Source organism: Semicossyphus pulcher, unplaced genomic scaffold, assembly GCF_022749685.1.
Source record: "Semicossyphus pulcher isolate SPU_LCO1_2020_fin unplaced genomic scaffold, fSemPul1.0.p SCAF_11, whole genome shotgun sequence".
NCBI lineage: Eukaryota > Metazoa > Chordata > Actinopteri > Labriformes > Labridae > Semicossyphus > Semicossyphus pulcher.
Window position 1 is genome coordinate 24892025 of NW_027211615.1, and position 144179 is coordinate 25036203.

The 144179-nt window shown below is 40.0% G+C and overlaps 5 protein-coding genes and 6 non-coding genes across 18 annotated transcripts in view; 10 read left to right on the top strand and 1 right to left on the bottom strand.

Annotated features, from left to right (window-relative positions):
- Nucleotides 1-7174: 7174 nt before the first annotated feature.
- Nucleotides 7175-74048, top strand: LOC138585339 (DNA (cytosine-5)-methyltransferase 3A-like). 6 transcript variants are annotated; one of them, XM_069657634.1, is made up of 23 exons: nucleotides 7175-7293; nucleotides 14385-14624; nucleotides 23346-23453; nucleotides 32335-32458; nucleotides 32832-32881; nucleotides 32993-33109; nucleotides 53599-53802; nucleotides 54125-54283; nucleotides 54816-54923; nucleotides 55527-55674; nucleotides 57672-57815; nucleotides 58316-58360; nucleotides 60143-60222; nucleotides 61666-61778; nucleotides 63393-63576; nucleotides 63987-64071; nucleotides 64952-65097; nucleotides 65208-65298; nucleotides 65484-65632; nucleotides 65929-66014; nucleotides 66145-66229; nucleotides 66836-66954; nucleotides 68567-74048. In XM_069657634.1, the coding sequence occupies exons 2-23, from the start codon at nucleotides 14556-14558 to the stop codon at nucleotides 68706-68708; spliced, it is 2556 nt and encodes an 851-aa protein (XP_069513735.1). In that variant the 5' UTR covers nucleotides 7175-7293; nucleotides 14385-14555; the 3' UTR covers nucleotides 68709-74048. The 6 variants fall into 6 exon arrangements, with proteins under 6 accessions (XP_069513735.1, XP_069513741.1, XP_069513737.1 ...); XM_069657640.1 differs by having other exon boundaries at nucleotides 66160-66229; XM_069657635.1 differs by lacking the exons at nucleotides 7175-7293; nucleotides 14385-14624; nucleotides 23346-23453 and adding an exon at nucleotides 30205-30453.
- Nucleotides 74049-76299: 2251 nt separating this feature from the next.
- LOC138612474 (dihydropyrimidinase-related protein 5-like) lies at nucleotides 76300-102298 on the top strand. 2 transcript variants are annotated; one of them, XM_069685751.1, is made up of 14 exons: nucleotides 76300-76392; nucleotides 86733-86847; nucleotides 88525-88674; nucleotides 94967-95125; nucleotides 97126-97305; nucleotides 97425-97493; nucleotides 97779-97823; nucleotides 97910-97985; nucleotides 98071-98227; nucleotides 98316-98457; nucleotides 98566-98708; nucleotides 98817-99024; nucleotides 100312-100495; nucleotides 100605-102298. In XM_069685751.1, exons 2-14 carry the CDS (start codon nucleotides 86737-86739, stop codon nucleotides 100688-100690), a joined length of 1710 nt encoding a protein of 569 aa, XP_069541852.1. In that variant the 5' UTR covers nucleotides 76300-76392; nucleotides 86733-86736; the 3' UTR covers nucleotides 100691-102298. The 2 variants fall into 2 exon arrangements, with proteins under 2 accessions (XP_069541852.1, XP_069541842.1); XM_069685741.1 differs by lacking the exon at nucleotides 76300-76392 and having other exon boundaries at nucleotides 86710-86847.
- Nucleotides 102299-103226: 928 nt separating this feature from the next.
- LOC138585192 (microtubule-associated protein RP/EB family member 3-like) lies at nucleotides 103227-114148 on the top strand. 2 transcript variants are annotated; one of them, XM_069657474.1, is made up of 9 exons: nucleotides 103227-103296; nucleotides 106536-106602; nucleotides 107688-107812; nucleotides 107905-108050; nucleotides 108981-109140; nucleotides 109259-109300; nucleotides 110288-110424; nucleotides 111719-111871; nucleotides 112633-114148. In XM_069657474.1, exons 3-9 carry the CDS (start codon nucleotides 107692-107694, stop codon nucleotides 112699-112701), a joined length of 828 nt encoding a protein of 275 aa, XP_069513575.1. In that variant the 5' UTR covers nucleotides 103227-103296; nucleotides 106536-106602; nucleotides 107688-107691; the 3' UTR covers nucleotides 112702-114148. The 2 variants fall into 2 exon arrangements, with proteins under 2 accessions (XP_069513575.1, XP_069513576.1); XM_069657475.1 differs by lacking the exon at nucleotides 109259-109300.
- Nucleotides 114149-115666: 1518 nt separating this feature from the next.
- tmem214 (transmembrane protein 214) lies at nucleotides 115667-134314 on the top strand. Its single transcript, XM_069657790.1, has 17 exons — nucleotides 115667-115911; nucleotides 123712-123905; nucleotides 124344-124494; nucleotides 125033-125167; nucleotides 125961-126043; nucleotides 126234-126339; nucleotides 127329-127410; nucleotides 127871-127972; nucleotides 128590-128731; nucleotides 129729-129820; nucleotides 129959-130007; nucleotides 130217-130324; nucleotides 131402-131519; nucleotides 131626-131722; nucleotides 132143-132311; nucleotides 132440-132591; nucleotides 132994-134314. Exons 1-17 carry the CDS (start codon nucleotides 115761-115763, stop codon nucleotides 133118-133120), a joined length of 2058 nt encoding a protein of 685 aa, XP_069513891.1. The 5' UTR covers nucleotides 115667-115760; the 3' UTR covers nucleotides 133121-134314.
- A 3037-nt stretch (nucleotides 134315-137351) lies between these two features.
- Nucleotides 137352-137439, top strand: trnay-gua (transfer RNA tyrosine (anticodon GUA)). Its single transcript is given in 2 exon segments — nucleotides 137352-137388; nucleotides 137404-137439. It is a non-coding gene; the product is annotated as a tRNA-Tyr (tRNA).
- A 359-nt stretch (nucleotides 137440-137798) lies between these two features.
- trnaa-agc (transfer RNA alanine (anticodon AGC)) lies at nucleotides 137799-137871 on the top strand. The gene has a single exon. It is a non-coding gene; the product is annotated as a tRNA-Ala (tRNA).
- Nucleotides 137872-139667: 1796 nt separating this feature from the next.
- On the top strand, nucleotides 139668-139755 carry trnay-gua (transfer RNA tyrosine (anticodon GUA)). The gene is given in 2 exon segments: nucleotides 139668-139704; nucleotides 139720-139755. It is a non-coding gene; the product is annotated as a tRNA-Tyr (tRNA).
- A 554-nt stretch (nucleotides 139756-140309) lies between these two features.
- Nucleotides 140310-140382, top strand: trnaa-agc (transfer RNA alanine (anticodon AGC)). The gene has a single exon. It is a non-coding gene; the product is annotated as a tRNA-Ala (tRNA).
- Nucleotides 140383-140831: 449 nt separating this feature from the next.
- Nucleotides 140832-140904, top strand: trnaa-agc (transfer RNA alanine (anticodon AGC)). The gene has a single exon. It is a non-coding gene; the product is annotated as a tRNA-Ala (tRNA).
- A 295-nt stretch (nucleotides 140905-141199) lies between these two features.
- Nucleotides 141200-141272, top strand: trnaa-agc (transfer RNA alanine (anticodon AGC)). Its single transcript has one exon. It is a non-coding gene; the product is annotated as a tRNA-Ala (tRNA).
- Nucleotides 141273-143018: 1746 nt separating this feature from the next.
- ccdc25 (coiled-coil domain containing 25) overlaps nucleotides 143019-144179 on the bottom strand; it is a 4107-nt gene continuing 2946 nt past the window's right edge. Inside the window, exon 9 of the mRNA XM_069657220.1 lies at nucleotides 143019-144102. Coding sequence (XP_069513321.1) covers nucleotides 144073-144102 — 30 coding nt within the window. The 3' untranslated portion in view covers nucleotides 143019-144072. The remainder of the gene's footprint in view (nucleotides 144103-144179) is intronic.

Consider the following 144179-nt stretch of genomic DNA (forward strand, 5'->3'; position numbering starts at 1 on the left):
ACATTTAAAGTCTTTGGATGATTGACAGACTGTATGAGTGATTTAATGAATGACTGAGCTCGTGTTTCAGTGTGTGCGCGTGAAAGAGAGAGTGAGAAAAATCAAGACTGACAGGACAGACACGTCCTAACATGAAAACTGTTGATAACTTCAGCTCCGCACTTGTTGGAGCTGATGAAAAGTGTGAAAAGTGTTGATATTTCTGTGTTTCATCTGCAATAAATCATATTTAACATCAAACTCTTGAGTTCTGTCCGTCTGTGTGACTCTCCAGGAAACAACCGACCGGGGCAGCAACATAAAAAACAAGGGTATGTGAGGTATAATTCAATCGCTTTTCCATGACTCAACACAACTATATCATAGCCATGACCTCAGCTTTTTATTCCCTCCTGGTTTGTTCATGTTTCTTAAAGTTCCTTTCCCACGTTTCCCTCTACAGTTTGGCAAGACAGACATCTTATGTAATAAATCTGTGAAACAAGCTGGAAACTACACTCTGCTATAATCCCAGAAAATGACCCTTTTGTAGAAATTACTTGACTTCTCTCATCAGAAAGACGAACTAAATCCCATGATATTGCAACGACCAAAAAAGCCGCTGTGTAGGAAAATACACCAGAGGCAAGATGAATCTGCAAAATTAAGAGTGAGTATCACTTAAAAGAGAGAGTTTGATTTCATTAATTCACATCGTTTTTTGGGCAAGTCGTGAAAACGAAGCCTCAGCAAAATACACAATGTCACTTATTTTTAGTCTAATGGTAAAAGTATTCAGATGTTTTACCTTGTAAAAGTAACAACAGTACAATGAAACTACTACTACTACTATGTTAATTCCTCCCTGAAAATGGCACGTAACTAAAAGTGTTATTAGAATTGTGTTTAAAGAATTAAAAGCAATGAAATAAATCTACAGTTTGTGTCTGGATTAAAGGGAAAAAAGACTCACTGTCACTCATGAGAGACAATTCAAACAACTTCACCTTAATTTTGCATCTTTTTAGTGAGTCTTGTCCTTTCTTGACTTCTTTAGCTCAGCGGTTAAATCACGTAACCCACATATTCAGGGCTCACTCCTCGATGCGGCTGCCCTGGGTTCAACTCCGACCCTCGGCCCCTCACCGCGTACCAGCCTCGATCTCTCCTCCCCTGTATCCGACACCATCCACTGTCCTCTAATTAAAGGCAAAAACATGCATTTCTCTGTATCAGGACATTATTGCAAATCTGGGAAACCTCATTTTCATACCACTGATTTCTTAAAAGAAATGTTTTATGGCTTATATCTTCCACTTGTAAAGAATTCAGTTTAAAAAGCACAGCTGGTGTGCAGTATATCAATGTCAAAGAATTCCTACATACTAAAAGTAGCTAGTTTGTAGCAGCAAAATATACTTAAAATCAAGAGTGAAGTATTCATGCAAAATGGCCCCATTCAGAGTGTTGCATAATATATACTTGTGAAGTGTTGGAATATTAAGGAAGCATTAGTGTGCTTGTGTCTGCTGTCACACTTTTATTGTTTTCAAGTTAGAGCTAGTTTAAACAACTTCATGTAGTCTTAAGGTACTCTAACGTTGTTGCATGACATTTTAATAACCAGTTATGTGTTTCACTTGTGAAATCATGTTCTGAGATGTAGGCAAACATTGTCACTAGCTTTAAAATGAATGTAGTGGTGTAAAAAGGACAGGATTTCCCTCTGATAAGAAGTATTCTAGAAAGCAGAACATGGAAAGTCTTGAGTTAGACTTTTAAACAGCATTCCCCTGAAGTTACCCACAAAACTCTACAGTTTTAGGCATAATAGAAATGTTAGGTAAGTATTCTGACACAAAAATCCAATTTTTATACCAATCTGATCACAATGATCTGGGGAGAGACACTTTTATTTTCACATCTTCCTGTAGGCCAGTGTTTTAGTCATAACCCAGTTTCTATTAATAAACACACCAGCCTGGACTCCAAAAATACACCTATTAGCTCTCTTCCATGTTAGACTTTTTAACTTCCTCCCTGATTTAGTGTCCTCATTAGTATGGATGAGCGGGTTTCACTTTTCCCATGAGCTCCTCTCACAGGTCACGACTCTGTGTGTGTCGTATATGAGCGGTTTGTGAGAGTGTGTATAAGAGAGGTGGGGGTGAAACCTATACACTGAATGAAGCTCATTGAGGGTGTCTGTTGTTGGTGACCTCACTGACTGCTATAAATAACCCCCCACCCAACACCTCCTATACTTACTCACACAAACAGTTATGACCCTGTTTAGACGGATCTTTACACTTTCTTCTTCTCCTAAGAGGTCAGTCTAAGTTTAACCTTCTCTTCTGGAGCAACAGCGAGTCATAACGCAGTAAAAGTCTGTTACCTGACTGAACGTTAAAGGATCAGTCAGGATTTCAATAATCAACTTAAGTAATTTTTAAAGGAAAATGTCGTATAGTTGTTGGTTTAAGCTAATTTGATGTGCATGTTGTAGTTTCTCTTACTTAGGAGTGTCTTAAACAAACCAATAATGAAAGATTGTTTGATAACATTGTTTAGCCACCACCGTTCACTATATTCACACAGCAGCCATTTTCCTCTGGTGTCATGCTCGAGATGGAAGAAGAGACGTTGAGAATCTTACAAATTGTTTAATGCATTGCTTCGTGATTGATGAAAATCTGAAAAGACAATGGACGGTGAAAATAAAATCAGGCAATATTTCAAGGAAACAACATATTTGATAACCAATTAGGTACCAACAGCTAAGCCACAACAGCTAACAACAGCTAACAATAGCATACAACCGATACCTAGCTAAAATTACTGTTTGTTAACCTTGCATTACCGTGAGCTAGAAGCATGCCTTTCCCATCATATCCTCTTACATGGTATTATAAGCATGGAAGTGGTTGAATGCTAACTTTGGCTGTCGTCATAGGAGCTAATACGTTAACAAATATGTATGTTTTTATTTATTTATTTTAATTTGGCCTTTTATGCCTTTTTTGAGAGTGAGAGGACAGTGGGTAGTGTTGGAAACAGGGGAACAGAGAGTGGGGATAGCACGCTGCAAGGGGCCGAGGGGGACGGTTGAGCCGTGGGCTGCCACATTGATGACTGTAGCCTCTGCACTTAGGATGCGCCATTTAACTGCTGAGCTAAACCGCACCCCCAAATATGTTGTTTTAACTTAAAATAAGGCCTAATCTTTTCTACCAAAGAGCTGCAATGCTAACCATTTGCTAGATTTCCTTTGTTTTTAATATATATATATATATATGTATATTGTTCGATGAAATGAACTATGCTTATCCGAACTCACTGGACCATAAGATATATGTATTCATGTTTTTCACTTCAATAATTTAATTTTAAAGAAATAGCCCCAAGTAACGTTAGGTCACTCTGTGACGTATCATCTGGTGTTTCCCACATTTCCCCTTGAACACAGGCAACCAAATGAAACGCATCATAACCTTGAATAAAGTTACGTATTTCTTTGGGTTAAAGCATTGCTGGAAACATTTGGGATGATGTAAGTAGTGAACTCAACAAGATATATATCCCTTAGTCCTGTTGTTTTTCGTCATTTTTTGCTGAGAAGGTTGCATAGTATACCGTTAACTGTTGAGCAGACAAAACAAGGAATTTAAAGATATCACATTGGGTGTGTTTCACTATTTTTGGACATTTTAATAATAAATTACAAAAGCAAATATCTATTGTTTTTTTTGTCTTTTTGCAGCCTTGTAAGAATGACATTAAAGAACTACTCTCATCTACTCCTATCTCTAGAGGAAATGAGTAAAGCATTTGTCATGTTTTACACTAAATCCTCACTTCACTTTGAGTTAAAGGAAAATTGATCACTTGGTTAATAGGTTCTGTGCAAATGAGGTAATACTTTGCACATTACTCCCTCACATTTCTGTTTTTGAGCCTTGTCCGCTCACCCTTCTTTCACTCATTATCCTATCTTTCCTAGAATACCGTGTCCACAGCAGTTGGAGAGCGAGTTTCAACATGTTGCAGCATGCATCAGCTCCACCTGCAGAACCTCAGAAAAAAGATAGATCTGAAGAAACAAACCTGCCAAACAAGACAACAGGTAGATTTGCTGCTTTTACTTGGATGTAGTTGTAGACAGGTAACTGACAAGGAACATGACAAAAAAAAAATACAACCTTGTGCAACTAAAATAGCTGTTTGTGAAAGTATCTCTTACTGAAGCAAAGTACATTTTCTAAACTGGTTCCCTACCAGGACTGTCCAAGATAAATCTGAAAGGTCTTGATATGATAAAAGATATTGGAAATTAACGTGCTTTTGAGGCATAGATTGTTACTTTTGTAACTTATCTTAAATCAGCTCTCCCTTTATTGCAAAAATTGGAAAGTTATACATTTTCAAGCCTCTAAAAACTACTCTAACAAGAGAAATCTAAGACAGGAACTTCAGTAAACGTGAAACCCAGACAAGAGAAGTAGATATTGGTTCGATTTAACCCCGTGCTCTGAGGTGATGCCACCACACAAAGCTAAATAAAGCTGTGTGTTCAACGAAAACTGAACTCTTGTCCTAAAGTACCTTTCTTCTTTAGTTTAGTTTTTAATACCCAGAAACAATCTTACAAAACATATGTTCTATAACCCAGACTACTTGTACATATTACATGACTGATGCAAGAAGAAGAAATACACCCATTAAAAGTTTTACCTGACCCTCTCTGAATTATAACATAAGAAAGGGGCAGGTAAAACCATATAAAATAGTTTTCTTAATAACTGTTACTGAAGCATGAATAGTGGACAGACAGTATTTAAGTGGTATTTGATTTCTTGGCATTAAATCTAAAGCTTAGACTCTACCCTGACCTGTAAAACCAAAGCAGACAGTTATAACTGTTAGCCTTCAGGCTGCGACACATTGACATCAATCATTTAGTATTATTACAAGAAGCTCCTGTTTCAAATGACCAAGACCAGATATTAACCCGGGTACAAAAAGGGGCAGCTGGGCCTCCACTAAGCTCCCGTTCCTCCCAGTCTGTCTGCAGTGTGAACAGTACACATATACTCTAATACTAAAAGGCACTGTAGCATCTTATTAAGAGTGATAGCAGTCTTCTCCTTACCTCAACCAAACTGCAGCTGTCTTGCAGATGTGTTGAAGAAAGCATTTTTTTCTTCTACTTTTTGTCACATTTTATTGTTCTTGTCTTGGTATACAGTTTCATTTATTTAAGACAAAATATTTAAATAACCATCTAATGTTATTTTAACAACAACATAAAACTTTTTGGTTTGCAACAACCTCTTAAAACAACGTACATTTAACAATGAGTTAATTGATTAAACACACGACAGGTCAGGAATATATGCCATTAAAGCCAAATATCAGCTCAAATAATGCCAATTTCTGGATTTTATTTTGATACAAGAGCCTTCTGCTTGTGTTCTGCACATGTATGAATAACACACACCGTAAAATGTTAATTCCTTGACAGCATCTTTGTTAGGGCAGGGTTAAATCTCTATTTTCGCTTGCATAATTGAGCACAAACTGTTCCTCTGAATGAGTGTCATGTGAGTACAACAAAGATAAAAAAAAAGGTTCCTTGGCCTTGAGATGAATAATGATGTAATTTCAGTAAATATGTGTGCTTTTATTTGGTACATACTGTTTTAAAAAACCTAGTTTAAATAATTAAGTAACCTGGAGGCTTCAGCCCCCCTTGAGGGTCTGTGGCCCTCGTGGGAAAATTTCTGCTTTGTCATTTTGGTAATTCGGGAGGTTGATTCTTACATTTTTCTCACATCCAGTAGTCATGTAAAATACTCAGATGGAGTAATTGCAAAAAGAAGAAATCTACCACACTGGCCTGAATGTTTGTAAAAGTTAAACAAGTATCGTTCCCATTAGTAAAGCATTAAAGCTCACATTTTGTTAGCTTGTCTATTAGTCAAATTCTCACCCACTGTCCTGTCAGCCTCTTGCAGTTGACATGATTTCCTCCGGCAGTTTTCTAGTCTGCCTTTTTGAGCTCCTCATCATCTGCGTCACCAGCCGTTCATGGCTGCTTGACAGATCGTCGGGAGACTTTGACTTGTTGAATTTATTTACTCTGTGGCACTAAAATACTTTATACACTAAATACTAAATACACCTCGTACGTGTAATCAGAAAACTCCCCCGTAAGCTGAAGTTATCATGAACACTTTTAGGGCTGGTTTACCCTTAGAGACACACTTTGTGCATGTGTTAGCAACAACAAAAGATGTAGTTTTAGGGCACTGTGAAGTACTGTAGGATCATGGGAGATGTTAACATAGTAAACCCATTATTATCAATTAAATCTATCTAATGTGATTCAGGCAGAAATCATGTTCAGGATTAGGTAATGGATCACATTATGTGGATTCATGTTGTGTCAATACATTCTTAAGAAATAGCTGCAAGTATGGTTAGTATAATGTGTTTCCCTGAGAAGACAGGGGAGTAAATGTAACATAGCTCTAGTTGGTTTAAGAAAAAAATAAATGTAGTTAAATGTAGTAAATGTAATGATACTTTTAACTACTTTACCTTTGAGAGACAATTTTCTACCATGTAGAGCAGCTTAAATGGCAATCATCACAATTGTCATGATAAAGAGTGCACTTTATCATGTTTTCATGTACCATCAAAAATAGCTTTTCATATAAATATTTGTGTTAATAGAATTTTTCCCAAATCTCCTTGTATGTAGAATAGTTTTGTTTAATGTTACCTATCTTTGTTCAACATGGTTGTCAGTGTGTTCTTCCTGTAAAGTGTGTAAGGACATTGATCAGCATCTTAAATACAGAGTCACATCTCGTATGCATACACATACTTTTAAAGCTGATTTGAATGATCTTTTAGTTAATGTACAGAAATGTGTGTTTCTTTTGACGACAGTTATCTTTACGTGCTATTGTGTGCGCGCGCATGCATGTACGCGCGCGTCTGTGAGTGTGTGTGTGTGTGTATGTTTATGTCCTGAGTTATAGTTGTAGACTTTAGGACCTCGCGGAAACTTTCTCTCCGGTGCAGCAGCCTCTGCAGCGCGTGAGAGAGCGAGCAGGCCGGTGGTGAGAGAGAGAGAGAGAGTGAGAGAGAAGCAGGCGGGGGAGCGCGAGCCAGCAGCGGAGAGAGAAGACCCGGTAGAGCGCGAGGAGGGAGAGAGAGAGTGAGTGAGAGAGAGAGAGATCAAGAGTGAACGAGAGGAGAGAGAGCGACGACCATCAGGGTCCGTGTGCCTGAGGGACGGACGACACGGTAAATATAAACATTACATTATGGCTCGTGAACGCACACCGGCACTCGTTACAACCGTTAAGTAAGCTACAGTCATCTCCTAAAGTCATCGCTCGCGCGCTCCAGAGCCAAACCGTTGGTTCCGTTTTAGCAGATGATGTGCGCGTGAAGACCGAGCGGTTCGTACACGGGGCGAGTGAACTTGGTGAGTTCTTTTGTACGGTGGAAGGAAAATCACGGCAACCGGACACCGTTTTATACCGAATGTGTGTTAAACATTGTCCGGTGAAGCGTACAGCCCACCTACCACCTTCACCGCCTCCCGACACCAGCAGGTAATGTTAAACCGGAGCGCACCGTCCTCTTCACCCACCAGATGCAGACAGACACATCAGCGCGCGGAACCGTCGCCTCAGCGGAGCGCGAGCAGGCGGGCGGGCGCGCGCCTGCCGGGGTTACTGAGTGCATTCGGTCTGAAACGCGCCCCCGTGTGTGTTTTTTACCTGACCCAGTAAAGCTCATCGTTGCTACACACTCAGACACGTGCCTCTCACCGGCAGCCCGCCCCGCACACACCCCCGCCGGGATTATACGCCGTTTAAAGAGAGGCCGTCCGGTAAAGGCCGCGTGAGGTCGCTCCCAATATTAATTGCCATAAAGCTGTGCTTTGCCAAGCTAGCAGGAATGACTACGACATATCCGTCGTAGATTTTAAAAATAAAAGTCTGTTTGACGAACGTTATGATACCTTAAAAACTAAACTTGTAGCCTGATACTGCTCCATTATCAAACCATTTCAAGCAGTTTCATTACATAAAAATTGTAGAAGACATTGATGAATATTTCACACTCTTCAAGTCCTTATTTTTTATCAATGTTCTTTAGTGTAAAAGATAACTGTAATTCATGTAATATGTTGCAATTATATAGCACTTAATTATATTATTGTTTATTATCTTGATTAATCAAATTATGTTTTGGACTATAAAGTGTCAAAAAAATGCTATATTTAAAGAAGTCACCATTTCCCAGAGTTCAAGGTGACTTCTTTAAATATCTTGTTTTATCTGACCACTAGTTTTAAATCTCAACCCTTCAATAAACTGGCACATCATGCTGTATCAACAGACAAGTTTACACTGGAAAAGCCAGAAACACTGAATTTGAGGTAGATCTCCCAAAATATGGTTTAAACAATTCATGAAAATACCCCAAATTGCCTTTTCCTATTATGTTAACGTAAGTATGCACTCATATCAGAAGCTCAAGTACTTGGAAAGGCCTGTAGTTAACATTAAGGACACTGAGGTTGTGTCCTCTGTGTTTTGTAACCTGAGTGGAGTTTACATCACACAATCAACAAAAACGAAACGCATGATGGACATATGTTTGCTTATTCCAGTATTACAATCATATTAAGCCTCTCATAGGCCAACAATAAAATAATAAATTATGTTTTTATTTCCCTGTGGGTTTAGTTGTGGCTGTGTGGAGAAGGTTTTGCAACAGGCGGGGGACATCATGATGATAAAAACATTTCAGTTGTTGCTTGATGAAGATTTTCTGAGGGTGAGGGTACTTTGTGTAGGGGGAATTTGATTCATGACCTTAGATGACCTTAATATTTCTATCATTTTAAAGCTGCTCCCAATTTTGACATCAATGAAAATTGACAGCTTAAACAAGTGTGATGCATTTCAGTTGAAAAATAAAAGTTACCTTCCTTTAGGAAGGGGTTTGTTTTTACTCAAGTACATTTGTATATCTTCCATGCTGTCATAGTTAGAATTTGTATGTCTTTGTGTTTGGATATCTCTCAAGTAGAAATACTCAGCCCTACCAATCAAAAAAGACTAAATCAATCAGGAGATGACCTAGATAAAGAACTATTACAATTGAAAATTATGTATTTTATGCTTTTATTGTGAAGACAAGTCACCCAGTTTCCTGTCTTATCTCTGCCTAACTCTCACTACCTTGACATGTCTCTGAAGCTTTTTCTCTGCGCAACCATTTCTCCTCCCCTTAGTACAGGCTTCTGCTTGGGCCTTTTGGCTCTGGTCTAATTTAAACAACTGCTGCATTAAGTCTGAAACAATTTAAATCAGTTCATATAGACGTGCTATAGGGGTGTGAGGTGAGTGGGTGACCTAAATACTAAGAACTTGGAGGAGTTGGTTGGCCTGGAGCCTGGAGCTTGTGCAGGGAGCCCCCGGGGGTGTGGGGTGGATACTGTACACCCATTTCTGTAAAGTTTCCACCCCTGTCTTTCCGCTGGTAACCCTGGCCGGCTGCCTGTTGTCTTCCCAGTAGACGTTGTAAGGCCACAGCGTGAGGAGTGACATACTGTACAATGCATTTTGAGGAAAGCCAGACATATTGGCTGCACTCTCACGCTGTGCTCGAATCCAAATCACTGCTGGGAGCCAATTTTCTTTTAGGCACATGCAAACGTTGTATTTAAGGCTCCTTTTGTGTTCAGATTGGGATCAGTATCTGACACCAGTCCAAACTAATCAGACCCCTGAACTCACTCACGTAACATTCAGTAGCAAAAACTTCACACCTGACATGCTCGAGCAGAAGTTATTAAGTAATTTGGACTCTGCTTTTACTAATGAAGTCATGTATGGTGTAATTTGTTACAATAATGTGCTGCTGAGTAAGGGCCCTGGAAAATACATCAATTTTCTTGAGGCCAAAATCACTTCAGACAAAGATCTGATCAACAGTTCAATCACAGATCCAAAGCAGTGCATGAGGCATATTAAAGTAAAAATCACTGTGTTCCACTTAGTTTGTGGTCATCTAATTAGTTGTCCACGGTTGGCTCCGGTTGTAACTCTTGATTTTCCTCACTGACGGTCGCTTTCCTTTTCAGACTGTTTGCTTCATCTGAGCGTCGAGTTTGTTTCTTTTTCTTTGGATTTTCACTTATTGTTGAAGTTGTATCTGTAGTCATCCATCTTTTCTTTGTTTGTTCAGCCATAGTAGATTACTGTTTACTCGCAACACTTGCAGAGAGCGGAAAAGCAGCCGCTTAGCTCCGCCTACCCTCTCTGGCAGACCAACCACTGCTGGGTGATCGAAAACGTGTCACTAACTGGGCGCCGCTTGTGATTTTTCCCGCGAAAGTTGCACCAGACATCCAGTCCATAATACTGCAAATGCAAAGGCTTTCATCAGTGGGCCATCGGCTCAATCACCATTGTGTTACCTCATTCGTGCAAGAGATAGCAATGTAACAGACATTTATTTAAATGAAAATCTTCAAGATTATCACTTTAAAGTGGTAATTTTGAAGTCTTAATTGCAGAAAATGTGCCGAAAAGCTGCCAACATACTTGCATCATGATGCAGAATTGTACAGTTAAAAAAATCATTTTTCACTTTGTCAGGTCATTCTGCAAAACGACAAGCAATTAACTCCCAAAATGCTAATACACATTTGTGACACAGCGTCACGCAAATTTCTCCCTTGAGTTGGATTTTTGCCAATTTGCAAATGTATGTCATTAGTGTCGCCCTGCAGGAATTTGCGTCCATTCGTGTCTTTGCAATGACTTTGTATGTAAACATAGTGCATGAAAAATGTGTTTTGCTTCTGGACTTAACTCTCCTCTAGAGTGAGGTTAGAAAACTGAGACTGCTACTTTTAACCTTTTTTAGTGTATTGCCATGTGTCAAATTCAACTTTCAGTTATTGTTTCAGCTGATCTTATTGGTACTTGGTGCACCTTTCTAACAGCTGTCATGTGCAGTTTGTTCTCTATCTGTACATAATTAGGACTTACAGGTAACATGATACCTACCATACAAAGAGAAGGGAGGAACTGGTGTCAATAGTGCCCCAATGCTAAATGTTGCCCCAGGGCCTCTGAATGGCTTAATCTGGCCCTGAAAAGCTGGAGTGCTTCTGCTTGATGCTGCATGACCAGATTGTAACACACTTGTTTGCGTTAATGGCCTTAGCATAAGTGGGATTGTAGCATTAGTCTTGTTATTTTGATATTTCCTTTGGTGTATTTGTGCTTGTTTGTCACACTGTCTAAATGTCCGTGAGTTGTTCAAATGTCAGATCTGTCCAGTGGGCACAAAACTGATTTAAGTGGTAATCAATAAGCAAGACAAAACCTGAAAGTGCACAGGAGCAGATACAGAGCGAACGTGCTTTAAGAGCAAGCAGGTGTTATTTTCTGTTCTGTCAGATTGTGTCTGTCTGGGTCTTGTTTGAGTTTGGTTGTGGTTAGAGTCATTGGCTTTGTTCAGACTGCAAGCTTATCAGATTTGTTTCTCAAATCAAATCTTTAAGACTGACTGTTTGCACTGTTATTTCCAAGTGATTAGATCAGATTTGTGTGTACATCACTAACCTATCAGCGTGGGTCGGATCTAATTTAATCGAATCTTGTGTTTTCTAAGACTTTTTAAAATCAATGTGGATACAATCTGGATGTGCAAAAAGCACAGATTTGGGCACAGTCTCGACAATCTGAAGTCACAGTATATGGTGTAACAAGACTGAAAAATGATAAGGATCAATGTTGTAAGAGTTGCGTCTCCAGATTTGAGTGGGCAAGAGTCTCTTCTTTACTGGATATATAAAAATCTGCTTCACTTTTTGGCAGCATACATGTAATCAGACTCAGAGCAGAGCTAGCTGACTTGAATTGGACTAAGAAGTGAAGAATCACCGCCTTCTATGTAACGTCTGGCTTCCCTGTGTGCTCCTCAGCTTCTTCATATGCCTGACAGACTTGAACAGATATGAGCCCAACTGCCAGATATGAGCATGTTTATTTTAAGTCTGTTTGCCAATAACCAGTACACGCCCTTTTAACAGTCTCGAGAGGTTACGATCTGCCAAAACAGCTGAAAAAGAAATTGGCAAAGCAAATCTCAAAGTGAACGTTCACCAAATCAGGGTCAGAAATCAGTCACTACTAACAGATCTGTCCCTGTGCCCCTTTGATGATTAAATCCAGCTTCAATTTCTTTTGTGCTCGTTGAAAGGGTTTGTCATCTATTAGCTTCCATATGACAAATAATTGGTAATGAGACAAAGGAGAGCAAAGATGAGTCCAAGTACTTACAAGGTCACACAAGGCTCCCTCTCCACTTGAACACCTCCTTCCGCACAGCTCCATCAGACAGGTTTCCTGCCTGGTCACTTCCACTTTTATGTCCAATATGATTGACTATATTTTACTTTATTGTTCTAATCTGTCTCAGTGTGCCAGGTGGGTTTTTATTGCAACTATGTTATGATCTTGTGTAGTGTAGATTGTATGTCTAAGCACTGGACGATTCATATGATATGATGATTCATAAGAAGCTGAATCTGATGTATGCATTGCTTGCCAGGAATCATAACAAATGTCAAATTAGCATAATTTATTAAGTATTATTTGCTCGTTGCACGTTCTCAGAAGATTCTTATTGAACATTGACTCTGCTTTAAATCATCTTAGCTTTAATCTCAGAGTTTTTGACTGCAAAGCCTTGTTTGCACAGGACTAGTGTTACATGGGGACCTGATTGGATCCTCATGTCTGTGTTTAATGCGGTGCATTTGCATGTTATAAACAAGGTGTGCCTTTTGCTTAAATGTATCCCCTGGACATTTATCCGCTTCCTAACATTAATATTGCAGGCTACCACATAATAACTGTTCAACCTGCTGAAAGAATGAAAAATGTTCCTACTGCATGCTGTCATGCATGTCATCCATCTGAACATTTTGTTGTTGTACTGATGGAGTTGAGGTTGCTCTTTATGCAAATCCATCTCAATGCGGTTTAGAGACGAGCCTCCTGAAGTTGCACCCAAAACGCTGTTAAAACCTTCATTTGTATTGCCATCGAGCCCTCGTAGTTCTTGACCGGAAAAGAGGCAGAAAACAAGGAACAGAGATAATAAACAAAACAAATCACCACAAAGCTGATTTGCATTGGGACTTACATTGTCTTATGACCTCTGTGTTTAGCAAAATATGTTTTAAATGTTAAACTTACAACATTTTATTGTTAACTTATTGTTAACTTTACAAACTACAGACAAGCCAGACAGGTCAATTGATTCAGATTAGAACCAACATGCAAATTATTAGGTCAAACAAATCGAGCAACTTAAACACGTCACCTTAAATTCTCAGCACTTGTGGTGGAGATTTTTTTCTTATTATATTTTCAGGATTAAACAATTAATAAGTTTAAAAAACATTAATAAAAGTGGACTCCGCTAGCCTTAAAACACACCCAGGGACCTTAGTTGCATGTCGCTCCCTATTCTTTATCTAAATGTACTTTATCATCTTCCTGAATTTCCCCAATATCAATAAAGGATTATCTTATCTCTAGATTCTATTTATTGATTTTTATTTAACCTTTATTTAACCAGGCAAGTCATTAAGAACAAATTGTTAGTTACACTGGCAGCCTGGCAAAAGGCAAAGCCTCTTGAGGGAATGGGGAGTAGGGGCTAAAAAGGAAAGTTAAAAAGGCAGCAGCACACATCAAAACATTGACACCGTGCAGTACATACATACCCTAGAGGAGAATAAGGGCTTTGATTTGCCCCAAAATCATCAGATACAAAAAAAGATCAGCAGATAAAGGACCACAAATTGAAAAAAAAAATTCAGCTTCAATGGGATTCTTTTCCCCTGTTTATACCATCATTAAAAATAATACATTATAGCCATGTTTACCTGCAGTGTGAAGGCAGCCTTTTTCTCTAATGAAGTGGGACAGTTTTATCCGACCACATCAATCACACAATGACAGCCATGATGAAAGCTGCCCTGATTCCAGCAGATTCCTTTGAGGACACCTGCACACGTGTGTCTGTATATGTGTGTTTACCTGCTCTGAAATTGAATATTTCCTGGGGTCCCATCCATCACGTACAGTTAGTGACACGCACACACCTGTTGTACAGCCTCAAGCTCAGGGCTGTGTGTGTGTAAAAGAAGGAGCGAGAGGTTGATAGACTTAGGAAGAGAGAAAAACAAGATGTCAGCAACAAACTGGGAAAGATGTCTTGACAAACTTGACAATGATCCCTGTACTTTACGTCCACTCATGTCATGTTCTGTGTTTTGTCTTTCTCAGGAGAGGGGGACGAGTGAGCGAACGAGCGATTGTCCAACCAACCGGCCGACCGACTGACAGTCAGACAGAGTGAATGAAGCTGCACCTGGTGCTTCTGAGGGCCTTTCCCATGTTTTGATTTGCTCCCATTTTTTACCTTCCAAACGTGGGTTCACCGAGCCGTTTCCTGCCATGCCGTCCAACAGTCCTGCCGCCGCGGAGCCGCCCCAGACGCCAGAGAATGACGCCGTCAACGATGTGGTGAGAAAGACAGATTATGGTTTATATACAGTAATTTATCACTACTGCTGCTAACGATACGCACTTAAACACTTAAACTGCTATCACCACAGTAATAGCCTGTATACTGCGCTGGACATATACTGTATATATACAGTATATATATGTATATATGGAGTATATTTGCACATCAAGACATTAAAATATAAGATAAGATAAAATAAGATAATCCTTTATTGATCCCAGGGGGAAAATTTGAGTGTTGCAGCAGTACAAAGACAAAATAGCAAGTCAATTACATGCGGACATTACAATTTTTTATGACTAAATGCTTCCAGTGTAATAATTAATATTTTAAATTTTAAACACAAGTAAAATAGAAAACCTAATTGGCAGTTATCTTAAAGACCCCCTCAAGTGAAAATCAAGTGTTTAACCTTGTAAACATCTCCATGTGGTGTTTCTCATGTGCTACAAGACACATCAGGGACAACATGAGCAGTCATCTCCATGGCTGGGCCTGTCTGCTTTTAAACTGCAGTGTACCAAGGACAGGCTGAACAACACGTTTTCAGATTGGCAGGTTTGAGATGTCACAAACGTAAGGAGCCAATCCCGTTAATGGGCGGGGTGATGCTATGCATATCGTCATGTGTAACCTATGGCAACCACTTCGGCGATTCGCGAGCCAGCTGTAACCGTCATCGCAATTACTACTACGGACCACTAACGTTAACATTACTACTACTAATCACTACATTTCAAGCTAGCTAAGTTTCAACAAGTTGCCTCTAAACTTGTTGTCGGCTGTAATTTTACGAAAGGAGAAACGTAGTACACAGTGGGCGGGGCCTATGCAGATTAGGGAATTTTTAATGAGGGAGAAGGAGGAGATGCCTTGGGAGGATTTTTACAAGGTAATTAAACGTATTCTGCAGAAAAAACATTTCAGACACAATTTATTATTTCAAGCAGAACACATGTCTGAAAACATGGCTGGAGCTGAGCTTTAAAATGATTAAAGCTATTCCTTTTAAATGCTTATTTAATGTTAAACTTTTTATTGATTCATCATAATTAGACACTGAAACGAACGAATGAAAATGAATGATTATTGTAAAGGAGCATTTTCCAAATTATGAAAAATTTGTACTTTTTTTTTGTTGCCTTTATTAATGGAGAAGACAGTAGATAGTGTTGGAAGCTGGGGAAGAGAGAGTGGGTGATGATACACAGCAGAGTACCGAGGGTGGGAGTCCAACCTGGGGCTGCTGCATCGAGGACGCCGATTTAACCACTGAGCTAAACCGACACCTTGTAGGAAGACTTTTTGATGATTGGTTCCCTTTATAGTTTTGTGTCATTAACGCATTAACATACATGCAGTGTTTCAGTGTTGTAAAGTAAGTGCAGGTGGCGCAAAATGATTGATTTCCTGTTGAGTAAATTCAATTATGACCCTAGATTAGTTGTCTTGCATGCAGTAACTACCGCCATAAAAAACATAAAACATTTCCCTCTTTAACTAGGGTTGTAAATGTAAATGTATACACTCATAAAGATAAGATAAGATAAGCCTTTAATGATCCCAGGGCGGAAATTCAGGTGTTGCAGCAGCAGCCTGAGGAAAGATAAACAGAGAACAAGAAAGAAAACAGATAATAAGAGGTATGTTAATTCAAAATAAGTGAAGAAATAGAAGTAGACACTATCTAAGAGCAGTTTAACTTAAGATTACAAGGTGTGAGCGACATAGTGGTGTGAGTAGTGACACTGCACACAAGGTTAATATAAAGTAAAATGGAAACATATCTGTAGGTCGTACAGAAACATTTTATTTGAAGTCAAACACTTAAATACTTGTGCACTCTTTTACCACCGCTTCCGCTACTACCTCAGCTACTTTTTCTGTCACAACTGTTGCTTGTATTGCTGTTATTATTGCACCTTCTATAATTATAAATATTAAATTACTACTACTGTTATTCTTGCAGCCAAATATATTATAACAACCATCATCACTTCTACTACAGCTGTCATTACCTCCACTGCTTTGGCCTCTGAGCTCGCAGTTGAGAGCTTTTTTTAGCCAACACACACAGAAAATCTGGCAAGTAGGACTGCGTGTGTGTGAGTGTGTTCGTGTGCGTGTGTCTGTAATAATTAAACTTACGGTTATTTATTTACATTCACTTCAGGCCTTTCTGCATTCCACACATTCACCCGACCACATGCAGGTGAGACAAACACAGGGTTTCGAGTCCTTAACTTTTTTTCCCCCCACAAACGTGCACGAAAAACACACTCACACACACACATTTCCACACTGTCAGACATACATGAGGTGAAAAATGGCTCCTTTCATTTGCTCCCCCAGAGCCCAGGGCAGCCCTCGTAAATCTGTGAGAAGTTTGAAGTTCATTCTATAGTGCTGCTATATAAAGAGCCGTCTCACTCACCCACTTCCACATTCACACACTGGCACGGAGCCAACAAGTACAGAGCTTCTCTTGCTGTGTTTTTCTCCCCCCTTTACTCTAGAGTCTGTTGTGCTTTTTAACTGCCTGAGACTTAACTCTCTCGCTGAAAGAGACCAAAAAAAAAACCTGGAGAGAAATCAGAGTGAGTCACAGTTTTAGGATGGAAAGGAAGACAAGGCAAAGTACAGATTTTAAGCTACAGATCAACTGCTGCAGATAAAAAGGACATTTCTGTGCGCCTCAAAAAAGACGAAATATGTTTTTGAGCTTGTAAAATGATCTAATTGTACTTTGCAAACCTTGTTTTCAAAGAACTAAAATGTAAGTTTTTGAATGAATGTGAAGAATAGATTTAAAGATTTGAAAGAAATTGACGATGTTGAAATTAAATGCACGCATGAAATCAGCAGTCAGGTTCCAAACGGAATTACTTTTTGCTGTAAAGGCAGGTACGAAATTTATACTTTAACCTTAAAGATATAATCTCTAAGATCTGAGTGTCGTTCTCTTTGGCGGGACCTGTGGTCATAAATGGTAATTGTTGGAGGTCACTTCCCAGATATCCAGACAGTGTTGCATGTGTGACGTCCACGGTTGGCTCTGGTTGTAACTCTTGATTTTACTGGCTGACGGTCACTTTCCTTTTTAGTTTGCCTTCATCTGAGCGTCGAGTTTGTTTCTTTTTCTTTGGATTTTCAATTATTTTTGAAGTTGTATCTGTAGTCATCGATCTTTTCTTTGTTTGTTCAGCCATAGTAGATTACTGTTTACTCGCAACACTTGCAGAGAGCAGAAAAGCAGCCGCTTAGCTCCGCCTACCCTCTCTGGCAGACCAATGTCGCCTCAGACACCCAGTCCATAATACTGCAAATGCAGAGGCTTTCATCAGTGGGCCATAGGCTCAATCACCATTGTGTTACCTCATTCTGCGATAGATAGTGAATTAACAGACACTTATTTAAATGAAAATCTTTGAGATTATTACTTTAACATGTGTACACCCTTCATCAAAAGCTCTTAACTGCACTGACCTTTATTTGGCCCAAACATTTCAATCTATTTTTAATTTTGAAAAGGGATTTCAGCACTTCCTCTTTTCCTAAATGCACCCATCGCAGCAAAGCAAGACAGCTTAAGTCACATTTCTTCTCAGGGCTTCGGCTGCCCAATGTCCAAATGCGTGCCATGTTTGTGTTGCAGCTACAAAGACCGTTTGGAGATTGCATGTGCCTTTGGGATATTTAACAACTTCATCATGTGTACAATTATGTTATGTCTCATCTCTGAAGCCTTAAGGCTACAGTAACACAAACTAGCTCTTATGACCAAAGTAATAATAGCTGTTCTGAATGGCAAACATGCAAGAAGGACCAGAAAAGCTGACATCAAAGCCTCCTCTTGGCTGCATCAAACGTCCTTTTTGATTCCTCCCAGACAAAAGAGACAGAGAGCAATTAAGTCCCACCCACACCGGAGGGGAAAACAATTTATCACTCTACTTTGTATTTCGTGAAGGTGCCTCCTTGTCACTTTTGTCTGCAAGCGAACGTCAAAAACAGGCCCCAAGACTTCAGTGCAGAATGCACTACAAGAAGAGTGAAGAGCCCTGAAGTACCTCTTTATAAGCATCTGAACAGAGAGCTTTGAAAGTCACGAGTTACAAAGTCAAAATATGTGATTTAAAAGTCGTTATTATGAAATAAAAAAATTCAAATTATGAGACAAAAAGTCGTAACTGTGATGAAATAAAAAAAGATCGATAATTGTGAGTTACAAGGTCAAAATTGTTAGAAAAAGCCAAAATTTATATAAAAAGTTCAAGTTACGAGATTGAAAGTCTTGACTTTTTTATTACATAATTTCAGTTTGAATCTTGTATCTTTTCCTGTCTGGTTCACATACAGAGCTGAAATAGTCTGGTGGACAGTCGTAGGACACTTTGTTAGCAATTTAGCCATTATTTACACACATGGCAGCAATCATTTCCCCTTCATTGGGCGTGGCTTGGAAAGTATGCAAGACATGTTGTGATCTGTCTATATAGTCTGACCCAATGGAGCGGAAAGGTAGTGATAATGGCACGAGATGTTAGACAACCCCTTCTACCTGTTGCGTATTGATGCCTAAAAATGGACAGTGGATGCCCCTGGTTCTGACATTGGACGGGGGCCGTCAGGCATTATTAAACCATACGACAAGCACTTTGTTTTAGGCCTTGATGCCTTGGCTGCCAAGTTTCTATGTATGTAGCATATACTTCATTTACACTTTGGAGGTTATAAAATGATGCTGCTGGGGGATCTCTAAAAGGAACACTCTGTACCTGTGTGGACCTTTTGTTTATTCCATGTCTCTAGCCCTTTTCACACATGCACCCCTGACAATTTCCAGAGTTCCACTTTCACACAAGTTCCCCTACAGTGGGAGATTTCTCGTGAGGGGAGGACATGATGATCATCTCTCACATTTGCAGACATCTTTGCTGTTGTCGTCTTGTAAATGATCCTTCTTCTTCAACCTTGGATGTTTGTAATCATACTGTTGTGTGCCACTCTTCTGGTGTCATGGTTGGTGGTTGCATGATATAAACGTGATCACCCCGCCCACTCGCTTGCGGTGGTATTACCTGATGTGTTCACACATTGAATCACCCCGACTTCTTGCAGACATTTAACCAGGAGGCTGGCAGGAAAACGTCAGGTTGAAAAATGGCCGTTTGCGTTCACACGTGCAGCCCACCTGGACAGTGTCGGGACATTTTCAGGAGTGCAGAGCGTGTGTGAAAGGGGCTTTTGTTAATTCCATGTAGTGTTGATTTGTAAATATTAATGTGGTAATGACTATAAACGTGAAGATGTTGGCTACTTTAAAGAAAGGATTGCATCAAAGGGACATATGCTGCACTACTGATGCTGAATGTAAAAAAATCTAAGCCTAGTATTTGTCCTTTTGACGGCTTCATCAGCTGATTATTCTGCTCGTAGTAGATTCAACGTAAAACTCAGACAGCAGAGGAGGAGGGAGGTACCGGAAAACGAGCCCAATAAAGAGAGAGACGGAGAGGAAAACGTGGTGATGGGGTGGAAAGAAAGAGGACAAGCTGTCTGCTGCTGATGGATCCTCTTCTGCCCGCCACCCTGGTTTGCAGTCTGGTTGCTTAGAAACTGCAATGGCCTAAAATAACCTGCCGGTAGACAGAAATAGACCACAGATATATGGACAGGGTTTGTTGAGTGGATTTCCTGATGTATCTGACTTACTGTTAATTTTTTTCACTTGTAGTACAGTCAGTAGATGATTGTGCACACTTTAAGCGTTAACGATGTCTAAGTGTGCGTCGTGTCACAAACATATGGACAGCACACCAGGCAGACAGGCGCGGGGCCATTACCCTTTCTCGCTGGTTGCTATGCTGATTGCCAGGGAAGTGACATCACAATGTTTAGTCAGCATGATGGGCCCCGTCAGACAGTTGCTAAGCAGAGGAGAGAGGGAGGAAGACAATAATGGGAACACAAGGCTGACAGCAGGCAGCGGACACAGTCACAGTCACAGACAAGTAAACAAACAAACATATTATTAAAGCTTTGAATTTGATTTACACATATGATTGTATTTGTCATATCATTGTACAGTGTAATGTATATCAACATTGAATCAAATCTTTAATTACATTGTGATAATTCTCTCACCCAGCTGCAGTCTGAGGTCTGTTCAGTCTCCAGTGAATGTTAGAGGTACAAAATGTGTACCTGACCCAAAAAGGAGCTTTAACAATCTTACTAGAACTTAAAAAAACAAAACCGCAACTGCAACCAAGTCTTAAGTAGCCCCAAAGGAAATGGGAAATACCTAGAAAGCAGTTAACTCTGACAATGATCTAACTTTCTGCCTCCCATTCGTTTTAATCCTGCAGGGATCACTGGCCATCCAAGCTTACAACAAGTTGGGTGAAACCTCTGATTAAAAACAATAATCCTCCTAATTGGCGCATTAAATCTGCCTTTTTCGCTCTGGCAACACAAGGGTCTAATGGTTCTATCTTGTTACGGTTCCATGTATTTAATTTCAGCCTGAGGCAGCGATGCACATTGAGAATGTAAACAAAAAGGTCTTTAATGAAAATCACTGCAGCTGGTAAAATCCTGCCTCCTTGCTCAAACAAAATACTCTTAAAGAAACAGGTACCTCGCGTTATAAAGAGAAATACAAGTGTTGTGTACCTAACAGAACATGCAGCAGGTGTTGCTTGTTTAAATGGTTCTTGAAGGTGTCCCCTTGGGTCCAATAAAAATGTTGCACAGACCTGAGACTCGCAGCAGCTCAAATATAGCCCAGAGCAGGTGTTAAAATAGGAATGGAAGACCTGACTTGGGTTTGGTCGGTCCCTCAAATTATTGTGGAGGGGGTTGTGTTACTACTTTGAGGGGGAACACTTAAAGCTAAGGGAGGGAAAACAGTGCTCTAGCTAATCTAATTGTTAAGGAGTGGGTTTTTTTCCCGAGTAAATGAAAAGTGTTAAGTGGATTTAGGGGTTCTTTCAGCTCAAACCACTACCTCTAATGCCCCTCAGGGTGCATAAATGACTTATTATTATGTCAATAAAACAAGAGCATCAAGATCTACTCTTGTTTTACCAAATTTGAGGCCATTTTTGTGGTTAATCTGAGTAACCCTGTTCTAGTACATTTACAAAAAGTAAGTAAGACCTTTTAAAACTAGTATTTATTCTTTTCCTTATTTGACTTAACTGGTTAAGGAATCAGCCAGGTGTGACTGTCCCACATATAATACAGTTTCTTCTCCGTCTGTGCAACTAGTTCCTGATATATCCTTATTCATCTCTCTGTGCCAGACATTGAATTGGTATTTGGAGAGGGAAAAGTCCAATACTTTCAATTCCTCACATTCAAATAAACTTCAGTATCATGTCAAAGCTAAATCATCAGATATGCTTCTTTGTTTCTGCTACACAATTACAACAGTTTTAAATTTCTGAGCCAAATATTTCCTTTGTTGTTGTTGGACTCCAAGTCTGAATATCATATCTCTTTGTTTCATTTTTGTCTGGCAGTCGCAGTGTGAAACTTTCCCTGATTGGCTGTCGTCAGATAAAAGTTAAGGCTCAATGCGTTCCATGCTTCTCATGTCATTTTTAATCTAAGGGCGCACGAGGATATCGAGTCACTCTGCAGTCATGAGCTGTTTTAAAGTCAAATTTGAGCTTCAAGTCAGGCCATCAGATTCATGATTCGACTGTATAATAAATACCAACATTTACACAAGTACTGTACTTAATTGTATTATACTGTATGTGAGTATTAACATGATAAGCTAACATGTCGTAAGGATTAAAGCAGTGTTTCTTAACCTTTTTGACTTGTGACTCTTACGAAGAAGCAGTGTCCTGTTGGAGCCGTTTATCATGTTTCAGATGTGTATCAGATGTGTCTCTCCTCTCCCATTAATCAACCGTCTAATCATGTCTTGTGTTATTATGATATAAGAGGTTATTAGATTGTTATCTCGTCGGGGATCCTAGTGGTTAGAGACTCTTTCAAAGCAGCTTTTTCACTGTGCGTTGACCCGATGAACTCACTTATCTAGTCGACACACAGATGCGGCATACTATTATATTTTATTTATCAGTGTAAAATAATACCAGGGCTGTTCTACAACTTTGCAGCGGCATCATACTGCTTCGTCTCTGCTGTTTGCCGTCAATATAAGGCGCTGAAAGAAGCTATTATGTTATTAGGCTTTCCACAGGTTTCTAAAAGACAGGAAATGATGATTTAAAATGACATCTTTTTTTGTATTTTGTGCTGCGTATTCATGCGTATAAAGACAAGTCTAAGAGTGGCAAAACAAGCTTTACTAAACGGCTTGACTTCATGTCTGTAAACATATAATTTACCGGTTTTGTCTTTCATATTTTGCCCATTTATAGTTGTAGAGCTGCCTTGTTCAATCAGGACTTGGCTTTGTTTTGAGATCTTTGTTTTTAAAGCAGTTTGTTTTTAAATTCATCCTGAGTTTAGTTCATAAAAGGTCATAAAAGTGTGAAAGTTAAGATAGCTCTCGGTTGTCTTTTTCCCATGTTCCCATGTCCTGCTTTCCAGCCTCTGCGCCGGATCAGTTCCTTACCACATCTCCTTGAATTATTGTGTCTCTAATGCCGCCTCACTGCTGTCTTCAATTATAACTTCATACAGTTGTGGATGGGCTTAGTGTTTGATGTGGTCTCTCTGTTATTCCCCAGAGTGAAGATGGAGCAGACCAGGACAGTCCAGAGGAGGGGACGCCAGCGAGCCCCCGCAACAAGCGCAGAGTTGGGCGTCCTGGCAGGAAACGCAAACAGCTGCTTCCTGTGAGTACTGTAATTACAGGCTCTTGTTGGCTTTTTATACTCCACCATGCGGCACATGAGTGAGTGCGCATTATTCACCTATACAAATTCCACCGTCCAGCCTGGAAAGATGTTTTACAACACGCATGCACTGTTTCACCAGGAACACTTTGCTTCACATTTAAGCACTCAGACCTGCTCGCTGCTCAGAAGCACTCGCAGGAAACCAAAGAGACACTTACTGCATTAATCAAGTGTCACATTTGAGTGTGTGTGACAGCTAGTGTGTCAGAGCACTTGCCTTCTCACAGCAGCCTCCATCGTTGGCTTTTCTTCTGCTTTTATGCATCACTTGAGACATTTTTTTTTTAACAGTGTGTCTAAGAACAGGGAATCCCCGACACACTGACTGGTTGCAGGGCTGAACAGTCATTGCACACAATCTCCCCCAACATCTAACGCTGGCTTCATTTCTTCATAGTCTTGTCTTCATTTTCATCTGTGAGTTTGACTTCATCCCACACATTTTCCACATATTTGCTGTGACCACTTTCAGATTTGAAGTTAAGGCAAAAATATTTATTAGAAATAAACTTGGCATTACGCTCTATGTGCTATGATAATTGTGTACTCGCCAAAGTAATATCTCTTAGAAAAGGAGGTTTGAAATAAGTCAAAAAGGAAAATCAGACAGGATCAAAGTGACTTTATTGGAAAATATTTGTAAAGGAAAACCAAGGTAGGCGGCAGGATGACTAAATGAACTGTTTGATTGATTTATATCTTTGTTTTCCGAACATGTTAATAACACCAAATAGACAAAAATCATCAAAATATGAAAAGTAAATCTATTCAACAATTTCTACTGCAAAATTTTACACAAAGCAAACTACATGTTTGAGAAGTAGTAGGATGAAGAATATATATTTTTTATTCCTACCCCTTATCTAGTTTATACTACGACATACCCAAGTTTTAGGGACAATTTTAGTTGTTTTAAATACCCAAATAAACACCCAGTGTCAATTGCAAAGAAAAGAGAGATTAAAAAACAGCCTTTCACAACCTTTCCTCCTCTCTGTACCTATCCAAAATGTATTTTTCTTAGCTGTGAATGCTTAGAAGACAAGCTAACAGTTAAACTTCCCAGTTCAACTCATGGTACCTGCTGTTGTTGTGCTGCTTGAAGAAAGGGTTGTAGAGAGTCTTGAAAGATATTGCAAATATTTGTTTTAACATCCATGTTGTTTCTGTGTTGTTTGGCCGGAGCTTCTGAAGAACACCAAAGCTTTTTTATTGGTTTCTTCACATTTTCAAATCCTGTTTGAGTGATTTTAAAGTTGGTTTCATGATGCATCAGTGCCTGCCTTTTCAAAAGAGTCTTTAGAACTAAAAAGAGAATCAGTTGTGTCTGCAGTGCATTTATGTATCTGTTAATCCTGTGCAAGTCATGGAGACCTTTACATAGACAGAAACAAATAACAAACCTAACTACATCTAACTCAACATCCATTCAAATAACAACATAACATAGAAATTTGCAAAGAAAGATCAGTTATGTTGCTTAATTTGTTCAATACTGAATGCAGTGAGAACTTCACATGCAGGTAATAAAAGCTACAGAGAGGTTATGGTGGAGAAAAGGTCACATTCAGGTCTGCACAGGTACTAATGTATGTTTTTACTGTACAAATCTGCATGTTTATGAGCAAATGTTAGTAAAGTTTGCTCCAAGTTCAGCTGGTGTGTTTTGCTTGCTCTGTGTGAGCTCGACTGGGGGATTCAATCTGGCAACCTTCCAGTCACCTTTAGCCCAGCAGTATTAAGCTATGAGCTGCGTTATTACTGTACATACCCCATGCTATATATATTTCTTCACTCTCTCTGATCTTCAGGTATTTGACAGCTCCTCTCCTACTCATTTCTCCCTCCATTCATCCTCTTATCGCCCACCTTGTGTGTATGTGTGTGTCTTTGTGCTGACTGAACTCTATGGTGGAATCAGCAAGTCAATATAGCTGATCAAACAACCCCCCGAAAGAAAGGACTGAGCTACTCTGAAAGTGTGTGTGTGTGTTTGTGTGTCTGTGTGTGCATTCATGTGTGCAGGAGAGCAGGTCTGATCATGCTTTGATGTCTGAGCTCTGACAAGGTAGGCAGGATAAATGTGGGTCTCGTCAAGCACACACACACACACACACAACGCACACAAAAAGATGAAGGCCACTGTGTGCATGTGACACACACACAAGGCTGCAGATAAAATACATGTGTGCGTGTTCTGCTCTCTTAGTCGTAGTTGTAAAAACACCATAAATCATAGCAGCACGGTAGAAATATAGGAGTCGTAGATGTAGTAGTTTTGATAAATGATTTGTAGCAGTTGTAGTAAAAGTAGTGCTAATGTGTGTGTTTAAAATGCAGGTAGAATTAGTAGAAACATAATATTAGTAGTAAGCGTTTTAAACTTAGTAGTTGTAGTAACATAATCACAGTAGTTGTAGTAATGGTGGTGTTAGCGGTTAAATTATTGTCGTTGTGTTAGTGGTCTTAGTGGTGATATAAGCAGCAGAAGATTTGGTAAAAGCAGTTCTAGTTGTGGTAGAAGTAGTGGCCATCATATGAGCTGAATCAGTGGTAGTAGTGTAATAGTTGTTGTCGTAGAAATAGTAGTTTAAGTTGTAGTAGTATTAATGGTATTAATGTAATAGCACTAGCAGCACTAGTAAAGAAGTAATAGTAGTAGAAGCATCAGTCTTGATAGTAGCATAATTTTTGGTCATTATATCATTATTGTAGTCAGAATAGCCCCAGTCTTAGTGCTTATACTGTATAAATGTAACAGTGATAGTTAGCAGTAATAGTTGTTTTGATGATAGTAGCAGGAGTAGTAGGACTGCAGTAGTAGCATTAGCATTAGTGGTAGAGTCGGTCATCTTTCAAACGGGAGGTTGTTGGTTCGATCCCCAGCTCTCTCAGTCTACATGTGGAAGTGTCTTTGGGCAAGACACTGAACCTCAATTTGCTCCCTGTGCCATCAGTGTGTGAATGTTGGGCACTTCACGTATCAGTGTCTGCCATCAGTGTGTGAATGGGTGAATGTGACATGTTGTGTAAAAGCAGTTTTGAGTGGTCGCAAGATGACAAAAGCGCTATATACGTACAGTCCATTTACCATCAGTAGTATCAACAGTATTGGTAAAAGTAGTAAAGTAGTAATATTTATACCTCTAGTAGCGCTGAAAAGTGAGTAATAGCAGTAGCAGTAAAAGTAGTATGATATACAGTGTTGTGAGTATTGTGGGAGTAGTTGTAATAGAAGTAGTAGGGGTCGTTATATATCAGCAGCAGTTAAAGTTCTGATAGTAGCAGTATTATTACGTACATATTTGGACTAAGGTATGGGTAGGGGTATAATAGAAGTTAAAAATAGCAGGAACAGTAGTTGAATAATAGTGGTTGTAGCAACAGTAGTATGATAGTAGTAGCAGTCATAGTAGGATACAAGTTTTAGTAACAGTAGTTTTAGCCAGTCCTAGTAGCATTTATGGCAGTAGTGTAATACATCTCATAGCAGTAATAGCAAGTAGTATTAAGACGTAGTAGTAGAAGTAGTGGTACTTGTTGTCGAAGTATAATACAGCTAGTACAAGCACTAGAAGTAGCAGTAGTAGTAGTTGTAGCAGCAGCTGTAGCTTTAGCAGTAGTGATGGCACTGGTATTAGCTTTAATAGTAGCATAGCATTGGTAGTGAAGGTATTATAGCATTAAGAGTAATAGTAGAAATAGTAAAGATTGTAGCCCTATTTGTTGAAGTATAATAACAGCAGTAGTATTAGTAGCCATAGTAGTAATGCTTACTGGCATTACTACAACTACTAATTATGATGATGATAGTACTATTTTAAATGTGTTATCCCAAGTAGTAGCTTGCAGAAAATATATCTGCTTGCCAAGCAGACAGTATGTTACTCATTACCACACACACACACACACACACACACACACGCACACACACACACACACACAGTAGAGTGTATCCAGGAATAGATCTATTGTGTGTATATAAGGGTGGAGCTGTCAGTGACACTAACTATAGAGAGCAGAGAGGGAGCGAGCCTCACTGTCTCTCCTCTGTCTCCTCTGCTCACTCCTTCACCTCTCTCTCTCTCTCTCACACACACACACACACACACACACACACACACACACAAAGACTCTGAACACACACATAAAGTATTATCACTGTAATGATAGTATCATGGATAAGTGGATAAGCTTCATGGTGCTTAACAACTTCAAGCATCCATCTTTTTTTTTTCATCTTCCTTCACACTATTGTTGCTTCTTGCTGTGGTTCAGTATTTATATTCAGTACAGTCAAGCTATAAGTAAGAATAAGTGTCGCTCACTTCCCTTCACCCTTTTTTCTCTTTTTTCATGCGACTGGAACCATGTGTGGAGCAGCTGGTGGGTTTTTAAGCCTGCGTGTGTGTATGTGTGTGTCGCACTTGTGGTTTTTGCTTAAACTCTTCAGACTAGTTTGAATTACAGTCGGACTACAGGACTACTATAATTTAAACTGATATAAATAATGAAAGTTTTTATGCACCCTAATGACTAGATTTTATCCAGAAGTAAAGCTGAACTATGATTAGCAGAAATGTCATGTAAAACCGAAGGTCGTAACTTGGGCTGAGCATAAGTTCATCATTTTCGGTTGGATCTTGGCATGTATGCACTTTTCTCTGGTTTCTTTTGGTGTTCCAGTTTTGCGCCAAAACCTCAAAGGTCACAGAGACCTTGTGGAAAACTTGTGGTCGTGTTTGCACTGTTTGTTGCTTGTAGATTGAAAGTAACTTTCCCAAGGCCAAAAGTCAAAGAAGTGTAATGTTGCAAAAACGCTGCAAGTAAGTGTGCTTGAGTTGAGGTCCTGTATTACTTAACCTAAAAGCTCTCTACAGTGTTTAAATTCAACTAACTTCATAACAAATCATGTGCCGGTAGGTTGTCGCGGAATTCAGATAAGTGTAAAAGAAAATTTGACTGAATCATTACATTGGGAGTCTTTTATAAGCAAAGTGTTGCATGGGATTTTTTTATGTGCTTCAAGATAACGAGGTTGTGCATAACATTTTGGTGTCTTTCATGATTGTGTCAGCAGTGAGCAAAATATTTGCCTTTCAAGGCCATTGATGTAGTTTATTGTTGTTGGAATGCGTTGGGTTATAAAGCTGTTAAAAGAATTTAGCCTTCCATCAGTGATTTACGCCATTTGACAAAGTAATAGAAAATAGTTGCAACGATTAGTCAAAGGTAAACTATTTTGATGAATAAATTATCAGTTCAGACACATGAGCGGTGTGATAATAGAATAAATCACATTGACTTTGGGCTAACAACACTGGAAACTTCTGAGTTCTGGTGGAAATACCGCTAAGTGACATTAACAAACCTTTTTTTGTTTCTGTAATCATATTTAGCTCTAATTGTAAAGTTTCAAGACATTCATTTAAAAGACCATAATGTGACGTTTCTGCTGATCTTGCTTTATGTTCTGTGTCTTGGATAAATCAAATCCATCCAACCACAAACTCTCCCGATAGACCCGACCAACATTAACATCAGCTAAACCTCCTTAATAACGGGCTGCAATACTGTAAAACCACAGACATGGCTTATAAAATTACAGTGTCTCTGTTTCAACTATGGCTTACAATAATTTAAAAACAGAGCGTCAGATTACAAACCTCACTGCTCGACAGAAAGTAACCATAGCCATGCTTTGGCCATTCTAACTCCTCCCTTTTCACAGGGGTTTCTACTTGGGACGCATTCTTAACACACATTGTGATTTTTTCTACTTTATCCTTTTATTGGTAAAAGAAAAAATATAGCCCATATATATCATTAGAGAGCAATTGTAAAATAATCAATCGCCTTTACCTCTGTTCTGGGAGGTTACTGACTAGTCTTTATTTGCTTTGCTTTGTTAGATAGTTTGAAAACTCAGTTAGTGTAGCAACTAGGGATAGCTGCTAAAACCAACATGGCAACAGTAGCTATCTGCAGGCATGAGTGTGAGCTGGCAAAAAAAACAGCTAACAAGTTTCTGCTTCATTATTCAAACAGCCAAAAGACATTTCTTCTTGTGTATTTGTGTTTGTTAATACTTCACGCTACATGGTTTCTTCTTCTATAAATCAAGCGTTCACACATTTATTTGCTTTATTAGGTTACTGTGGCTGCTTATTTTAATTATTGCTGGGGCACTATTGTTTTATTGTTTGCAACATCCTGTTCTTTTTTCAGCCTCCCCTCGGGTATCATCAAAGTTTAACCCATCCTAAATACTGCCCCCGGTTGGTTTGTTACGTCGTGCATGCAGTTTATGTTAGAGTCAGTAAAGTCAGGTACTTTCCACGCAATTCAAGATCAAGGTTAGAGGCTGAGAGAGGAGGAAGTACGGGTCAGTGAGGAGTGGTTTGAAAAGATGAAAGACAACATAAGCACACAGTGTACACATATAGGAGGTGTCTTTTGTGTGAGAGTTTAACCCTAATAACTACAGTTAAAAGTTATCTGCACCTTGATGCACAGTGGGCTTGATTGTCCAAATCTTCAAGCTGAATTCTCTCAGTTTAAAGCTGCATTAAGCAATATCATGTAAAGTGACATCAAAAGACTCCCTGTAGTGTGAATGATCACTGTAGTCTGCAGCCTGAAACTGCATTCAGATCATAGTTTTGCTTCCTGGCCTAAATGAAACCCAACACATGCACCTGCTCTCATCAAGGGAAGTGTACAACCAGCTCAGACATGCCGCTTGTACACTTCCTGTTTAGCGCAAAATGGCGGAGAGGCGAAGTGGCTGAAGGACGTCGAACATATAGCAATCCAAAGACATCCAGATATTTTTCTCAGAAGTTGGTGGACCAAACCAGGGCTGAATTGCATTTACAATCGACATGTGACCAAAAAGATGACTGCGAGTCCAGATTCCTCTGTTTCTGCTGAATGTGTAAGTAGTCAGTTGTTTGCTTAAAAGTTAGCTGTAGGAGCTGATGTAGAATCAGAGTCTTTATGCCTCCTAATGTTAAAGAAACATTGCTTAATGCAGCTTTAATTTCTCAGTGCTAAAAACAATGAATGTTAAAGCCACGTGTTCACATCAGGGACACGTGATAGTGCACTAGATAGACACCGATGCATTCATTTTAATTTAATTTTAAAGAAACTTTCATCTTGGTTAATTCATGCCATGATTTTTCTTGTTTTGTGTGCACAGTTTTAAGATTCATCTGAGCTAATTTACTGCAGTAATAATCCACAGTGTATATTATTTAAAGCACATGGTTGATTTTTGCATAGCAAGCTATATACTGATTTCAACCACTTAAGACAAGTGGTTGAATTTAGTCTTTTGCTTAACTCAGATTGTTTGATTGTTTTGTGTCTTTTACTTTTTTGCAATCTGTGAAATGTTTTAAACAGAAGTATGTATTTTATTTTCCAGCCAAATCACTTTAATCATTTCAGCAGTTCATTCAATGTTTTCTTCACTTGATCATGTTGCATTTCACATATACAGCTTCTCCGCTAATAGCTGCATTATTCATATACATTTACACAGTTATGGCACATTTTTAAGGACAATTGATTGAGACTTATATGCAGCATCTTTCTGTTAGGCATTATCTGCTGCCAACTCTAATAAAGCGCTGTATTGTCATTAAAAAAAATAAATGTAGAGCTAAAGGGTCGAGTTCCCATCGATATGCAGAGTGGAGTCGTATAAAACCCAGCTGCATTTTAGAGCTTAATCCTGCATTAACTTTTCGACCTGGGTTAATGTAGAGGCAAATGAAAGTCCTTATACATGCACTTACTGTGGCGTCTTGCGATTCTTATTTTTTAAATGCCAAGCACACATTATGCAAAATATAATATGTGGTCTATGGATTCAATGTTTCCGCCATTAACCTCCAAAAAATCTACCATTCACCCAAACCTTGCTCCTGTCGAAGTACCCCGTGTTCAAACTGTGTGCTCAGGTAGTTAAGTTTGGCCCGCGGCCCTTTTTGTCACCTTTTGTGTTCTCTGCCTTTTACAGGCCTTCTCACCTGCTCATTACAGCCTTTGTGGGCTTGTTAGCGCTAGCTAGCTTTAGCGTCCCCTTTGAGCTCCACATTCACCCCTTGCTCTCCGCTTTTTAACAACCCATCTATAAAATCAGTTCTCCTGTTTACGACGCGCATACGCAGAAATCCTGCTGGCCTTTTAGAGTGCACGCAGGATCAGAGTTTAGCATCATTAGCACGGGTGAGCTAATGCATACGCCACTGAATTAGAGACAGAGTGAGGGATTGTGTGCATAATCAAACAAACAGTGCACTGCAATATTTACCCTTTAATACTTCTGCTTAATACGTTTAACCTTTTAAAACAAAATAATTCATGTTTTTGAGTTATTTTTAGCGTAACTTAATCGTAATTTAATGAGGGGTTGGCATGATTTAACAGGAAGAGTTTGTCCTGCATGCGCTCATTAATCATAAAAACTGTTAACAACATCAATAGTAATCCCCTTATCATCTCATAAGTGTGTGTGTTTGTGTGTGTGTTAATGGGAGCCAGGGGTGTTTATTACACTGATCCTATGCAGACACTCTGCTGGACGTACCTGCTTTGCATTGTACTAACAAGGGCAGACTAATAGCTATGTGCGTGTAATGCAGTAGCTCTTTGATTGCGTGTGTATGCAGCAATTTTATGTGTGTGTATATAAGGCCTGTACGTGTGTATGTGTATAGTTATTATGCCTGTGGAGTCCTTTGATGAGTCTAGACAAGGGCCAGCAGCAGTTTTCTCAGACCTAGACTGTGCTCCGTCTGTTTCCCAGGAGATGGCGACCTCTGACCCCTGTGCAAACGCCCCCCCAACCCCGCCTGAGGATCCGGAGCCCTCCCCCTCACCTCGCAAGAAGCGCGGGCGTCGGAAACTAGAGCGAAGCGGGAAGAATAAAGGTATAGATTTAATACAAAGTGGTATCATTCTAATGATATGACTTTGTCCTTACATAAATTTATTAGGAATATAGAATATAGAAGATCGACAACAGCTAACTCTGTGACATATTAGATGCTTTAAGGATAAGAAAAGTTACAATAATTGATCATTTATAAGCGTCTTCACCCACAATTCTTTAAGAGCACTTGTGTCGGTTTACTTGCAATTTTAAAATTCAAATGACTTCCAGATTGCAGTGTCTGAGGGCATTACAGCTTTGAATATGGATGCCTGGGCAAAGTGATGAAAACCATGACTTTACCTCCTCATTAAAGCTCTTGTTAAATCTGTACAAATGGGCCATTTCCTGTAACTTTTCTTCTCCTGCAGACGAGCCAGACGACAGAAACTGCGACTCCCCCAGAGAGGTGAAAAAACCAGTGAGTTTCTTTTTTACTCCCAAAAATGAAGAAAAATCATTTTCTTAGTATAAGCAGATTTAAGAGTAAGTGTATAACAAGGGGGTTTTCGTGTGTGGTATGTGTGCGCAGGGTGAGACTGGGAGGCTGCGGAGGAGGCCGGTCCCCAGAGTGACTTTCCAGGCTGGAGATCCGTACTACATCAGCAGGAGGCAGAGAGAAGAATGGCTCAGCCGCTGGAAGATGGAGGTGGGAGAGACACAGGTCTCTGTTTGTGTGAATTTTCAGTTTGAGTAACATGAAGGCTTTTATTTTCTTTTGGAGCCTAATCAGAGTAAAACGACTGAAGTTAACACCTCCATCAGAATATAATGGGTTGAATTTTTTTATCATGCTGCACTCCTCAGGTTTAATTGGCTGTAATATCTGCTTTGAGAATTTGTTGTTTTTGAATTAGAGTTGTCGATGGATGCTTTGTGTTGTAGAGCATCCAAAAACGACTAGAAGCTAGCTGTGGCTTTGCTTTGTGTAGTACTTAGAAGTCACATAAAGGGGAAATCCCATTAAGAAGTCATATCAGTCTTCACATCAGAAGTGCACTTTGCTCAGTGTTGGGTGATATCGCCTTAAATGTTACCTCTCAGGGATTATATAACTATACATGCTGTGTGTTTTTTTTTTTTGTTTAATGTTCATTTTGCTCAAATAAAACAAAAGAACAGCCATAAGAATTAACCTCTGAACATTATTTCTACTATTTAAAAAGTGCAATGAAGCCTCAAAGCTTGTTCAGTTTAATCACCGCTATGCTCATGACATACTGCGCCAACTGAAACATGCAACCAACGCATTTAATTATGGCTGTGCCGTTGCTGCCCACTGTTCACCTTAATGCTATGCTCTCATGTGCTGATGCTGCTAATCATATAGCTTTTCAAAAGCTCCACCTCCACCCAACATCCACCTGTAGGCTTTGACACTTAAAGAGGGGGGTATTATGCTGTTTTAAGACATGTATACAATGTAGGATGCCCCTGTTACAGTTCAAGGCCATGCCCACCCAGAGGCTCAGTCTGTTTGGAGATTTTTTTCACTCCACCTCTCAACGGCTCTGCTCGTCAAGTTGGTTAAGAGTGTCTTGGAGAAAGTGTTTCTTTGGCTGTGAAGGAAAGACATCAGTGTTTACTTTTCCAAAGGACAAGAGCAGCAGTCATTCATTTCAAATCAAAAAAGTGAAGTTTACTCTTTGGCGACAACTCTGAAACACGGCCACGGGGTAGGAGAGCTGGTCATTCAGAAGAAAGTGGGCTTGTAGGGTCGGGGTTTCTTAAAGGGACAGAGCCCACTGAGTCGTTTCAGGCATGATTAGTTTTTTTAACTGTAAATTATGCTAAGCTACTTCACAGGTATCACAGAGTGAAGTATGAAGCTTTAAATTAGCATAATACCCCCTTTAAGGACGTTAGTATAGTCATTCCCCCTTCCCTGCTGAGTTTCATCCAATCAGACTTGTGGCAAACACTGTTTACACTGTTAGCAAGGGCAGCTAGCAAGCTCATCAACTCCAAATTAGGCAAGAGTCTTTTTAGCAAGTAGCATCTGCCGATTACATTTTGTATTTAACCAACAACCACCTTCTTTTTCTAAACCTAACCGAGTAGGTTTGGTGAGAGTTTTGCAGCATTAACCAAGTCGTTATTTTTTTGACCATGATGACAGAGATCCAGTAATGTCACTGTAGAGGTGTTGATAATAAAGCGCTCTGAAACACTCTATTGTTTCTGATAACCGGTCATTAAATTGTCTGATAATATCTGAAGAGGGAGCTTACATAAATCATTTTTAATTGGTGAATCCATGAATCAGTTTTACACCGCTAATCAAGGTTCACGTCAGGTTAGTTTGATTAATTATGTCATTAATAATTATAGTTTTGTACTGCTGGGAAGTCCTGGATAAACTGCAATATACTCATTAATATTTCAAGGCCTTATTGTCCTGACTGGTTTCTCCATACTGTGGCTAATATGATAATTTAATAGTTTTTAAATTGCAATCTATGTGGTATCAAAGAGGTTTTTAAAAAGGCTTAAATTTCACTTGGTGGAGGCTGCAGAAACCCTGCACATTATAAGTATATCTTTCATTATCAAACTGTAAGTAGGTCATTACATAAGCCTTTTCATATGACAGAAATTTGTTTCAGAGCACTACTGTATATTGTCCATAAAATAAATCATGACTTATTAGAAGATTCCCGTTGTTGTGGCCAATTTAGCCGGCGTTGGACATTGGAATTCCTGCAGTATTTAGTTGATGTACTATAACAAAGAACATTTGTCTGTTTTGAGTCAAACTGTAAATACTTTCCTTGAAACCCAAACCACTGAAATCTAATTATATTTATTTATTTCCTCGGTATTCGTCACACACTTTTGTTTTGCAGTCTCTTTGCCCGTCTTTAGTCTGTAGACCTTATTTGTTTACACTGGAAGGGAGTGGACTTCCCTTCCAAACAGACACACAGATCTCTGCTGAAAGACAGTCCGGGCTCCTTCAGTTTAATTTGCTTTTTGCAGTGACTCAACACTCGCGGTGAAGTGACATTGAAAGTGAGAATGCTGCTTTGCCCTTCTCTGACTGAAAAGCCTCGTCACGCACCATTTTTTCTCCTTAAAAGATTTCGTCTTAGTTTGAGTCTGACATGCTTTGGTTGACATTTTAGCGCTATAACAGTGGTCCTCCGCCCTTTGCCCCTCAGCCCTGTTACATGGGTTTTTGTTTTTCACTGCAGATTAAACACAGTGGCTGTGGTGGAGCCATGCCATTTAATTGTTTTGTTGTTTAATTGAAGAAGAATAAGGGACAATGCTCATTAATCAACATGGGAACAAATGTAAATGTAGCCGAGTTAGCCGAAAGGGTCGTTTTCATTTTGCCAGATGTTGTTGGAATCCTAAAACAACAAAAACAATTCAATAGGCACAGCAGTTAAAAATATACTAGTTTGTCATAAAAGCAAACAATACAGACAACGTTATGATATCAACATGTCATTTCTTGACATTACACTTAAAAGACTGACATGATGGGGACTCTTATTGGATGTGGTTCTGAATTCCATTGATGTGATCCTCTAGAGGAAAAGACGGCCTGACTAAATGCAGATTTTCTGAATGGGACTGTGCAGTCTCCTCTAGCTGCACCTCTAGTTGCTCTGTTTGCAGTATTTTTATTGTGTGCAAGAAATAGGGATTTTAAAATTAACGGCTCGTGTCTTCTTGTGTTTTGATTTAAGCAGGCATTAGCTATCTATTTCCGCTTTGCAGCCGGCTGGCAAAGCAAGTCTTTATCTACCATTGAAGGAAATGAGGTCGTGTCCTCAGTAATATTTCTGTAAATCTGGGGATATTAAGTGAAGTTAATGTTCATGGCTGATTCTGATACTTGTGAGACTCTGGCATTAGAATAAATGTCTTTATAAATTTGCCTTATTTGATGATATAGAATTGTATTTATATAATATGTATTAGAAAAAGTATCAAAGCCACATTATGAGAAATTAAAAAAAGAATAAACTCTGAAAATATTATTTCTAAACACTCAGATAACTTGACCGATTTTGGATGGTGGTTAATCAAAGATGTCGTAAGTGGCTGGGGGGGGGGTTTGGATCCTTGACTTAAGTATTTAATATTAATATAACAACTTCTGTGACTGCATAGATTCACATAAATGTAACCTGTTGTTTTGCGTCTGCCTTAAACTTCAATATAAGACTTCAATATCACAACCCTCATCAACAAACTCTTCGCTAAAATATCTAAGAACCCGCTGTGTGCTGCTTCCCTAGCTCTAAACATCATCAATCACAAAGTTAGCAACCAGCTGATGAACATAGTGTAGCATTTAGCAGCTTAACAGCTAATTATTTGCATAAGGAGCTGGTGGAGACCCAAAGCAAAAAGAAAGTTGTCTTTACCTGGGGGCCAGAGATGTGACTCCAAATGATACTTATGTATCTCCATGTGTGCGGGATGTCTGAAAAGGGAACTAACAAGATAAACATTACGACTTAAAAAGTCAATAATATGTCATATTTTCTTAACAGCTTGTTCTAAAGTCCCTACTAGCCAATATATCATATTTTTCTGTGATCATATGCAGATAGAAACATTAACACATGCATTCACTTATAAAATTATTAATATCTGGCAACTGGTGTGTAGAGAACATACTCTGGAAATTATACTGTGCTGCTTTGCTGTAACCTAGAGAGGGAAGGAAGTAGAGTGTGTGTGTATGAGGGGAACATTAAAGTGTGAGACAGAATGATACAGGATGTGTGTGTGGTCATGAGAGGAAGAGAGAAAGTCATTCAGGGTTGATTGACAGGCAGCGCTGGCTGAAACAAACAGAGAAGTGAGAGTGTGTGAAGTAGAGCAGGAGTGTGTGAGAGAGACCGACTGAGCAAGCAGCAGCGTGGTGTGGCTGCAGCTTCCTCTTGTTTGAACTTGTTCTGTTGCAGTCTTTGTTTGATGGACACAAACCTCAATTATCTTCTCACAAGAAGAGAAAAAGCTGTTCTGCTTTCGCATAAGCATGGGCCTTGAACATATTGAGACTTTTTTCAATCTTTTATGTACAAACAGTTTTGTTTGAGTTGTGAATGAAGAGAATAGTTTTAAAAAACATCATGCATAATTGAACCATATGTCAACACACCCAAACTCTAGTGGGTCAAACTGATACCAGCTTGTCTTCAGCCTGCAGGCTGTTTCATGTGCATGTGACAGCTGCAGAGAGAGAGAGAGAGAGAGAGAGAGAGAGAGAGAGAGCGCTTCCTGCTAACACTATCTTCTCACTTAATGACTCATCACCTGCTCTCCAGCCACAAGTGATGTGTGTTTTACATGAGTGTCGTGAGAGAAAGTGATACGAAAACACAGGCAATATTCATGTAACAATATGGTGGAAAAAAACAAATGAATCACAGGAAGGAAGCTTAACAATATAGTTAATTGTGTAAAGTATTAAAACAGAATCTGATAAGTTCAGAAGGGAAATCACACTTTGGTGGATGAGCTGATTACAACTTCCAGGCTTCATGAACATAAAGAGGGGCTCCAACTAGACACTGGTTTTATCAAGACTTTAAAAGCCAAACTTTCAACTTTTTGCATGCCTTTCATTTTTAACTGTAACTTGCAGATATCCAGTAAAGGTAAAAAAACAAAAAGTACAATATTTTCCTTTAATATAGAACACTAACCATTTTGTATGTAAACTTCTCAAAACACAGATACTAAGCTCTTAAGAGGACAACAGTAAATAGGACACACAGTTAAACATTTAATCTTGAAGATCTTAGTTTCGTTCTCTTTGGCGACACCTATGGTGATAAACGGAAATTGCGGGAGCACACTTCCCAGATATCTAGACAGTGTTGCATGTCTGGTTGTAACTCTTGATTTTCCTCGCTGACAGTCGCTTTCCTTTTTAGACTGTTTGACTCTAGAAAATATACTGTGCTGCTTTGCTGTAACCTGGAGAGGAAAGGAAGTAGAGTGTGTGTATGAGGGGGACATTAAAGTGTGACACAGAGTGAGAGATACAGGATGTGTGTGTGGTCATGAGAGGAAGAGAGAAAGTCATTCAGGGTTGAACAGCATAAAACATTAAAACACAAGACGTAACGAAACAGGGTGTAGTGACCATCCAAACTTCCACTGTTCTAACTTAGTCACTTGCCCAGGTGTGTAGGAATTGTCTTGACGCGTATCCAGAAACAACTGTCCAGAATGAAAATATCTTTTTGACAAATATGATGAGATCAAATGACGGTAAATACAATTAGAGTTGCACAACCTGTCATTTAACAATCTCAATTGTCATGTCAGCATGTGCAGTCGTCACATCTTGTTAATGCTGTGGCCACATAAACGGACCTTTCACAGAGCAGACGTGCCGCGGAGTGTTTACTTTTAGCGGCACACAGCGTGAGGTTGCGTGTGCCAACAGGAAGTAGGAGACGGTGAGCTATCGTTTCAAAAAGTTACGATCACCGGGCTGATCGCACTAATAAAACATACATTTAAACACTGTTAGAAATTGTAGATGACATACCTTAAAAGAAACGCAGCTTGGGCGCTGTTTAGCTCAGGCAGAGCAGGCACCCCATGTACAGAGGCTGCAGTCCGTCTGCAGGTTCGTCTGCCGATCATTTGGTGCATGTCATCCCTCACTCTCTACTCCCAACATTTCCTGACTATCTTCAGCTGTCCTATAAATAAAGCCAAAGGCCAAAAAAACAATCTTTAAAAAAAAAAAAAGTAATGCAGCTGCAGCCCACAAGTCTGTATTTATTTTATAAGGAAACGTGTCGCTCCACCTGTACTCTCTACTTTTTATGCAGGTGTCAGAGTCGTTGAACCAAATTTGGTAAAAGTAGGTGAGGAGTTCTGTTTTGTTTGAAGAAAATAGACTTAAAAGTCCCATCAAAATAATAAAAACACACTGCGATTATCTGGTATAATTTATTTACTGTATTTTTTAAATTGCAATAAATATCCCAGAACCAACCACTTTTTTCCAATACTGTGCAGCCCTTAATCCAAAAGTGATCCTGCGTTATGTTTACGTTACGGTTCCCTCCACCTCTGCCCAACTAACTTCCATTGACCTTTGACCTATAAACACCTGACATCATGAGAACAGTTCCCCCAACACAATACACTGATGTTGAAACGGTTTATTGCGGTTGCAGGTTTACATGTTCAAGGCCGGTTGTTCAAATTATTAACCTTAATTAATAATGTTTAACAAATAATAATAATGTTAATGTAGCTTCTGGATTTGGTGTGTTAAACTTACATCATGAATGCATCCTCTTTGGGATTTATTAACCAAGAATTAACCAAGGTAAAGTCCATTTGCAACTCACATGGAGGTTCCTTTGTTCTTCTCGGTTTGGTGTGAAAGGGAGTGACAGGTCTGACGGCAGGCTTTATAATGTTGGCTTTGTCAGGTGTGGTGATGCAGGTGGGCAGGAGACTTGTGATTTTAACACACACCCTAGTGGTCAAAGTGGATCAGTCCATCAATATTTACACAAAAACTATTTACAAGATCAGACAACAATAAACACATGCTAAATTGGCTCCTAATAAGCGCACGCCGGTCTGTTAAAGTAAGTTTTACCAGGATTTAAACAAAAGTGCTGATTTTGTTTATCTTATATCCTCAGGTAGGAAGTTATACAGCTGGTTTAAAGCAATATTTTGTTGCATAAAGTACGACCAAATGGAAATGCTTAAGTACATCCACATTTGACAGACGTACAATAGGACAGAGGCGAAAAAACTGTAGAGGTAAAATAAAGGAAAATGAATGAACTCTGTTGGCTTGAAAAGGGAAAGGAGTGTAGAAACGCTGCAGAGTAGCAGGAAGAAAAGAAGAATGGGAGGAAGAAAAAAAGAAGTGGAGGGAAAGCAAGTAAAAGAATTAAAGCAGGCAAGAAAATAAAGAAAGGAGGGAAAAGGACTTAACTGAGACGTTAAGCAAGCATGGAGACAGATATTGACAAAGAGAGGGAGAGAAAGAGAAGAGCGCTGAGAGCGTGCCTGTGTGTGTGCGCAGAGAGAGAGATTGAGGTGAAATCAGTGATGGAGACAGAGGTTAACAAGTTCCAGGTTTCTGCTGGAGTGTGTGTGTGTGTGTGTGTGTGCGCGCGTGCTTCCTCTGTCAGTCCGTTGAACTGCAGCCAGCTGTTAACACCCCCATCAATATCACATCTCGCTGCAGTCTGAAGGAAACCTGGTAACTCTGCAAAGTCTTCTCCATTTCGGGCTGAAGAAGAAGAAAAAAAAAAAATCTGGCATCTTTTCACTTCACGTCTAAAGTTACAGCCAAGAAAATAAACAGTGTGTGGGGGTAAAGTGTCCCGCATATATTAGAGGTTTTACTTTATTCCTGCTTAGAAAGAAACACTGCTTTGACCTCATTTTGTGATGATTTGATTAAACAAGTCACACGCAGCGCGCACACTTAGCCGTGACCTTGTTTTTACCTCTAACCGCTCGGTATGAAGTGCAGGACAGCAAAAAGCCACACGCGTAATCTCTCCTGCTCTTTGATGACTGACATGCTGTATGATATAATAGACGTTTAAACCTGCAATGTTTACATCAGCTGGCAGTCTTCTTTTCCACCTTCTGCAGGCGAGAGTGTTTAATGTTGGTTTGTAGAGCTGCTACTACTATCATTACTGATAAATGTGCCATAAAATGTCAGAAATTAGAGCAACATGCCCCTTATTATTTTCAGAGTTTAAGTGACGTCTTCATTGTTTTGTTTTGTCTGACCAACAATTAAAAAGAATATTTCATGAACTATCATTTATTGCAAAGAAAAGCAGCAAATTCTCACTTTTTCGAAGCTACAACAACCAAATGTTTGATGTTTCCCGTAAAATTGAGTCTTCAATTTGGATCAATGGATTGACTAATTGTTTCAGCTCTAGTTACAAGCAACATAACTAACAGAGAACTCTTGCTTCTCTACGTTTGAAGATTGTAATCCCTTTTTCCTCAAGAGCACCAACTGTCGGTGAGAACCAGGTGAAACTGTAGTGCTGGTTGTGGATGGTGAGTGTTCAGGTGATTCAGGCAAGAACACCTGTGAAGCAGTTCTTCGGTTAGCCTCCTTTATTTCCAATGTGCATGTGATACAGTTGAGTGGGCACGTGGGGATGGGTGTGTATATGTGGGTGTGTGCTTTAATACTCAGGGACGCACACAGTTCAACACACTTAAGGCAGGGCGCTTAAACAGCTAACATCTAAACTGAACACAACTTGTCACAACTGAACAGAGCTGGTTGAGGTGAGTAGACCTGCACCCACATGAGACGGGTGAGCCGTGATGTCAACAGACAGTGCATCTTAAGATTTACCCCAAGCCCACTATCTTTTCGGAAGTAGCAGCTCAACAAATGGTAGGGAACACATCCTCAGACTTACCTGTCTGTACTGGAAAAAAAGGTGAAACAGTTGCAGTTTGTTTAGGTTTTGGCACCAAAACTAGAAGATTAGGTTATGAAAAAAGATTGTGGTTTGGGTTAAATTAAGTATTCTTGGGCGCCGGTTTATCTTAGCTGTTTAAGAGCACGCCCTGTGTCAGGAGACACAACCCCCCGAGTTTGAGTCTGACCCTCGGCCTATTGCAGCATGTCGTCCCCACTCTCTCCTCCCTCATTTTCTCTATCAACTGTCCAAAAAGCCCCAAAAAATCTTTAAATAAAAGTATTCTAGTAACTTAACTTATGCATTTGAGTTGTGTGTATTATGTAACTCATTCAAGTGGCTTCCACCTGCTTTGAAGATCTCACGGTTAGAGAGGAAAGTGTTTGTCTTGGGAGTTGTTGAAGACCAAAACAGCACTGAAAGGAGAGTAAATATTGGAGTTACATTCCACATGTGGACAGAAATACAACTTTGAATAGATCTTAATGTTGCTTTTTGGATCTTAAAAAGGCAACAGTTTTCTAACACTTGGTAATAACAACTTTATATGTTATAGTTTTTGGATTTGTTAGCTGTGTTTTAGAGTTCTTCTGTCCTCTTGTGGCCAATGGAGTACATTTGTGCAGCTGTGAATGCCTTTCTCTCTATCTGTGTAGTTACATAGTGTTTCTCTTACTCCATACATTCAGGATATAGACGTTATGTCGGCATCTCTTTATTTCCCTGTCTGTAACTCTAACCTCTCTCATCTGACTCGCTGCCTTTCACAGTCATGTGTACTTCTCTGTGTGTGTACGTCTGTGCGTGTGTGTATGCGAGGTCGTGACCCTGACACATTCTGTTGCCTTGTCAACTCGAAGGCTTACCTAACCTTTGACCTCAGTGCACATACACACCTCACAGACACACATGTAAACACTTGGTGGATTTGTGTGTGTGTATGTGTGTCGTCATCACCCTTAAAACCCCCGGGGCTACCAGACATAACTCTACACCGTCACTCACTGTGCATGTGTGTGTGTTGTTGAAGTTCACCTAAACATCTGTTAGGTGAAGGAGCCAGTAAATCACACACTTCACTGCTGGCCAATGAGCGCGGAGGGAGAGGGTGAAGAGGACTCGAGGGCGAGTGTAACCGAGGAGACGCTGACACAGAGAGGAAAGTGTAGGAGAAGAGAGAGGAGGAGTAGGTGAGAGAGAGAGAGAGACAGACGAAGAGAATGACAGAGAGAAAGAGAGCCAGGGAGGAAGGGTTGCATTTACAGAGCTGCCATGTCCGGTCTGTAAGTGATTTGATTATTTGTTTCCGTGTGTTGCAGAGTGTGCAAGTGTGGCAGGAAATGTATGCTTTAGGTTTTATTTTAAAACAGGAAGTGATGCAAACTGTTCCTCTTACCAAGAAGTTATTGTATGGCAAGTTTGTTTTGATGTTTGCTAGCTAGCTTTTGTTAGCTTGGTGTTGAATGCAGTTCTTAATGCTGTCTGCTACATAAGAGCAAGCATTTTTGTTCTTTTGTTTACTATATGTTTACTTGTTTTGGCTAGGATTAGCGCTCATATAAAAAAGCACAAAGTGTTTTCCACTTGCAGGAAAGAAATCTTAATAGCAATTTAACACAACCACCCCAAAATCAGGGAGGCTTTGACAAAATCCCTAACCCAAACATATCAGCTTATAACTTTCGCGAGGTCTTCATTCGTAGTTGTTTTAATCTAGATTTACTTCAGATGTAGCCTCTTCCAGCTGGACAAAAACAGTGTTTCCAAACTTTTTAGGCTTCCAACCTCCACGTGAGACCCCTCATCATCTGGTTTCATACAATAAGTCTGTTAGTGTGGACTGTTTCAACCAAAGACTGATGTTTTTGTTTGTTTTAGAGTCGCAAAGACTTACACTTTTACAGGGATTTGCAACAGAAAAGAAAAGAGTCTGCATAGTAAGAAACACTGTCTTGCATGAGGACGTTTTTTTCTGCTTTCCTCGCCTGTTATTCATCGCAAGACCCCTTTAATGTATCTTACAACCCCTTGTAGGAGTTTTGATCCTTATTTAGGAACCACAAAGAAGTAACAGAAAGCAAATTTCGTATTTGTATTTTGGTTTTACAAAAGTCCTTTCTTTACGCCAGCCCTCGACTCGGATATTGTTTGGTTATAATGTCAACTCACACGACATCGAATTAAAGATTTGTGCTGAGCTTTTAAAATAAATAACTGAAAAGATTAGCCATACACAAACGTTATTTGTTAAAGTTCAAGTTCTACTGCTGCGATTTGAAGAGTAAACCAAACCACCAAACTATTAAGTTGCGTTACTTAACATAACATCAGGTTTGATACGCTTGCCTGTCGTCAAAAAGCAAACAGCAAGTAGGCATTTTTTTAATGACAAAGTGTTTGTTTGTGTAGGAGAGGTGCTTACACATTTTGAAGCATCCACTCCTCTCCTCATCAGAAATGTGATAAAAACATCACCAAGCCACTAAATTACTCTGCTGCAGGTTTAACATAAGAGTTTCTATTGTCCCCAACAGCCCTCAGACACTTGTTGTATAGTCCATTTAACTACAAGAGGTTATTTTTGTTGTGTTATTATTTTGTTTGCTTCTTTGTTTATTGTATTGTTAGATTTACTGTGGGATTCAAACTTTAAAGCTTTTTCTTCTTTCCACTTGCCGTAACAGATCTGCAAAGTCTGTTAATAGTCAGAAAACAACAACGTGTGACGCTGTAGTGTCATCCAAAACAATCTGTAGTGGTTGGATTAACAGTTAAAAACATCCTTCACTCTCTTTAATGGCATTCAAATGGCTTTCTAATAAGTTAATCACTGGAAAATTACACCCAATCCTCAAAACATGTCGAGGATTATGTTGTTGTTAAACATTCGAACTGCTATTTGATCCTTTTCATTATAAGAGAAACATCCACCGCGCTTCATGGAAAACCACTGTCTGTGTTCCTTTAACATGTCCCACGGCTGCGATCGATGCTAATGAAAGAGAAGTCACTCGCTGTGTGTTACCTATTGACAATGTGAGAGAGGCTCCTAAATGATCTCTGTTAATTGTACTCTGTTTGTGTGTGTGTGTGTGTGTGTGTGTGTGTGTGTGTGTTGAGCAACGGCGGGTTCATCTCGAGGTCAGGGTCGGTCATGCTTATAAAGGGGGCGTGGTTTAAGAAATGGCTCATTGGCGAGGTCGTGGGGTGAGGGGTCAGAGGTCAAGGGGGGGCAGCAACAAGAGTGAAAACACTGACCAGGCCACAGGGTTTGTAAGAGTTCAAAGTCGTAACTCACAAAATTACAACCTTTTTCCAGTCTTCCGACCATCTCCTTCCTTTATTTGTCCCTCACATGGACCCTTTTTATTTTCTCATTTTTCACAGATTTTATTGGCGATGATAATCAATATGTCATCACATTTTCTACATTTTTATTTGCCTCTAGATGTTTCATACCATGACAGACATGCAATAAGTACATCTGTGATTTAGTGGTGGTGTGGTACAAATAGGAACCTAATCAATACAACTGTATGGCTGGTAATAATCCACTGATTTTAGCAGCATACAGATATGTTCTGGGTATTTTAGCCTATAAGAAACAATATTTAATCATACGGAAATGCCAGAAATGTCTTATTTTTTTAACATAATCTAGTCATAGTGTTGACATTGGCAAGTTTTTCAACCAGAAAGAAGTATTGTTGTCATTATTGTTGTAAAGTAACTGTTGTTCTTTTTTTACAAGGGTCAATTCTTTGAATTCTGTGATAACTAGATAAAAAATATGCATCTCAAAAGTCTCTTTTGATACAATTTAAGGTCAGTTCATTTTCTGTTTGCCTCTGGCCTGTTAATGGTTACCTCTGTGGATGTGGATGTAGCCACCCTGACGTCACCCATTGGTTTCAGAATCAGAATCAGAAATACTTTACTTATTATTTAAGATATAAATAGAGTAAAACTATGTAAAATATGTTACTTATATGCAGAAAAATGCAAGAAAATATGTAAATTATATGCAGAATATGTAAAAATTATATATACAGAAGTAGATATGTGAATTATATATACACTGAATTGTAAATACATTTAGTGTAAGAGGCGTTTCTCGACTGGATTTGGCAGCCATGTTGGTTTTTTTGGTGCCAGAAGTGACCATATTTTGGATGAGAGGGTGGTGCTGGAGAGGGGTGAGGGGTGGGCAAACACCAAGTTATCAAAGCAGTCTACACCGTGGCTGGTTAATAGACAGGCGAATGAGCTAGTTTACCCTTAACCGGACAATGACTGTAGTTTTTGAGTTACTCTATTTGATTTAGTCTTACAGGCTTAATCAAACAGCTATTCAGGGAAACGAGGCAGTCTGTAACTTCTGGCTCACTGTTCAGGCAAGTGAATCAATGATTTATCAATGCAAACCACTGAGTAGAATTATTTAGATACAAACGGTAAGTACATGTTGGCGGTCGGCCTTTGTGGTTGCTTATAAGTTGCAGCTGCTTACAGTCTGTCTTTGTATTTCTGTGAGCATTCTGTTTGTGCATTAACGAAAACATTTAAGGCGAGTAAGTTCAGTTGTTTTTATGTTGTTTCCTACGAGAGACTAATTACCCGCATCAGATCGGATTGAGACGTTCAATCATAACATTAAGAAATAAAGTGGAAGTGTGTTGATCTTTGGGATCAGACATAAAGTTCACCCAGAATAAGATCTGTGCTGTTGAATTTTTGACTAAGGGTCCTGCACTGGGAAGCCTTCCTGTTAAAATGCTGTCAACTGGGCTAAACACTGTTCTTTATATAGGTTTGGTCATTTAGAAAATCACTTGTTGCAGTGGATTTTCTCCTTCCTCTCGCTCAGTGTGCAAAAATATTTAGGAAAACAAACTCTCAGCAATTGACAGGCCACACTTACAGCCAGAAATGTGTGACAGTCCATTATAAGCCTCTGAAAAACCTTTAGGGTGCAGTTGAGCATTCTCTTACAGCAGAATGAAAATAATCAAACAGAAGTAATTCGATGATTTTGTTATTTTTAACGCTGTGTTGCATGAAGCTGGCCCTTCAGTTTAATTCAGACCAGAGCTTTTCTTCAGCAGAAACAGATGAATACAGATTCATCTGTCCTCGTGAGTCATCGACCTCCCTGAAAGCAGCGAAGCCTCCTGATAAGGTGCTCAATCAGCTGATGTTGCCAGGCAATAAACACAGCTTCATACAGGAAGCTGGATTTTGGCTGAGATCTCGAACCAATACCAGGACCGAGGTATCTAATGACTTGATTCATTCTAGACGCTGAAAGGAATGATCCGGTTTCCTCGACAACAACAGCAACAAAGTGTAGAAAAATCAAATGGTTTGATCTTGGTGTGGAAGAAAAAGGAAATTTTTTAATAGATCAAGATCAAGTACATAAATTAAGAATTAAATGCAGTAATATTAAATTCAATTAAATTCAATACGACTTTATTTATCCCCGTAAAGGGACTGTATGTGACAGCTTTTCATCAACTTTAAAACAAGAAGAAGGGAAAAAACCAAAAACTACGGCAGCCCAGGAGGGCAATCCTTTTAATTATTAATGCTGTTATCTCGAGGTAATTCTGTCTGGACATAACAAAGGTTGTTTTATCTTGATAACGGGTTAATTTAGCTTGGTTATTATGAAGTAATAAAAAGGCAGTAAGCTTGAGAGAGAAATAAAACCTTATAACTTTAATATTCACAACTGAGCAGTGCATCAAGGAATGCATGTTTATTTCTCTTTGCTGCGGTTACGTCGTTAGGGCAGAACATCTTGATTTCTTGGAGCCAAAGATGACTTCTATCTTTTTGCTTTAGCTATAAATATATAAATAAAGCCTATTAAAATGGTAGAGGTAAGGAAAGGATCATTTTATCTGGCATTTTCAGGTTCAGTCAGTCGCTAAAGTTTTCAAGATTGTGTCGGTACGTGCTCACACGAGCCCTGATCTTATGAAAAAGGCTTCATTATTGTGTTAACTGGTATAAAAAGTAGAAAAAAACATTGCACATCTATTTCATAGGACAGGTGCTTAGGAGAGGAAAAAATGTGTCAAAATTGCAAGTGAACCGCACACTGTCCAACTTGCAGAGAATACAATTATTTCCTTGCAACGTTTCAGTATCAAAACGTTTCACGTAGGGATGCACGATATTGGATTTTTTGCCGATATCCGATATGCCGATATTTTACAACTCATTTAGCCGATTACCGATACCGATATTTTTTTTCCCGCACACCTAATTGCAGAGATCATCAACTCTCTTCTGTATTTGAATTAGCGTACAGTATAATGGTGATACTCTTATCACATTTGTTGCAACGGTCGGGGTGACGGGTCTTGAGATGGTTAATCAAGTTTGTAGTGTTGAAAGACTTTGCCTTGGCTCCTCCTCGCATCACCGAAGCTGAGCAGTCATTGCAAATAGCAGCTTTGCTATCTATTTCGGACACTTTGAAAAATCAATCAAGTATGAAGCAGCCCATTATTTTTTCGATTAATTACATCGGCGGATATCGGCGTGTTGGCCGATACCCGATAGTTCATTTTTAAGCCAATATCGGCTGATACTGATAACGTGCCGATAATATCGTGCATCCCTAGTTTCAAGCAAATAATTGTATTTTCTGCAAGTTAGACAGTTAACTGGTATTAAACCTCACAGAACAGAACAAGAGGCAAACCACAACGTTTTTGCAAAACGTTGCAAAATTGTAAAACACCACCATCATAAAAATTAAGTAGTATAGTAATAAAGTTGCTTATTTCAAAGCAAAATAAACTCAGCTTGCACCAAATCCATTGTTATGTCAGTTAGGTTAGGCTACTAATTTGTACCTGTAGCTAGATTTGGTTTACAGTGAGGGAGTCGGCACACACAGGATAGACAAAAACAGACTTGTGAAACATGATACATAAAAATAAGACGCGTTAAAAACATATAAAACACCAACAAAGAGGACGCAAACTCTATACAGCCTTTAATCATACTAACTGTTATAGTGTAGTTTTCAGTTTCAGTAGTTAGTTTACTGCAGTGGTTACAACCTTTTTTCCTTGGAGCCCCCCCTGCTTGTATCTAAGAAAGACTGAGCCCCCCTCGCCGCACCCACGAATACCAAAACAATAAAGTGATTCAGTCCAAATCTTTAAAAATCAGCCTGTAATTCTTTGTCGTTATAGCTGATCAAAGTTATCTTTAGTTATTATAATAAACACCACTTTGAGTTACATTTAAATGTATGGATGTAGGCATTTCTGCATGAATGGACAGTATGTCAAAAATATATGTGCAGACATGTGTAGTAATAGTTGAACAGACTTTTGATTATCAAATAAGTGCTTTTTTATGATTTTATTTTACATATGCAAATCTAATCTTGACCATCTCAGTGCAGACAAAGCCTCGCACACCCCCAAAGATCGCTGGGGGGCCCGGACCCCAGGTTGGGACCCACCGGTTTACTGCACAAATAGTCTTTGTTGTAACAGGCAATGATATGTTCTTTGTGACATCTGAAGTCAATCAAACTGTGGGCTGTCACCGCCAGTTACATTTAACAAATCGGCAGCAAATGTCTTCCTTAACATTCAACACTTGGCTGTGGTTTCCCAACATGTTTCTGGAGCTGCTCACCATCAATCAGAGTTCATTTACGTGTTTTCAGCTGTGAGAGAATTTCCCTTGTGCATTACATTTCGTAATAAATTGACCATATTTTGTATGCAATTGTACTTTTGAATTATATTTGTATTTTCAAAGTCTCATTTTTGTCATTTTTGCGGTCCCAGAACAATATGACATGATAATTACAGTGTTTAGTGATCGGAAGTAGGACTTTTTTTCTCCCAGATGTTTTAGAAACTAGTGACGACATATGGACAAACCCTTACAGTGCACTTATATGTGTGTGTTTGAGTGTGGTCTGCTTATGGTCCGTGTAACAGGCTGATTAGGATTTTATGAGGTCATAGGTCAACAGGAGCAGGAAAGAGCAACCTTGTGGCCTCGGGGCCAAACAGAGGAGAGAACTGTCAGGACCCAACACTCTCACTTTTACTGTCTCTTCCACTTTAATTTATGCCACCGCCCCCCTCTTCTTCTTCTTCTTCCTCCTCCTCCCATGTGGGATTCTTCCTCTCTGTGCAGGAATTTATCAGAACACATTCCCGGTATTTAGAGTGATTTTTCTGCCCAGATTGTTCCCTCCGATGTTAAAAACCTAAAAAGTAGAATGTTTTTAGGTCATGGAAATTCTCCAGAGGAGTCGTGGGATTTTACATCTGGGTCACATGTGAGATTTTTGATGTGTAGTAACCAGTGAGGTCATCATTATTTTTAAATGTGTCCCTTTTGAAGTCCACAGCAGTGTTTCTACTCTGGACTTCTCAGATTTATTTGTCACTTCTAGCTTTGATTTGGGTGAGATTGTGGCTTCATCTGCTTTAAACCGTTGGTGGTTATTACTGCTCATCAGAGGTTACCGTCGTACTGTACTTGCACATCATTTAATGCCATTGTACTTACATTTTATGCTACTTTATAGTTATTTTCTTCTTCACTCTGCTACTGTGTTGTCCTGTGTTGTTTCTAGCTGTCGATAGAGACCGAGCTAAATCGATTAATTTGCTTTAATTGTCATCACTGCGGTTGTTTAGCCGCTGTACACTTTAACATACACTAGTTATCATCAAGCACTCTCGTTGTTACTTTAGCGACTTATCCGCTAAACCGTTTAACTTAATACTCGCTTAGCAGTTTAGCCGCTGTTGCTAAGGGCTGCTCATGGTGGATTCATGTTGGGTGTCTCTCTAAGTAATAAAACAAGGAGTACGGTCTAGACCTGCTCTAAAGTATCTTGAGATAGCTTCGGTTGATTTGGCACTATATAAATACAATTTGATTTGAGTTGATTGTCCTTTTATTGTACTGTACTTCAATTATTTTATACCAATGGAAACTTGAAATTCAATATTTTACACTCAACTTAGTAAGTTTCTTGTCAGTTTTCTTGTCAGTCTCGTCAAATCAGTTAGATTTGAAGGCTTGTATTACTCATGTCCGTCCATTAGATATGAAACTGTGTTATGAAAGAGTGTTTTTGCTACTTTGACTTCAGTAAAAGATGTAAAGACTTCTGACCATAAGAGAAAAACCTTAATAAACCTGATGCACTGTTGCGCTATAAAATGTAGTTATAAAGCGGAAAAACTGACTTTAAGTTGGAAGTCTAACCTCACCGTGCCGGACTGTATCCTCTCTCTGTTGTTCAGTTTTCCACTGAACATGCTCTGCCTCTTTCTGTCAGTATCATATCCCTCAGTTTTATAATATAATCCTATTTACTCTCTCTCCCTCTCTTTGTCTCCTCTCCGTCCTTCTCTCTCCTTTCCTGAACCCGATGAACTGCCTCCCCACCGCACCCTTTTCTCCACACTCACTTCCTGTTTAGAGGAACAATTAAAGGATTGTTCCTACAGCCCGGGGCCCTTAAGGCCTTGATCTAGAACAGCTACCGCATCAGCTGGAAAGACCCACAGAAAACATCAATTATATAGGACCTCCTTGAAGGACAGTGTTTGCCTGTAGACCAACAGGAGTAGAACAAAAAGGTTATGATAGAGGAGCAAGTGATGAGGACGGTGCCCAAAGGAGGAGCTGAAAGTCAGACGTGATCAGTGATAGTTGACAAATCAGTGTTGAAACTTGATCTGTAACTCCTCCTTCCAAGTAAGGTTAGACTCGAACATCCTTTACAGTGGATGATGTTCGTCTGACTGCGCGTGTTTACATGTACATTAACGCACATAACGTTTAGATTCAACGTTTTCATTTTTTCACACCTGAAAATCCAGAACAATGAAATAAATGTAGCATCCAGCCAGATAGTACAAAAACTCTCTGTAGTAGAAACGTTGTTGTTGTAGGAGCGGCTGTGGGCTCAGGGGTAGAGTTGGTCATCTTTCAATGGGAAAGGTTGGTGGTTCGATCCCCAGCTCCCTCAGTCTACATGTCGAAGTGTCCTTGGGCAAGACACTGAACCCCAAATTGCTTCAGGTGGCATAGCCAATAGTGTGAATGTGACGACTGATTGACAGTTGGCCACTTTATGTATCAGCCTCTGCCATCAGTGTGTGAATGTGTGTGTGAATGAGTGAATGTGACATGTAGTGTAAAAGCAGCTGGTCGCAAAACTAGAAAAGTGCCATTTTATTGTTCCTTTGGGTATATGTTTATGATTTTAATTCTTATTTTGGTCTCTTTAAAAGCTGAAAATCGACCAATTTAAACATTGAATTAGGCCTATTTAAAGGAGCAGTTCACCCCTGGAAAAAGCCACTGTCAGTCAAAGCTGGTGTTCTCTGTAATCGATAGGAGCGACAATATTTGAAATTGGCGCCAGAGCTGTGGAGAAAGTTGTACAAACAGCTCGTGGTTTCGCCCATTCTACATTCCTACAACACCCAGCGTGCATTGCGCCCCTCCCTCTGAAAGGAACGGCCCAGCGAGAGACGCTGGAGTGAAATACTATCGTTTCGCTGCAGGCAATGCCTCAGAGCGGTACATAATCCGATATATGACGAGAATATACCGGTGGATCGTCTAAAAAATCTTCAGGTCGGCAGTCTACATTTCAAACCTGACGATTTTGAACGAGACATGACATCAGAGGCGGGCGTCCTAGATTGAGGAAGTGTAGTTTAGCGAGCTCCCTGGCCTTTACGTAGTCTGGCGGAGGTTTTCCAGGGCTCATTGAAGAAGCGGACAGCATCCTCCAAAGGCACAGAGCGAAATTGAAATTGTTTTCTACTTTCATTAGCTCCCCTTAATAGCATGATAGGACTGAGGTTGAAAATCTGGTCCTTCAACACTTGTATTATCAGCTTGATGCGCAGCGTTGAAGCCCTTTGTATTGCACTTACCTCTATCAAAGATGCTATACAAATACAATTTGACTGATAGCATCGCAGAAGGAGGAGGAGTAGTAGTTATGATTGTATTAGCTATAGTGGTCCTTGGGATTTAACCTTGCATTCATTTATATTTTAAATAAGTCTCATCTTATTGCATTTTACTCTAAATGAAATGGTGTTCATGACGCTCAGTTTGAAATTTGAGACTCTTCCGTAATTCTTCGGTGTTTTTATTTGATAAAAGTGAGATAAGTAATCTGTTATCTAATAGTATCAGAACTGGCATAGAAGGCTGTGTATTCTACATGGGGGCATTTCCCCAGAAGGAAACTTTGACAAAAAGTCAGCCTTTAAATCCTTTTAACTTGGTGTTGGAAAATCTAACAAAGTGCAGGAGTCCCCCGCTTAACAAGGAGTTCTGTTTCTGTATTTATGCACAGAGGAGGTCAAACATGCAGGAGCCAAAGAGTTTAAGAAATCATTTCCACTGTACAGACTAAATATTCACCACTCTGAATGAAGCAATTTAAAGTCAGTGTTTTATTTGTTTCTGTGTGGATTCATGAGGAATTACTGCTAATTAAACTTAAGTCCTGGTCCCATGGTAACCCTGCTGGTTTAGCCTTTTATTGCTTTGTGCTGTAGTTAACCTCACTAATAGATTCAGAGCAGGTCCAGCCGTAATGTGAGAATGCTAAACATGTTAAAATACAATTAAATATGGCCGTGCTTTCTCTGGGTTGCTCATCCTTTGGTCTCTTCCTTCACAGGCCGAGCGACGGGCGTACAGAGAGGCAGAGATCAACATGATGGACGACCTGTCAGAGGGGGACTTTCAAAAAGAGGAGGAGCCAGCGAGCCCCGCCCCTCCGCCTTCACAGCAACACACAGACCCCGCCTCCCCGACAGTCGCCGTGACGCCAGAGCCTGTGCCCAGGGGAGAACAGGCCACACCCAGCGAGGTAGAGTGCCAGGTAAATTTATTAATGATCGTTTGAATGACTTTGACCCAAGCGTGTGCTCCTACATAAGAAAGCTAATGTAACGGGTCTTAGGAAGTCATTTTTACTGCTAACATGCGTCTTGTATAGTTTTATTTTAAAGGAATAATTGTAGCAAAGCCAGTGTACAATGTAAATTTAAAGCTACCACACTGTTTTGTGTCTGTATTTCTTTGAAAAACAAAAAGTAGGTTTCACATGAAAGAAATTTGCCGTGATGTTGCCGTGACAGTCAACATGTATGAAGAAGGTGAAATACAAGTACCGTAAAAAGTCGTTGTCTTGGTGCTGACAGGACGGCAGGGGTTTTGCCATCGGCACGCTGGTGTTCGGGAAGCTGCGCGGCTTCTCCTGGTGGCCCGGCAGGATCGTTACCTGGTGGATGAGCGGCCGGAGTCGAGCCGCAGACGGGACTCGCTGGGTGATGTGGTTTGGAGACGGCAAGTTCTCAGTGGTGAGTAGTTTTACGGAGAAACCCCAACGTAAACTGATCCCAACACTTGAATGATGTGTGTTAAATCCCCAGCGGAGTCACATCAGATGCTCTAATAGAGTCAGCTGTTATTGTTATAGCTGCAGTTTAAAGAAAGTAATTTGGCTTTAATGTTGGAGCTTAGTGTCTTTATCAGACCAAGTAGTTAAAATCCCATTATTCCAATTTTATGCTTTTTTTAGACAGCAGAATACTGACCTAGTTAAGGAGCTCAGAAGCTTTTTAAATAAATTTTCACTCCTATTCTCAGCTCCTCGAGGATTTAATCTTTTACTTTCATTTGATACAAGATGATCAGGTTTTTCCCCTTTTTCTTTCGACTTTTTTAAACTTAGAATTAAGTAAGATCCCCTGGAGAGAGAGAGACGCCTGTATCAGCGCCCCTTGTATTTTCATATTTACCAAACAGATACAAACTTATTTTGGCGTACGAAAGTTTTTTCTGCAGTAAATTGTTGCTTTTTTGTGATCATATCTGTGTTTGTTTCTGTAGGTTTGTGTGGAGAAGCTGATGCCTCTGAGCTCTTTCTCATCTGCCTTCCACCAGCCCACCTACAACAAACAGTCCATGTACCGGAAAGCCATCTTCGAGGCTCTGCAGGTAACAAACCCACCTCTTTCACACTGGGCGTGTGTGGTTTTTGTGTCATATTTCCTTTTGCGTGACTCTTTTGCATATTTGCCCGGTTGAAATTCGACATCTAAAAGACCAAAAAATATAAACGCACTGAATCAAAAGTTCACGTTTGACTCACTTCTTTCTTATGTAACACGATCTGCAGATTTTATTTGCAGGTATTTTGCATTTGTGGAGGTGTTGCTCTCATCTAGCTCTGCTCACAATTTATAAGTGGCAACATGTGGGTACATTAGTTTCAATCTCAAATTCATGTCGGTCATTTTTCAATCCAGCAATGGTTCATTTCTGTCTCATTACTAACACAGAACACATTTAGTTCATCTGCAGCGTCACACTGGGTTATAATTCACTCAAACTTCCATAAAAGAATAAACATGCGGTGAAGGATTTGTACACTAAATCCTTCACTTATTTTATACTCTGCTATTTCATCTGCAGCCATAATTACCTTATTTATCTTTCTTCAGTAACTGTTTGGGAACTGTGAGAGAGCCATGTCAAAGACAACTTTTCCATCGTTTTGTATCTGGACTTTGTGTGTGTGTGTTTTTGTTTTCTGTCTAGGTGGCCAGTGTACGGGCGGGGAGGCCAGTTCCTTCCTGCGATACGAGCGACGAAGCCGAGGGGGTCGAGATCCAAACCAGACAGATGATCGAGTGGGCCATGACTGGCTTCCTACCCAATGGTCCACAATCACTGGACCCTCCAGAGGGTAAACACACTGTTGATACTACATAATTCACAACGATTATTGTTCAAAAAGCACACTCTTTACATCATTTGTTTGATTACATACAGCACAGTCCCCTGCATGATGGAACAGCTGTTACATATTTAGGAAATGATGATGCTTTAAGATGTGTTTACTGTGGGTACTCAATTCATGTTTCTTTGGAGAGTCAGTAGATTTGAGTTTAATGCTGGACAATATGTTCGTCTTTGCTTTTAGATAAGTAAGACTCATTGTGTGCAGAATGTGCAGTGATAGAGATGTAAGTAGCAGTGTTAGGGCCCGATCATCGAGGCGCACCACACTGCCTTTTTTTGATGAAGCCTACAGTTAAAAAAAAGAGCTGCTCGCTGCGCCTTTTTTTTTCTACTGCTGATAAGGCAACCACTGCATCATTAGCTGTCACTAACCTAACCGTTATATTGTAAAGTGACAGAAGGCCCGCCTCTTCTTTCATCCGATTGGACAATGAATTAAACGCCCATGACGTCGGGCGCTTTTCTGCTTTGAGTTGAAGTTTTTTCAACTCGAGGCGCTCAGAGCGTTTCCTAAAAAACGTGAGGCGCACAGAGCGGAAAAAATGCAAGGTGCTCTGCAACGCAAAAGCAGCGCTCAAAAAACGTCCCTCCCTTTGGAAACAATGGCAAAAAAGCCGCCCCCAGCTGCTAAAACGCATTCTGTCTGACATTCCGGGCTCTTATAGTGTTTAAAAAAGGCACCTATTGTAAGACAGGTGCACGCTGAATGAAAAAAGAAAACCAGCAAAATGTATTTTGCTGTTGAAAACCCTCAGATGATTGCTAAAAACCTTAAAAAAAAAAAAATATATCAAATCCATTATCTATGCCGCTTATCCTGTTCATGGTCACGGGGGGGCTGTAGCCTATCCCAGCTGTCATTGGGCGAGAGGCGGGGTCACACCCTGGACTGCTTGCCAGTCATCACAGGGCTGACACATAGAGACAGACAACCTTCTCACTCACCTTTCCACCTACGGGCAGTTCTAGAGTCACCAATGAACCTAACGAGCATGTCTTTGGACTGTGGGAGGAAGCCGGAGTACCTGGAAAGAGCACACGCATGCACAGGGAGAACATGCAAACCCGGATTCAAACCAGGAATCTTCTAGCTGTGAGGCAACAGTGCTAACCACTGCACCACCGTGCAGCCCCTGTATGATATATATGTATAAATATTTATATCCTTCATTTAATCACGATAAATCCTTCTTGATTAAAATCCCTTTCAAATACATCTTCACTAAGAGAGCTGCTAATACGATACAACAGTATTATACAATAATATTGCAATACAACTGTCACACACCAAAAACTAGTAAACCCAAGATCCAAGAGAAAAAGATCTCGTGTATCAGCAGCACAGGCTGGTGTCTTTCATTCTTCTTACTTCACCCAAAGTGTCTAAATCCTGAAGAGTTTGTAGCTGTAGCTTTTCTGCACACGAAGGCTGGTGGGCCGTTACAGAGAGAGGGACGAGATAATTGTTTTCACGTGGAGATAACTGCGCACATCCTCAGATAATCTTTCCTCAAGGGTATTGAAAGTGTTGCACTCGTTTGACCCACTCAGTTGCTGCTTCACTGTGCTGTCCTCTGGGGGCAAGTACAGAAGGGTGTTTACATGCAGCAGCCCTGCACAGGGTGGATCACTGAGGGGATAACAAGTGTTTTCACTTTACATGTTGCATCGTGGGCGGTACTTCGTGTATTTCTGTCTGTCATTGTGCGATGATGTGGGTAATGCTAGTTATCTATTGTGATGTACAGAGACGTGACAAAGAAATTCTCCCCAGTGAGAATAAAGACTAGCTAACTTATTCACACAGGAAGTCAACAAAAAAGAGAGAAACATGATGCACTCAGTTTGAAGCATATTGTCTCCCTAAATGTGTCTGACAAATTAAACCACCCCTGACTCCACAGCTTTATATGACAGAAACACTGTTGTTTGTCCCCTCAGGTGAACAAAATTCATATAAGGAAATGTACCCTGAGATGTGGGCAGAACCGGAGGCAGCGTACACGCCTCCACCTGCCAAGAAACCGCGCAAGAACTCACAAGAAAAAGCAAAAATCAGAGAGGTGATCGACGAAGGGACCAGAGGTAGGCTGGAGCTGCTTATGTACAAAATGAACCCTCAGCTGCTCACTTTGTTTGTTTAAAAACTGTAAGTGGAGGAGTGAGTGAGCTCTCTCAGTAAGAGAAAATGTTGACATAAATGGCAAGGACTGTACGGTTGGTTAAGAGCTGAGTTTTCTGGTCATTTTGCACTCAACAACAGGCTGAATTATGTAGCACAGAGGCCTGTTTTTCTCATTGACTGGTCAATATTTCTTCACCGCTGCAACGATTCCTGGACGTGTCGGGCAAGCACACTGACTTTTAATAAGAGACGTACAAGTTTTAAAAGATGAAAATGATATTTAACTCAGCAATAAAGACAGTTTTTGTGAATTTCTTTAACATTGATGAAGAGGAACAAGACTTTTAAGATGTTAAAAACAAATTGTTTATATGAAATCTTGGCTTTTTGAATGAACTTTCTGTTTGTCTTTTAATTCAAACTGACCTGTTGATGTGATCGTGTGTGTGTTTTATTCCAGAGAGACTCATATTTGAGATCAAAAAGAAGACCAGGAACATAGAAGGTAAAAGTTTTATTCATTCTTTTTGGCTTGCCTTTTTTTTGCCTTTATTTATAGGACAGCTGAAGAGAGACAGGAAATTTAGGGAGTAGAGAGTGGGGGGGTGACATGCATCAAATGATTGGCAGATTGGGAGTCGAACCTGTGATCACTGCGTCAAGGACTGCAGGCTCTATACGTGGGGTGCCGGCTCCACCAACTGAGCTAAACCAGCGCCCCTCAAGCATAATTTTTATTCAAGAGATTCAAGTCTTTACTGTCGTTGTGCAAAACAACGAAACAGCGAATCATCTCCCTGAGCTGCGTAGTGCAGAATTAGATCAAATACAAATAGAATAAAATTTAATGAAACAACAATAAATAGATAAAGAAATAGATAAAGACATCTGCAGATTAAAAAAACGTTACACATAGTGTAGGTACAGTGATTTGTAATATAAGATCTGTAGCTGTTCCAGCTTATTGTCCTGTGAGACACTTTAGACTTTGAATAAAGAAGTGATGCCTGACAAATGTCTTCTTAACTGGATGGATTGCCAAAATTCCTGACATTAATTCTTTATACAGTGTTATTGTTTGCTTAAGAGGTTGATTAAAAACATAATTTGCCCCTTGTAGGAAGTTATATTTTAATAGTTCACTTACCAGAGTCTCATAAAATATCCCTCTAAATGTGACCACGTATTAATTTTAGAAAATGTTGATCTAAATGTAATTTTGTCACAATATCTGCAATGACTTAAAGTCGAGCTGAAACGGCATTTCGAGAGTATCTAGCTTCCGTATCGTGACGTATTTCCGAGTGAAACAGGACGTGCAGGCGGGACATATCATTAGAGGGATTTGATTTAATCGCTGAGAAGTGGGCGTAGACAGACGTTCTCCACAGCGCAGTAGCTAGCTAACTGACCGAGCGTTCTTGGTGCTCTGCGGCTAAATGTTCCAGATTGATTGGTTGAAATTGTTTGGTGCTAACTTACGTAAGCACGCGTGAAATTTAGTTTTACCGGAAGAAAAAATGATCGGATTTTGATATAAGAATACGAAGAAATGAATTTTCTGTATTTTTTTTGGCCTATATTGTCAAATAGATGCACAATATTACCGGGGATGTGATCTAAAAGGATTAAAATGACATTTTTCATTTCACCTCGACTTTAAATTCTTTGTTTTTACTGTTGCGTGAAGGGAGACTGACAAAGTAAGAATTCCATTGTATGGTGTAACCGCTGTGTTTTTACGGTTTTTCCATTCGCAACCAATACAGGGAATAACTTTGGTTGTTTCTAGGAATGGTTTTTAACTGTTTGCGAGGTACATTTTCAGTTGTTTTCTTCCTGTTTAATACATAAAAAAATGTCAATTAGGATCATTTGCCACACATTTTGCATCAGTGGAAAAGTCGAGCCTCAATTAAATCCCTCAAATCGTAAATCAAGTTTGGATTCACTCAGTGTTTCTGCAGCTCAGGGCAAAACATTTCTGCAATCCAATTCTAGTTCTTGTTAACATATTGTGGCATTTAGCCGATTCATTTATGCAGCGAGACCCACAACAATGATTCAGAGGTGGACCCGTGTGAGGGCCCGGGCATCCAAAATAGATTATGAGCTGGGAAGTTGTAAATCACAGCTCCTGGCCGTGTAATTACTCAGTGTTTGTTATTGATCATACAGCAGAATGATGTTGTTTGGGCCTAACAGGCAGTAAAAGTCATACTTGTGCCTTTAAAAGGAGATAAACAGTGTTATATATAATATCGTGAGCATGTGTGTGTTTGTTCAGATATCTGCATCTCCTGTGGAAGCCTCAACACCTCTCTGGAGCATCCTCTCTTTGGAGGAGCGATGTGCCAGGGCTGCAAAGTAAGACCCCTCCCAGAACACCTTTCACATATGTGTGGCACTTAATAATTTGATTTTCTTATGATGGAATCGTATAATGATAAGATGATCATATGGTAGTGTAATTTTATTAAATTATGATGTATTTCAAAGTTTATGTAAATATTTATTCAATACAACTTCGACCATTCACTTTGACACATTCAGACTGTTAGATATCCCCACTTCTTCCACCCATGACAACACTCAGAGGGTTTACTGCTATGTAAGGCGAATAAGCGAATAGATAAATAGCTATACAATACAATGGCGATACAAATATATAACATAATCATAGTTAAAGTAGCTGTAAGCAACATCATTATTTCAATGTAGGGTTAGGGTAGCCGTTGTGCGGTGCGTCTCTCTGCAGCACCGAGACAAGCAGAGAGAAAGAGAGGAGAGATGCTGTTTATTCCAGAACTACTCCTAAAGTTATTATTATAGTTATGATTCTTGGTGTGGGCCACCTTTGGAGCTTAGTGCTACCGTTAGCGGCTACCGTAAGAGCTACTGTTCCCTGTCAAGAAGGGACAGGGCCACCTCTGCATCGCTTCGCTCTTCAGCCCCTCCAAGCTCTTCCCTCTTTTTGCTTCTGTAGCAGTGCATGCCGTTGCAAGTTGCACAGCTCCTGACTGACACAACCTCTGCGTGCGCGCTGCTGACACAAGTCACGTAGTAGCCAGATGACGCTAGTTTGTTGCAGAGTCGCAGTGATTGGTAGTTACATGGAACGCTAACCCTGATTGGTTGTTTGATTCAGACCAGACAAAATTTTGAACAAACTAAATACAAAGAGGCGGGCGCTCACAGTCACTGATCATTTCAATTTTATATTGGCAAATCCAATGATTAAAACTTGCATTTTTAACCAAATTCTTCTGAAATAATGTTGTGTACTGTAGCTTTAAATGAGAAAATAGACAAATAAATAAACAATATAAGCTGTCAGGGGTGTTTGAAAAGTACACATCGTTATAGGGAAGGATTTTCGTTTGGCTATGACTCATAACTGTTTCATTAGGTCAATTAATTGATTATTTATTTTGCCTTTAAAATACAAAAAATATAACGAAAAATGTCACACAATTTCCCCAAACACAAAGTGACGTCTTCAGATTGCTGCATTTTTTTCTTTCAACAGTTCAAACCTCAGATAAACCCTATGAACAATGACATCCTGCAAAGATGGAATCACGTGATATGCATGACATTGCATTTCCCTAGTGGGCCACATTGCCCACTCTCCTTTCCGCTCTGTTTTGAAAGCAATAAGATAACCATTAAACGATTGGTGAAGATGTTGATCACACGTGAACAAAAACCAAACAAACTCAAGTAGAAACAAAAAAAATGTCATCATGGTGGACGACAAAGACACCTTCTCTCTCTGCCTGCTCATGACTCTGCTCTGTGCTCTTGCAGAACTCGTTCCTCGAGTGTGCGTACCAGTACGACGACGACGGCTACCAGTCCTACTGCACCATCTGCTGTGGAGGCAGGGAAGTGCTCATGTGTGGCAACAACAACTGCTGTAGGTCAGTACAGTCACTGGTTTCACCGCCGAGTATGGGGTTGGCAAGCTGCGGGTGTTTCTTCTTGTGGCCAGGACGAGGTTTTAGATTTCACATTAGCACAAACAATTTTGCCATGAATGTCGAACGGATAAATGACTCCCTTTATTAGCAGCTGTGTAAGCCAACTAGTGTGAAGCAGATTTACTTATGTGAAAAATAAAGTTTATTTTGGCATCAAACCCTCTGACCTAATCGCTGCAACTGTGCAGCACAACTCAGCAGATACCGGGAGTCAAGCAGTGGTTCGGGGAAGCACTCATATTTTGAACTGTCAAATTAAAGTAGCCTTAGCTGAATGATAAAACACTCCGTTACAAGTAAGGCTCTGAATTCAAAATCTTGCTTAAGTTAAAGAACAAAAGTATTAGCATCAGTATATATATATATATATTTTTTTGTCACAAGGTTATATTCTGTTATCTCGTTAAAACAAAAGGCAGACATCTTGATATAAGGAGACAATTTCTATGTATAATGGCATGGCACTCCAGATCACTAATAAAAAGTAAGGACAGGAAAGAACATTTTGTCGTGCCGTTATTAAGAGGTCATTTATTTGTTTCCTGGAAGTAAATAATTAACTCAAATACTAGATTGAAATAGACTGAAAACATTAAATCAGCTTCGGGTATAAAAGTGCTCATTATGCAGGATAATAAATATTATATCAAGTGATTATAACTTGTGATGGATTAATGTTGCAGCTGGTAAAGTTTGGGCTAATTTAGATGACTTTTAATACTACCGGGCGGTTAAATCAACAATAATACATCATTTGTTAAAAGTTAATATATAATTTATATTTATAATCTGTCCTGCAAAATAACTAATTTTGTCCCATAAATAAAGGGTTTATGGAAAGTACAATATTTGCCTGTGAAATGTCGTGACAGAGAGGTACAAAGTTGTATAAAATAGAAATACTCAAGTAAGGTGCAAGTCCTTCAAAATAATGTACTTAAGTAATTAGTGTTCTTAGTTACATTGCACCACTGGAGTCAGTCTAGTACTGCACTACTGAGGCGTCTAACTGCTTCATCGTGGTTTGCAATCAGTTAAATGACGACCAGCAGCCAGACTGGATTGCAGTTAACACAGTTCGTTTATTGATTTCTCCATAAATCCGGGTTAATATAGTTAATTTCCAATGTACAGCAAAACAAACACGCAACTTTCGGTAACAACAAAATTTCGCACTTCGGCGGTCAAAAATCGTTGCTCTATCAGGATCAAAAGCCCGACCTCGACAGCGAGCTTACTACCTTCATAACAGCGCTGCAGTATCACAAGTGACACCCACAGCTGAAACCAAAAATTCCTATTAAATGGTGGCACAAGAATCCCGCTGTTAGCTCCTACAGGTAATACAACAACTGCATCTGACACTGAGCAAAAAGCCCAATGCAACCAGCTTTGATTCTTTCTATTGAAACATCTATGTTAAATCCAAACCCAGAAGTCAACCTAATCAGTAGAAGTAGGCAAATACGAGTCACCCAAGCCTTATACAATTAATTGAATCACACCAAAACCCACAATATTACATAATCTTATAAAGAAATGATTTGCTTGCAGGTGTTTCTGTGTGGAGTGTGTTGATCTGCTGGTCGGAGCCGGCTCAGCGGCGGCAGCGATCGAAGAAGACCCCTGGAACTGCTACATGTGTGGCCCCCGGAGCACCTACGGGTTACTGCGACGACGGGACGACTGGCCCTGCAGACTACAGCACTTCTTTGCCAACAACCACGAACAGGACTTTGTGAGTCTGACAGTCGCAAACATTTCCATCCGTCTCATTTCTGTTCTTCATTTATAATGAGGACATTACAGTGTTTATAGGTGTACTTTGCAAATGAGCTGTTTGATTGTAAGTCTGACGGTTTCCCCTCGTATCTAATCTGCTCTCATAACCCTTCCAGACAAATTGGCTCAAATATATCATAGTTAAATGGGAAATATTCATGTGGGGTTAGTGAGGCCTCTGCTCTGGGGCTTGTCACATTTTAATTATCCATGAAGGCTAATACAGATCAAAACTGTCTGTGTTCAAATTCAATTATAAAAGCTCTCCAGTCCTCAGACTGTAAGCCCTCTGCTCCTTCTTTACGTCCTGTAAAGTTTAGCACCTGTCAGATCGTGTTCCCATCAATATCTCTTCTTCTCTTTTAGGAGCCAGCCAAGTTGTATCCTCCAGTCGCAGCAGAGAAGAGGAAACCAATCAGAGTTCTCTCGCTGTTTGACGGCATTGCAACAGGTAACCAAGTGCAGAACATTAAACGAGTCTCTTCATTATCGATGAACTGATGACGATGGTGGTTAAAAGTTACCATGACTTGTCGATCCCATCATAGCCAGGTCCTAAAGCAGGGGTGGCCAACCCTGCTCCTGGAGGGCTACCTTCCTGCATGTTTTAGGTTTCTCCGCATTCCAACACACCTGATTTGAATGATCTGCTCTTTATCAACCAACTGAAGCGTCTCAGGGGATTAAATTAGCAAAACATTCGAATCAGGTGTGTTAGAGTGCGGAGAAACCTAAAACATGCAGGAAGGTAGCCCTCCAGGAGCCCGGGTTGGCCACCCCTGCCTTAAAGCATACCTGCTTTATCAAATATGTTACTCTAAATGGGACCATGATTTACAAAATTCACATTAGGCAGTGCTAAAGAAAGCGTTAACTAACAATTGAGACCACAAACTCATTCGGAAAACGTTAACTGAAGGTTTAAACCAAGTTCTAGTAAACATCAGACTTCTTTCTCCATCCACTGGAGTCGCCCCCTGCTGGCCAAAGAGTGCAAGTTTAAGGCATAATTGTCATGAGCATGTTAGCCTTCTAATAATAGCTTGTCTGTCCAAGCACCATTGAACGTTACTCTCACAGCCTCACAAAACCACTTGAATCATTACTGTCTCTTAACCCTGTTCTTTTTTAGTTCATTCATTCATTATTTTATCTTTAATATGACAGAAACAAGATGGTGTTTATAATGCTCGATGTTTGTTTTAAAGGAACTCTACCACAGTCTTATTTTCTCTTCATGGAGCATCTTTACTGGAGTCATTGGAGGGTTAAGTGGCTTCAGTACAGGAACGCTGTCATGACAAATGCATAACGTGTGTGTGCACTCTCAGGTCTGTTGGTGCTAAAGGATTTGGGCATCCAGGTAGACAAGTACGTGGCATCTGAGGTGTGTGAAGACTCCATCACTGTGGGCATGGTTCGACACCAGGGTCGCATCATGTATGTCGGTGATGTACGCAACGTAACACACAAACACGTGAGTGAAAGTGCTGCTTTGCTTCGTGAATGTGTCACTGTAACATTTGGGGACATTTACCTGATTTTGCAACCTTCCTTATCAACCCTAATTTACTGTGGCAATGTTAGATTGAAGAGTGGGGACCATTTGACCTGGTGATAGGAGGAAGCCCCTGCAACGACCTCTCCATAGTCAACCCTGCGAGAAAAGGCCTTTACGGTAACAATCTCTCCCTCTTTGAATCTGTTGGGGTTCCACCAGAGTGAAACATTTTCCTTTAGAGCTTACATTTTAAAAAATGTGATGTTAAGAAGAAAAATACAGAAGAAATATTCTCTTCTTGGCTACAATTCTTATTGTGATTTAACTCTTCATGTGGAGGCTGAACTTCTCTTTTCCTGCAGAGGGAACAGGCCGGTTGTTTTTCGAGTTTTACCGCCTGCTGCACGAGGCTCGACCGAAGCCGGGCGACGAGCGGCCGTTCTTCTGGCTGTTTGAGAACGTGGTCGCTATGGGAGTTAGCGACAAACGAGACATTTCCCGCTTTTTAGAGGTAACACGGAGACACCTGCTCAATACAGTCGTTAAATAAGGGCATATAAGAACAGACTCCTTTGAATCGCACGCATTATGACAGGTGAGCTCGCATTGAAGGATGCAGGAGAGCAGGTTTTTGTTCTTATTAGACACTTAAAGATGCTAAATACAGTTCTTTAGGTTCCCCATGAACACTATGTGTTTTTATATACATATACTTTTAGCATAAGGGTCTTAATAAAGTAATACATGCAGGCAGAAGGTTTTGTTATATTTAGTGAAACAGGAAGTAACCCTGCTGCTCCTCTTCAGTGTAACCCCGTGATGATCGACGCCAAGGAGGTCTCTGCTGCCCACCGCGCTCGATATTTCTGGGGAAACCTGCCCGGCATGTCCAGGTAATACAAACACACACACAATTGTTATAATCAGAAGTTCTTTCAAATATATAAAAGCGGAATTAAAATGTACTCCTGCACTTTTACATCTACATGTTTTAATGTTCTGTCCCTTCTTTTTTGTCTACATGCTTGGTGATTTCAGACCTCTGACGCCCATGGCAAACGACAAACTGGACCTGCAGGAGTGCCTCGAGCACGGACGCACGGCGAAGGTAACCCCACCTCTGTGAGAATGTGCGTTTGAGTGTGTATATGTGCGTGTATGTGCTTCCTATCATACTGTATCTGACTTTTTGACCAGTGGTGGGCAAAATTGGGAGTTCAGAAAAGGTCGGGCCAAATTTGTAAAGAATTTAATCCTCGTTCCTACTTGATGTGATGACTGAAATGTTTGAAAAATGTCATGATGATGAGCCTGCAGCAGCTAAAGTTAATGTCTGTAGACATTGAAATTTAGGAAATGTTCAATATGTTTTTGTCCTCTGAGCATAGAAACAGTTTAATAGAAACATTTCCTTCTGCGGACTAAATCTGCAAACATTTACTTCTTTTGACGTCTATTTTTACTGCATTCTCCTGCTGCTACTTTTCCACTGTTGCTCTGCTAACCTCAAAATTGTGCTTCAACAGACTAGTTGATTTAATGTACACTGTTCCTTTCCACCACTGGTCTTTCTATACTTCTTCAAATCACAATGTATCATAGTAAGCTGCTTTAACAAAACAGCTGTAGGATTGAATAAGGACTTGCGTGTGTGTGTCTGTCTGTGTTTGTGTGTGTTTGTTTGTGTGTGTTTGGCTCTGGATGTTAATTCCAGTTTGAGAAGTTGCGTACGATAACGACACGCTCCAACTCTGTGAAGCAGGGGAAAGACGAGCATTTCCCCGTCTACATGGACAACAAGGAGGACATCCTCTGGTGCACCGAGATGGAAAGGTACGCTGTTGTGCGTTTGTGTCTCTGCTCTGTGTGTGTGTGCGTGTGTGTGTGTGTGTGTGTGCGTGGGTCCCTCTAATTTTGCTTTGTTTGCATGTTCACAAATCAAGGCAATTAGAATTAACGAGTGCATTCCTTGATTGTTATTTAATCTGCCGCCGCTGCTTTGTTCGGGTTGCATCTTAGTAGTGCTTTATTAACTCACTATATTGAAAAGAAGTGCATCAGTTGATTTTAGTTATATTTTGTTCACTTAATATTTTACATTGTGTCTCCCTCTGTGAGTTAATCAGATTTCTAACACATTGGTGGCCAAATCTAGACATGCAAACAGTTTATTGCCACATTTTGAGAGTTTCCTCTTAAAGCAACGTAAATTCAAGAAAGCATTTATTGTCATAGTATTTTTATAGTGTGTTTTTTAACTGAATGAATGAATGAATAGCGAGTTCTTGCTGCAGGAAACAGATTTCATACATACAGAGAGATAAAATTAAAAGTAAAATCGAATCGAACGTATTTATTTTTTGGTAGTTTGTATTATATATTTGTAACGTAACTATGTTGTGTTTCCTTATTATACGGCTTTCAGAGAGGAGGGTAAAGAAAAAACGTAAGGGAAACTTGTTTTTAACTGTGAGAGAAAACACAGATCAGACAGATTACTCGACACACAGATTACTCACCTGAGTATCACAAAGTGAAATAATGTGTAAAAATAGTTTTCACTTTATTATTTGTGCTAGATTTCAGCCACAGAAAATAAAAATAATAATAAACATTATGTTCGATCGGGTTTGTCTTGTCAAAGATGTGCTAAGTGACGAGTGGTTATTTACTTTTCCCATTAATTTCTTGACTAATCGATTCATGTCGGTTCTATAAAATGTTTATCAAAGTAATTATGTCCTTAAAGTGGTAACCTCGAAGATTCAGTTTCATCCTCTTTGGCGGCATCTATAGCGATAGCACACTTCCCAGATATTCAGACAGTGTTGCATGTGTGACGTCCACGGTTGGCTCCGGTTGTAACTCTTGATTTTCCTCGCTGACGGTCGCTTTCCTTTTTAGACTGTTTGCCTTCATTCGACTGAAAAAGCAGCCGCTTAGCTCCGCCTACCGTCTCACCCTCTGGGTGATGGAAAAGGCGTCACTAACTGGGCGCCGCTTGAGATTTTTTTTTTGCGAAAGCCGCCACAGACAGCCAGTCCGTAATTCTGCAAATGCAAAGGCTTTCATCAGTGGGCCATAGGCTCAATCACCATTGTGTTACCTCATTCGGTGATCGATAGAGACTTAACAGACATTTATTTAAAGGAAAATCTTCGAGATTATTACTTTAAGTTGCTTTTTTCTTTCTGTGAGTTTATAAATATTCTAATATATAGCAATAAGATAGGAAAACTGTAAATCCTGATTTTTAAGAAACAAAAAACAAAAATGTTCAAATTTTTTCTTGAAGAATAAACAATCATTGAATCAATAGCTGATAACCTTTCTGTCAATCCACTGTTGATTATTTTGTCTTTGCTTCATACACCTTTTAATCCAGTTTAAACTGTATTAACAATAAATGTCATATGTGTGTCCGTGTGTGTGTTTGTGTTTCCAGGGTGTTTGGTTTCCCCGTCCACTATACCGACGTGTCCAACATGAGTCGTCTGGCCAGGCAAAGGCTGCTGGGACGTTCCTGGAGCGTCCCCGTCATCCGGCACCTCTTCGCCCCGCTCAAGGAGTACTTCGCCTGCAACTAGTCACACACACCACCAACCCCCTCTCTCTTTAACACACACACATACATATATATACAAAAACAACAAGTAATGACATGCACACACAGGATACAGCGAGTACATGAAGGTTGGCTGACGCAGGATGACCGGACACACACACATACAAACACACTCTCTGTAAAAGACTGCTTCCCTAGATCCCATGTAGACCACTGGCTGACCTAAGTCCCCTGGTGCTACCTTGCAGATGTCCACACACACACACACGCACATACACACACTGGTGCAGGTCACTGTACAAACATCCTGTCCGACCTTGAAACTGGTGTCTTCTGCAGCTGGAGTTCAAACCCTCCAGAAGCCCAGACTTTCTGTTTTTAACAACCTCTAAACACGTCAACACACCACTGAATCTCTCAGAACCGGTAACACTTAACTAATGTCGACACTTGCAAAGTGACAGTGCTGATGGTGTTTAACCACATGCAATGAACACAAATATACACACACCAGATAAACGTTCATGGTGCTGGTCAGGCAGTGACAGAGTCAATATGGTGCCACTTTAATACAACACTTCAAAGATTTTGGTGCTCTTTTAGACTGAACAGTCTCCTGATGCTAACTGAGTTAAACCAAATGCTAACGAGCAGGTGGAGGAAACACCAGGCGAGAGAGGGCGGGAGTGTGCATGAATTTTTAAACATCTATTTATATGTGAAGTCAAGTGAGAGCGTGCAAAAGATAAACAAGGAAGGCGTTTTTAACAGGACTACAAAAACATCTGATTGTCAAAGCTGCTCTGGAGGTAGAAATTAGATAAGAGCGGGAAGAGCCCAGAAAAAAACAGTCAACATAAACGTTCTCTGGAAACGACATTGTAAATGTGAATTTTATGACGGTGCAACTGTAGTTTTACGTTGTTTCTTCTTTTGATTGTTGCCCAGATTCTTCAATTTGCCTGTAGTTTATTAAACTCCATTAAAGTCATGAACTTTTATTGCCCCAAAAGCAACTTGCTTTCCGCAAAAAGCATCCAAAAAGATGTCAACGCGAATAATATAACATGAAACATAAGCATCCTTTACACATCATAAAAAGCATAATTTAGGGCCTAGGCTTCCTTGTACATATACATACATGTACATACATATATAAATGATAAAATCAAGACAATGACAGGTGAAGAAGATATCAAATCAGAAACATAAACTTTTCACGTTTTCTACAAACGTGTAGATCATCAGTGAAATGTCTTGTTGTTGTGTAAATCTGCAGTGTTTTGAGTGCCCTCCAGTGGGCAGAGAGCTCAATGCACGGCAAGGCAACTTAATTTATATGGCACGTTCATCAGTGCAATTTAATTTGCTTAAAAGGGTAATCAGTAAAAATACTGAATTGGTACAAGCTTTATCAATTAAAGGAGTGCAAAGTTACAATGCAATTCAAGAGGTACTATGATTAGAAATAGGCTACAATAATTAAGATAATAACAAATATCACAGAAAATCCGATCAAATGAAAGTTACAAAGTTAATCTGAGAGATATTTTTTTGGCTGTAAGTGTGTGCGTAGTGTAAAATACGGACCTTTTTTTTAAGCCTTGATTTGAAAGCTGTCAGCATCAGGGTTTGTCTTCTGTCATCTGGCAGATTATTGCAGCTCTGTGTTGCGTGATAAAACAAAGCTGTTTCACCGTGTTCTGTCCTGAACGGCTCAGAGAGAGGGCACAACAAGGTCACATGCTCATGATGGGGAACACAATCCTTTTTTTTTTTGCACACCGAGTTAGAGTTAGCAGTCACTGGATTCGAGTCACTTTTTTATACTCAGTAACATCTTAAAAAGCTAAACTGGTTCTATTATTTCTTGGTAGTTTTTGCAATATTTCATGCACTGATTGTACATTAAAGGTAGCTAACGCTTTGGTGAATATGTTGTGATTTACTGTACATGTGTAGCATTTTAGGTGCAGGTGTATTGCATTGATTACTGTTGCTGAAAGACTGTGACGTTCATCTTAATGCTGCAGTAACTGCATGTTGCTTCAATGAAGGTTCAATGTTGCAGTTAATGTCTGCGTGAAATTCAGAGCTCTTGTGCTAAAATTAGTCCCAGCGAACCAACCTGCAGATAAGATGTCATAAAACTGTACCAAACGTATTTAGTCGGATCATTTCATTAAGTTTGCAGTTATAAAGGACGCTATTTTAAGCCTAGAGTCGTCATTCTTTAACTATTTTGATTTACTTTCAGCTCTAATAATCCTTACCCCCCTCCGCACACAACAGTAATACTGTGATGTAAAGTAGTCTTTTTATGTAGCATGGCTAACTCTCGTGTTTTCGCCCCTCATGAGATTGGCTTTTCATTTTGTGTGACGTGTTGTGCACTTCCTCTCGAGCTATCTGCATAGTGCAGTTAGAAGATGTTGTGACCTCCCAAGGTCGGGAATGCCAGCCAGAATCATTAAGTCTGCAGGCTATTTAAAGGGATTGTAACATCATTTTAATTAAGATATATGACCAATAAACTCTATATATCTTTATAATGATGCTGATATTACCCTGCATAAAGTGTGCTCTCCAGCTTAAGTGTCAAAAGCTCAATTTAATGTGCCCGGACGGTGACATATTTTTTTTTGATTGGTTTTAAAACATCGTCCTCGCCCTCAAACATCCCATCTCCTCATTCCTATTTGTGTCTTTTTAAACAAACAGAGGTCGGGTGTTGGGTAATCTGCTCTAAAACAACAATCTTGTGTTTTTTCTCTCAGACGTTAAATGCGTCCAGTGAGATTATTTCTGCCTCCAGAGCAGCGCTGCCTCTGAGAATCATTAATGGACTTTTCTGGACTCTCGCTCACACTAGCAATTAAAGTAGAAAGGCTGCAGTCGTGGGATTAAAAGCTGAACCTTTGTGGCTACTGTACAGCGTCTCTTGTGGCTCAGTTCAAGTGTTTTTCTAATGATGCAAAAGTGACCAAGTCATAGCCCTCGCAGTTTCGCTCCTAGTTGCGCTCAAAGAGTCCAAAATGACCTCCAGTTATCGCTGCAACGTCCACTAAAGCCAGAACCTTAACACTATGCTGGTTTTCTACTTCCTCCGACTGAGTCAGAGAGCCCTGTAGTAACAACGTCCTGATATCACACAGTTGTAGGATATGGCTCGGGTGTTTCTTCTGCCGTTTGCCCCAATGCATGCTGGGATAGGCTCAGCCACTCTGTGACCTTGAGATAGGAAAGGGAGACAGACAGAAAAATAATGTCATCATATAAAATATATCCTGAGACTATGATACACACACACGCTATGTGTAAACATCGATTCAGACAGGGCTGTCTTTTGAGAAAACATCTCTGGTGCTTTTGGTCCTCAGGCGGCCATCTTTTTACAGGAAGCCTTCCGATCCTCTGACCTTCCTCAGATACCAGCTAACGACTGGACACACACACACACACATGCACGCACACAAACAGAAACACACATACATGCACAAACAGTAACAATAACCAACAATAAACCAGCAGGTTCAAGTTTTTTCCATCATGTTTACTCTCCGTTTATACAACCAACCTTCAGGTGCTTTTTAAACTTTGCTCTTTTTTACAGTGCGTTTGCAGGTTAAACACACACACACACACACACACACACACACACAAACAAACACACACATTTGCTGGAAACACAGTGCCGACTTTCACGCTTCTCCTTTCCCTACAACACACACTAACAAACATACACACTGTGTTTTTGCCGGCCGCCTGTCCCCATCAGGCTTCCCACGGTGCCGCCGGGTGTGACATCATCACCCTGCGTCGCTTGGTGCTCCCAAACCCCCCCCTGCCCCCCCCCTCCCTCTAGCCTCCACTCCCCCACCCCAGGTGCTGCATGTCAGTCAGTCAGTGTAATCTCCGATTCCATGTTAGATTAGGGAGTAATGATCATAATAATAATGGTAATAATAATTACAATAATAATCTGTTATTGTGTGTGTGTACTGTTCCAGGTTGGTGCTCAGTTCAGTTCAGTCTCAGCCTGAAAGGAGAGAGGGAGGCTAGAGAAAGCATATATTACAGTTAGTATAGTGACTTGTTATTGTACCAGAGGATGCCAGAAGAAATTGTTTAACAGAAGAGCTAAAGGACGCTCTCAAACAAGCGAGTTGAAATAACACCGGGTGTGGAGGAAGCAGGTTGATGTCCAACTATAGACTCCAACAACGCCATCAATAAATACACAGAAAATAAAGAATAGGACATCTTTAAGAACTTTCCCCCGCAGGTTCAAACAAAATACAAAACCTCATAACCCACAAGGTCATCAAGAAACAAAAGAAGCTTTCGCTACACACAATTTACGGTTTATTTCTTGTGAAATACCTAAAGGTGTAAGAAAGTAATCTACAGATTATTTTCTTGGTTAGCCCAAAATACGTAATTGCGGGAGCACATTCCCAGATATCCAGACAGTGTTGCATGTGTGACGTCCACGGTTGGCTGTAATGGTTGTAACTGTTTGCCTTCATCTGAGCGTCCAATTTGTTTCTTTTTCTTTGGATTTTCACTTATTGTTGAAGTTGTATCTGTAGTCATCCATCTTGTCTTTGTTTGTTCAGCCATAGTAGATTACTGTTTACGCGCAGCATTTGCAGAGACCGGGAAAGCAGCCGCTTAGCTCCGCCTACCCTCTCTGACAGAACAACCACTGCTGGCTGATGGAAACGCTTTTCCTTAAAGGTCGCCACAGCCACCCAGTCCATATTACTGCAAAGGCTTTCATCAGCGGGCCATAGGCTCAATCACCATTGTGTTACCTCAATCGATGATAGATAGTGACTTAACAAACATTTATTTAAATGAACATCTTTGAGATTATTACTTTAAACAAATGATCTATTTTCAAAATAGCAGTTGTTGGTTGGTTGGTTGTTGCTGATTGATGAAAAGGTGACTCAAGTAATCCCTCCAAATGTCATTCAAATGAAACAATCTGAGAAGGGAATTTCTTCAGGACAGAGTCTTTTGTTTATTTGCGCTTATTAAAACAGACATACATACAACTACAGAATTAAAATGCCCAAAAGGCCTTATTACTTACCTCTCTGTAAAATATTAAGGGGTCAAAACCTCCCTAGGTACAGCCTGAGAAAGCTCACCACCAGATGATTTTATAGGATAGAGACCAAACATTTGCACAGATTTTGACTTTCTTTTGGGGAGAAATAACTGATACTGAGACCGTCCTTTTGACCACCCTCAAGGAGACTAACACAACAAAAATAAGTGTTAAAAATAACTTTGGTTAACCGCTCACAAATTGCTTGAAGAGGCCACACCCCATAAGGAATAGGATCCACTCCTTACAGTAAACAAATAACGACCCCCAAAAGAGAAACTTGATAATCTTATAAGATTAAAAAAAATATGCTCTGTCAGAAAGAAGGTGTTTGTGATAACGACGATCATAAAGGTTGGCCTTAAAGCGGTGTTGTTTCAACCTGTATCTGTTTGAGGGTGCAGTCAGACTACAGAGCGAGGAACGGAGTCGATATTTTAACGTTGTGAGGGACACGGTGATGATGTTTCTGTTCGCCTATCGACAGCTTTTAGGCTGAGTGACGCGTTATTTTCAACACTGATAAACTTACAAACACAAACACACAACACTGTTAATAACACACGCTGAGACACACATGCACACACACCAACAAACACAAAGCTGTGGCGCATTCAGACACTCATCTCATGGACTAAATGAAAGATGAGCTTTTAGGAAAAGGAGGACCTGTTGGTGTTTCAAAAGGTGCTAAAATTTTATCTGAAAATAAGAAAAATATATTGTTAGGAGTATAAATCAAGTTTGTCTTTACAATGACTGTATTTAAGTTTGTCGTAGTAATGAAGAGGCACTATTATTATTTTACTCTTGTATGAATATGAACTAATTAAAAGGCATTTTAACTTTGTACTTGAACTATGTAAGAAATGAACCGTGAATAAAAAAAGAGACTGTTTCTTGTGATTTGGCCTGAAGGCTCCGTGTTATCTACATTCATGTCAGTTAAGGGTGTAACTTCTTAATACCAAATATGAATACAAATACAGTTTTACAGCTTATTTAACCATCTGTGCTGTTAGCGCACTCTCCACTGAGGCTGAGCAAAGTTTGCTGACTTCAAACCAACACAATGACACTCAGCATTTTCCTCATGTGTTGTTAGTGTTTGTGGTTTGTGGACATGGCCCTACTACACAAATAATAACTGAAACTGTGACACTCCATAGAGTAGGATTCATATATGCTTATTTTAAACAGATAAAAACCCAGTGTTATCAGTGGACTAAAGAACACAAAGCATTGAAATATGCTAATATTCCAATGTCTTCCTATAACAAATAGAGTAAGTATCTCGACTCTGTCGGCTCTTTTATTGAGAGAGTTTTCCCGTACGCATCTTTTGTGCAGTTTTTCTTTTGTTTGTTCTGATTTTAAGAACAGGAAAGACTTAAGATGAGAAACTCCCGATCTCCCAACGCAGACTCAAAACAACCTTGTAAGTACACGACACCATTATTAATTATGTCCAAATTGATCTTGAAATAACATATGGATTAAATATTAAGAACAATTGCACCGAAGCACTGAGAGGAAAGTGATAAAAGAAGGTCTTTCTAGGATCATTTTTTTGTATATAGATGTGAAAAAGGGGAAACAAAAATGTTTTTCAGGTTAGAAAGAAAGATAAAACGTTTGAATTAAATAAATAAAAAAAAGGGCATGGCTGACTGGCAACTTCTACATGCTGCCAAGAAGAAGCAGCCCCTCTCCTTACTGTGGTCCTTCAGCCCCATATTGTTGCCTTCAAGTGCTCCTTGTAAGCCTTTGAAAGTGAAAGTGCAGCATTGGAGAGCATTGAGTCAGAAGTAATACCAACCCTGCGTGCTGTGACTTAAGAGGATTTATTTTTTTGTTGTCTAGTGTTTAGTCTAAGAAACTAGTCCCATCTGATTTTATTTTGTCATGCAGCAGAAGAACTAAATATTGAAAAAGAGGCTGTTTTTCATCAGGGATGTTGTCTGACTGATGCTTCTATTAGTTTACATCTTTGAAAATGTAGTAATTTCTACTTATTCGTCTTACAGCAGGGTTAAGATACATAATAAATATTTGCTTCCTGGAACCAAAATACTTTGTTTACCCTTTAAATGTATTTTCTGAAGCTCATAACCTACATCATTGTTAATTACTGTATATCTCAATGTATTTATCACAAGAAGGCATCATTGAGCCACAACAGTTATTTATAATAGCTTGGGTCTGCGGTTTACTTTGAAATGTGTCTGACACTGACTACATTTAGTCATTTAAGTAGTCACAATTCGTAAAATAAATTGGATTACCAGCTCAACAGGTATTAACTCTAATGTTTCCGATAGCATTTGAAGGCATCATATGTCTCTGGAGGCAGGAGACACGCCCCTGTCTACTGAGGAGAGAGACCCCTTCGCTACTCACAGCTCGTCTCCTATTGGTCAGTTTTTCCGGTAGTCAGGTTGGAACGGCTTCTGATTGGCTGCTGCAGACCGTCTGCGCTGAAGCATCTGCGGTTCGCGCTGTGCCAGCTGTCCTCGAGCACTCGGCTGGTGCTGGGCAACGGAGAGAGGCTCCTGCTGAGGAGGATCTGGGAACCTGGAAAAAAAGGGTAAGAGGCCAAAGAAATGTGTGAAAATTGAACATGTCAGCGTTTATTCTTCTAAAGTGAAGTAGTGGTTAACAAACATTGAAAAGATTATCAAATATATTTGACATTATAACCCTTCAAATTCATGCTTCATGCTTATATGTCGTCTAACGGTTCTAACGGTTTTAACATAAATCTCCGTTTATTTAATGATACATTAACGTTAGCTTTACAGCTGTGTATTCCGTATCTTTTTTTATTTTATTTTTGTACATTTCAGACACATTGATGTATTTCTGCGGTTACGTTTGAATGGAAGTCAGTTTCTACGCGAGCCTTTTCTTTGCGGAATTACATTTGAAAGAAATTGTCCAAAAAAAAATGAATTTGTGCGAACATTGCGAGCCAGCATCGTGTGCCTTTCGGTGATTAAATATGTGTGTGCGTGCGTGTGTGTGTGTGTGTGTGTATTTGGCGTTCCATCAGTGCAATCAGGCTGTGTGTAATGTGTATGCGTGTGTGTTGGGCGTTATGTAAGTCAGTTATTCGTTTATAGGCTTTTCTATGTTCTTCCGAATATATTGAGTCACGGTGGTGATGATGATGATGATGATGACGATGAAGATCTGAAGTCGTCATACATACAAACGATTTTGCTGGTGTGTGTGTGTGTGCTTGGGAACATAATGTGAACTGAACAGGTGATGTGATCCTCTCTCCTGTATGGAGAGGTTTGCATGCAGACCTGCTCCTCTTTTGTAGATCAGGGGGTTTGTAGGCCTGGTTTAAGGATCCTTAAGGGTGTATTAAGGGGCTCCAGGGGTCCTCAGTGCAGCATAATGACTTGAATATATTAGAAAGCATCCTAATCAGATGATGTAATGCCTACAAATGGTATATTCCAGTCGGGAAGCGTCCATTCTGATTTTATCAGTGGTGCAATGTAACCAAGTACATTTACGCGAGTGCAAACTGTCTATGGATGAAAATTGATTGAAAAATATTCAGCTGATGAATCCATAATGAAAATCAATGGTTGCAGTCTTATACAAAATTAAAGATGGGCTCCACCGGAACATTATACATTTTCCGGCATGGAGTAATTTCAAGTTATAGTATGATAAATCTTAATACTAAAAGTGATGATCTCGAAGTTCTCAGTTTCGTTCTATTTGGCGGCACCTTATGGCGATAAAAGGCAATTGCTGGCGCATATATCCCACGTAACCAGACGTCCACGGTTCCCGGCTCCCTTTGTTACGGTTGTAACTCCCCGCTGACGGTCGTTTCCTAGACTGTTTGCCTTCATCTGAGCGTCGAATTGGTTCAAAGGTTCAAAGGTCAGACAGAACAAAAGAAGTTCTTTTATAACTCCTTCCGTTGGCAGAGAGAGTGAAGTGTAAGACGAGACAAAGATGAATTAATAAAAAGATGTCTGTGTTTTACAAAGATATAAAATTACACGGTGATCAGATTGCATGTAGGGAGAGTGAGAGATGCCCCTAATCCTCTGAGTGATGGCCTAGTTAGTTATGGGACCGCTGTTGTTATTGTCTGTTTATCTGTGTATGATTCACTAATGGCTTATTCATCCATGAACCTCCAGTAGCACCCAGAACTCTTTAAACCCCATCCTGTGTGTGTGTGTGCTTGAGCTCGCAAGTGTGTGTTTAACGTCTATTTTTATCTCCAATCGGTTGTAGAGTTGTCCGATGCACGTTTGTTCTAGATTTTTAAATAGCTCACACACACATTTGCTCACACATATTCAAGGTAACACACACACACACATATTGACTCTTTTGCACACTTACACACACCGCACCGCAACCCTCCCTCCAGATCAAGCAGGAGTCAGCAGCTGTCCACTCCCTTCTTCTCACTTACAGCACGCATCAACACACATACGTACATTTCCATGCCACACATGAAGCCTGCACCCGCCCACAAACCGACATCTGAGGACGTCAGCAGCCACTATGTCACATGTAAAACTGTTTCTAAACATGCAGGCCGGAGGGTTTAATCTTTATCCTGCTTTTTGTTTTATTTCTGGCTGCATCTCTGCTAAGAAGATTTAGACCTGCTTTACATATCTTTTTTTTACTAGTAAACTGCTGTAAGTTTTTTCTTTTAGTTTAATTTGTGTAGTTTTCAAGGTGCTTTTGCCTCTATAAGTTCGTGGTGTACTACTGAAATGGTTACTTTTAGATTACATGAGTAAAGGTATATTAAATGATATTTAAGAAAGCATTCAAATTAAGCTCGAAATGCTGCCTGGCCTATAAAATAAAAAGACACACCCTATAAAAAACGGGGTCAACAAACATTAAAAAAAGAGCAAATTTCTCCTTAATTCTCTGCAGTTTGAGCTAATTTATTCAAATTTTTACAGATAGACTTATGGTTTGTTAAGCTTAAATTTCTAAAAGTAGATGTTTTCAAGCCCAAATGCAGGTACATCATGTAACAGTAACAGTAACACTGCAGACATAGTTTGATTCCTCAGTTCTAAGCTTAATCCAAAAGGCAACTGGACTTGGTTGAGGTTCCTGAGCCTGGTTGAAAAAACTACCTTAAGTTTCAAACTTAAAGGTATAATAAGTAGGATTTTTCTTTGGGCCCCTCCCCCTGGACTCTTCGTCACCGGGAGCTCACTCTTACTCTCTCATGTGAGACACGCCCACGCCCACCCTGCCGAGCTAACACCGACAGCATCACGGTTACCTTTGTGCTAGCATGCTAAACGCCTGTTAGCTTGTCCTACCCGGTTTGCACCTACCTGTCCAAGAGAAAGAAGGCCAACTCTTTCACCATGTTCGTCAGTCTGAATGGGGCCCAGTTGCTAATTTGAACCACTCCCACACTCACCTATACGCTGTGATTGGCTCAGGGAACCACGACAGCGCCCCTCCTGAAAACATCCTGTGCAAAGCAAAACAACAGAATAGATGCAGAGGGAAGGGTCTCACAAGGGTCTGCACATACACTCACCAACACACATGTACAGAGGCCCTTAAGTGATGATTTATGTTATATTTGTAAAAATCTATATTTTATTTTTCTAGGAAAATCCTACTTATTATACCTTTAAGATTACCCTTTATCAGAGCCGTTGCAGGGGGGGCAGCGAGGCCCTGTGCGAACTTGAAGTGCAAGGCCCTGCTCGTTGACATGCCCGCCCGCTAGCTTTTCACACTGGCTCAGCCACCACATCTCTGGAAGTGTTGACAAATTTATCCAGTGATCTTCGCAGTGACTGATTAAATTCTGCCTTTTAAAAAATTATTTTCCCCTTTTTTCTCAGACTCGTGTTTACGCGCTCTCGTGCAGCTGACAGTTTCCCCTTCTCCTTGATCCTTGCAGTGAGGAGTGAGATTGAGCATGCATTACCTAATGACGCAATATCGATCTACATCACTATCTTTTAAGTTACTTGACAGCATTATTGTCAGTGTTATCTATCTTTACCGTAATGGACCACATAGAGATAATATTAGTAAAGAAATATGAAAATGTTATGGTGACAACAAAGCTTGTCAGTGTCAATAATACGATATTGCTATCATTTGAATGTGAGACAGATTTAGGCTAACATTTGACTAGCTAGCTAAAAAGCTGTTAGTGCTAATGTTGAAGTTACAATGTGAACAATAACTACAACAGCTTTCACTATCTTAATAAATGTATCCTGGTGTCGCCTCCTGCTCTTTAATTACCATATATTCAGCCATTGTCTTGTGTTTCTATAATTAATTAAATGTGTTAATTAAAACTGAAACTCTGGTATGGGTCCCTTCAAATTTTCTAAGGGAAAGTGGTTCTTGAGGGTCTTTTAGGAACACTAAAAAAGGAAGTAGCTAAGAGCAAAACTTAGAGATCAAAGGGTTTTCCTTAACAACATCCTAAGGAAATCCTTTATAGTGATTTAATGCAGCGGTAACTCTTTTTCCCGAGGCATCCTTCAGTGACAATTTAAGAAAACCTCAGCTTGAACCATTTTATTAAACATGGCTGCTTTTATCCTTTTACAATATTGATTATGAGTCAGAAATAGGTTATAAATGAAAGACAAGCCCGCAGGTTGGTGGTAGGACCATGATGTAATGAAGTGGAGTGACTTTGGGATAATGAGACTGGACTAAAGCTGCCTGCTGCTCCTCATTCATTATTAATTAACACCCCATTAAAAATACTGTCTGCATGGAGAAAGCAGAGAAGTCAGGGCGTGTCTCAGTGAGTGTTATAGTCAGCATAATGTGTGTTTGTGCAAGTGTGATCTGATTGTGTACGTGTGTGTGTCTGTGTGTGCGTGTGCTGAAGCAGCTGGTCACAGGGTGAGTGAGAAATGCCGCCCGGTGTGTCACTGTTTGTCTGTGTGTCTCTCTCTCGTCCTGTCTGTCTCTCGCACCCACTATGACGCAGCAAAAAGGCACACACACACACACACACACACACACACACACACAGACTGTACACCTGCACTTAGGAAGTCTAAAAGAGGTATTTTCTGCATGGTGGTCTTTGGAGTAGTAGTAGTTGGATACAGGTTTGAGAGGCCACACAAACACCACAGACATACACCCTTCCTACATTAAATGTGACTTTAATAAATAGTAGATTATGCCTTTATAAACACATGTGCTTGTAGCGTAGCAGTGATAAGCTAACCCAGAGAAATAGCTGAAACAAAGACCAACAGTCCACTCCTCACGTCGCTGCGCGTAACATCACGTAGCATCGTGTTGCATCACTTTGCATCATGTCTCATCACGTCGCAACACCTCCTATGTCCTACATCTTCCCTCCGCACCTAATGCCGACTCACATCATCATCATTCAAGTTGCCCCACATCCTCTGCAACAAGCTTGTTTTTGTAAAAGTGAGAAATTAGCAGAATAACATTAAATAGTTAGAATAGCAACTGGTCAGACGGTGTTTACCACTGATCATACGCACCAGAACTACAGTCCATGGTCGGCCTCAGGCGAAGCCCAATTATGTTTGGTCTCTCTTTCTGTGTGCAGCTGAAGGGCTAACTGTGTTGTGTGTATTAGAGGTGTCACTGTCCAGAGCGTGAATCATATAAGTTGACTTTAATTTCCTCTGGCTTACAGTCCTAACAGAACCACAAAGCTCCCAGTGTCCGGTGCAGAAGCCTGTTTAGTCAGCGTTCCTGTTCCCACACACACTGTCAGTTGTGCGGGGTTTGTAAGGAGCTGACTGGAAAACAGTGACAATGGCAGCAAATAGAAGCCATAAATTTAATGTAGACATCACACTATCCATCCCACTCTGTCTGACAACTACTCTAATTGTTTTTCTCAATGCTCACCAAAATGAATTTGAGCACTGAAACAAACAAAAGAAGAGAACAAGCAGTGCATGCATCATGTCCTGTAAATGTATGTGATTGATTGATGTCACCAAAAGCCTTTTCTGTATTTTGTCTTTGCCAGAAGCAGGGCTGGGTTTGTTACTTCCTGTTTGTCATCTGTCAGTAAGATCAGAATGTAATGCCAACAAAACACTGAATTGGATTAGACTGGCAGACTGTATTTATAGTGTGGGAGAATCAGATTCAGTCAGTGCTGTGGTTTGCTATCAGGCCTTCTGGAGCTGTCACCACCCACTTTTTCCAATATTCTGTCAGTTTCTTTCTGATTGTTTTGTGAGCAGTTGTCTGAAAAGTGGCAGTTTACTTTATGTGCTCTATCACCTACATTCATAAGAATGAAATGTGGTACCACCTGCCTTTAGAAAAATGCTACTTCTGTTTGATCTTCTGCTGCATTTAAAGCAAAAGGGCTACATTTTTTATTAAACTGAGGCAGTTTTTCACAGCTATCGTGTTGAATATTTCCTGAATCATTTAATTTTCTTTAGTCTAAAGGAATTAACTCTTTATTAGGGATGCACGATATTGGATTTTTTGCCGATATCCGATATGCCGATATTTTACAACTCATTTAGCCGATTACCGATACCGATATTTTTTTCCCGCACACCTAATTGCAGAGATCATCAACTCTCTTCTGTATTGGAATTAGCGTACAGTATGATGGTGATACTCTTATCACATTTGTTACAACGGTCGGGGTGACGGGTCTTGAGATGGTTAATCAAGTTTGTAGTGTTGAAAGACTTTGCCTTGGCTCCTCCTCGCATCCCCGAAGCTGAGCAGTCATTGCAAATAGCAGCTTTGCTGTCTATTTCGGACACTTTGAAAAACTTCTCACCACGGACATTTTGGCTTCTAACTCTCTCATGCTGCAGGTAGACACACGTGACGTCATCACGCTGCGCCGCGCAGGTCTTCTTCGCACCAGGGACATTGGGCCGAGGTCGGGCATTTAATCAAGTATGCAGCAGCCCATTATTTTATCGGTTAATTATATCGGCGGATATCGGCGTGTTGGCCGATACCCGATAGTTCATTTTTAAGCCAATTTCGGCCGATACCAATAACGTGCCGATAATATCGTGCATCCTTACTTCAAAGATTTATCAAAGCTGTCAACTATTAAATTTTAGCAGCTAATTTGCAACTTTAGCAGCTAATATGCAACTAATTTGATAGCCTATTATTGTGTTTGTTTTTTTTAGGAAAAAAAGTTAATTCAGTTCATTTTTAAGCCAATATCGGCCGATACCGATAACGTGCCGATAATATCGTGCATCCCTACTCTTTATATAACCATACACTGTCATAAACAAACACAGCATTTCAATGCAGCCATTGAACCTCAGTTAAACAGAACAGGGCAGATTACAACCATGTAAACACAATAAATATGCTAAAAGAGTTTCAATCAAAGGTACAAATTTGAATTACACAGACGCGTGGGTTTTATGTAACCAGTGGATTAGACGGTTTCACTTTCTGACATTTTGTAGTGTAGGAGCATGATTGGAAATATTCCCAGTGAGCTAACAGCTTCTTCAGGCAGACATGAAAAGGAACAAATTAGATGCATTTGAAATAAAACACACAGCGTTAAAAAAAGATCCACAATAAAAGATCTTTTGTTTATTGTGATGCTTTACTTATCAAAGACAAAGTGTTATAACACCAAATGACCTGATGGGGGCACTATAATAAGAGGTCAGGAGGTCAGTCAGGTTTAGCTTTTACTGGAAAACTAAAGAGAGGAAATAACTGTATTTTCTTTTTTATTTTATTGCCTAACAGTTTCATTCAAAAAGCAAACCAGCCTTTTAGTATGCTTCACCATACGATGGCATGCAATTGTGCAATTGTTTGTGTGTGTGCGCGTGTGTGTAGGCTTCTCCTCTGAAAGCACTCCGGTTCCCATCTCCTGGGAAACCAATCTTTTCTTCTGGCTGCCAGGCCTTTAGGGCACTGCTTTCCATACTGCAACCCCCACCACCCTGCACCATGTTTACCACGGCCACTTTATCCTTCATCTCTACACAATCAATCCCCTCATGTCTTCTCTCTCTCTCTTCTTTAAGTTCTCCATCTCTTTTTCAACCCCTCATTTTCCCCTCAATCTTCTCTAAGACGGACTGGAGTCTGACCCAGTGCCTAAAGATTTCTGTTTAGTGCTGACGAAATAGACACTGGGCTTATGGTATGTCTTAGAGGGAAGCCAAATAGTCTGCATATTCTCTTAGAAATAACTGGCTTACTATTCCTGCTAAAAGAGTAAGAATGAAGAAATGAAAGACCACGTATTTGTAGAACATTTGGTCTGTTTTTATTACTTAAAAAGTAAATGAAACTACATAAAAACCAAAACCTAGTGTACCCCTTCTATGGAGTTTTGTTCCCAGCCGTTCTCCACCTCTTTGGACCCATTTTCGCCTCCTCTGATTGGCTCCAGATCTTTCCTCTCCTCATTATTCTGTCGCTCCCCTCGTCTCTCCTCTCCTTCCTCTCTCCATTCTCCTCCATCTCTTTGAGTTGATTCTGTGTGACTGGGAGGCCATTGTGTCCCCCCCATCAAACACATTGCATACAGCCATCCATGCAGAATACACACATGCACACAGAGGGATGTTTGTAGAGGAAGCTCACAGTTTGTTGATCCCATTAGACCTGCTGAAGCTGCTATTTCAATAATCATCTGAAAGCATCACATATAAGGTTACCGGCCATGTGGCAAAAAAACACTAGGGATAGTAGGGATGTTAGGTTGTCCTCACAGAAGATTCATCTGTAGATTATTTTATTGACCCATAGTTTAGCTGTTTGGTCTTAGACGTCAGAAAAACAATTAGGGTTTCTCAAAGACCAAGAGGACATTCTTAAATGCCTGGTTTTGTCCACAACGCAAATATATTATTTTCTTTCTAAAAGAGAAATAAAGAAACAAGAATATGTTTATTTAAGAGGCTGAAAAATTTATTTATTTTTCCTAAAAAAAACAAAACACAATAATAGGCTATCAAATTAGTGGCATATTAGCTGCTAAAGTTGCAAATTAGCTGCTAAAATTGAATAGTTGACAGCTTTGATAAATCTTTGAAGTAGGGATGCAGGATATTATCGGCACGTTATCGGATATCGACCAACACGCCGATATCCGCCGATATAATTAACCGCTAAAATAATGGGCTGCTGCATACTTGATTAAATGCCTGCATCCGGCGCAATGTCCCCGGCGCGAAGAAGACCTGCGCGGCGCAGCGTGATGACGTCACGTGTGTCTACCTGCAGCATGAGAGAGTTAGAAGCCAAAATGTCCGTGGTGTGGAAGTTTTTCAAAGTGTCCGAAATAGATAGAAAACTGCTATTTGCAATGACTGCTCAGCTTCGGTGATGCGAGGAGGAGCCAAGGCAAAGTCTTTCAACACTACAAACTTGATTAACCATCCCAAGACCCGTCACCCCGACCGTTGTAATACATGTGATAAGAATATCACCATTATACTGTACGCTAATTCCAATACAGAAGAGAGTTGATGATCTCTGCAATTAGGTGTGCGGGAAAAAAATATCGGTATCGGTTATCGGCTAAATGAGTTGTAAAATATCGGCATATCGGATATCGGCAAAAAATCTAATATCGTGCATCCCTATTGTGAAGTTCTAATGTGGATATTTATAGAACGCTAAAATCGAGCTAATATCACACAAATCCACAATCCATTTACTAAATCTTACAATGATTTAAGCCATATACAATATGTTTTTATATCCTTGCAAGTGCAAAGAGCAAATTTCTCTATGTAGAGCAGTTCTGCAAATACAATGCAAATAATTTGAAATTGATATATCAGAAACCTGCACAGAAAAGTAGTGGGTGAAAAATCTCCGAGCACATAAACTGTGTGTGACATCTTCTGCTACTAACACAACCTGAAATTACCATTGCCAGAAGTAATCATTATCTCTAGCAAAGGAGGGGGCAGGGAGACGAAGCGCTCTCAGATACCAGCAGGCATTTATTTTCAAATGTGCTTATTGTGCAACAAATTGTACAGTAGAGCGCTTGGAATTAGCTTAATTGGACACATGTTTTACAAACCAGGAGCCCTGTAGGGAAATACAACTTGCTTTATATGTAGGCCTACAACCAGCCATTATTTTATCATTGGTTTTGGCATTGTGTTTTCAAGAAATGATTTAACTTATAAAATGTCTAGTAAATAATAATAAATGACATTTTTGATGAACCAACAGTTCAAAAACGGAAAAATTTTCAAGACAAAGAAAAATATTCTTATTTAATAAGAAAATATTGGTAATTTAAACCCACATTTCTCCCTCTACAAAGCTCGTAAGATAACTGAGTTAGTTGGTTAGTAAGAAGGCACGTACTTTAACAAGCTTCTACTTTCCAGCTGTCCATGCAGAACTTTCATATTCTCGCTGATGCTGTAATAGATTTTTGAATTATAGATCCTCCGCTCCCCTCTTAATATTTCATAGGCTGAGCTGACACACTTAAAGCTTGCAGGAAGTTTTCCGTCTCTCGGGACGAGAGGACAGAATGTGTGTCAGACACGGTAACTCAGCAGACGATACATGATGAGCAGACTGCTGTAATTATAAATGATTGTTCCCTTGTGCTCCAGCAATCAGAGGCTGTATCATACCGATCTGTTTTTAATTTGACTTTTTCTGACATTTTCTGTATCTGCAACAAAGGCTGTTAAACACATTCATGACATAGAGCCAGATTGTTTCACGGTGCTTTGTCTGCTAAGACACCATAACAATATCAGGATGTTGTTCACCCTTTTGCATTCATTCCTTTTGGCAAATTGTTTCCCACTTCCTCTCCCACAAGAAGCTCACTGTGCCGAACCTTTGTGTTAAGTGTTTTGATATTATGATCTCCACCTTTGTGTTGTTATATTGCTATTAAATGTCTTTTTTGTTTCGTGGTAGGACAATGGCTGCCAACATGGGGTCGATGCGTATCCTCATCAAGGGAGGGAAGGTGGTCAATGATGACTTCACCCAGGAGGCAGATGTCTACATCGAGAACGGCATCATCCAGCAGGTACAAACACAGAATAATCATATGCTTCCTTTTTATATCTTTATACAGTATTTCTCTCTCTCTCTGTGAGCATACTTTCAGGGACTACGGGCGGAAAATAGCAATTTGCTAAAACCCGGTACAATATATCTTTCCTTGTTTTGTAAAGGTCAAAAAAAGAAACATAACATAACATACACCCGACACATTCACAGTCCCCGTGTATCCGCAGCTGCTAGAGTGACTCAGCTCACAATAATACGGTATGAAGAGAATGAAACACTCGGCGAACTCAGTGGCTTTAAATGATGATAGTGCTATAATTAGCTCGATGACTGTTGTCATGGAAATAAGCATCAGTTTATGTGAAGAGGGTGCGTTTAAACCTGAGCTGTTCTTCGACTGAAACACTCCACTCCACACTTAAGCGTGTACGGTTTAGCAATGTTCATGTTTAGCACAACAACAGTATTGTGACATCCTGTTAACAATGAGGGTCCGTATATTATTATTAAATACATTTATTTTGGCTTTATGCCTTTATTAATTAGGACAGCTGAAGAGAGACAGGAAGTGTGGGGAGTAGAGAGTGGGGGATGACATGCACCAAATGATCGGCCGATCGGGAGTCGAGCCTGCGGTCAGTGCGTCGAGGACTATGGCCTCTGTACATAGGGCACCGGCTCTACCAACTGAGCTAAACAGTGCCCCAATACTTGAGCTGTTATAGTAATTTATAAAAAAAGGTTTTAAGAATAATTTACCACGTACCACACTCAGATAAACAACCCTCAAGCTGCTGAATAGAACATTTCAGGATGCATAAGATGAGTACTGCATGAGTTTAAGAATATGCAAATGCGATTTATTTGCCATTGTTACTGTTAATATTTCCAAGCATTATATAGGTGTTAATGCACAACAGGGAGTCCAGATATATATAAGAATAATCACTAAGGTGAAGGCTAATAACACTACATTACAAGTCGGCTGTCATCTCAATTCCAGCTCCATGATGCTTCAGCTCAATCGCAAAGTACTTTAAATGTTGGCACTATCATTCGCCCCTTTTACACTGCCAGTTCAAGGCGGGATTATTCAGCTCTGTTATGTTCCATCTTCTATGTAAAACGCACAGAGGTGGAATGGTGGGATGAAAGTTGTTCCGCCTCTGAGCCGGCATTGGAGGTAGTAACGGAGGCGAAACGGCGTCTATGTGTTTTTAAAGAAAGTTTGCACGCACGTTTTGCTAACTCAAGGCCGGATCACTGTGTAAAAACACACACACTGGGGTGGCCTTACATCGGCGTTGGTTGGTCCCCTGTCAAATGACAATGCTGCAAGCTTCGTTTCAGCGCTTAGGGGGAACCGCAGTCTAATAAGTGTTATTGTCAACATAGTGGGGAACATTTACTATTTAAGCATCTTGGAAAAGCCCATTAACAGCTCAAATGAGTAATCTTCCAGTTAAAAGTACATTTAGAAAGGTGATGAATCAGGGTGTAGGAATCAACCAATCCCTGTGGTGTAATGTGCCATGTAAAACCTCTGTCTCATCCACAGAGCTCTTGAACGACCGTTTTTAATATGTTTATAATTGAATTGATTACATTAAAAGTGCATTCTGATCCTTTATAGCCATTACAAACATACAGTATTAAAGTTGTGTAAACCGTGTGTTTGTGGTCTTGGTGGCAGGTTGGAAAGGAACTGATGATACCAGGCGGGGCTAAGGTGATTGATGCGTCCGGAAAGCTGGTGTTGCCGGGCGGAATAGACACCAGCGTGCATCTGCAGCAGACTTTCATGAACGCCAGCATTCAGGAAGACTTCTACAGTGGGACCAAGGTACACACACACACACGCTCAACCACAGGACTGTGTTATGACGCGGCTCGTCAGCATGCCTGTGATTAAACACATTTAGCATCCGGAGACAGCTGTCACACACGGACATACTTTCTCTCTCTCTCACTCTCTGTCTCGTCTGCATCTTCATCCTGCTTTCAGCTTCATACGTTCATCAAGACTAATGACCACATGTGTTCTCCCACTGCTCCTATAGGAAGCAAACAGCTGTCACAAGTTTCTGGTTAAAAGCAGTCTGCTCTTTTTCCACTCAGCTGTTCAGTCGTCATTTGCACTGGCTTTATTAGCTCATTTCTGACGGATGCTCTGCGTGTTTTCCACTGATCCTCTGAGACTCAGAGCAGAGAGGATGATTTAATAATTAGGAGACTTATACATTCAAAAGAGGGAGTGTAATTGTCGCCTGCTGTGGGACTTGTTGGAGGATGTTGCGGGTTGTTTGTTGATGTTGTCTGACACATTTTTAGCACTGGGGGGTTTGAGTCAGGGGGTGTCAGCAGGATGTACGAAGGCGTGGCACCCGCTATACATAATTTATCCTGGGTGGAAAGATCAAAAAGGCAATTCACAGCATTGTACTTTTACTTTACTTAACCGTGTCTCCGTCGAGTCCCCAGAAGATGATTAAGCTTACTCTAATTTGAGAGGATAACGAGTGCCTGAAGAGTGCTCGGATTTTCTTCATGCCAAGAAACATGTTTGAAGTGCAGGGTAAAAGATTCCTTCTGTCATTATCATCTTTAGGTTTGTAAAGAGAAAGTAGGGCAATTATTTTCATACCCCAATTAAACTTGAGGGTTGTACTGGTGTTAATATAATGCAAAAAACAGTGTAACAATGTAGTTATAAACCAAGTCTATGAACTGTGAGTGAAGAAGTATTTAAGTGCACATTATGCGGGTGTACTTACAGTATAGGGCGGCACAATATTAGAAAACCTGTAAAGTGTCATCTGAAGAAGGCCAGGGAGCTTGCTAAACTACACTTCCTCAATCTAGGACGCCCGCCTCAGACGTCGTGTCTCGTTCAAAATCGTCAGGTTTGAAATGTAGACTGCAGACCTGAAGATTTTTTAGACGATCCACCGGTATATTCTTGTCGTATTTCGGATTCTGTACCACTCTGAGCCATTGCCTGCAGCAAAACGGTAGTGTTTCACTCCAGCGTCTCTCTTGCTGGGCCGTTCCTTTCAGAGGGAGGGGTGCAATGCATGCTGGGTGCAGTTTGTTCAACTTTCTCTGCAGCTGTGGCACCAATTTCAAATATTATTGCTTCTATCGATCACAGAGAACACCAGCTTTGACTGTGGCTTTTTCCAGGGGCGAACTGCTCCTTTAAGTATTTCCTCTTCTAACAAAACAAACCCCACCCTCCTACTTCTACCACACTTGGTCCAGCTGTCTGACACCGGCATGGACAGGTGGGGAGACAACAGGTGACGTGATATATAAAGCTCACCCTTTAACTGTAATTTTAAATACTGAATCAATAACTTTAATCATAGCAATATTATATGTTTCATCCATTAACAGTCATACATGTTTGCTGTCTCTATGTTCAGTACTATCATGCCCTCCAAGGAGAGCAGTTTAACGTTAAGAGAAGCATTTCTAGTTTCGCTCTCTTCTTCGAAAGACTCCCAGTGTGTTCCAGTGTTTTGTGGTAAATCTTCTCAGTAAACTGCAGGGGCTTTAAAGCGCTGTATCCAAGTAAAATTAAGTCTGAGTCTGATGGAAATGCCAACTGAGGAGGGGGGAGAGGAATTTAAGGGGGATTGATTCGTCTGTATGCCAGCTTTACCCCACCAACCCCCCAATCTCCAACCCCTACCCACTGACCCTGCTGCGATGGCAACTAACCCCTGCTCTTAGTGTGGAAATCCGTGTGTGTGTGCGTGTGTGTGTGTGTGCATGAGCATGGCAGTATTGTGTCGTTTCTATGGTGATTGAACCCCAAAATTATTCCTCTCCGCATCCTCTTCCCTCCACTGCCAGCGCTTTGTGACAGTGTGCTCCCTCTCACGCTTTCCTGTCTTCCCTCCCCACTGTGTCCTCTGCTTCACCCCCCTCTGTCTCACCCACCCCCCCCCCTTTGGTACAGACTCACAGTGACCTACAGTAGGAGGGCAGTCCATATATAATATGACCAACTGGTAGAAAGCTGAGTGCAGATACAAGCTGTTTATACATGCATTTTGCATCTCGTTTTGTGTTTGCGCTGGGCGGTGTGTTTGTTTGTTTGTTAAGAATTACATGTTTAAAAAGGTCGCCTCTGAAATGGGCCGTTCAGAACAGCTGCAGGTTTCTACGTAGAACCTTGCTTTCGATGAAATCAACCAATCGTCCTTCACCTCTGGCTGGCCAACTTGCCATTCCGATACCTCCTGGGAACTACTGGGTTGCTGCACTTGTATCGTCCTTCCACTCAAGGCTGAATAACTGATCCTAGAGCAGCCATGTTTTCTACAACTTTGGAGGGGCTATGCGGTCACTCCAAATACTGTCAGCCAATCGTGGCTGTTTGTTTTAGGAGGAAGGAGAGGCTCCGAAAAATAATTAAATTAAAATGCGTATGCAATTTTTACCAATGTGATTCAAAAACATATTAGAATAATAGAAAAGTGATTGCATAGCTAAAATATGTCCCCTTTAAAGAGTATCAAGCCTTCTGAACCTAAAGAAATGCTTGGCTTTGACTTGCAAGGCAGCTAGACACAATGGTGATTGAGCCTATGGCCCACTGATGAAAGCCTTGCATTTGCAGTATTACAGACTGGGTGTCTGTGGCGACTTTTGCAAAAAAAATCACAAGCGGCGCTCAGTTAGTGACGCGTTTTCCATCACCCAGCAGTGGTTGGTCTGCCAGAGAGGGTAGGCGGAGCTAAGCGGCTGCTTTTCCGCTCTCTGCAAGTGTTGCGAGTAAACAGTAATCTACTATGGCTGAACAAACAAAGAAAAGATGGATGACTACAGATACAACTTCAACAATAAGTGAAAATCCAAAGAGAAATAAACAAACTCGACGCTCAGATGAAACAAACAGTCTGAAAAGGAAAGCGACCGTCAGAGAGGAAAATCAAGAGTTACAACCGGAGCCAACCGTGGACGTCTGGTTATCTGCGAAGTGTACTCCCGCAATTGCAGATTATCACCAAAGGTGCTGCCAAAGAGAACGAAACTGAGATCTTCGAGATTATGACATTAACCATCCTGTGAGTACATAGAGTATGACTAGTGTTGTGCCACTGCCAACAACCCCATTTCCTAGATGTGACCATACTTTATATTTTCAAGTAATTGCATTTAGAATTTATCTAGAAACCTGATTAAAAAAGCTTTTCAACATCATTTAAGCCATTAAAGCTAAAAGCCCAAACCTCCAACGTTAAATACTAACCAAATACAGTATGAACCATATCAAATCCATCAAACAGTAATATCAGATTTGTTCCACTGGATCAAATCAGATTAATATTGTCACTCCAGCTCTCGACCTCCCCCAACAGGCACTGCAGGAATCATTTCAATGTCTCAGTAGGGCCTATGAAGCGGAGAGGAAGGAGGATGCAGAGGAGGAGGAGGATAAGGGGATGAAAGGAGGTGAGGTGTCCAGCTGTAATGTGAAGTATGAAAGGAGCTGCTAGAGGCTGATCAGAGAGCTGCAGTGGTAATCTATCTGACACTGATAGCCTCTTGTGGAGTCCGGCAGCAGAGCTCCTCTCGTCCTCTCACATCAGTCAGGTCTCACTCACACTCAGTCCCCCTCTCTTCTCTCCTCTGTCACAGCTGTAAAGCAGCCTTTTTTTGTCCTCATTTAAATCTTATTTTTATCTGCTAATTGGTTCTTTTATGGGACCGTTTGATTATTGGACTGTAGGATAATTGATTTTCTCTGCAAACTTGAAAGTAAGACTGTTGCTAACACTTATTTCCCTACACGATTAATCTCATTATTTATTTCAATTTAGTTTAAATGTCTTTTACATGTTTCTGTAAACTCAAATTTGGGTTCTAAAAACCTAACTGAACAGTTTTCCATCCATATAAATGCTATAATATTGAATGTTTGTAAAAGCGTGATATGTTCTACGGCTCACACCAACACATACCGACAGATGTACGCTCTCTGTCCTCCACCTCTCCCCCTCTCTGTCTGTTTTACTTTCTTGTCGGGGGATAATCTTCACAGCAGGGGTTAGGGGTCTTTAATAGAGAGGGGGGATTCATGTTAAAGCACTCTTTTTGTGTCACCATCCACTTTAGCTGTGCTGTCAATGATCAGTGATACTTTTAAAGAACCAAAAAAGGGGGAGGGCGTGATGTCGGGTTTATTGTGGCTTGAAGAGAAAGCTGATTAAAACCAAGATGATGTGATGGAGTTTAATTTCACAGGATAAACACGACGTCTGCTCTTTGAATAAACTATAAAAATACAAGTGTGTGTATGAACATAACCTGTCTGTCCAAAAACTGTATGCTTTTTAAAGAATATTCACCCGGTCTGTCTGGTTTCACCGTGTCGTAGGGGGGTTCAGTCTGCTCAACAAGCACCAGTTTCAAACGGTTTCATCAGAGCAAAACAGACTCAGATTATGCATCACGGACAATAGCTGCCTGTCGACGATAGTTTGTTTTTTCTCAGATCTCTTTTTGCAGGTTTGTAATTTAGAGCAGTCTAAAATTGGATGTTTATTTGGTGACTGGATGCAGAGAAAGACGGAAACAGGTCAGGATAAAAGACATGTCTCCTCGCACATGGCAGACGTTTTTTATTCCAGCTTTGCAGAGAGAAAGTCTGCTGCCGGCCTCTGTAACCGTCACACTGATGAATATCCTGTACATGCACATGGCTGGAAGAGGAAGAAATAACCCCAATATTTCTTCTCCCTCCAGCTATTTCTCTTTCGCTGGTTTTTCCTCCATTTCTGCTCCTACAATCCGTGTCTTTTTAAGAAACGCTCCAGCAGTAAATTTCAATTAAGGCCAGACAGACAGTTTAAATCCCACAATCCCCAGCTGTGTCCGTGTCTTCTGACACGCACACACATGCACGCTGACAGTGATCGATGACACCACACATACTTAATGCACATACGCACACATATGCAGAAGCCTTCGATGCTGACGCTGCAGATGATTCAGACTGGTAACTATGGTAATATAAGACGTGATAACTGGTTGGCTGGTGGAGCTGTCACTTAATAGCAGATGACCCGCCCCTGTCTGCGACACGTCTGGAGTCTGCAAAAACGACTCGACGCTGACACAAAAATGAGGGTCATGTCCAAATTAAGAAACATTTTATTCAGGTTATGTTAATAAAGCATGGAAAATTAGTGCTGATTTGATAGTAAACGCCTGTTTTTGCTTTTATTTTGGCGTAACTGAACAGGAAATGAATCGAAGAAAGTCTTTGTGCACAGGGACATCACAGCTTAGTTCATTTCCTGTTTCATGAATGATTATTGCCTGTTTTCCCATCACTCCTTGGCGCAATATCTCTGATAGACTCTGTCGGAGGATATTGAATGGGTGGCTGTGGATGGAGAGAGGAAGAGGACGAGGAGGGCGGGGACATGCGACAGGCATGGCTGAGCAGTATCTGTTGTCATGGTTACACAAAAAGTGCAAAACATCGTACTGTCGACTGAGACACTGCAGACACTCCCTTCACCTCATCAGTTGTCCAGGCTGTCCTCCTCCTCCTCATCCATCCTTCCTCTCGTTCTTCTTCTCCATAACTTCTCCAATATATCTCTTTTTTCTTTCACAGTCATTTCCTCTCACATCCTCTTCTTCTCCCTTTGATATTGGCAGAAAAAATTCTGTTGTTTTTGATAGTTTGGCAGTGTCTTACATGAGCTCGTCTTAAGTGTTTGTTCTTGATGTTTTTCTCTTAATCTTTGCTTAAAATAAACTGAATGAATCCCACATTTTCTAAGGGTTTTGTGACCCAGAAAACAGTATCTAAAGGTTGCATCTTCCATGCTGTGTCGATAGAAACGTGTAACTAGCTAACTTAAATGTCTTGTATGTGGAAAGCTAAGTCAGTCTACGTGAATCATCAATGTTTAAAGTTCATTTTCTAGAAACAACTAGACCGAATGATGATGAGACAGTTCATAAGAAAGGACTGTTATCCTTTGTCACCGGACAAACAGTGTCTGTGTGCTTCACAGTGGAATCATTGTTCTCGCCTCTAATCAATCTCCCCTCTCTCTCTCCCTCCCTGCTTCCCTTCCTTCCTCCCTGACTCACCTCTCCTCACCCAGGCGGCTCTGATGGGTGGTACCACCATGGTGATGGGTCTGGTCCTGCCTGAGCAACACTGCTCCCTGCTGGAAGCCTACGAGGAGTGCAGAGCTCTGGGCGATGCCAAGGCTTGCTGTGACTACGCTCTGCATGTCGGGGTGACCTGGTGGGGACCGAAGGTAAGAGCCAAAGAAGGGTCGGTGTGTAAAATGTGCCAGGACCGGGGAACAGTTTGGAAACACTTCCAGTTATAGGTTAAATAAACAGATGTCACTCTTTGCTCTTTTGCTCCTTGAGCTTTTCTCCTTGCTCAACGAGTAATAAAGCTACCAGACCATTTTTTCATTTATGGGTGAAATGTGTAATGACCTAGATTAAACCTCACATGAAGTAGGTTGACACACATGCTCAGTGGGCACATTAGGCAGATACTATGAGTCAACGTGGCTCATTCAGCCTCTGGCTTTAATATCTGTTCTATATCATCTGCTGAATATGTGCATGTGCCACATTTCATCATATGTGCTAGACTGTATAAAATGTAGCTTTAATTACATACTTGTATCACCAGGATATAATGGCAACTAGTATTATTGGAATTGTCGATTCATTTGACAGATCATCTTGATTAACTGATCAGTTATCCTTTCTTTAAATGTAAGAAAATATTTTAAATGCCCATTCCAAATTCCAAAATAAGCGTCTCGGTTTGTCCAATTAAAGTCCAAAACCTAAAGATATTCATTGAACAATGATCTTACTGTTTCACAAGTCTGTTATGACTGCCATATTCTCAAGGAAAGCCATTATTATTGTTCATTTAAAGTTATAATCTTGAAGATCTCAGTTTCGTTTTGGCGGCACCTGTGGCGATAAACAGTAATTGCGGGGGCACACCTCCCAGATATCCAGACAGTGCTGCATGTGTGACGTCCACGGTTGGCTCTGGTTGTAACTCTTGATTTTCCTGGCTGACGGTCGCTTTCCTTTTCAGACTGTTTGCTTCATCTGAGCGTCGAGTTTGTTTCTTTTTCTTTGGATTTTCACTTATTGTTGAAGTTGTATCTGTAGTCATCCATCTTTTCTTTGTTTGTTCAGCCATAGTAGATTACTGTTTACCTCGCAACACAGAGACCGGAAAAGCAGCCGCTTAGCTCCGCCTACCCTCTCTGGCAGACCAACCACTGCTGGCTGATGGAAATGCGTCACTAACTGGGCGCTGCTAGAGATTTTGTCCACAAAAGTCGCCACAGACACCCAGTCTGAAATACTGCAAATGCAAAGGCTTTCATCAGAGTGGTGGGCCACAGGCTCAATCACCATTGTGTTACCTCATTCGGTGATAGATAGTGACTTAACAGACATTTATTTAAATGAAAATCTTCGAGATTATTACTTTAAATATCAGAAAATATTTTAAAATACCCTTTCCAAATCCCCACAGCGCAAATAATGTTTTCAATTGTCTTGTTTTGTCCCACTAACAGTCCAGATATGATTGTCATATTCTCCAGGAAAGCCATTATTATTGTTAATTAAATAATGAATCTTATTGTTATATGAAATCCTGGCTTGTTGATCTTTTATTATATCATGATAGCTAACATTTATATATGAAGTCTTTAGTCACACTTAAATTTAAAGAAAAATTAAAGAAAAAAAAATCCTACTGATTTTGACAAGTGTAACAAGAAATCAAAGTCAGTATGTATTATTATAATCTTTAAATAAAGACGATTCTGTTGGTAAAGCACGGCATCTACAGCACCTATACTTCCTCAAGACGATGGTGTAACCTACATTCTATTTTGTAAATCCCTCCACTGCAATAAAATCAAAATATTGACGACATTTTAGGGGCTTAAGTAGATTTTTCTTTGTGGTGAGTGTATGTGTGGGACTGTGATATTCTCAATGTGAATGCAATGTGATCTCATTCTGGCTGCTCTCCAAGCTCATTTCACGCCCCATATAACGAACACACACAAACACACACACACACACACACACACACACCGCACAGTTTGTCTTCCCCTCCATGCCAACACTCACACTGTCTGAGGCTCTCCCCTGTCTGCCTTTCCATTATAACCCCACACTGTCTCAATCCTCAAAGTGACTCACCGCTAGTCACAGCTGTTTCATATTGTTGACCCCTGACCTTTGCCCCTGTGATCAGGTGCGTAACGAGATGGAGGCCCTGGTGAGGGAGCATGGAGTGAACTCGTTCCAGATGTACATGGCCTATAAAGACATGATGATGCTGAGGGACTGTGAGCTCTACCAGACGCTGCAGACCTGTAAGGACATCGGGGCCATCGCACGCGTCCACGCTGAGAACGGAGAGCTGGTGGCAGAGGTGAACATCCCACATACACTCAAATCACCACACATATATTTACTCCCTCCATGCTTCCCTTTGGGTTATTATAACTATGCCTGAGATTAACTGTTGTTACTTGTTGTATATGTTGTTAGAGTGCCAAAGAGGCTCTGGATTTGGGCATCAGTGGACCAGAAGGTATCGAGATCAGCCGACCAGAGGAGGTAAAATTTAGATATATCTGGTTTAAATATTGAATAGAAAGCTTTTACGATTTTCTGGTACCTTACTGCTTTTTTTAAGATCATTTTTGTATATTTAAACTGTTGATAATCACGAAGAAATTCAAGAAGATTTAAGGTTATTGTTGTTTGAGCTCTACCATACCCATGTTTGGTTGTAGCATGCATTAAAGTAAATGATAAAGACCTAAAATATAGTGCTAATGTCTGTGGAGTATTTATTAAACTTCTCATTTCTTGATTCTGTCTCTGTCTTGTTCTCTGTAGCTGGAGTCTGAGGCTACTCACAGAGCCGTCACCATCGCCAACAGGGTAAACAAAACCCGATTTTAATATCCTGTCTGTGTTCAGGTGTCTCTTTGTCATCGATAAATGAGTGAATGCTCTTGTACTTGCAGGCTCGCTGCCCGATCTACCTGGTGAATATATCCAGTATGTCTGCTGGAGACATGATTGCTGCTGCTAAGATGCAAGGTGGGGATAAAAAACATAGCATGAAGATATGTCAGTGAAGTAGATGATCTTCTTGAAACATACGATTTTGATCCTCCTACTGCAGATAAGGTGGTCCATGCAGAGACCACAGTAGCTCACGCAGTGCTCAATGGGATGCAGTATTACCACCAGGACTGGGCTCATGCTGCTGCCCACGTCATCGTCCCTCCTCTGCGCCTCGACCCTAATACACCCGGATACCTCATGGGCCTGCTGGGAAAGTAAGTGCTCAGTACAGTCATACATCCTGTGTAAAAAGGACATCAAAGATTTTTCTAGTTAATCTAAACATGCATATCTTGTTTCCAGTGACACTCTGAGCGTTGTGGCATCAGAGCACCGTCCATTTAGCATCAAGCAGAGAGCTCTGGGCAAGGAAGACTTCACGAAGATCCCTCATGGAGTTCCTGGAGTCCAGGACAGGATGAGCGTCATATGGGAGAGGGGAGTGGTACGTATAAACACACACGAACATCAGTGCTGTCAGTGAATATTCATGTCCAATAAGAATAATAATAGGCCCCATTATTTAATTTAAAAAATGCAATGATTCCTGCAGGTTACAGGAAAAATGGATGAGAACCGTTTTGTGGCTGTGACCAGCTCTAACGCTGCAAAGATCTACAACCTTTACCCCCGCAAGGGTCGTATCATCCCCGGGGCTGACGCTGATGTGGTGGTCTGGGACCCAGACGCGACAAGGTACATTGTTATGTTACAACATGAAGATGGGGCTTGCAAACATACATCACCTCTCATTATCAATCCAGAACAAACACACTGGTGTTGATGGCTCTTCTGTCTGTGCAGGACGATCTCTGTGACCACTCAGGTGCAGGGCGGAGACTTCAACCTGTACGAGGGGCAGCGCTGCCACGGTGTTCCCCTGGTGACCATCAGCCGAGGACGTTTGGTGTGTGAGAACGGTGTGTTCATGTGTGCCGAGGGCTCCGGAAAGTTCTACCCGCAACGCACCTTCCCTGACTACCTCTACAAGAAGATGGTGCAGAGGGAAAAGGTGAGATTAGATTATTTTGACGTGTTTGTATTTAAAGTTTCTCAGTACGACGGGGCTCATGCTGTGTCAGATGACAGCGAACCTGCTGCAAACACACCCCTTATACTGTGTCTAACTGCTCTGGTTTGACAGCCTATATAAAGGATTTAATACTTTCTCTGCATGCTGACACTGTTTCTGTGCTGCTGCTCTCTGCATAAACCTCATCTGTTACTGCCTCTGTGGGGTTTGGTTCTGCTCTGTTTTAGGTGGACTGGATGGTTTATACTGTTAACACATACCCCTTTCCCACCCAAAGCAGCATGGTTTTTCAGACCCGGGAAGACTCTGCAGTAGACCCGGGTATTTATCGCCTCGGCTCTGATCGGCATTGATGGGAACACAAAACCCGGGTCGACACGTTAATCTCCCACCCCTTTCTGATGCCATGCTATGCTCCGTCGGTAACTTCTGCGACTCCTTGGCATCTCAGCAACAAATTCCACCCGTCTCCATCCGAACAGCGCTTGAACATCGTTCCAAATTTGTTGCCGCCGAGTTTGATACACAGACTGAACGAGTAATAGATACAATAAAGACCTGACCACCATAACATCTTCACTGTTTACTAAGTCTGTCTCCGGCGCATTTGTGACGGGTCTGAATGCCGCAAAAAAGTGTTAGCGGGTGGAAAGAGGTTTTATTGGAACTACTTTTCCATACTCTCTGCATTTCTGTTGTATGTGCTTGTAATAAGGTCAAGTCATTCGTATGTACTACAATTACAGGTTTGTTTTGTCCCAAGTGTTTATACTTACATGTAAAGCTTGGTATTTATGAGGAGTTTTTTTGTGTTTCAGAAAGTTATATAAATTTGTGCTCACTGTAAGATGGCCATGTTTCATGAAACATTGTTTGGGTGTTCACTGAGAGGTTATCAGGGTCAGGATAATCTGTTGTGCTTGTGAGATATAGATCCTTTGATTCTGTAAAAGTATTAAAACTTCAGTCTGCTCTTGAAGATTGGATCCATAACTGCCAGGTCAAATAAGTGTTTTATCAGTTCCATTTGCTACTGATAATAAAAATATTTTAAGAAGGACTTTAATTATCATGTCTGTTACTTAATCCCCCCTCCAGCCACCAGATGATAACATTTGCAGCTCCCAAAGTTAATCAGATAACCAGGTTTAGTTGAACTTTTGATGACACTTGTACTAAAAATGGTTTTAAATCCAAATTCTAGTCTTCTGTCTCTGCGTGCTCTGTAACTTTTTTCACCTTTCATCTCCTCCCTCTCTGTTCCAGACTCAGTCTTATAAAGGGGTTGCCAGGGATCCTTACTCTGGTGATGTGGCCAAGGTGGCAAACACCATCAAGAAGGAGCTTGGTTTGGGTCCCATAGACGGAGAGACACCCAACAAAGGGCCCGCTGCTCCTCGGGGGCACCAGGGAGTCCGAGACCTCCATGAGTCCTCTTTCAGCCTCTCAGGTAGGCTGGAATAAAACAATATTGCGGGGGTTTGGTAAAAACCTCTCGTGACTGTAGTTTGGGGGATTTTTTTTGTGGTCAAACTGAATAAATTGTGTTTTCCTCTCAGGGTCTCAGGTTGACGACCACATCCCGAAGAGGTCCTCGGCTCGGATCCTGGCTCCTCCCGGCGGCCGCTCCAGTGGTATCTGGTAATCGCTGGTGCTGGAGCTTCAACCGTCCGACTCTCCTTGTTTTGTAAAAATTCGGAGCAACCAGGAAAACTGCACTGATTTTCAATCACAGGTTAAAACTTTAGAGGGGAAATAAATTCAAGCTAGTGTCTGTGATTGGTGAAGACCTAACTGATGATCAATAATCTGCCAAAGTGACTTTTACAGATCTAATTTGTGTCTTAATTGGAGTGACTGACCTGATTAATTAAAAGAGAGTGAAGGGCTACCTACGAATTTAAAAGGTTTTACCAAATTCAAGCTGATCATACTAACATTGATAAGTCTGCTCATTATCACCCTGCTCGTATCCAACTGGAAATACTAACTAAATCTGTGAGAGATAAAAACCAGTACAGTTTTTTGATGGTTTAACTGAAGTGATGTCGACTGAATTATTTAAAAATAGTAAAACATGATTCAGTTAAATATCTATTATACCCCTTTCACACACACAACCATACAGTTAACTTTAGACACCATAGCTTTAGACTCATATGAAGACGTGTGTGGATTCTGTTTGTGATTAAACGCCCACAGTGCTCGGCTTCCTGCCGCACCGTGGGTTCCTCTAACAGTGTTTTTGTTTCCAATGGATGAACTGTGCTGTGTGGTGATGAAATCCAACTGCTTCGAAACACCGTGTGATCTTACAGCTTCACTCTAAATAGACTCAAACTTTTCCATTCCTATATTTTCACTGCCTCTGACTGAAAACAACACTATCATATCCCACAAACTGCAGACCTTGCAAGTGCTAGAAGACGGGAGAGAAGTCAGTTCGGTTTCTTAAATGAGAGATGGAGAGAACTTGATTTAACATTACTGCATGGATAATAGGAAGAAAAAGCTTTCCGCGACTTTGATACTAACGATACACAACATAAGAATAATGCTTAATGTAATTTTGCACATTGTGAAGAACATAAACAATCCAATAAATCTGATTCTGTTTGGATAAATACGTTTTGCACAAACAAGATACAAAATGATCTGTATGCACAGTTGATAAATGAGGCCCCAGAAAGTAATTATAGTTCGTTGTTGCGATTCTGAACCATATCAACTCCCTATTTGTATGAAAGTAAAAAGGGATTGTTATTAGAGCAGAGTGTCTCCACAGAGCAGGACGATTGAGCTGCACAGGCTGAAAAACCCCTTTGACCCTCTCACCTCCTGATGATGTCTCATTCCTGCCTAACAGTGTTATATTTATACCTGATCACGTCTTCTTGTCTGTGAACTATATATTTAGGATGTTTGTTTTGTTTGTTTTTTAGTTGACAGAGTAAATGTGCCAATGTGATTCACCCGTGCCACACCTACACCCATGCATGAAGAGCACCACACGGAGACAGAGGAGTGAAACGCCACAGGTTCACAACAACTGGTGCTGTTTTTTTACGATAACCTACGATGACGTTATTTTATTGTTGATGGTTTTGTTGTTTTGAAGGCACTGTGACTGGTCAGCGCTGTGTGTTTGTAGATTGTTGTTGTGTTGGACAGTGAACCTGTTGAATCTGTGAAGTGGCTGCTTGTTTCTTACCACAAGAGTAACTGCAAACGAATAAAGTGAGAAAAAATAACACCCTCCGTCTTCCTATGTGTCAAATTTTGTCATCTCGATTGTGTGAATGCAAAATAAAGTATACAAGTAAAAATTAAGTTAAAAGAAAAAAAAACTCAATGAAAGACTAACTAGGAATTTTTAAATAAAGGGAGATTCAAGTATGATTGAGAGTACAACTGCATTACATTAATCAATGTGCATGATACAATCAATTACAAAACTGGTGCAGAGATAGAGATACTACGTGTGACTATAAAATATAAAAACAAACAACAACAACAAAAGAATATATATATAAAGGGGTTGAAGTGGTGTGGAATTTTCTTTGTTGTAACCCTGGTTGACCTGCCATGAAACACAAAGCAGGCTTTTATCACATTGTTGGACACAACAGTGCAACCACAAAACTCACCGAATATTGAAACATTGCATCATTGCTAAATAATTTATGCCATTGCAGGTTTCATCTTTACGAATCTGCTCCATATGAAACCCCCATTAAAAAAAAAAGAATAAAGCCTATTTTCAGATTACTTACAATAAGACAACGTACCAAAAATCCATGCAAAAAAATAAAATCCCTTTAGTAGCCTACTGTGCTGAATATAACCGTAATATGAAGCACAGATTAAACTCACACTTACACTTATTAAGAAAAACGATACATGTTTAGATATGTTAAAATATATTTTGATGCTTTGATATTCATCCAAAGTAGGTAGAGTGAAACTATGAAGGTGTGATAAGCACTAGAGGTTACTTTAATCAGCAAATAATCACAAAACATGGACCACTGTTGTCGGATCCATTTCTCCGTCATGGCTGCTAACGGGACCACCAGTTTCCATAAAAGTAATGTAAAATACCGGCAACTGCTCTGCGCATGCGCTCTTCTTACGGCTTAGTCTGGAGCAGTCTCGCGCAGCTTGCTGAGGCAACAGTCGGGGTTATAGCAACTGAAAAGCCCATCATCAGACACAACGGGACGGCTGAGAGAGGGACGCAGTCGCACTTCAGTGAGTAATATTAACTCAACTTAACTTAAAATGTGCTCCTTTACGTTTAAAATCAGTTTATTTAACGGCTTGTTTAATTTACGTCTCAGATAAATACTTGTATCGTCCCGTAGGTGACAGTTATTCTGTCATCGGTAACATGCGTGTGTGTATTATCCAAAAGGCCTTCAGAGGGGGGTAACGTCAACGTCAGGCTGAAGAAAGTCCCGTTTTTAGTTACACTTGGGCGTATTTTGAGTTCGCTATAATCGCCGGGGTTTAGTTTAATCAGGCTGAAAGTCTTTGAATTAAGGTACAACAATAGCCAGCCAGCGTTAGCAGTGTAAGTAGTTAGCTAGGAGCTAACAGCATTACAGTACAGTCACACACAGTGGCAGCAGTGCCTGTCGTACCGACCCCCGGCAACGTCAACTGTCAAACACCCGGCTGACCCGTGACATCCAACGGCTGCACATTTCTGTCACAATAAACGGTTTATGTCAGGTATAACGTTCTTCATAACGATTCGACCTTGTCATTTTATTATATCTGCTGACCCTGAGTGTTACAGCGAATATCAACCTACAGACACTGATATTTCCTTTATTTGATAATAAATAATGTTTGGCTAGATTAGATTATGTATACGTTTATTTTTTGGGAGAAAACATTTTTTATTTTGATGTGTTTGTACTGATATTAGTACAGTTTATGACTGTATGAACATTTTTTTAAATTTTATTTTCATATTCAAACACACAGGGTAAGTAATTAAAGTTTTATCGAGCACTTTTGACAACACCAGGTTACAAAGTGCTTCACAAACAGAAATATAAAAACATATAAACAAAAGGCAAAAATCACAAAGTTAAACAAGGCAAAAAAGATATAAGCAAAATGAAAACAAACAAGACAGGGATGGAGAGCTATAAGAAGGTTTGTCTAAGACTGTCTAAGTCTTATATGTTACAAGTACAACTATATATACGACTATAACTTTAATGGAAGAACACATTTAGTGTTTTGTAACAGCTTTACAGTCTGTTACAGTACTACTACTACTGTAGTCTGGCAGCAATACAGCACTCGCAAGGTTCAAGGTTCAGTTTTACTGTCCTTATACAATAGAGGATTGCAAAAACATGCAGTTCAGCCCCCTCATTGCCACACACAGAAAATACATACAGAGATATTCCAGTAGTACTCACAAAATATTCAAACTAACACTGAGGAAAAAGCGGCTAAAATAAACACCAGTGCAATGACAATACATTTTATTAATCAGTCTACAAATTGACTTGCTATTTGCTCCATTTCTAGTTACTGCATTAAGTACAATATAAATGGACATCCGGCTAAGACAACTATCTGTGTACTACTGTAGAAGAGAATAAACAATGACCAGTTAAGATGCTAAAGCAGGTAGCATTTTAAGAAACTGGCTAAAACAAGTAATTAGCAATCATCATTTTAAATCAGATTTAACAGTTAAACGGTAGTTTGGGCTTTTAAATAGCAGAGAAAGACGGCTTTTAGGAATTATTTTTACTATCGAATTGGACAACAACATACAAAAAATACTACTACTACTACTGTGATCTATGGAAGATCTGTGTAATGTTCTGGAAATAACGTCTCTGTTGGGGAAAATCCAGGTTTAAGGTTACACTCTTAGGCTCTTTCACATCCAGTCATGCATCTCATTATAAATAACTGACACTGTTCTCATATTCTGCAGCATGAGTTAATGTATTGTCGCTATTATCATTAACAACTGTCAACTTGAGTCATAGGCTATTTTATTTTTTTTAAGCCTTTAAAGCACGGTATCCTGAGGTAAGGCTGTGACTAGAGAATTACATTATAAATTCACCTCTAAGTACAGTCATTTTTTGTCTTTATATTTGCTAATTGTTTAAAATGCTCATTACAAGCTTCCAGAGTCGTAGTAAATGTCTTCAAACACCTTGATTTGTCCGATATAGATCAATTTACTATCATAAAAGACAAACTAAAGCAGTAAATCTTGACATTTTACAGACTATACACAGCATATTTTAGCTTGGGAATTAAAAGTCTGCAAGTCTGTAAATCTACATTTTTTATCGCAGTTGTTTCATCCCTGCTGATTACTTTTTATTGAACAGGTAACTTAATATCCAATAGTATTGCAGTGTAAATAGCTGTGGTTACATAAACGATATTTCTTACTTATGATCAAAATCTTTCTTAACAAGATTCTCTACATGGGCGCTTATTTCAAGGGTCCATGTAAATGCAGTTACTGTCACTCTAAATCAATTTGCTACTTGATTGTCTTTGACATTTCTAAGGAGGTCTTAGTGACCAGATAGTTTTGCAGTTTGCTTCACATGTGGACAGTCGGGGAGCGCAATAAACGTACAAAAAAAAACGTAACAATTATTCAAATAAGATATCTAAAATGGGCTCTGTGTATTCATCTACTCACATGTAGCCTCTCCAGTCACAACATAATCAGCAGCATGTTCTAGTGGACAGCTTTACCTCTGTCAAGCACTGCAGCCAGGAAGTTATTGTTTAGCACAACATCCTGTACGGTGTTTATTTTGGAGGCATTCAGTTCACAGAAAAAAGCTTCGGTGTTGTTGGATTCTCCTTATCTGAAGCTGTCAGCGTGATGAATCGTAGCTGTGTTGGTTTTTATGTCTGTTGTATCTCCCTGCTGGGGATCTCAGCTGCCTTTGTGAACTCTGATTTGTTACAGCGTGTTGCACCTGGACTAAAAGGATTAACTGAGGCAGAGATTAGTGACCTGTAGAGAGTGAACCGGTGACTGGCTGCTGGGTTATCTGTGGTGTCCCTCTTTATTACCCTGAGGAGGTGCTCTTGAGCAACAGTTCTCACTCTTACTGTGGACATTGGAACAGAGGAAGTCAAGTTTAAAGGGCATTTAAAAATGTCAGTTACTTTTGAAGAAAAAGCAAATTGTAAGTGCAAGTAACTTTATCTGTTATAGCTGGTTTCTCTTCTATGATAGTAAACTGAATACATTTAAGTTGTGGACAAAATACATCTAAGGACATCATCTTGGCCTTAAGGAAACACTGATTGACATGCATTACCATTTTCTGATATTCAATAGACCAAACATCTTAACGGTTCATCAGGGGAATAATTGACACATTAATCCACAATAAACATCGTTAGCTGCAGCCCGACAGTGTTGTATGAATGGTTGCATGACTGATATCTCACAGCCATCTTGTTTCTGTCTCCAGGTCTCTCTGTAAGGTTGTCCACCACAACCTGATTAAGAAGTTTACACCAAACACACATCTAGCGCAGGTGAGTGAAGTATTTTTTTGTCTTGATATTCAGCATTCAATCAAGCTCACATATTCTCCTTATCAGACAGGATATCTTATTCACTAGCAGCATTAGCATATATAATCCCATTTCTTAACATTTGCAAAATAAAAATAATAAACTTTGTTTCCACACAACTTTGCAAAACAAAGCAAAAAATACAATACAATACATGGAAAATTACAATTATTATAAATAATCCAAAACAATAAAACATTTTATTACAAAACAAAAAATTTTAAATACAATATATGACCCTTTTCTGTCTCTACTAATGCTGTGAGTATGCCCATCATAAATCTCTTTAATGAAGTCAGAGGTTTATTTTCTGAAAATAACTTCACATTTTACAAATTCTTTGCTGTTTTATCTTCAGAAGAAAATGTTTTGTGTCATATGATCTCCACAGCTTTAGCAATGATGCAGAACAGAGTTAGAAACTTCTCTGGAGTTTCCCCTTTGTGCAAGAGACAGAAGTCGCCCCAGTCTACTCATCCCAGTGCAGGCTGGAACTATACTAATTTACTCACTTTTTCTCCCCTCACCTTTTGAGATGCAAGGCAACAACTAAATAATTAATAAAAACAATTATAATAGCTTTATTTGTATATTAGAATGTCAACAGATAAAACTAAACAAACAAGCTAAACATACAGTTGTTTGCCAAAGTACGAAAACAAGAGTAATGGGTGAATACGAGAAAGAAAAAAAGACCTTTCAGTGATTTCAAACTCCAGAGCAGCAGTGCATGGCAAGTTATTCACACAAAAGCCTCTTTATAAAAGTGTGATTTTAAAAAGGATTTAAAAGATCAAACTGATTTGGCTAGCCTAAATTCCTCAGGCAGCTCGTTCCAAAGTACAGACGTCTTAAAAGAAAAACCAGTCACATTTAGTCTCCAGGCTCGACTGTGAAACAAACAAAAGGGCCTTACTTGAGGATTTAAGGCTGTGTTCCAGCTAACATAGAGTTAGACACATACAGACATACACATATATTTATCAGCCTACCGAAATCAATAACTAGCATATAATGTTTGTGTACTTGTTTGTGTGTATGTGCAGGAGGATGGCGGTGAATGTCTACTCCACCTCTATGAGCATAGAGAACCTTAGTCGCCATGACATGTTAGCATGGGTCAACGACTCCCTTCAGCTCACCTACACAAAGATCGAGCAGCTCGGTTCAGGTAAACACACACGTTGGTTTTCATTATGAGCTTGTAATTAAATTGCACAATGAACTCTTGAAGTAAATATCTGTGTTTTGATTTTCCTTTAGGTGCTGCTTACTGCCAGTTCATGGACATGCTGTTTCCAGGCTGCATATTGTTAAAGAAAGTCAAGTTCAACGCTAAATTGGAACATGAATACATCCACAACTTCAAGGTCTTACAGGCTGCGTTCAAGAGAATGAGTGTGGACAAGGTGAGACACACACACACACACACACACACACACACACACAAACCAATTTGATTAAACAAATTGCCCCCCAGATTTAAGGGGTTGTTAACTACTAGTATCCCAGGGTAGTCTGACTCACAGGTTGGAGACTGTGCGTAAAAGCCTACCATAGGTCGCTTTGCAAACAATTCTCCTCCCCTTCTGCTATATTCATGTTATTGTTTTTAAAAAGTGGAGGTGTAAATAACCCTTTAATGCTCACTTCCCCACACCAAAACAAGTTCCCTCCAAACAGTGTTACAAATGCACCATTGCTGTGTCTTGGGTTTAACCCCACCCAGGACAATTCTGATTAATTTAAGCAAATACAAACAACCCAGACATTTTTATCCTTAGTGCAATTTTGTTGAGCTCAGCGAGACCTTTCCCCGGGGCTGGCAAAGACGAAATGTAGAAATAAGTCGGGCTATGCAAGACTAATCCCAAGGTAACCCCATCACTGTAATGCCAATATATTTATGTGTAGAAATGCCACATGTCACATCTATCATAGCTTGATCCCTCTTCACAGTAAAGCTCTGTTGTCCAACACACCTCTAACAGCATGTACTGTATATCTGAGGAAGTACAAAATAAGTTATTAAAAAAGAAAAAGTTTCATTTATGTACATGCATCTTTAAGAAGGACACAGGGATGCCCTGACATAATAGTAACTAATTATTGTGTTATCCCTAAATTTAATTATTCAGGTCAGTGAGAGTGACCCTATAATTGCAGGCGTGTCCTTCTGTCCCCATTGCATCTTTTTCTGCCATCTAGGTCTAAGCCTTTCTTTTAGTTCCATATGCAGACTGTTATATAGGCCAAAGCAGCTCTGTGAAATCCTTCATTATAACTCGTTATCTCTCTCTCCCTCCCTTTCTCTCTTTGTCTCCACCTGTGCCTCTCAGATCATCCCTGTGGAGCGCCTGGTGAAGGGTAAGTTCCAGGACAACTTTGAGTTCCTTCAGTGGTTTAAGAAGTTTTTTGACGCCAACTACGATGGGAAAGAATATGATCCGCTAATGATACGGCAGGGCCAAGAGGGAACGCCGCCTCCACCAAACCAAGGTACGATGCACACACACACTTGTGTGTTTCTGACACAGTCAGCTGTGTGTGAAGTCAAAGGCTTTCATTTCATTACCCTCACCACTTCATGCAACCGCATCCCCACCTTCTAACCCAGGTGATCCCATTCTCCACAAACCTAAAAGACCCACTCGCTCAGGTAACATCATTTCATCGAGCATGTGCGTGTGTGTGAGTGTGTGTGCTTGTCAATGCTTTACGAGTGTCTTACCTACATCCAAACTGTCACTTGGCTAATGATTTGTTTTATTCTGGCCTGTTGTGGGCAGTATGACAGGCTCGTTGTATCTCTGTATTATAATTTAAATGACAAAGGCTGTCCAATGGCAGTTTAGACTGCAGAAGATCTGCTTTCATTATTCAAAGTCAGCCAATAAAAATGTCGTTGTGCTGCATGTGAATAAGAATACTTAAAGAGGCAAAATGGATTTTCCAACGCAAGTCAATCGGACTTACTCTAAACTGGCTCTATATGACAGAACATTAAAGTAGGCAACAATTTAATCTAAAACAATAAGATACACAAATCTTTCCGGCATTGATGGGAAGCCTATATGTTTGCAATAAACTGCCAAAAAAACTTTAATTGTTTCTTAAGTTAATAAAATTAAGAACAGTTTTTAGACCTCGAGTCTGAGTTTCTACGGTAACAAGTCAGTTTTGCTTCACAGCAGCACAGTGAAAGCAGCGTATCTGCCACACAACGGTGATTGCTGATGTCTTTCATTGGTGTACTGTCCACTGGGGTCTACTGCACATTGTAGAAAAATCATATTGTGATTATTTTGCTCCATGATTCACAGGAATGATTATTTGTGCATCACAATTTTTATTTTTCAACCGAATAAGATATTAAAATCACAATGATGTGACACACTGCCTTTGTAAATTGTAGCATTGATAAATTAGTGATTTATTTTGTGCACTCCCAATGTATACAAAATGCCATACATACTAACATGAATAAAAAGACTAATGTGAAAACGACTTAAAGAATCAAAAGATGCTTTGGATCACATAAACATTTAATGCCAGTAAAACATGAGCTTGCAGAGCCCAGTGTGGACAGCTGCATTGGTTAACATGAAGCGAGTCCCTCTCACGTGTGTGTGTTTCTGTTTTCCAGCTCCCATGAGAACATCTCCCACAGCACCGAAGACTGTACCCACCACGCAGAGGCAGATCAACATGGCGGCAACCCGAAGGAGTGCTCCCCTGGCCCGCAATGGAGGAGACGCAGAGCTCTTAGAGCTCAACCAGCAGGTAACACTGATTAACGTGATCTGTTCAAAAATTTATAAAACTATCCTGGTGATTACTACTTTTGCAGCCCACCAAGGTACCAGCCTCCCCCTGCAGGTCTCACATTTCTGATTAATGGTACCCTTCAGTGTTAACACAGGTCGGCAGCACTGGTTTGAAGGTTTCCAAAATTACACTCTGACACTTTCAGTCATTTTTTGGCAAAGGCAACGTCATGATGAGAATACCAAATAGGGCCCACCTGGCCGACACTGCTCTCTCTTATAATGAAAATACAACGCAAGGTCACTGTGCCCTGAGATCAAAACAGGGTGTAGGGGTTTTTGGACTGACTCCACATATTCTGACACTGGTACAGTCTGCTGATCATTTTAAAGTATGTTCCTAAGAGGAAAAAAAGTCTTATTAACAAGTAAGACACAGATGTGTGGCTCGTTTGGACCAGTGAGTTTGTGCAGCATGACTTAGTCCAAAGAAACCAAGGCAGCCTTTTTGTTTTTGACATCTGTTTTTTTTTTTAACCTGTTTCAATCAATGACTATATAAAGATGGATGACACGTTTCCACCTGCTCTCATTGTACGGAATTGATGCCAAAATAGCCCCCGTGCCGGGTGCTGCCATCTTGCGTTGGTGATGTCATTTGGAGCCAGAGTAACGCATTAGAGATCTGCGGATTGAGCCGCCATCGCCACTTTCGCTAACCAAGACACACACTTAAATTCTTTTAAAAAAAGATCCCGCACACCGGCGTGTTTAACAGCAGAACAGCTTTTTTGTGTTGGGCTGAAGCAGAAGTTCACAGATATGGAAACCTCAATAGTTAAGTCTCCTCTCGTCGATCCTCCTTTACTCTGCTAATCTGGAACAGATCGGCTGCAGGAGCCGGATTTGTCCGCAGAGCTGTCAATCATCCTTTTCATAGCATCAAATAACTACTTAAAAGTAAACTTGTCAGAAAAATGAACACTTGGACATAAATCAGCATGATAAGAACTAACTATGATGACAGAAACCATGTTTGAGAAACATTTATTTGACGTGTATTTTGATTTTATAGTTTGACTCATGTCTTATCTGTTAACATGGAGGAGGCAGGCTTTATGACCTATACTGCAGCCAGTCAGCAGGGGGCGCTCGAAATGTTTTGGATTCACTTTTAGAGAATTGTCACGTCTCCATCTTTTTATGCAGTCTATGGCTTCAATGAGTTCCCATCTGTATTCATACTATATTCTATCTCAGATTTTTTTGGCAGGTGTATTAAAGTTCTTTATTTCTGTGTTTGCAAATAGCTACTGGATCTGAAGCTGACTGTAGAGGGACTGGAAAAGGAGAGGGACTTCTACTTCGGAAAGCTGAGAGACATCGAGCTCATCTGCCAGGAACACGAAAGTGAAAACAACCAATCCCTCATCAAAATAATGGACACACTGTATGCTACAGAGGTAAACAAAACAAATAGTCAGATCACACACACAGAGCAGCAACTGATCCCAAATCTCCCCTTTTATCTCCGAGAGTGGGACCAGCATAAATCTGTGTCTGTGAAGATTCTTTTATTCAGTCTGGTGAATACCTAAAAGTGCTCAGTCAAGTGCAGATGGACTTGCTCTAAATTCCTTGAGGGAATTGTATTAATTCTGGCATATTTTATCTCTTAATCCGTCTAAGAGAATGATGAAATCTGAAATAGATTAGTGGAAAATCTCCCCTCACTCATATACCCCATTTCCCACCGAAAGTAGCCCATTCACGCAGGTTTTTCAGACCTGGGAAGACCAGCTTATTGATGCTGATTGTCTCTTTTCCCATTGACAGTGAAGTATACTTCTGTCGGTCTCTTTTCTGCTGCGTCACTGTCTGGCGTCACAAACGCACCAGAGACAGGGTCAGTAAACATTGAAGTTACGGGTTTAGGTCTTTATTGTATCTATTACTCGTTCAGTCTGTTTATCAAACTCGGCGCCGACAAATTTGAAAGGATGTTTGAGCGCTGCTCGGACGGAGACGGGTGGAATTTGTAGCTGAGATGACAAGGAGTCGCAGAAGTTACAGACGGAGCATAGCATCGACCCGGAAAGGGGGCGGAGATTAGTGTGTCGACCCGGGTTTTGTGTTCCCATCGATGCCAATCGGAGCCAAACAGCCAAAACTCTCAAAAACCAAATGTTGTAACCGCTATATTGACCTCTGCTTTTTTCTGCAGGAGGGATTTGCACCACCAGAGGATGAGGAAAATGAGGAAGGGGCACAGGGAGACCAGGAAGAGTTCTGAACTCTGCTTTCTGTCTTCATCACCTTCATCAACTTGTCTCCCTCTCCTTACCTCTCACCCTTTAACCTACCTTATAATTTCTGTCATTACCCTCCCCCTTCTCCCCTGTTATTTTATTTTTTACATCTTCCCTTACTCCTTCTCCCATCTTGTCTGCGCTCCATACCCATGACGTCTCTGTTGCACAGCCTCGCTTCCCCAACTCTTACTAGCAAAGGACACTAAACTCATGCCTGTCTGGACTTGGCTTAACTCTATCCTGTTACCAGAGAGGGCAGGTGCACCGTAGGGCTAGTGCGTGAACTGTTTAAGGTTAATAACAATGAGATTAAAGGAACCCAGCACTGAAAGCTTGGAGCCAGCAGTGCAATCAATTATTCTGTCTGTCTTCTAAAGAGGCGGGTCAAGTTCTGTCACCACGCACTATGATTGGTGGCCACACAAATGCGCACAGGGTTTATGCAGAGTTTATATATGAAATCACTCAATGTTTTCCACACAATGTGATGTTTTTTTTTGATATTTTGGCTGTAAATTTCAGTGATAGTGATATTATAAATTGTGTTTAGCCCCTTAGGTGAGAGGCCCGCACATCTATTTTGAACATACTGCATATGATGACACATAAGAACGTACATTAAGCCCGCTAACATACGTATCACAGATTTTGAATTGCTCACATGTACACGCATAAAGACGTCATCATTCCAATGTAAAAAAAAATATAACAAAACTATATTCTTATTCATCGACTTGTCCCACAGGAGAGTGTTTGCTCCATGAAACTGTTAACAGCTTGTTTATGAGAAGGCATGATGTATTTATGTTTTTATTTATTAACCTTTTTTTTTTAATCTTCTCTCTATAGTTTCTGAAAACAAAATATGTGGTTTTGGATTTGGGGAAATGGAAGGTCTTGCACTAAATGTAGCATAAACAAATGGACTGAAATGATCAAAAATGCCAACATGCAGTGACTGGCTGCAGCCAGAAAGATACAGAAAGATGCTATTTTATATTTTGTAGATTTGTTTTAAAGAGGTTTGTTTTTTATTTGCATTGAATTCCTCAATGGCCAAGTCAGATAGGGTCAGTGTTAATGTAATTTATCTGAATGAACAAATTTAAAAAAGGTAAGACTCCAGACAGACACTACTAAATACTAATGTTTGACTGTGATAATTGAGTTAAACATTGTAGCTGCTATCATTATTTTTCTGTTGCTATTTAATTGAGTTTTGTTTTAAAGCGTTACAACGCCACGGTGGCTGCCAAGGAACTATGGCTGTGATTTCTTATGACTCACAGGTTGTTGTTGACAGTAGTCGGACCAGCCGAAGAGAACAAACAACAAACCCTCTCTCACCGTTTGTTGCCATGGCAGCCATGTGATTAACTTGCATCATTTGGAGTTACTGCTGCAATAAAATAAAGCTCTGAGGTTAAAGAAAACCATATCGGTGTTGTGTGGTCTCTGCCCTGTTTTCGCTCTTTTACTCATTTATATGATCTAATCCGTGTTCCCCATGCAAAACAGCGTCAGGCAGACTGTTAACATCACATATCGTATCATATTTGAAACCAGAGATTTTATTAACAAATAAAAGTACAATTGACTTGCAAAAAAATTAACATATTGACCCAGTAGGATGTCCACCTTGGTCAGCAGTTAAACATCCACTTAGATGGCATGGAGGAGGTCCTGTGAGAGATCCAGGAGGGTTGTGCCAAACACTTAGTGACTCATCAGTTTGATGTTAAGTGCCTCATTTGAGAGACACTGTGGCCAAAATTCACCGTCTGTTCCCCAGACTGCAGCCAGACAGAAAAGTGCAGCAGGCCCATTGTTTAAATGGACCTGGCAGTTGTCAGCAATGTAGCTTAGTTAGAGAGCTAACAGAAACAAGAGAAATATAGTGCTGGGCTGAAAGTATTATTTGTTCATGTCCAACTTTTAGTCGGCTAATCCTGATTTTAATTTTCATGCATATTTAATTGTCTTACTTTTTACTGCAGTCTCATTTTGAAATGATTTTAAAATTGAAATTCATTGTGATGGACACCTCCAAAAACATATTTTTATTATAGTTTTTTAATATTCCCATAAACCAACATGACAGTAAACTGATAACATCAGGACTGGTATTAGAGACATTACTGCTATGCTTGGGATTATTTGATCAGTAAACTTAGCTGTTTAAAGACAGGTAAATGATGCTTAATGGAGTGAAGAACATCGAGTTGTGTGGCATATTTAGAGCTGCAACTAACTGTCATTTTCATTCACTTGCCCTATGTCTAAGTTGCTATCATTAAAGACTTAAGAAAACCAGCAAATGTTTACTGTATATCTGAGAAGCGGGAACAGCTAAGTTTGTGTTTTCTTTTTATTTATCTATTTAAATTCTTTTTTCAATCTGCTGGTTAATTTCTCGACTTAAAATGAACCTGGTAGCAAAGATATGTTAGTGTTTCTCATTATATGAATAGCTAAATACTGGTTCAAACTTGAAAGAAGACATCATATCTATTTTTTTCAATAAAAGCTTTGATTTATATCCTATCACTGTGTAAAGCTAAAATACATACAAGTTTATGGGAGAGGATTGACACATTGAAATTAAGTTTTCTGACTTTATTCTTGATTTCTAACTAAAAAATCTGACTTTGTTGTGGGAATTCAACTCAATAAAAACTTTTACAGGTCTTTTCTTTTCTTCTCATTTGGCCCTACTCGTCTTCTGTACACATTTTACACAGAAAACTCGAAAAAATACGGGTTACTTGAGGTAATTCTTTCAGGTATTTTAACCAAAACAATTACCTGTTTGAACTTGTCTAATTCAACCTTAGAAATGAAACCATAGGTATGAAACTAACGGTCCAAACGCATCATTCTGACGTCATGCCGACAAAGAGACGTGGCACGCGGACGGTTAAATCAGCAGAGCCGTTGGTTGAGAGCGAGCGAGACGTTGCTCTGTTTCGTTCAAGCAGGGAGGAAGTAGCCAGGAAGTCACGGTATTCCAACCTAATAACACTCATTCTGGACCAGTATTATGGCTTCAAATAATGGCTCAGCCGGCAAATGGGAAGTTGTGAAGAAAGGAAAGAAAAATAGCAGCTCAGGAGGAGGCAAGAACCCGACTGACAAGAAGACTGGCAACGGGGGAAGGAAAGCCCTCGGCGAATCTAACCAGCCATCCAGACGTGAGTGAACACGGCCCACTGTAGACCGCTGTTAGCTGCTCTGTGACCTAATTACCTCTCGGCAAAAGTTCACATTTAAGGAGAGGGATGGGGATACCTGTGTTGCTGTTTTCCCGCACTACAATGCCTCTTGAATTATTGAATTTTTGTTGTCTTAATAAAAATATTGTCAGTGGAGATGGCTCATATCTGCCATCTGATTTGACAAGCTAGCAATCGTAGCATAGCCTCGCGCAGTATCCCTACTTCCTACGACATATTTTTTGTTGTCCCGTTTGGTTTTTTTTGCCAGTTTATCTGCGTGGCTGTACTTGAGCTCCTGTGCCGACACGTTAATTTCAAAATCATAGCTTTCCGCCCTTCCTTGGCTCCATATAGCTAGAATGAAATTGCTGGTCGGCGAGTATGTGCGGTTAGCTCGCTAGCAGCCCTTCAAGCAGTGTGTCAACACAAGCAACGTCATCACTGAGGAGCTGTAACTGTGAAGCACCAGTTAACAGCTTTATGACCAATTTGTCTTTCTTTTGCTAGCACACTACTAATGGTATCGTCGGGGTGTTGTTGATACAGTGTGGCTGAACAACTAAACGTTAGGCTAATGAATAAGGCATACGAATATTTTGATTGAGCCTGAAGAAACAGCTGTCACAGTTTTTAATGATCAGTTATCAATCTGATGACTTGAATCCTATGTGTTCCTCTTTGCATGATTTATTCAAGCTGTCAGTAGTCTATATTTACTTACCGTTAAATCCAATAAAAGGAACAAACTAAACATAACATTTGTATACTGACAATAGGGATGCACGATAGTATCGCCACGTTATGGGTATCTGCAGATTATGGCTTGACTGCCATTTTTTTTACGCAAATAAAACGCTTTAATTATGCCTAAATGCTTGATGATTCCCTGAAAAAGCTTGTTGCTACGACATTAACTCTGCGCGAGTGTGCACGCACACTGCGTGGACCACACCTCTTCCATCAAGCATGAAGAAGGGTGCAAGATGTCAGCGGTATGGCAGTTTTTCAAAGTTTCTGAAACGGACAGCAAGGTTGCTATTTGCAATGGTTGCTTAGCATTGGTCATATGAGGAGGGGCCGAATCTCACTTATTCAACACTACAAATTGAAACCCCTATCTCAATAATCTACCAGTGGGCCACTACAATAAGAGTAGGCATGATATAATTTCCACTACAGGGGAGACTTGACGTTCTCTGCAATTTGGTGGGGGAAAAAAACATTTGCCTAATACAGAATATCTGTATCAAAATCGGCAAATAGGTTTGGAAAATATTGGCATATCGGATATCAGCATAAAATCCAATATTGTGCATCCCTAACTAACAAGTAACTTTTTGTTAGCATTATCACATCCTGGTATAATTCCTACCTTCATTGTTGTCCAAAAGCTACTGGGAAACATAAATGAACCCCACTGTTCCACTGGGTAGGTATGCTCTTCATTATGATGAACCAAGGACATTTACTAGTCCCATATAGATGACCTAAGTCTAGACATGTATTCATTTGCTGTTGGAAAAAGTCCCTAATAATTTACTTCTTACTCGTGTTAGAGTAGGATTTGCGTGAAAATACACCCCCAGCTGTTTAAGAAAATTGTTAAACCTTTACAAAATGAGACTTTGGAGCCCTTCATCTTAAGTTGGCCTTGCCACTAACATTTAAGGGAAGTTGGAAAAACATTGATGATCATTACAATACAGAATAGGGACAGTCCTATACTTTGAATAATGGTAGTATGTTTCTATCCTGGGTTCCTAGAGTCCAAGGGCCCCTTAAAGCCCCAGGCTTAATGTGTGTCAATCAATTTACAAGCACTAATTACCACCCCCATGATATCAGCTGACAAGGAAAGGGCCTAAAGGTGTGTCATGGTTTATTACATGTGATTAAAGCCCTGTTTTAGAGAGTGGACCATGTGCTGCAAAGTTTAAAGGTCTTCAGCTAATTCTAAGTTATTTTTAATCAAATACCACAAAGTAAAACTTGAGCAAGATAGTATTGGTATTGAACAGGTGATTAATAGGAGCCACTCAGCTCATTTCCCCCAGTGGGTTAATCTGCCTGTGGAAAGCATCTCTGTAATCTAATTTACTTTGGCAGTTGACTGTGTGATGATACCTTATTGTGCTAGCCCAGTAGAACATAATTACAGACCTAAGATGATGGATTGTCTTTATATTCAGCGTACTTGACAATCAGTAAACCCTGCAGAAACTACCCTTAAGTACCACACCCTCTCCACAAGTATGGCTGAGACTTAAAAAATGGGTGGCAGAAAAGATTAGATCTTACTCTGCCATTGCTGTTTGTTTATGCACCAGTTTTATCAGTGAATCAGCCTGACCAAAGTCTCCCTGCCAGATCACACTGACCATGACTGTGTGAGGTGGCATAAAGCTTCAGTCTAAAATAAATACTCTTTTCGGTGTATAAACTCTCTGGTGTAGCTTCAACAGGCTGCACACCTTTCTCTTAAAATGTTCTTCAGCTACAAATGTTTTGATTAAAACTAAACTCATAGAGACGATTGGAATTACAATCAATGAGCCTTTTTGCCAAATCTCTGTTCATTCCTTGGAAGGCTTCAAACACTTAAATCATGAGACTGTAGCTGTTGAAGTTATGTTCAAAATAATCCCCCAGCCACAAGTTTGGATCGGGGCTTTTGTATTTGTTAGAGCAGGCTCCAAAATCTCTGTGGGTGGTGTCATGTAGACAACAGAGAGAAAAATAATTCTTCATTTTTGAAAGAGTTGAAACCCGGCTAACTGATTGTATCCTCATTCTTAAATCACCTAATCAGATAAAAATGTAAAAATAGAATCATATATTCCTTGTCTGATTTCCTTTTAGATACATACCTTCAGCGTTAAAAGGTCATATTTAAGACAGCTGATATAACACTGTAGTCACTGGACATGTTTCACATTACATGTCCAGACATGTTATGGGATATCTGACATGGTCTCCTCTTTCAGCAGAAGTGATTATGTAAAGTCTGGGAAGTTATTTATTCCCAGTTTCTTTGAGGGTACCTTAATTTGAAAGGGGTTTAAACAATTTAAGAAGTCATTCCAACTGTTATTGGCTTGCTATATATTATTGTATTGATTTTGTCAGTTAAGAAAATCTTTACCTTAGACTCTGCATCATTTTGCTGTAAAATACACTAAAAGAATTCTGTACGCTACCGACATAATTTTAAATGTTTGTAGGAATCTTCCACATTAAAGTTGGTGCTTGACTTCTGGGAAATAAACAGCTAATTGATGCGACGTACACAAATTCCCTTGCATTAAATACCACCAGCCTTTAGACAAAATTTATTTGTCTTAAATAATGCAAGACCGCCAGACAAAAGTTATTATGACCTTAAAAACACAGAAAGAAATGTGATCAGACAAGTAAGACTTCCCTCACTGTGGTCTGTACTGTATTGTTGAGAAGTGCCTGAGCGTCGTTTGCTGTGTCTATATGTGAAGCATCCTGTCAGCTATTCTTCTGCTGGTGTGAGAATCCATCAGAGTCCACTCAACCCTGTAAGAGGGCCACGCTGGGTACTGAGCTTCTACTCAGATTACATCCCCCACCACACCACCAAAACCCTCTGCTTACAGATGCCGGGACTGTGTCCGAAGTGACTCCCCTGTTTACTCAATCACTACTCCTTGTATAGTAGACACTTTGAGCAGTACTAGAGTCGATCCCACTACAGTGAATGTGTGGAGAATAAGACATAAAAAATGGTATTAGCACCGCTTGCTGCTAATCTCAATTAACCATCTCCAAATACGTAACAGTTGTAGATGGTAACTTGCTTTCATTTCCTTTTTTCTCTGAAGATCCTGCTTTTCTGAAAATGTGTGGTACATTTTCGAGAAAACCTCACTGATGACAAATGTAGTCTGAACTGTAAACAAATGTGGGATTTCTCAAGGATGCTCAAACATAATGGCGGACAAAATATAGAGTGCAGAACAACAAGATTTCTATTGAGCTGTGGTCTTTAAACACCACCTGATCCAAAAACAATCTTTTTGATAACAACTTAATTTCAGCAGTGTTCATTAACAGAGTTTGATTAATACATTTGCAACACAGGTGCACAGGCCAACATGTATTATATAATGTTGTCACACATTGTGTCAAGACTGTGTAGCTTTTCATTACAACTTATGATTACATAACACATGAATGGTTCTATCTAAAGACTGAAGGGAAGCTTTGTGCTTAATCCTTTAGGGTTTTCCTTCAGGTTTCTTTTTTTTTTACTTATTGAAGATGCACCATGATAAAGGCCAATAAGAAAATTATACTAAACAGGGTATAATCTGTCCATAAACAGGTTTTTTGTCAGGTTTGCCCTTCTCCATATTTCTTTTTCTTTTTCTTTTTTATTTCTTTGAATGTTAACCTTCTTGAACTAACTCCAACATACTTCCCTTAGAAGACACTCCTCTCTTTATCTCGTGATGTTTGACTTTTAAATGGACTGGTGGCATATCTCCAACTGATTCGTCGGAGTGATGTAGTTCCTCTTTGCATAGTGATGTCGACTAGATTCTGAGAAACTCTCCCTTAGCAGTCGCTGTAATGATTATCTTTCTCCTGTTTAATTACTGCAGTGGTAGTTCATGCTGACAAAACCGTCTCTTTCATTAGGAAGGAATGCGGTAAACAAATGATGATGCCAAATGCTCGACACAAGTCCTTTTTGTTTGTTTTTTTATTAGTTTGCTTGAGCTGAAGTGATAAATTTGGTGCAACGCCTACGTCTGATTTGTCTGTGTTATTACTTGTTGTAGACTGGGGCAAATAAATAGTTCATAGTTTAACTTCAATCTTACTGATTGCATGAAAACAAATTCACAAGGTCAAAACCATATTCAGCTTTCAAACAAGCCAGTATTTCTGTTCATTGTTTTTCATTGTGATTTTTATTATAGGAAAGTAATAAAAAACATTATACATTTAATTTTCTATCACTGTCGAATTATTTTAGTTCTAACAAGAGTATATTTACATGCTCCCAAGGTGGTCCCATTTCCTGTGTAAGGAAGTTGTTTTTCCCACTTTAATATGTTCATTAGCGTTAAGCTGTAAGTTGGAAACCACATGGCAGCTACACAAATGTGATGGCTTTTTCTATCAATTTATTCATAATTTAGTCCCATACTTATTGCTGCACCATTATATTCCCTAAAACCACTAAAATATTACTTTATCTGGCCTTTTGTAGGGATTAATGCTAATAAATACCTTTTCTAACTATTTAGGTCACTCTTTATTTATTTATTTATTGTATTTTATTCAAAAGGGACCATGTACATTTTAAAACATAAATGTAACCATTTAATGCACCGTACCAGATTATAGCTTTAAGCTAATTTGCATCTGTAGTCCCTTGGCAGGTCAACACAAAAGGAAAAACAGGACAATAACAAACAGTACAGAGTAAAGTATACAACAAAGTTACCCGAGAAAGAACACACCAAAAGTGCAAAGCTACACACAGAGTAGCACATCCTAAATGCATGCTTGTCAATTAAAATCAAGCCATAAAGACTATAAGATGGGAAGCAAGGTCAATGAGTACAGAGCTGTGGACAGCAACTAACGGATTCAACCAAATACTTTATTCCAAATTATATGTGAGCAAATAATTAATATGCTGTATGTGAATTGATAAAAGTTTCTCACCATCAACCCAACACTTAACTTCATCAGGCATGTCTCTGAAAGTAAGAAGATTTTAATTATTTAATTTCATTCCCCGGGGACAATGAATGTCTGGACCAAATACACAGCAAATATTTGTTTTATTACTTCTGAGATATTGCATAAACATATGTCAGCCTCATGGCGACACTAGAGGAAGAGTCCGTGGTTAACCAAAGTCATCAGGACGCATCTGTCTGGCCACAGTATAATATTTTAATCTGGACCACAGTGGTTAGCAGAGTGACTGATATTACCATATCTACAGTGATGCTGTTAACGCTGCTTAAAGTTCTTAATATATGTAAAGAAGTCAAACCATTTAAAAGTTGTTGACACTAAATTGTGAAACAAAAAAACTGAAGGAAGGAAAAGAAATTAAAACAAGACATTGGTTTGTCCCCATCTTGGGTTCTGTCATTAAACAAGTGTAGATTCATATATTGTAAGTTATTGTCCCTTGTGTTAAATTTATATAAAGTCGGCGACTTTAAGTCGGATTACCATATTTCAGCTAACTCACGTTTCCTGTTACTGTATTTCTCTATAGTAGCAGATGTCTTGTCATGTCAGAAGCTGCTGTAGGAAATTACCGATTTCCTGTCACGTAAGACTATTTGTTCAGTAATAATAGACATGAACACCTGGTCAGGTTGTCTAATCCATCTGTCCATACTTTCATCACAGTTCAGCTCTGGTAATGTTTGAAACATTCACAGCAACAACTGGCTTCAGTTGGGCAAAGAGAGTCCGACTTCCTGTTGTGATGAGTTTATTTCAGTTCAGGGAAGTGAGGACTGATCCAACATTTGACTAGGGAAGTTCTGTGGTCAGCACTGAAACAAGTCCTTTCTTTGCGTCATAGCCCTGCGTTGTGCCGACACACACACACACACAGACCGGATATAGATTTAGGTTTGTCAGCAACTTGTAGAGCTGAATGATCAGCGAACAACTGGTGACCTCTGTCACCACAGACTCAGGTTAGAGGTTGGAGGTTGGATCTGACGGGGATTCTTGAGTGGACTTGTTGTTAAATACTGTAAATATCTGTGAGCAGCTTCATCAGAAAGAATTTTGATATTAATATATTAATGTGTTTTTCTTGAAGAGGTTAGCAATGTTCTTTTATTTTGAAAATCCCTTGACCAAAACAATTAGTCTGTGTTATAGACCTCTATTGTTGTATGTAAAACAAATAATAAAGCCATAATGTTGCGCTGGATGACTTCCTCATTACAAAGGACATGGCCGTTCTAGTTTTGCACTATTTCCTGAATTTTGAGTTAACTTAAAACCTGTCCAACTGTGTTAGAAGATGACAAAGCAAAAAAAGAGGTCTTTGTGTGGTTGTGGTCTGGTTTAAGGTTCGAAGTAAAGGATGAGCTTAGGGCAGCAGTAAAGGAAGGGAAATCAAAATGTATTGACACACTGACACATTGTTTGTTTTGGTTATCATGGGATTTGTTGTCAATAAATTACATAAAGAGTGATGTAAGCCGTATCCTTACAGACGTTTTTAACATCCTGGATATAAAATAAATAAAAGCCAGGATTGGTTACATATTTGATATTAGTTTTAAAGGCCTTATAACATCTTGTCTTGGCTGCGACGGTACCTAAGTAGGAAACTGCTTAGTAAACCTAGCAGAGTGGTTTTGGCCTTCAAAACTGGTCAGGCTCTAATGCGAGCTGAGTTGCAGTGGATGCAGTTTGTTTACAGATTGTGGTCTTAACGGGCAACACACAGAGGAATACTTTGAATGCTGCTGGTGCTTAACTCGGTGCCTTTGTGTTGCATGAATTTTGTCTGGGAAAATAACCCATTACGCAAGCCATAGAGGGAGGGTGTAAGCACTGGATGTGAGGGGAGTGAGCAGCAGGGGAGGGGAATGTCATGGTTTCATGGATTAACTTGATTTTGAGGACACTGGGAAGAAAGTGTTATGGACGACCAAAGAAGTTCACAAAGAGGCGACTAAAGTGCCGACTCATATCAGCACAGAGCAGCGTGATTAACTGAAGCCAACCTTTTTTTTTTTCTTCCTGTAGCACCCCTGAAGATGTCGGAGACTCTGTATGACGGCTTTGAGAAGATGGGAAAGAAACAGAACAAGGAGCAGGTGCCCCCACCGGCCGAGCCCGAAAATAAGAAACCCTCATCGAGTAAACCATCAAAGAAATCACACTCCAGCAATACAGTCACCCCCACAACTCACAGGACCCTGGAAGAAGCCATCAAAGCCGTGAGTAATGTGCATACCTCTCATATCGGGCCATTTTAGTCTTCCTGTCAGTCGAGACATTAAACTTTGTGAATACTTTAAAGGCTTTTGTCAGAAGCTTAAACAAAGCTGGATATTCTTGTTTCTTGAAGTTTAATGAGAAGAGAAGCAATTATTTGACTGCTTTGAAGTTTCTGCTTTTTGTCCTAAAACACCTTGTTTGTTGCTAAAACCTTCAAAACCACTGTTTTATAATCCTTAATAGTGGTAGTAACACGCTCTGGAAAACATTTAAAAGCCATAAATATCCTCATAAAAACACACAGGAAAAAATGCTGCAGTGTGACATCCTCAAACCAACTATCACATGCTCTAATGCGGTTTCATCTTGCCATAATGGACCTGTTGTTTCTGATCATACAGTCTAAATGTTTCCTCTGTCCCGCTCTCTCTTTTTAGTTGGATGTTGCAGACCTGAAGCAGCAGTTGGCTCGGAGTCAGACCCTGTTCCCAGAAAACCCATCAGTGTGGGTCAAAGACCTGGCAGGATACCTCAACCTCAATCTGACTGCACCAGAGGCTGAGCCCACACTCAGCAGCTACGCTCATGGTGGGTCACAATCACACTTTTATTTTGCTTTTAAACACTAAAACCTTTCAGGACTTATTTCTGTTATTTATTTATTTGTACTAAGGAGATTCATATGAAGAAAAAAAAACTGTCTTATTAAAACAAATGACGAAACGTAAAACATAATGTAACGTAAAATCCGGAATATATTTGCACAGGAATTTAAGTCTGTTTTGGGGGGTATCCTAGAGGGAAAAAGCTTTTTTATAGCTATTTATTAATACAAAACGTGTATACAGGTTATTTCAACACTATATCAATTTATTTTCATTCAAAACACATTCAAAACGAACACAGATTACAGCCTACCATTTGCTTTTCGCCATGTCGAGTTTGCAATCCTGCTAGCTACCGGTAGCTGGCAGCCTATGGTAACGCTGATTGTCGTGGAGGATGGTGCATCGGTAACCAGGATGCAGCCCATTTTTTAGATGGAAAAAAATATATATTAAAAGTGCGTCTTATACACCGAATTTTACAGAATATAATGTCCATGTTTCTGTCTTTTTTCCCCCAGACTACCCATACTGCCTTACAGGAAAAGAGCTGAAGGGCGTAATCAAAGGCCTCATCGGGCGTTGCACTGACATCCTGCCAGATTTCTTCGACCACTGTGTTTATACTATGCTCAGGGAGCTGGACAGACAGTCAGGTAGGTGTGGGCGTTTCTGCAGTAATGCAGTAATGATCATAAGAATTATTGTCATGTCGCACCAGCTCTCCTGATTTCTGTAACTAGTATTTCCTTACTTTCTCAACTTTTGTTTCTAGAGAAGTATTATCAAAGTCGCAATACATCAAAGTTTATAGGTAACAGTAAAAGGCATTCTAATAAAATACTGTAGTGCTGCAGGGATTCCCCAGCCTACAAAGCTCTCCAAATGTAAGAGAGCAGGTTTGTTTTTTTTGGTACAGCCCCCTACAGATGTCACATCATCATGGTTTTAATTGTTCTCATTGAAAATATAATTGCAATGCATCCTAATTTGTTTCCAATAATCGTGTCATTTGGCAATGGTTTGTCTGTCACAATAGTCGAAAGCCTTAGTTGTTTCAAGTGAAGTACTGTGTGAAATTTGTAGTTAAGTGTTGGACAGATTTTGAGTCACCCAGTCCTGTTCTGAAAGAATTAAGTGATGCAACATTAAAATTTCGTACATTTCTCGGTATTCTGTGTACCTTTTTTCCCCCTTGATTTGGCAATAGTGAGATTTCTGGAAATGCAGGTCAAGAGCAAAAATAAGTGGATGACATGCAGCAAGTCAAGCTGGACTCGAAACACGGTCGTCGCAATTGCAATGTCACCGGGACAACATTAATCAATATTTAAACCTGATTTGCTCACAGCCAGATAATACTTACGGGGGCAATAAGGGTCAAAGTTAGTGAAGAGACAAAAACCTTGGAAAGCACCTGACAGCTTTTCTCTTTCTCTGTTTTTCCAGGAGAACCTCTGCACGGCTACAGACTTTGCATTCAGGCAATCCTGCAGGACAAACCCAGAATAGCCACCCAAAACCTGCCAGAGGTGAGTGAGCGTGTCCTTGAGTTGTGCAGATAACTGGCAGATGACTGCTTCACTGCTGTTAAAGCTCCTCCAAGTGGTTCCACTCACAGCCTCAGCTCTTTTTTCCAATTTACTTGGGCTTTGTCTTTTGCAATAACATTTCAGCTATATTTTGTAATAACTCTGCTCTCCTTCTTTCCTTCCTCTCTAGTATTTGGAGTTGTTGAGGTCAGTTCAGAATCGACCAGTGAAATGTTTGACCATCATGTGGGCGCTTGGTCAGGCTGGATTTTATGACCTCAGCCAGGGTCTAAGAGGTAATGAGGGTTCAAACTCTTACGCAAATACACACATTTTCACACAACTAAGAAGTGATTTATGTGTCGACACAGTCTGTATTACATTAGTCCTAGTCTTTTCTCCCACTTACTCAACAATATGTGATGACAGAAATTCTGGGCAAGGGTTTAGTGAAGCAACAGTGCACATTAGAGCAATGGCACATTCACCGACAGCCATCTGTGAGGTTGAACACATGGCGACTTCAAAAACTCAGCTGCTGCTCCAGGTCTTTGCCTGGTATTTGGTGAGGCTTTGAGGTGGGTGTTAGTATGTGGGCATGGGAGAATGAATATTCTTGGATGATTACATAACAACCTGCATCTGCAAAAGAAGAATATTGAGTACCAGTTGACTCACTTTAAGCAGGGACAGACTTGATACTACTCATTTAAGGCAGTTTGATATGCTGCCAATGCAAAATTATGCTTATTATCTTTATGTTTAATCTGAATAAATCCACGTTAAGGAATCTTGTTATTAATCATTTAAAAAGCAATCAAGAGTTTCCTGTCTCAGCCCCAAACGTTGATATGATCAGGCTTGGAAAATGTACAATAACTCGACCTGATTGAGATATTTTCAGTTCCATATTTAATAGCGGGAAAAAGATTATACAGGTATTGGCAGCAGTGAATGTGTGGGAAAGAAAGTTTCACTTTAGTCCATTTAACATTACAGACTTATGATGTATAACACTGAAATACCTAATGGATGATTTATCTTCCTTCAACAACACACAGAAGAACTGCCTGCAGAGCTCATTCATACTTAATGCTACTTTAGTCCATCATTTCTAACTTTGTTTCACCGTTTTACTTAAATAATTAAAGCGTGCAAAAACAAGTCATGTATTTCTGCTGCAGTAGCTCAGGGGTTTTTGTAACTGAATGCTTAAAAGGCCACCATGTACTGCCAGAACCCAAAGATCCTACGATGTGAATAACCCTCTTTATGTGTGTTTCAGTGTGGCTGGGTATCATGCTTCCCGTGCTGGGAGTGAAGTCCTTGTCTTCATATGCCATTGCATATCTGGAGAGACTGCTCCTGTAAGTGTCTTTGACAAATCTGTAGCTTATTTTTAATTAAACATTTGTATTGTGGGGCGCTAGTTTAGCTCAGTTAATAGAGCAGGCGCCCCGTGTATAGATGCACTCACTGGATGTACTGATCGCAGGCTCGCCTCCCGATCTGCTGATCATTTGATGCATGTCATCCCCCACTCTCTTCTCCCCACATTTCCTGTCTCTCTTCAGCTGTCCTATAAATAAAGGCAAAAGCCCCAAAAAATAATAATCTTAAAAATGTGTATTATTATTTTATGCCAGCAACTAACAGTTATTTTTATTAATTATCCTGCCAATTGTTTACACAATTAATTGTTCACGCTATAAAGTCTTCAAATCCCGTCTTTTGTCTAACCAACCGTCCAAACCCAAAATACTCTTCATTTAACATCTTAATATGAAAGATTTGCGGTTAAACTTGTGCTTCATGTTCTCCTCCCAGACTTCATGCAAACCTGACAAAGGGATTTGGCATCATGGGTCCTAAAGAGTTCTTTCCTTTACTGGATTTCGCCTTCATGCCCAAGAATGCTCTGTCATCAAGGTAAATGTTACACAATGCACACACTCATACTCGGGAACGTTTGTTTCTTTGATTCATTGTGTAATGAACCCACGTGCACAGCGTGACAACACAGTGTAGGAATGCATGGGTGTGGAGAATGGATGATGGTGAATAAACTCCAAATTATACATAATTAAACAACCACATGATGTGATTTTGGGAAGAGAAGAGTAGAGTAACTGGGGTTAATTTGCATATACACTGATGCAAGGGAGGGAAATTAAGAAGATTGTTGTGTCATTTTTCTTTTTGTATTGGATGTTTGAGCATGAGGCTTGTATTCTCACTGGTCCCATCTGGAAAAAAATCAATTTTTCCTGCAGTTTCGATAAATAATGGCACTCTGGGAAGCTGGGAAATTGGTGTGTTACAGCAGCATTAGAGCAAATACAGCACTGGAGAAAATAAATAGACAGCAAATAACCCTAACACTAGAAGAAAGCAATTTATACATCCAGACACTCTACACAACAGTAATAAATTAATCCCTTTGTATAGTTGCTACCTTCTGTAAAACAAGGAAAAACAAGACTATATTTCCATCCATTGTTTTCTACCTTTGTAAAAATAGTCAAGCTGTTCTTGTTTGTGTTCAGTCTGCAGGAGCAGCTGAGGCGTCTGTACCCTCGACTGAAGGCCCTCGCGTTTGGAGCCAAACCCGAGAGCACATTACACACATACCTGCCATCGTTTCTGTCCAGGGCTACGCCACACTGTCCAGATGACATGAAGAGAGAGGTAAGACACACACACACACACACACACACACACACACACTTGAGTATATGTATGTGTAGAAGAATTTAAACTACATTGCTACTGCAGGTACAGAAGTCTGAGTGGAGTTTACCTAACTGCAACAGCATAGATCACGGCATATCATACTGTAGGTTGTTATAGCTTCATTATAGTGACAGTCAGGATAGCATATTGACAAATGGGTTAGCTTGAAGGGAGAGTACACACTCAAACACACTAACGATGTACATATATAGCCCCTAAACAGTTGACTGATTAATTGGTGGTTTGCTTTTTGGAAATTCAATTGTAAAATAAATAAAATGCTTGAGTGTCCCTGAGAATTAAAGAGCTATGGCTTCTTTAGCTGCCATTCTGCACTGATGTTTCTCAGTACATATACCAGTCAGAAACCACTCTTCAGCAGTAATACCAGTCCTAGTGGAATAAAAGTACGAGACAAGTTTTAAAGTAGGATATGGTCCTGATCTGATTCAGCTTTCTCTAGTGATTTATCATCATAAATAAATCCTTTTTAGCTGCAATATGTAAATTAAAAGGAGACATTTCTGAGAATTAAAGCATAAAGAATAAGACAATTAAGGGCCCGATCCGACAGAATGCATTTTAGCAGCTGGCGGCTTTTTTGTCACTGTTTTCAATGAGAGGCTTTTTGCACGCTGTTTTTGCGTTGCAGAGCACCTCGCGTTTTTTCCGCTCTGTGCACCTCACGTTTTTGAGGGAACGCTCTGAGTGCCTAGAGTTGAAAAAACTTCAACTGAAAGCAGAAAAGTGCCCGACGTTGTTGCCGTTTTTTCTCATTGTCCAATCAGATGAATGTAGAGGCGGGCCTTCTGTCAGTTTACAATATAACGGTTAGGCACTAACAGCTAACTGACAGCTAATGATTTGGTGGTTGCCTTAACAACAGTAGAAAAAAAAAATCAGGCCCTAAGCCCTCTTTTCTCTTTTTCCCCCTTTCTTTCACGTTTTGTAGTTGCTAAGCAGTATGACGGAGTGTTTGTGCGTGGATGTTCAGAGTCTGGGAGTGTGGAGGCAGCTCTATACAAAACACTTACCACAGTCCGGGTGAGTTACAGGCTTCTCTTTTCTTTTTAAATGTGCTAATAAAGAATAAAAAAGTCTTAATTGTGTAAGTAAAAATTACCTTTTAATGTTCCTGGATTTACATTCTGGTTGTTAATTCGTCTCTTTTTTTCTCTCCAGTCTGCTGTTGAACCACTTATTAAAATCCTGGAATATCCTGCCACCAAAGGTATGACTCCTGCCTTGAGGTTATAAACCAAACTAAACTCACCTCTGTGGAGTTCAAACAGAGCTTAAGGGCATGTTTACTCTCCAGCTTGCTCATAGAACAACGCAGGTTTATTGACAATATTAAACTCTGTGTAAAGCTTTTTTTTTTTTCATGGTATCTTGTGTCATCTTGTGTTTGACTTACTTTATTTTATTTTCCATCTTTAGCTCCGGAAGAACCTTGAAGAAACAATCCAGTCTTTCAGAGTGACCAATGAGGAAATGAAAGACAGCATCGAATCTCAGGAACTTCAGGAGTGCAATAACCTGTGCCAGGTGAGACTGACAGACACTGTACAGGCTGAATATAGCCACACGATAAGGACATGTTGGTCATTCTTCACTAACTATTAAAGTCAAAACAATTAAAGCTTGGTTTACGATAAAAATTAAATCCAAAAAGTGGTCTACATCTCTATATCATCACGGATGGATTCATCAGGGCTTAAAGTATTCCGGCACCGTGCCGGATTTCCGGCGTGCAGCGTTTGGCTGCGGAAAAAAAATTGTCCTGTATTTGAAGAAAATTGTCTTGATATCACTTTCGAGTTCATGAGTTCATCTGCCAATGATATGAGAGGAACACAACTCTCCCTCTCTCAAACTAACATTATTAGCCAATCAGAAGTAGAATGGAGCGGGTCTGGGAAAAATGTGCTTCAACCCGAAAGAAATATATGCAACTAGCGGTAAAAAAGTGCTACCACGTCACAAATCCGACCCCGCTCATAAAGCAGCTGTTCGCGCTCTTCAACACACAACACGATTGCCGGGAGCAACAACCACAGCTGACGTACCGGCATCAATGACTGACCGTGTGTGTGACTTGAAAATACGTGTGTGCACGTTCATCGGAGAACACGACTTGTCTTTCAAGCTCTCTTTATGCAAAAAAACAGGGGTGTAGTGGACAGTATGATCTAAAAATATTGATCATTTTTAGCCTCATGTGTGTTCATACATGCATGTAGTATTCTTTGTGATGTTGTCATAAGAATAGCGTTCCCCCACTTAGATAATTCCCACTACACCACGGATTGTCACCTTGTGATCGTAGGTCAGCTTGTAACCCGTCAAGGACAAAGCTTAGCAGCAAAACTTGATATCAAAAGTATCCTAAATGCTACATGTGTTGCTACCCACACACACACACACACAAAAAAGTTCAGGCTCAGGATTTTCTTTTGCTTTAACCCCTGATTCATTCATAGCCTTTGAATTTGACCTGCAGTTAACAAGTTATGCATTTTTTTAAACACATCAGGGACACATTTATTTAAAAAGCAGATTTTTTTTATTATGAATGAAGCAAACGCTTCATCTGTGCCTCAATGTTTCCTCTCCTGTCTTCAGAATCTGCAGGTAAAGATGCGTGGTCGTGGGTTCCCCTGGTCCAAACTGCTCATGGTTCTGTTCGTGTTTGCTGCCGGCTTCATCGCTCAAGACATCAGATCCCAGGGCTCCTTTGCAGGTATGTCACAGTCCTGTTTACTCATCACAACAACTAGTCTTCATTTTTTAAAATCATTGTCTTTTTTTACTTTTTCAGTGACTTTTAGTGTTGTTGTTTTTTTCAGATTCCACCACAGCCAGGCATCTGCGCAACTCAGGGGTCACAGCCGTATCTCAGCAGGCGTGGGGGAAAATAACAGTGTACTCCAAACAGGGCTTCAGGTACAAACTCAAACATCCGTTCTTATCACCTAACGTGTGTGTAGAGCAAACCTTTTACCATTCAACATGCCCTCTCCTCTGACAAACTAACCTATTACCCACAGTGTGCCAGTTACTGGTAGAATTGGTCTGTGGCTCTTTGTTAGACTTTGTCCCTTTTGACTTTTGTACACTCTGTCTGATAAGTGACCAGTCAAACCAATGCATGAAAATAGATCCGTGTCAATTACGTAACCGATTACTTCCTGTATTCTTTCTTGGCTCAAGTATCTGCATGCAACCTCGAACTAATTGTTACTATTTTATGGGTAAAATGGACGAAGGGGCAATGACAAACGTTTTAACTCTCTTGATTGTTAAGTAGTATTTATTTCAATTAACCCTTTTAATTGTCTTTGTGTTTTTTCTGATCCTCTGTAGCTGGTTGGAGACAAATACTCCTCATTATTACTCTGAGTGCGTGCGGGTTTTGGGGCCACTTATGGAACAAGGTTTAGAAAAGGCAAAAACAGCAGCCATCTTCGTCTCTGAAAACACCACGCAGCTTATTCTCTGGGTCAAAGAAAAGACGCCCCTGGCCATAGAATGGGTAAGGCTGTGCAGAAATAAACCGTCACCTATGATTGTCATTGTCTCTTGAAATAAAGAGTCGGAGCTAACACGATAATTCACCCTTATATTTAATGTAATTTCTTCCCTCTGTGTATCTGTGCTCAGGTGAACACCAACACCCCGGACAGTGTGTTCCAGCTGTTGGCGTATTTAAAGGAGCTCCTGCTCTCTCTGCATCAGAACTACATCCTGCCAGCGCTGGTGTACATATCTGAGCTTCTACAACGAGCGTGGACAAACCTACAGGACTCTTGCAAGTCAGTACTTTGAGGGACACATTTTTCCTGTTTGTATAAAGCCTTGTTAAATTTATTTTTTTCTTCATTCTCTGGTTACTTTAGTTTTTGCAATGTAATGCAAATGTTTTTGAACTGGTAGTTAACAGCATATTGGTGTGAACATTGCATGTGGTGTGAACATGATGGCAACCATATCAGATTAAAAGAATTTAATCTTTGAAACTGCACAAATGATAACAAGTTAGATTATGGTTTAGGTACTTTTTTAAGAGTACATGAAAAGTGCTTGAATTTTACTGAATTGTATTAAAAATAACTGTAAATCCAGTATGGACAGAAACCATACAGTTATTTTTTTAACTGGAAAATTCTAGTAGAAAATAAAACAAACAAATATGCTTTTCCTCGTCTTTCCTGCAGCGGTGAGGTGTCTGTATCGTGTCTGCAGCAGCACGCTGTGTCCTTCACCAACTCAACGTGGCAGCTCCTCCAACACACGACCTCGGCCATCAAGACGTGGGCTCAGGAGCTGCTGACACGAGCGTGATAGCATCAGAGACACTGACTAATTTACACACACGTAGAGTTATATATACACACACACACACTCACTGACCCAATCTGAGGCGGCCTTTCAGAGCGTCGGCTCTCCTCTAAAAGCCGTGATTGGACACTGTGGGGTCAAACAAACTGTCACTCAAAAAGGACCCTTCTCTCTCTTGTTTTGGCTAAATTTTTAAATCAGTTTGCTGTTGTATAGATGTTTTTTTCTACAAATCCTTTTGTCACTGCTGGATGCAGAGGTCGTTTCTCTCTCTCTATCCCTGAGTTTTCTACTGCAAATGTCAGCTTTTGCTTTAACCTTTTGGGTTAAACAAACTGCGTAATTTATAGAAAATGTAGGTTTGTAGATGATTTATAAACCATTTTTATTTAAAGATATAAAAGAAAGTGTTAAGTGAAAAACGTGGTAAAGGGCAGGGAAAAGACCAAAAAACATATTCCACACTTCTCGAAGCCACTGAAGACCTTGTCAGCTTAATTCTGATTCATTTTGTCCACATTTTGTCCGGCTCACTGTGAAGTCAGGAGCAGAGTGGTTGTGTGTGTCAGGCTCATTAAAGCTTTCATCAAAGCTTTTATCAAACCTCACAATTATGAAAAAAAACAACAGGAAAGATCTTGTGTTGAGAGGGTCACATCTGCTGGTGGATTGACTCCTGAAGATTTGGAGTGGACAGCATTATTGAAAACAGGACACAGTGAGCCTTACACCAGTCTAAAAGTTCCAGAAGAAGATGAAGAAGAAATCTACCTGCTGTCTCGTCTGTTGTGCACAATTTCTCGTCTTCTCTTTGCTGCATCTACATCTGTTTTTCGTGCTTTTTTTTAATATGCCATCAGTAGCTCAACACCTGAGCTAAGCGCAGCACTGCAGTCGTGTACTCATACTTGAAGGCTGATGATATTCTGTGTAGATGTGTGTTTGTGTGTGTGTGCCTGCGTGGCCCAACAAGATAATTTTTAACAATGGGATCATGATTAAACCCGTGCCAACCTCCTCATGTATGCAGAAATGTATAGAATAATAAGAATGAACCTCTCCTTGCAAGCTTAACATGTCTGACCAGCTCATTCACCAACCCATCGTTTAAAGCAAGATATATGGATGGACATAGCAGAGAATAATGTCTTACTTTGTAATGTAAATGATTTATAATAAAGACTTCAACCCCAGTGACTGCTTTTGTATGAATGGGTAATCTGTTTTTCTCCAGTAAGAAAAGTTCAGTAAATTATATCACCAGAGGCTCCAAAATCATCTAAAGTGTTGATTTTAATATCTACAAATTCTTAACAAATCAGCATCTCCCTCAACTTAAGATCATGTGATTTGATTAAAAGCTCCAGAGCAGCTACTTAATGGACCTTGTTGATTCATCAGCTGCTGTTTTCAAACTGAGTAATGGGCTTTGAATCTTCAGAATAATCGTAACATTATGCCTAATTTTTACTATGTATCATTGTTTTTGGTGTCTTTTCACCTGCACTGTATTAGTTAAATTCAAAGTATAAATTTGATTTTCACCAGAATGTTTAATTGAAACATGTATTAGTAAAAGCTCATGAATGACACATAAATAGGCCTACAGCTTCCACCAAATAAAATCACAAAGTAACAATGATAGATTACAAACCTCTATCTCCTTTTGGTAATTTCTAAAACAAATCGAAACAGGCAGGAGGATAGGCGAACTGTGTGGATCAGGAGCCCCTTGCAGTGTTGCCAGATTGGGCTGGTTTCCGCCCAATTGGGTTTATTTTAATTACCTTGGGCTGGAGAAAATAGCGTTGGGCTGGTAGATCAATTTTGGGCTTGAACACCAAACATCATTTTATACTCAAAAACAATGATTTTGTGGTTCCACTCACTCATTGTTTAGCGGCACCTGACCCCTATCCGACTGTTTCCGAGCCTCCAATCGCGTCCTCCCAATTTCAGCTTTCAAAGCCAATTGCGTCACGGGGATTTCAGAATTTTCATCTTTCCCAACCAATGGCGCTCAGAGGATTTCAGCTTTCTAGCTCCCGCCCCCCTCCTGCTTTCAGCCAATCTTAGCCACGCAAGTTCAACTTTCTACGGGGTAATTGTCTGCACCGGATGTCATTTGATTAATAATTTTTGGCATCATTTTTCTTATTTATTTTGTTGTGTTCATTAATTGTCGTTCTATAATTTTGTGTGCGTGTGAGTGGAGATGGGGTGCGTAAAAGAGAGGGTTTGGGGGGTGGGACGTCTTTGTTAGTTAGTAATAGTAGTTGTAATTGGGCTGGAAACTGTCAATCTGATCTGGCAACACTGCCCCCTAGTATGTTGATTTGGCCTTGCAAAATAGGAGCAGGTACTTTGTTCCTGTGTAGCATAAATCGTAACGTGGATTATGGGATCAATTATGTGGTAAACATGTTCCTCTATTGCTTCCATCCCCTTCGATTGCGGGCACCTCACCCCTATCCGACTGTTTCCGAGCCTCCAATCGCGTCCTCCCAATTTCAGCTTTCAAAGCCAATCGCGTCACGGGGATTTCAGAATTTTCATCTTTCCAAACCAATGGCGCTCAGAGGATTTCAGCTTTCTAGCTCCCGCCCCCCTCCTGCTTTCAGCCAATCGTAGCCACGCAAGTCCAACTTTCTGCGGGGTAATGGTCTGCACCGGATGTCATTTGATTAATAATTTTTGGCATCATTTTTCTTATTTATTTTGTTGTGTTCAATTAATTGTCGTTCTATAATTTTGTGTGAGTGGAGATGGGGTGCGTGAAAGAGAGGGTTTGGGGGGTGGGACGTCTTTGTAAGTTAGTAATAGTAGTTGTAATTGGGCTGGAAACTGTCAATCTGATCTGGCAACACTGCCCCCTAGTATGTTGATTTGGCCTTGCAAAATAGGAGCAGGTACTTTGTTACTGTGTAGCATAAATCGTAATGTGGATTATGGGATCAATTATGTGGTAAACATGTTCTTCTATTACTTATATCCCCTTCTAGCGGCACCTGACCCCTTTCCGACTGTTTCCGAGCCTCCAATCGCGTCCTCCTAATTTCAGCTTTGAAAGCCAATTGCGTCACCGGGATTTCAGAATTTTCATCTTTCCCAACCAATGGCGCTCAGGGGATTTCAGCTTTCTATTTCCCGCCCCCCTCCTGCTTTCAGCCTATCTTAGCCACGCAAGTCCAACTTTCTGCGGGGTTCACCTGACCCCAATCCGACTGTTTCCGAGCCTCCAATCGCGTCCTCCCAATTTCAGCTTTCAAAGCCAATTGCGTCACCGGGATTTCAGAATTTTCATCTTTCCCGACCAATGGTGCTCAGAGGATTTCAGCTTTCTAGCTCCCGCCCCCCTCCTGCTTTCAGCCAATCTTAGCCACGCAAGTCCAACTTTCTGCGGTGTAATGGTCTGCACCGGATGTCATTTGATTAATAATTTTTGGCATCATTTTTCTTATTTATTTTATTGTGTTCATTAATTGTCGTTCTATAATTTTGTGTGCGTGTGAGTGGAGATGGGGTGCGTGAAAGAGAGGGTTTGGGGGGTGGGACGTTTTTGTTAGTTAGTAATAGTAGTTGCAATTGAGCTGGAAACTGTCAATCTGATCTGGCAACACTGCCCCCTAGTTTGTTGATTTGGCCTTGGAAAAAATGAGCAGGTACTTTGTTCCTGTGTAGCATAAATCGTAACGTGGATTATGGGATCGATTATGTGCTAAACATGTTCTTCTATTGCTTACATCCCCTTCGACCTATCCGACTGTTCCCGAGCCTCCAATCACGTCCTCCTAATTTCAGTTTTGAAAGCCAATTGCGTCACGGGGATTTCAGAATTTTCATCTTTCCCAACCAATGGCGCTCAGAGGATTTCAGCTTTCTAGCTCCCGCCCCCCTCCTGCTTTCAGCCAATCTTAGCCACGCAAGTTCAACTTTCTGCGGGGTAATTGTCTGCACCGGATGTCATTTGATTAATAATTTTTGGCATCATTTTTCTTATTTATTTTGTTGTGTTCAATTAATTGTCGTTCTATAATTTTGTGTGCGTGTGAGTGGAGATGGGCTGAGATAATTGGGCTGGAAACTGTCAATCTGATCTGGCAACACTGCCCCCTAGTATGTTGATTTGGCCTTGCAAAATAGGAGCGGGTACTTTGTTCCTGTGTAGCATAAATCGTAACGTGGCTTATGGGATCAATTATGTGGTAAACATCTTCTTCAATTGCTTCCATCCCCTTCGATAGCTCAGTTGGTAGAGCGGAGGACTGTAGAGTGCATCATAAGACATCCTTAGGTCGCTGGTTCAAATCCGGCTCGAAGGAGTTAACTTTTCGTCATGGTAAGACGATATGACGCCACCGAAAACGTTAGTTAGCCGTTAGCCAGGGTAGCCCTAGCAAGCCACAATCGCAGTCATTAGCTAATTAGCTGGAATTCCTTGTCTGTCAAAACAACTTAAACATAACTATACGGTTATTTTATGTTTCAGAATTATAGAAAGCGACACAGGCTGTTTTTATACAGAGTAAAAGTATTAATTATTATGGCGTTTGTTGTGTTTTCCTAAGCTAAACTTTAGTTAGCCAATTCATTCAGACAGGTAACATAATTTAACATAACACCGGATACTATGTCGCATTAGTTTATTTATATAGTGACGTCATGAAATGCAGTGCATCATGGGGGATTAGCTCAAATGGTAGAGCGCTCGCTTAGCATGCGAGAGGTAGCGGGATCGATGCCCGCATCCTCCAAATTCTTCTTTACCTCTAATATTGTACAACACAGCGAACATTTCGTTGATATAGACTCTTTCGTCCTTTAACAAACAGACGTTTGACATCTTTCTTTTTAAGGTTCACAATACATTATCCCGTGAAGTGACTGCATTACAGTTGGTGAGTTTTTAACATTATTACCGTGTTTCCTTAAATTCTTGATTGTAGGGGTAACAAGAGTTTAATTTTAGAATGAATCAGCATTCCCACTAACAAGAAAATACTCCTGATTATGAAATGTTACGTTAAGAGAAAACGAGTTAGATGCTTGACAAAGAATCATAAAATCAACGTTTGTACAGAACCAACTGATCCCAAGTTAAAAATCTCCCCGTCTCTTTATCAACCATACAATTTCCCGTAAATATAAAGCAGCAACAAATCTTAAATGAAAGATTAAAAAATATATATTTTTTAAATGTTCATTACCATTCTTTAGTCAATGTTATTTTTCAATAAAGATTTATGGTTTGTGATTTCTTCTGAATGTCTGTCTGGGTCACTTAAATCCATATACATTTGTAAATGTAGTATTTTCCTTACAAAACAAAGAGGTTCAAAAAGATCTATTACAATATTTATCCTTCATCCATTCATCCATATACTGTATAGCAATATTGATCCTATCATTTAAAAATATATATTTTTCTTTTATGAATGATTAAACCACTCAATGCGTTAATGGACTATTCAACATCTAACTAAAATAATCTCATACAAAACACTTCATTTAATAAATGACAGTTTATTTTTCTGGTACTGCAGAATACACTTTCAGTGTATATGGTCTCTCTGTCTTTAACACACCTGCATGAGGAGAGGTCAATATGTGTAATTTTAAATGACTAAACTATATTTCAAGGATTCAGTGAGGTTTATTGTCATTCCAGAGCATGTTAGTACATGGAAAGGAGCGAAATTAGGTCGTGGTTTAAAAGAAAACTTTACTTTGACTATATATAAATATGGAGTAAAGATATGGGTGAGGGGAAAACACCTCAGAATCAGAATCAGTGTTTATTGCCAAGTAGGTTTACACATACAAAGAATTTGTTTTGGTGATTTTGGTGCAGAACAATTAACACAGAACTAGAATAAAATTAAGTAAAAGACTTAAATAGAATAAGATTAAAAAAAATAGGAACCTGACCTCAATTGCACATTCTGGATTTAACATTAGCAGCATAAGAGAAACAAATAGCAGCATTATGATAACAACAGGTGGCAGCATACAGTTGTTTAACAATTAAAAGTGTCAAAGCTATTTCTCCAGCCTAGGGCAGGGTTTAGTATGGTAGCTGTGTCCCAATTTAGGGACTGCAGCCTTCTGTCTCACAGCTTCTTGGAAGAAGCTTTCTAAACCAAACTGACTTGTGGCCAAAATATACATGCCTATATAGACTGCCTATTTTTTAAAAAATAAAACTACCACAAACTAATGTTCACTCTTATGCAGAATAGCTGGAGATTGGTTGTGTTATCCCATCAAAGGAGTTAATTTCGGGGTCTCTGGGGGTATAATGAAGGTACAATAGGAAGGCAATGGTTTGTGCATGGGAACTTAGAAGGGCAGCAGGAGGGAGGAATGTTCTGGACCAGGACAGGTTCCATAGGTATTTACATTGTTTGTTTTTTGGGGGGTTTTTTTTTACTGTCGCGGGTGCCCCTAGTGGGTACATGTAGCCATGCCGCATAATGGACACTAAATTACCACTGGGATCAGGGGTCAATTAGCTCCACAAACTGTACCGATGGCTGACTTCTTTTCATCCCCTTCGATAGCTCAGTTGGTAGAGCGGAGGACTGTAGAGTGAATCATAAGACATCCTTAGGTCGCTGGTTCAAATCCGGCTCGAAGGAAATGGTTTTTCTTTATCATCATGGCAAAATGCGAGAACGCCAGCTGCTGCGGAGGTAATTTATGCTAAGCTAATCCTGCGCTAGCAAGCTATTGTCAAACTTGTTAGCCAGTTTTCTGCATAAAGTTGATGGAGAAATAACTTGAACAATATATCCCAGTTCCAATAAGGAGCTAAATGCTTGTTTATATGTAAAACGACTAGATAAATCACGCCTGTTATGTTTTCCTAAGCTTAGCTGTAAATTAGCTAAAATGCTAAAAATCGCAATCTTGACAGGTAACACAATTTGGCATAACACCGGAACCTCCAGTCTTTGGTAGATTCTTCCCTCAATATTTTACCAATTACGATAGAAAGTCTTTCCTGTCACTTAAATTGTAGTCTTTATCTTCTGAATGTGATAGGTCGCAATAGTGCTCCAATACATGTTATAATGACGGTTAGGATTAGGATTCATCATAGCTTTTTCGATGAGTAGCAAATGAAACAACTCGGAGAACTACGCTCTTTACTTACGTTTATATAGTGACGTCATCGGAAGCTGTGCATCATGGGGGATTAGCTCAAATGGTAGAGCGCTCGCTTAGCATGCGAGAGGTAGCGGGATCGATGCCCGCATCCTCCAAATTTATCTTTTTTGCGACGTCTCTAACAAGACGTCCGTGTCTATATTGAACTATAACAAGACATATTACTCGTGTCACCTCAACTGGAGTGTATATTTCCTTTTTACAACCGCTGCACATGAAGTGATGATTCAAAGCCTCCAATGTTTGATGATTCAAAAATGCGATGCCTCTGGTGAGTAAGATTTTATTTCTGTGACAAATTTTGTGAGTGACATACTTGCTGTAGTTGTCAACATGTCTTCCTGAATGATAAGTCATGATTAATGGACGGCCCGTTAATTTAAACGATTACTTGCTCAACAAAATCCAACAGCAAAACATATCCGATTAGAAGAACACTGTTTACGCGAAACAAAAGTTCAACGCAGGAAATGGCAATATTCATTAAGCAGATCTGCTCTCATTTTATGTCAAAATTCTGACGTCATCACAAGTGGCGTATCACGGGGGATTAGCTCAAATGGTAGAGCGCTCGCTTAGCATGCGAGAGGTAGCGGGATCGATGCCCGCATCCTCCAAAGAAATACTTTTTTTCCACGTTTGTAAAAACACGGCGATTCCTTAAAATGTTATAGCAGCGGATAAACCACTAATATTATTTTGACAACAGTTTGTATTCACTCTTCTCAACAGCCAAATCTGCCTTTAAGCTGCCAAAGATGAAGCTTCTGTTGAGTCAAATTTTATTCCTGTAACGATTTTTTAAAGTTGAATGCGGAATGCATGCAAAAGCCATCAACATACGTAAAAATCTTCAGATCTACTCTCTTAATTTACGTATAAATTGTGACGTCATCAGAAGTGGCGTGTCACGGGGGATTAGCTCAAATGGTAGAGCGCTCGCTTAGCATGCGAGAGGTAGCGGGATCGATGCCCGCATCCTCCAAGCTTTTTTTTTGTTTTTTTACGTTAAAGAACACCCAGTACATTTTTCGTTTATATAATGGATTGTATAAAAACAGCAATAACAACAAAAGAGGTGTGATTATTGTTGTCAGCTAGGAACATGGGTTAGAAAATGAATGCAAGGGTCATATGAGCACATGCTGACAACAAAACATCCCTAGAAGACCTTAGATTAATATAAATTTTCAAAAGACCAAGAAAGTAATATAATATTAAGATTTCTAAATATGAAAAACAATAAACATTAATTGATTAAATGAAATGACTCCAAAAAATCAATTGCAGAAACTGTAGAGAAAGACAAAGTTTTCTTGTGTATACCAAATTAGAGCTTCTCTTCATGATTTACCAATAGTAACTTATGGAAAAGAACATATAGAATGGCATATTATTTTTGTATTTTATTTATTTTATCTATATTTCAGTTTTGCTAGTCTTTTTCATTTCATCATTTGCTAGTCTCAGATCCTCATCAAGAAAAAAACATTACAAGCATTATAAATTACCTACCTAGAGAAAATAAAAGTACATAAAATCAAGATATTGTATATGGAAGTACCGAATGCATTCATTTTCCTTTTTGCAAAACCACTGAGTCTTATCTTACCTTTGTGTCCCAACAGATGCTGTAGGATCAACTACTATTAATGCATACCCTTTACACATAAAGGGTAAAATGTTTTTATTCCAAATGGCAGCACATGTAGTCTTAACAACAAAGCTACATTTCAAATTTCTACATTTCTACCCATTTCCCTCTTAGAGCAACTGGCTGCCAGATCCATAAACACACAAATGATTGATCCCCCAACTTCAAGATTTACTCGTATACATACAGTATTTAGAACATTTGCTGCTACCATTTTCAGCATTGCTGATAAGACATGAAATAATGATTTTAAACATTTGACAGCAGAAACATAACATCTTGGCAATTTAAGTAAATGAACTAAATTACACAAGTAACTTAAACATTTAATATGATGATGTTAACATTATATTTAGTTTGAATTTTTTTTACATGCAAAGCACCTCACTGAGCTAACTTCTAACTCTGTTACAATCTACACATTTTTCTCATATTTAGACTGAAAACCAGCTAAAAGACGAGAGGTCCAGTCATTGTCAAACAAACACATAGCGTGTTGGCGCCAATTTGATGAAAGTAAAGCAACAGGATCAGCATTAAAAGCCTGTAGCTACTTAAACTATAAAACCTACAGGCAGATAGTGTAGTTTTTAATTATCTGTCTTTAATGGTTACTGAGACTCTTTATTTGCTAAAACCTGGGAAGAGTAGACAAGAGTCAAATTGCAGACAGGAGTTCTGCAGTTCTTAACTTAAGCTTTTGTTAAAGATATAATCTCGAAGATTTTCATGTAAATAAATGTCTGTTAAGTCTCTGTCTATCGCCGAATGAGGTAACACAATGGTGATTGAGCCTATGACCCACTGATGAAAGCCTTTGCATTTGCAGTATTACAGACTGGGTGTCTGTGGCGCCCAGTTAGTGACGCGTTTTCCATCAGCCAGCAGTGGTTGGTCTGCCAGAGAGGGTAGGCGGATCTCAGCGGCTGCTTTTCCGCTCTCTGCAAGTGTTGCGAGTAAACAGTAATCTACTATGGCTGAACAAACAAAGAAAAGATGGATGACTACAGATACAACTTCAAAAATAAGTGAAAATCCAAAAGAAAAGAAACAAATTTGATGCTCAGATGAAGCAAACAGTCTAAAAAGGAAAGCGACCGTCAGCCAGGAAAATCAAGAGTTACAACCGTGACAACTGGAGCAAACAGTAGACGTTTTTTATCGCCATTAGGTGCTGCCAAATAGAACCAAACTGAGAACTTCGAAATTATAACTTTAAGTATCTCTTTAAAGCAAAGGTAGAACGGCTACTGTACATATAGCATTTAACAGGTGAAATTACTGTCCAAATTTGAAAAAGAAACGCCAGTATTAAAAGTACACCTTCCTATTGATGAACCTTCATTAGACTGTGAGAGATGTTTTCAAAGTTCTGTTATAACGGTTGAAAAATAGAATTGATTTAAGTGGCACTGTGAAGAAGTCACCTGGGCTTAAAAGAACTACAAGGCAGATCATGAGAAGCAGAACTAAATTTGTGCACACAGAATTGAAAAGTTCTCTCAGGACCTCAGGTGCTAAATACGCTATGGTTTTAGAGTTTATTAAGAGTGGCTGGGACTAAATCATGGGGCTTTACAAAACAATATAAAGGCTTTCCAACATAAGTAACTGTAACTGTGGGTTTAATTCATACATTGAATTATAATGAGTAAAATCTGACATGCAGAGAAATGACAACATAAAGGAAGTGAGCAGAAGGGTTTTCAGGGTTATTAAAACGCCTACACACTTGTTTTTTTTAAATCATACATCAACATCAGTCGACATGGAGATGAAACGTCAATCAAACACAGTTCTGCTATTTTTCCTCACAAATAAATCCTCATCATTCTTGTCGTCCTGTTGTTTCTTCCACAGTGTCGTCCCTTAATGAAGAGGCCAGCCAGCTTGGTTCGGTTAGGACACAGTGTCCGAGCCAATCAGCACGTGGAATAGGTCCCGGCGCTGTCTCTCGTTGGCTCGCTTCCTGCTCCACGGTGTCCTAAAGCAAAAAGGTTTTCCATTTGTCTTTATTTTTCCTCAATGTCTGTGCAGAGTTGTAGCAAGCGGAAGCAGCAGGGGAGCATCCTGACAGCAGGTCTGATAGGTGGAGGAGGATTCGGTCTGCTTGCTGCCGGGCGTTCGCCTCTTACATGAAGTCGTCTGAATCGTTGCCATCCTGCAAAACGACAAGCAGCGGAGCAAAAGTGAATGTGGTGAACATTTCAACAAATGTGACCCCACTGTAAGTTCTCT

What these genes read in the sequence shown, in the direction of transcription:
- LOC138585339 (XM_069657634.1), top strand. Translation starts at nt 14,556, where the DNA reads ATGCCGTCCAACAGTCCTGCCGCCGCGGAGCCGCCCCAGACGCCAGAG. An exon ending in ATGACGCCGTCAACGATGTG is followed by an intron (nt 14,625 to 23,345) that starts GTGAGAAAGACA and finishes GTTATTCCCCAG; the next exon opens with AGTGAAGATGGAGCAGACCA. An exon ending in GTTTGACGGCATTGCAACAG is followed by an intron (nt 64,072 to 64,951) that starts GTAACCAAGTGC and finishes GTGCACTCTCAG; the next exon opens with GTCTGTTGGTGCTAAAGGAT.
- LOC138612474 (XM_069685741.1), top strand. Translation starts at nt 86,710, where the DNA reads ATGTCTTTTTTGTTTCGTGGTAGGACAATGGCTGCCAACATGGGGTCG. An exon ending in TGACCTGGTGGGGACCGAAG is followed by an intron (nt 95,126 to 97,125) that starts GTAAGAGCCAAA and finishes CCCTGTGATCAG; the next exon opens with GTGCGTAACGAGATGGAGGC. An exon ending in TGGGACCCAGACGCGACAAG is followed by an intron (nt 98,709 to 98,816) that starts GTACATTGTTAT and finishes CTGTCTGTGCAG; the next exon opens with GACGATCTCTGTGACCACTC.
- LOC138585192 (XM_069657474.1), top strand. Translation starts at nt 107,692, where the DNA reads ATGGCGGTGAATGTCTACTCCACCTCTATGAGCATAGAGAACCTTAGT. An exon ending in TAAAAGACCCACTCGCTCAG is followed by an intron (nt 109,301 to 110,287) that starts GTAACATCATTT and finishes TCTGTTTTCCAG; the next exon opens with CTCCCATGAGAACATCTCCC. An exon ending in TCTTAGAGCTCAACCAGCAG is followed by an intron (nt 110,425 to 111,718) that starts GTAACACTGATT and finishes GTTTGCAAATAG; the next exon opens with CTACTGGATCTGAAGCTGAC.
- tmem214 (XM_069657790.1), top strand. Translation starts at nt 115,761, where the DNA reads ATGGCTTCAAATAATGGCTCAGCCGGCAAATGGGAAGTTGTGAAGAAA. An exon ending in TATCTGGAGAGACTGCTCCT is followed by an intron (nt 127,411 to 127,870) that starts GTAAGTGTCTTT and finishes TTCTCCTCCCAG; the next exon opens with ACTTCATGCAAACCTGACAA. An exon ending in AACCTACAGGACTCTTGCAA is followed by an intron (nt 132,592 to 132,993) that starts GTCAGTACTTTG and finishes TCTTTCCTGCAG; the next exon opens with CGGTGAGGTGTCTGTATCGT.